At 37.9% G+C, this 144179-nt stretch overlaps 6 protein-coding genes, 1 long non-coding RNA gene, 1 other non-coding gene and 1 pseudogene across 14 annotated transcripts in view; 2 read left to right on the top strand and 7 right to left on the bottom strand.

Annotated features, from left to right (window-relative positions):
* The first annotated feature begins 57551 nt into the window (after positions 1 to 57551).
* Positions 57552 to 82157, top strand: LOC149046167 (DDB1- and CUL4-associated factor 1-like; annotated as a pseudogene). The gene is made up of 31 exons (XR_016186497.1): positions 57552 to 57883; positions 59501 to 59691; positions 60530 to 60599; positions 61220 to 61287; positions 61847 to 62149; positions 62709 to 62810; positions 63678 to 63836; positions 64392 to 64571; positions 65328 to 65534; positions 65939 to 66028; positions 66994 to 67073; positions 67329 to 67469; positions 67667 to 67769; positions 68302 to 68566; positions 69133 to 69188; positions 69677 to 69758; positions 71912 to 72006; positions 73012 to 73125; positions 74176 to 74318; positions 74985 to 75060; positions 75168 to 75229; positions 75695 to 75761; positions 76999 to 77049; positions 77329 to 77365; positions 77804 to 77886; positions 78533 to 78766; positions 79239 to 79332; positions 79861 to 79965; positions 80096 to 80169; positions 81394 to 81474; positions 81748 to 82157. The product of XR_016186497.1 is annotated as a DDB1- and CUL4-associated factor 1-like (transcript).
* Trnan-guu (transfer RNA asparagine (anticodon GUU)) lies at positions 61431 to 61503 on the bottom strand. Its single transcript has one exon. It is a non-coding gene; the product is annotated as a tRNA-Asn (tRNA).
* A 5493-nt stretch (positions 82158 to 87650) lies between the features above and the next one.
* LOC149046166 (uncharacterized) lies at positions 87651 to 97976 on the bottom strand. The gene is made up of 9 exons (XM_089206018.1): positions 97901 to 97976; positions 96864 to 97145; positions 96306 to 96458; positions 95909 to 95936; positions 94899 to 95086; positions 92599 to 92783; positions 91683 to 91759; positions 90293 to 90389; positions 87651 to 89821 (listed from the first exon to the last, which is right to left on the bottom strand). The coding sequence occupies exons 1-9, from the start codon at positions 97974 to 97976 to the stop codon at positions 88232 to 88234; spliced, it is 2676 nt and encodes an 891-aa protein (XP_089062144.1). The 3' UTR covers positions 87651 to 88231.
* A 701-nt stretch (positions 97977 to 98677) lies between these two features.
* On the top strand, positions 98678 to 99392 carry LOC149046165 (uncharacterized). Its single transcript, XR_016186520.1, has 2 exons — positions 98678 to 98832; positions 99244 to 99392. It is a non-coding gene; the product is annotated as an uncharacterized LOC149046165 (long non-coding RNA).
* Positions 99393 to 100115: 723 nt separating this feature from the next.
* Positions 100116 to 105027, bottom strand: LOC149046164 (von Willebrand factor A domain-containing protein 7-like). Of its 2 annotated transcripts, XM_089208348.1 has the most exons (6): positions 104508 to 105003; positions 103567 to 104326; positions 102667 to 102936; positions 101968 to 102246; positions 101109 to 101360; positions 100116 to 100966 (listed from the first exon to the last, which is right to left on the bottom strand). In XM_089208348.1, the coding sequence occupies exons 2-6, from the start codon at positions 104264 to 104266 to the stop codon at positions 100395 to 100397; spliced, it is 2073 nt and encodes a 690-aa protein (XP_089064474.1). In that variant the 5' UTR covers positions 104267 to 104326; positions 104508 to 105003; the 3' UTR covers positions 100116 to 100394. The 2 variants fall into 2 exon arrangements, with proteins under 2 accessions (XP_089064474.1, XP_089064473.1); XM_089208347.1 differs by having other exon boundaries at positions 103567 to 105027.
* Positions 105028 to 105501: 474 nt separating this feature from the next.
* Positions 105502 to 113889, bottom strand: LOC149046163 (uncharacterized). Of its 2 annotated transcripts, none has more exons than XM_089208349.1 (6): positions 113578 to 113889; positions 112713 to 112930; positions 110732 to 111069; positions 109231 to 109633; positions 107712 to 107940; positions 105502 to 106830 (listed from the first exon to the last, which is right to left on the bottom strand). In XM_089208349.1, exons 1-6 carry the CDS (start codon positions 113780 to 113782, stop codon positions 106658 to 106660), a joined length of 1566 nt encoding a protein of 521 aa, XP_089064475.1. In that variant the 5' UTR covers positions 113783 to 113889; the 3' UTR covers positions 105502 to 106657. The 2 variants fall into 2 exon arrangements, with proteins under 2 accessions (XP_089064475.1, XP_089064476.1); XM_089208350.1 differs by having other exon boundaries at positions 106591 to 106830; positions 107695 to 107940.
* A 5528-nt stretch (positions 113890 to 119417) lies between these two features.
* On the bottom strand, positions 119418 to 133326 carry LOC149046162 (uncharacterized). 4 transcript variants are annotated; one of them, XM_089205776.1, is made up of 16 exons: positions 132941 to 133322; positions 132134 to 132409; positions 131664 to 131711; positions 131524 to 131547; positions 131201 to 131260; positions 130648 to 130763; positions 129972 to 130054; positions 129524 to 129603; positions 128889 to 128981; positions 128515 to 128602; positions 128247 to 128286; positions 127839 to 127955; positions 127283 to 127408; positions 126543 to 126578; positions 121093 to 121180; positions 119418 to 120934 (listed from the first exon to the last, which is right to left on the bottom strand). In XM_089205776.1, the coding sequence occupies exons 1-16, from the start codon at positions 133038 to 133040 to the stop codon at positions 120657 to 120659; spliced, it is 1653 nt and encodes a 550-aa protein (XP_089061902.1). In that variant the 5' UTR covers positions 133041 to 133322; the 3' UTR covers positions 119418 to 120656. The 4 variants fall into 4 exon arrangements, with proteins under 4 accessions (XP_089061902.1, XP_089061903.1, XP_089061904.1 ...); XM_089205777.1 differs by having other exon boundaries at positions 121120 to 121180; positions 132941 to 133320; XM_089205778.1 differs by lacking the exon at positions 127839 to 127955.
* A 2587-nt stretch (positions 133327 to 135913) lies between these two features.
* LOC149046161 (TNF receptor-associated factor family protein DDB_G0285149-like) lies at positions 135914 to 139312 on the bottom strand. Its single transcript, XM_089206779.1, has 4 exons — positions 137534 to 139312; positions 137027 to 137207; positions 136606 to 136817; positions 135914 to 136362 (listed from the first exon to the last, which is right to left on the bottom strand). Exons 1-4 carry the CDS (start codon positions 137911 to 137913, stop codon positions 136200 to 136202), a joined length of 936 nt encoding a protein of 311 aa, XP_089062905.1. The 5' UTR covers positions 137914 to 139312; the 3' UTR covers positions 135914 to 136199.
* A 2654-nt stretch (positions 139313 to 141966) lies between these two features.
* LOC149046160 (melanocortin receptor 4-like) overlaps positions 141967 to 144179 on the bottom strand; it is a 2898-nt gene continuing 685 nt past the window's right edge. The window contains exon 1 of the mRNA XM_089205800.1: positions 141967 to 144179. This exon is cut by the window's right edge and continues 685 nt beyond it. Coding sequence (XP_089061926.1) covers positions 143866 to 144179 — 314 coding nt within the window. The 3' untranslated portion in view covers positions 141967 to 143865.

Here is a 144179-nt window from a genome sequence, read left to right as displayed (position 1 = left end):
CACGGAAGGTGTTCGACATGGATGGGTTGACGGCTTCGTCTTGACATGGGGCTCTGGATACGGTGTCTGCTAAATGTAAGAGAGAACCTTTTTCGTACACAACAGTAAAGTTGTAACACTGTAGGAAAAGCAACATCCTCTGCAGACATTTAGGCGCTAAGGCGAGGTCCTTCTTGAAGATCGACTAAAGGGGTTGGTGGTCTGTGTAGACTCTGTGTTGGATTTTCCCAAAAGCCATTGCTCAAATTTGTTAAGGGCTTCAACAATAGCCAGGCACTCCTTTTTTGATTTGCGCATAGCGCTTCTCGGTAGTGGTTAGGCCTTTTTCTGTACGCAATAGCTCGCAGAGAAGACTCGTCAAGGGCGCTGCTCTGAGTGGTTTGATGGGTTGTAAGAGGGCAGCTCCTCGGCCATAGTCTGAGGCGTCTACTTGATTGATCAATGGCGCAGTTACGTCAAAGTATTCCAGGCATGCTGCAGAGGTGGCCAGGACTTTTGCTGAATCAAAGGCTTGCTGGTGCCTTGTTGACCATAGGTACAGCATGTCCTTTTTGCTGAGGTTGCATTGAAGTCGGGTGACGCTGCTGAGTTGGGAACAGAATTTTGCCAGGTAATTAATAGCCTAGGAATCGGCGCACTGCTTGGCTTTCGGTTGGAGTGGGCATGACGGTGATAGCTTTAACTGTCACCGGGTTGGGCTGGAAGCCATCCATTGTGGTAACATGGCTCATGGAGGTGGCTTGGGGAATAAGGAATTTCTTCTTGTGGACATTCAGCTTGACATGACGTTGTTCAAATCCCTCAAGCACGGCGATAAGGATGCGGTCGTGGTCGATTGGACGTCATTAGCACCGCAGCCAGGGATTAGATGCCTTCGGTAATACTAAAGCCTAGGAGGCCATCAAGCACCATATGAATTTGGCGCTGCCATTCTTTGGATTCAGAGGATATGCTAAATGGTTGTCTAGTCCATCTGTAGCGACCCCATGGTGTGACCATTTTGGTCATCAGAGATGATCTTAAGGACAAGGGTATGTTTTGCCTATTTGACATGTATTCCTTCCATGCAGCTTGTGGATGTTTTCTTCCAAGGTGGAGATGATATACTTTGGACATCGAATGGCTTTATTGAGAGGCTAAGAGGGGTCTAAGCAGCTCCGTATTTTCCCGGTTTGGTGGGGGTTTGTTCTCGCTTTCGGTTGAGATACCGTTACCAGCTTGCCAGTGGTTTCATACGCATCCAGGGCCGCTTTGATCGCATCCAGCTTTGAAATGGGCTCGTAGTGATTGGGGGCACGGATGGGTTTGACATCTGGATCCAGGTCAAGGCCAATGAGTGGGCCGCGGAAGCCCAGACCTCAAAAGAGTGAGGTCCAGTTCTTAAAAATGAATTCCAGAGTTCAAGTCCTTAGTGCAGGAGGGTAAACTTGTTCTTCTGTGGTGGAATTAGCCAAAAGCTTATTTGTATGTTATGCCGCCTCAAACGATATAACTTGATTCTCCACGAAAGCCAGGGTGAAAGGGGGATCCTCCGGTTTCCGTTGGCCATCTCTGTGAATTATGTCTTCTCGGAAGCGACTGAAGGATTCGTTGAGACCGAAGAGAAACTTACCCCTAATAAATTCTTCCGCGTTTATGCCAAGCGATAATCTCCCGGCGGCAGTACTTACAGCGGTTTCTTACGTTGAAATGGAGGTTTGGTCTGCTTGTGACATTTTTGCTCAGTAGCGGTAGCAGTCTGGCATCAAACTACACGCACCAGCGTTATTTTCTTTGGTTTTTTGAAGCCAGATCCAGTATTTTCCAGCATCATCGTTCGGTATCTTGGAAGCTATTTCGCTGTGTAAGGTGTCCCATTCAGTTGCAGGAATTGCTAACTCGAAGCGTCTCCTAGCGACGATGTAATGGTCTCCAGTCTCGGTGAGTCTGCTTTTAGCGGGGTTTCTGTAGCCTTCGAGTAAACATTAATCATGAAATCTGGTCTCCCAGTAACGGTTATGGTAACGGTTTGGTCGCGCGGCTTGTACATCGAGGATAGACTTTTCGTACATGGTGCAATTGTGAAATGTTGATGAAGATTTGAGATGTTGCCGAAGAAGCTATTCAATGATGCAGTTCTGTCTACGAGAGACTGGCTCGCTGTAAAAACCGGTCCTGACACCACGTTAAGCAGTACACTTTTCTATTTCTTGACGAAGAATAAACACGCGCAGCCATGATGAACTAATTTGTTCACACCCACGAGCACACGTTGATACGGGAACTTTAGAATGTGACGTAATAATGCGTGAGTAATGCAATGGTAACATGACATGTTCTCTGACTCTAAAAAAGCTGGCTTTAACTATAGCGGAACAGAACAAAAAGCATAAGACGCAAAGAGCGCAGACACATTTTAAAATATAGGCTTTCACCCAAAGAAAGGGAGGCAAATGAAACATTCCTAAAATATCTCTCAAACTATCAGATTTCTGACAGTCAAGTCAGCATGCTATCAAAGGTTTCAAATTCATTTCAACACCCATGACAAACGAATGTAAAATTAGGTAACAACTCTTGCAAGATTTTGAACAATTTGCAAGACGAATGCGCCTCAAATACATCTTTCACGGACAAAACAAAGAACCACATCCGTTTCATATTAATTCCAACTGAATACCACCGGTTCAGCCTTTCTTGTCCTTGAGAGCGATTAGGAAAATGTCAAAACACAACTTGCAGAGATTGCTGTAACTAAGCCAAAAAATAATTCGTCACGCAATGAGGTTATGGCTTTAAAAGAGTTGAAAACAATTCTGTTTTAAAACTAAAAAAAGCAGACAAAGGTACAACAGTCATCATAAATAACCACCACAACCTCTCAAAGCACCAATAGTGAAAAACATGCAGAAAAGGGTTAATTAGATCACTGACCAAATGCGTAAGGGCAAACACATCGATGACATGACTTAGAGATGGCTTTCACAAACTCCCAATTCGCCAAGAATACCAATATTCTATAAGCTCACGAAAATACACGTACCTATACCGGTCGGTAGATCTATAATCTCAGGTTGCGACGGCCCTACCGAGAGTATACCATCTTTTGTGGAGACACTACCTCAGCCTATGGCGCAATTGCAACAATCCTATATGAAGGATGCCACTGCTTTTTATCAATTTCATAGAAAAAACAAAGGTAGGCAAAGATACTATTCTAGTATCAATGAACATTTCTAGCTTGTACACAAATATACCTCAAGAAGAAGGAACGAAGCATATGAAATGTTCAACAATCATAACGCACCGATCCCAACGCATTACCTCAGGGAAATACTTGGCTTAAGCTTTCAAGAAAATTTGTTTCAATTCAATGAGAACTTTTCCCAAACGAAAATGGGTGGTGTCATTTACCAATATTTCCATGGCGGAAATTGAAACGAAATTAGTCCAACAAAGCGAAACCAGGCCAAGAGAATGGAAACGTTACATTGATGACTCCCTTTGGGATTAAGACAGAGAAGAAGTAGATGGTTATTAAACGAGCTAACTATTTCCATCCTACTATCAAATTCACGGCCGAAATATCAGAGAACCAAATCACATTCCTCGATATCACAGTGTTTAGATGAGAGAGATTCGCAAAAAATCCAACTTGAACATCAAAACCCATTACAAGCCGAGCGAGACCTGCCAATTTACGCACTTCGCCTCGTGCCACCCACCAGGCGTAAAACATGGTTTCATTAAAGGCGAAGCAATCAGATTGCTTAGAACAAACTCTCCGAAAGAAATATTAGAGGAGGGCCTTTTAAAATTCAATGAAAGCCTCAGAGCAGGAGGGTACCTAGAAAACATCATAGAAAGGTCTCCGTCGGGGGTCAACTTTGCCTTTATGCAATCGGCTCTTACTCATGCACAAAAGCCAAAAGGCCACAACGTACCACTCGGCAGTTAAAAATTTGAAACAAATATCTATGGAACATTGGAGAAAGCCCTTGCTGAAAGCAATCTTTACAAAACCTCCGATCATGTCTATCAAAAAGGGAAAATCACGCTCGTGAGAGGAAAAATATAATTTGAAGGTTACAGTGCGACGCGACCACAAAAGCCACATGGGGAGTCCGTGCCAGTCTGTTCTCATCCTTATTCTAGGGCTTAGAAAACCTCGAGTGACATGATTTGGGCACTGCTCAGTAATTAAGAGAGGTTGTCCGTAATTTTCGAGAATACGGCGACAGAAGCAAAAATTCAACTTTTTTTGTTTGCTCAAAAAGACCCTTTTGGTGAATAGTTTTCAAAAATAATATTCAAAAGTTCCAGCGAGTTTTTATTTTGGAAAAAAATACGAAAGTTCGAAATCGGTCAAAACGTACCTAATTTGCATAATTTCTATTGGGCTTTCAGTGCATTTTCACAACGTTTGCACAAGACAACGAAAAATCATCTTGGATTAATTTTTTAATAAGTTGTTTTTCATCCCTTGGAGTAGCTTTCCAACTATATTAAATCTCCAACTGAACTTTCTTTCGTTTGTAACCACCCGCGTAAAGTACGCTATATTTTCTATTCCGTTTGTACGCTAAATTTTGCTATATTTCAGACGACCATAACATCAAGGGTATACAAATGTACATAAAATAAAAGAGCTCTTTTCAACAAGAAATTCTTCGTGTTTATCATGTAAAAATATAATATTTGGCCCGTGAAAAGCGAGCGCGCCAGACCAAAATATATAGCTTGCAGTTTCACGGAGTTAGGCCATTTTCCTTGCTGTACTCCTACTGCAAATCGCACGCTATTGGGACAAAACTCGACGTGTTTGGTCTCTACTTCAGTTTTGATTCATTTAAATATATCGATTTTAACTTAAGAATTAACCTACCTTTATTATTAAGTGAAAAAACCAGCGTTTTAGGTAAAGTTTTTGAGTTGACTTTCCTCGAGTGCTAAATAAACAAATCGCTGTTTACAAAGGTACCAGCTCTGTCGACGTGTTTTAGCTGAAATTGGCCCGTCGCATATATTGTTCTTTAATTTACAATCTATCCCACTGGCATAACTTTAGACTAAATTACATGTAACTATAAATGTTGTTGTAAATACGTGAGCGTGAGCTAAATAAAATCTTCGCACACTTAAAATATTCGAAACACGTAGTTGTCGCATGAAAATACTCGCTTAATTGTGCATGAACCTCGGTGTTTTGCTCGGTTGCTTTTGTAGATTTCTACTACTGTCAGTATGTTTGTGTAGTCCACCTGTTTAGATAAATTTTCAAATCAACTGTAGGTTGGAATTCTGTTGGTAAAAATTGTCGAAGAAATCCGAGAAAAATGGCATGTAGCACCGGGCAGTCGTGCTACATTCAATCTCATTGATTTCAACGAAACTTTGCCAGGTTAAAGGATCTACCCCAAAACTAAAAAAGACAAACTTGTTTCTGTTTTGGTTTTTCCCAGGGGGATATAGACCAACCCCGCGGTTTTTCTTGATCCTTAGTTAATGTCCACCTCAAGTATCAGTCAATTTGATTGACGTCTTGTCAATCAACAGAGACAAATAAACGACTGAGTTTTTAGACTTTTCGATTCATCCAAATATTTGACAACTTTGAAAAGTGAGATGCAAAGATCTTTATTTTTTTTTTTTTTTAGCTTAATAGCAGCTGTACCCTCTCCTGCAGTCTTCGTCTAAATTTGCAAGGTCACTACCTATCTTCTGCCTTGTTAGAGGCGGTTGCCTTACTAGTTTCCTCCCCTGTCCAGCTCATGTCAAGGAAATAATTCTTTGCTTTCTGAGAAAAGGTGGCTGTTTTTTGTGTTTTCCAAAGAGCCCATGCAAATTCCATTTGGCTAGTTAGGGATGTTTCGTCAGAAGTTTATCTGAGGTCCAACCTTGAACGTAGCCACCCCCTTTAAAATGGCAAGCCGGTCTTCGTCCATTTTCTATTGATCTTATCATAGGCGGATTTTTTGTCAGCTTCACTGTGTTTGCCTTTGTTAGGGTGCTTTTGGATGGCAGCCAATGACTGAAACGTCTTGATACATCCTTCCTCTTAGCAAGAATATCTCGCTTTCTTGTTCTGTCTGTGACGGATTGGATATAGTTCTCGCGATGACCCCCGTTCATGGATCCGTGCACGTTGCTGATAACCACCCACTTCTACGATTAGTTTGCTGAAGGTTTCTAATGCGATGAGCCTAGTGAGACCCTGAGGTGCTCCAAACTGTGCCAGTTGGTCTGCGCTATAAACTTGTCGCAGTTCTAAAGTCAGAGGGAGGGTCGCCCACCTCTATTTATATGAGCGTCTCTACAGTACCTGCGTATCCCTAGCAATCATGATATAAAGTTCATTTCAGTCACAAATCATTAGTTAGAAAAACTGATGTTCAGATAAGCGCTCTTCTTGCCTTTCTTCCTTATTCTTTGCTGACTTTAAGATAGCAGTTACAGTACGCGTTCTATTAAGTTTACAGTCACCTTACCACCAGGAAGACTCGCCACCAGCTTTGATTTCTTCTGCCATCTTCAGATTCACCTCTCTCTCAACTTTACGTGTCCGATTTTTATGACGAGGATACTGGCATTTACAAACCCGAAGGTCTGAATCTCATACCAAGTTGTGCACGATATTTGAGGCATATCGTGAAATCGCGGCCTTCGTAATCTCCAAATAAGCCAATACGCGCTAGAATAAGCTTCTTCTCGGACGAAACGCATGTTTGGGATACATTGACGTCTCTCAATGTTTTTTTTCTTTTTTATGCTGTACACCCACGAGTTTAGAGGTGTGAGCTGTTGCCGTCCCTGGCCAGCGCGATAATTGAGAGCTTTTCAGACACTCGATTTATTATACGGCCATCACTATGAAGACGTAATACAACTGATGCACCTACACTACATAGGATTGACAATGTCTGTTGCGCTGTTGCGAGAAGGAGGAAAATATTACCGGCAGTGTAAATTCTTTAAGAGACTTTTCAGAGATGTCTATCTTTGGCTGTCACAAAAAATTGACCCTCTCTTAAATTTACTGGGAAAAATGAAATATTATGAAACAGGTCATAAATTGACCAGTGAATAAAATATTTTGAAATATCGTTCGAAATTTGCCTTTTATTGCGTGCAAATCAAGGTTAGACAAAGTTTATAAAACATTTGACAAGAATTTCATGGGGTTCATCTCGATAATTTTCGTCGGCCAGAGTCAAGACGCACCAAGCAAAGTGACATCGCTCTCCAGGAAAATAATTTTTTTCATTATTGTGATCAAAACCCAATGATGTACCTAAATTGGTACTTACGGTATCAAATCATTAATTATGACAGGGTGAGCCTAATTTTTCTGTCGAACTCACTGCACGAACTGAGAAAGTAAAAACTTGTATTTATCTCCCACGCATTCCGTCTGACAATAGTGGACTTCATCAAGGAGTTTTACAAGTTGGGTAAATAAGCTTGCTCATATACAAATAGTAAATAAGTTGTCTCTTTACTATTGAAGCCAGTGGATATAATTCGCCAGGTGCGCCTACGGTGTTATACATGCGTGACATTTTTCGGACGTTACATGTACGAGTACGTAATCTGTTTGAGGGTCACATATTTAGTGTAAATATTTGACCCTCGACGTCACGTAATGTCTCTAGTTTACAAAGGCCTTAGAAAGCTTCATTACTTGGATTTGCCTTCTGCGCGTAGAAGGCTACAAGCGAATTTCTCGGGTGTAATTGCTTTTGATTTCTCAACTGATGTTGTCGCAAACAGCTTTTGGGAGTCACGAAACAAAAAAAACTTATTGGGACCTAGTTTCATGTACTAATGGAAGTAAACGGCAAATAAAAACATATTCTCTTGAGAAATAAAGTTATAAATAACAGGGGTTCTTTGAAACAAATGGTGATAGAAAAGGTTTCAGTTCTGGTCAATATTGACTTTTCATAGCCTACTTCCAAATCTGAGGGAATGCGCCGAGGGAATGAAAAAAAAACATACATGTGTGATAATGAAAGGAGGAGAATAAAAATACAAATAAAGAAAAAGGAAAAACATAGAAACCCGCGTTGCAGCGCGTAGATATATTTTCAGCCAGACCTACACACTTATGCCCGACACCACGCAAAGAAACTCGAAAGAGTGCTGTATATAAACTTGCTCGCACGTGCACACAGGAAAGGCCGTGACAATCAGCGAAAATAATGGCAAATGCAGATGATATTTGCAGTCAAAAACCAGGCAAATAAGATGACAGAATGATAAAGAACTTTCTGGAGGTGTCTTCTTAAAAAAAAGAAAAACAATTTTTACTTCTCATGAAAGGTCACGCAGTCACGCTACAAATACTATTTCTACGTGGAATTTTCTGGAAACATGGCGCAGTTAATGAATTTTATGGGGCTATTGATATTTCCTACCAAATAAGGGGAGCAGAGTTTCCCGAAAAGCCGAAATTGTTACACTCGGGAACTTTTACGTAAACAAGCACGCGGCATGTGAATTTAAAATCTCCTCTCCTATTACAGTTTCCTTATTGTGAACTGTGCGATAATGATAATAAACAATCAAATTGTAGACTAATGGAAGTTTTGGTTTTGTGCAAGTGCCCTATTTCCTGATTTTAGCAAATCTTTAAAATAATAAAAGACAGGAGAAAGAAACGCTACGATTTTCCCATCGATTTTTCAGCTAAAAACACGTCGACAGAGTTGGTATCTTTGTAAACATCGATTTGTTTATTTAGCACTCGAGAAAAGTCAACTCAAAAACTTTACCTAAAACGCTGGTTTGTTCACTTAATAATAAAGGTAGGTTAATTTTTAAGTTAAAATCGATATATTTAAATGAATCAAAACTGAAGTAGAGACCAAACACGTCGAGTTTTGTCCCAATAGCGTGCGATTTGCAGTAGGAGTACAGCAAGGAAAATGGCCTAACTCCGTGAACATCGGCAGAAATATTGGACAAGATGGCGGCCGCGCTTGCGCATTTCGTCCATAATGGTGTCCAAATAATATAAGAAACTAAAAGTTAAAAATTTTTTCCAAACTCGGAGCTAAAAGTCAAAACTTATGAAATATTTCGTCCGTATTTCGACCGGACTTCATCAGTCAATGATATGAATGTTAAAAAGATGAATTTTAAAAAGGTTTTTTTAACGCCTCTTGGGGGTTAGAATTGTGTCGTAGATAGCTGCTAATTCGTAACCATTGTCTCTGTTTAACGCCGGTTTCGTAGGTTTAATTTGAATAGCTTCTTTTATCCTGCGTTTGAAGGTGTTAACTTCGGTTGATAGTACTTTTGTCTTATTTGGGTCCACCGAGTGGCCCTCTAGGCGACAATGCTCGTGAACAGCTGATGAACTTCTTGATTGGTGTTCTTTCACTCTGATTTCCAGAGCGCGGGCCGTTTCGCCAACGTATTCCTTGTTACACTTCTCACAATGGATCTGGTACACAGTACCGCATTTCTTGAGATTGACAGTTGTCAAAGAGCGTTCAAGTCACACGATATTATACTTATTCATAAACCCGTCAATTCTTTTAGATCACAATTGGTACGTGTCAAGGACAATTTTTGAATATTATTTTTGAAAACGACTCACCAAAAAGGTCTTTTTGAGAAAATAAAAAAAAAGTTGAATTTTTGCTTCTGTGGCCGGATTCTCGAAAATTACTGACAACCTCTCTTAAAATAAAAATTTCGGCTTAAATACGAGACCCAACTTTAAAATGAAGAAGCGCTGCAAGAAGTTATGAATCTCAAGTAGAAACCTCGGAAAACATTTCAAATGGTTTTCCATAGGCTGATTCAATAAAAGTGTGAGCAACTTCCTGTTGAAATGTAGCGAATTGAAAGCGAAATTTAAAGTTTAAAACGGCGCCAATAGTTAGTTAAACTACATTTTATAAATAGAAAGCTTAGTAAATGCTAAGAAAACAAAATTTTGCTCATTTTTATTAATAAAAACGAGCAAAATTTTGTTTTAAAAAAGCGTCCTCCTCTATTCCATTAAAGCAAAGGCTTTCGATAAATTAAAATCTGGGATATCGTCTAGTATGGCTTCATTTCTCAAGGTGGGAAAATTTTTCAGTTATCTATGGGTTTACAGGGCTCAGAGCTCAGAGCTCAGAGCTCAGTATTAATTTCAGGAGGACCTGACCATAGAATTCAAAAGTACAATTCAAAAAAGGTGAAAGTATGAAAAAAAATTAGAAAATGAGAATAGAAACTGAAAGAAACAAAAGTAAGTCAACAATCACCTATGACTGTAATATGAAAAGCTGCTTCATTTTTCCCTTCACTGTTTTTAGCGCTGCATGCGTATTGGCCAGCATCGTCATAAGTCACTCGATTAATCGTGAGCATGTTCCTGGTATCAACTGACTTTCCATCTTTTGTCCAGTTCACCTCTGGTGTAGGAAAACCCATCACGAAGCATTGAATTTGAAGTGTTGAATTTAATTTGACAGACTTCTCTCGCCAAGAATTTATGACAGGAGGACCTTTTTAATTTTGAAAAGAAAAATAATAATTTATATAAAACTTGATCCCCATCCCCTCCCCCTCTACTTCTTTTTAATCGTCGTTTACAATCTTAGTGCAACTGTCTTTCTCTCCCCAGCTCTCCCCTGCTGTAAAAATCAAAGCTTGCAACCATGATTTTCACCAAGGAAAAATACTTAGCACCCGCTCGCGAAAATCACGCCTGTTCTACATGAAACTGTAATGATCTTTCTTTTTCTACTAAGGAAAAATTGCCTTTGTTGTTTGTGACAAAATAGAAATATAGCGTCTAAACTCCGGCAGAAAAAATAAAATGTTTTTAATTAAGTGCGAATCATGTTTTTTTTTTTTTAACAGAGAAAACGGGGGGTAAGTTTCCATGGGTCACGGCTCTTGGGTTTTATCAACTAAGTTGAAAATGTAAGATGGCCACTGTAAAGATTTTCTAAGCCAACGTTTCGACCGTTAGAGCTTCGTCAGAGCTAATGCTCGAAACGTCAGCTTTGATACTTTTTTACGGTGGCCAATCTAAATTACCAACCCTGTTGGTAAAACCAAAGTATATTAAATAAAGAGTTTGAGTTTAAAGGACAGTTGAATTTCTACCTACAAATGAATCCTTGACTTTCTCCTCATACATAAAACCACTTACATTTACAAGGCCGTGATTCCCGAGTTCTTGAGCAGTTAAATTCTAGAAGTAAGGTTATCCAGATAATCTTTTAAAAGTAATAAACGGTTGGAGATTAAGTCATCTTATTTCTATTAAAGAAAACATCCCTTGAAAATAACTGCTGAAGGCTCCTGCCTAATTATCATTACAATCTATACATAAGAGTTAATCCATTTGAATTAAAGTTTATAAATGCTGTATAGTTTTTTGAAGTTGTAAAGCAATGGCAAAAACCCGCCATTGCACCTGTGAGTCACAAATTCACCAAAACTCCCTCTTGTCACTTACCGACTCTTTCCCGGTACTCGTTGCACCCAATGCAGACGCCATTCCAAGACGACCACGCCATACAACCTTTGAAAACAATAAGTTGTGCGCAAAGAGTCATATGTCATATTATCACTCTACCTATGCTCTTTACTTCCTTTGCTGCATTAATCTGCAGCTTGCCATAAAGGATACCAAAATACGTAATTATTATAGTCGATATCCCTAGTTTCTAATTTCCAAGAGGACTTCGAACTAACATCTCCAAGTTAAAAAGATTGATAGCTTGAAGCTTATAAATCACCCAACTTACAGTTCCCTATTTATAAGCATCATTAGTGTTCTCTCAATATCTGTCAGGGATTTATCATGTTATAAGGCAAGGAGAGTGACATTATTTTATATTGCTCAAATGGATGACCGTGCAAAAATGTCAAAAGAAACAAACTGGGATTTAACGTTTTCAATTTTTAATTTTCAACTTTACTGTAAAAGTTCCACCAGTATATGGCAAAGGCCTGAAACGTTGAAATTCAATCGTTGTAACAATTAAAAGTTTTATTTCTATGCAACATCTTTGCCCACACATCCTCTGATCAACAGAGAAGAGTATCTTGTGTGAATCCCTCTATTGGGATCCATTCGTTTGTTCAACCATCTTTATCTACCCTTTATCCTGCCTACTGATAAATGATAGTTCAAGCATGGCTACTTACAATCTGTTATATCAGTTAGGATAAGGATGTTAGATGAACATGAAAAGAAAGATACACATTCGATGAGTAAATTAGTGGCTTAATATAGCCTTGAATTACTTGACTAACACATCATAAGCTTAACAAACAAACTGAACTCGTCGCACTCACCCGCTTCTGAATCCGAAAGAACGCCGTGAAAGAGAAAAACAATGTTGAAAAAGATGTTAATCCATTTATCTATTCATTCGTTTATTTAAACCAGCCAGTTTGTTTGGTACGTCAATATTTTACATTGAAATCGATAATTATGTAACAGAATTTGTTAAATCAAACAAACAATCAGCCAATTATGACTGATATCTGATGATAGTTATACAAATATTGTTTATTACAGAACTTAGGTACTGATTTTATACTAATACCGTCCACATCAGTAAAATCGTTTGGATAGTAACATTAACAGCTATCACTAACTTTCATTGATACACACGCAGATAATTCTTTGCTATTTACGATTGCAATTTGCTGATCAGTAATCAGCCGGTGTAGAGAGTCAATAGTGTATATTGAGCCACAAGAGAGTTCTTTATTTATAGGAACGGATGATACTGGTAGTTACCTTCCTTTTCGGCTAGACAGAAAAGATGAGATAAGAAAGGAGGAGCAGTTAATGATCTAAATAGCATAGCTTAAGTTATGAAATAACAATTCATTGTAAAATTCTAACACACTTTTAGGAAAGGAATTAGGTTCCAGTACTTTCTCAACACATGGAAAGGGAGCATTAGCGCCTAAATTTACATTTCCCAGAGAAGGATGTGATGTTGGAGAAAGACTTCCGAGAAAATTATCAAGGATGGGTTGCATGTCTTAATTTCTGTTTAACCTCGTTCACGCCGGTTTCGCGTTAAGGGTTTGACTGATTTTATTCGTCGTATGACCAGCCCTTGAATTACTTGTGTTTAACTTTATTTTACTTCTGTTCTGCGTTTGTCAGACCTTATAATGAATCTAAGGTATACACCGTGAACTTTTTTGTTTGCCGTCTTGGCCGAGATTCAGTCGCTATCAGAAAGTAGAGAAAGTTAGCATTGCTGAATCGAATGTTCCTTGTCAGCTGCCACCAGCAGATCAGAGGATGAGTGGCCAGTTATGGAAGTCTTCACCGACGAAAATATACCGAAAGCACCTTTTGAGCTCAAAATTCGTTTTAAAGCGTAATTATAAACTTAACATACACTGACGGATGTCAGCGTAAATTTCATTGATTGAAACTGTCAATGAGGGTGTCCAGGGAAACATGAAAGTTTTGGTAAGCTAGTCCTGCACTACAGCTTCTCAGGCGATTTGATTTCACATAATCACGTGCATTTTCCAGCACTGGGTGCCAAATGTTTGAATATGAGTTCCCCTAGGCTCCATTGATTTTTTGTTATTCTGCGGAATTCCCCGTGATGATAACCTGGCTTTGTTTTTATAACACTGAATCGACATGCACTCCGGAAAGAGTAAACAATTCATTCGTGGTCCGGTTGTAAGTGGGAGGTTAAGGACTAAAGAAAAATTTAATTGTCTTGAGCATGATTATTAATAATAAGGATTGTGCGAGATAAACTTTATCCAACTTACCACCTGAGTGATTGCAGAAGTGGCAAGTAAAATATAAAATATGAAAATGTAATTAAACCGTGCATCTGTAGTTCAAAGACATCTATTTGTTTATTGAGAAATGTTGTGTACTTTTCTTATCGTTTATCAGTTAAATATGTGAACGTAAACGCACTGTAAAGGTGCCGTGCAAATACAAATGCTTTAAATGAAAATGAAACATGTACTTACGTGCTAATCGTTTTTCACAATTGCCAAGGCCAAGGAATAAGAAAAAATATATCAAGAACAGTTTCAAGTGAATGACACCTCAACTTCACAGTCTATCACAGATACCCTAAATCTTTACCTAAACAGAGCCACTGGATGAAAACCAGATCCTTAGCTGCTAATGGCTCACACTGAATAAATATTTTTATAAGAGCTCAGTTCAAAACAACTTCAACCAGTTTCCATGTAACCAAGGAAGCAAGGCGAATACAAGAATGCCGCGTTTATCAGTGATCATTATTTCTCATCCTTATATTTGTTCCCAATAATATTGATAAAACGAAAATTGTAACTTTCATTGTTACCAAAGTAAGCGATAGTGATACAAATATGTTACATGATTGTTACTGCAGCAGTGAAATCCGCCAAATAACTATAAAAAGAAAACATACTTACAATCTGTTAGCCAGTCAAGGTAGGAAATAAGAAAAAGAGATATATTAGTTAGTGATGCACATTTGTTATTACCTCCATAGTTGTTATGTTTGGTATGTTTCAACTGGTTACCATTTCGGCAGTGAATGAGAAAGTCTGACCAAGTAAGAGTCTTGAAGACACTGTCAGCCACCACCAGTAAAAAGGAAATGTTGCTGAAGTATAACTCTTGGCCGCAATCAAAAATGATGACTGAGGTGGAACCTATGCCGGTTCATCGTAAGTAAAGCTTTTTCTGTCACAAATCTACTCTTTCGTAAAAATGATGATAAGTTTGAAGAGTCTCGCACATGATAATTGACGATTAGTACTTGGTTTGTTAGAAATGTGAAAACGAACGAGGAAAAGTAAGAAAAATCTACTTACGACCTGTTATGTCAATGAGACGTAGGTGAACCCGATGAAAAAGAAGAGAAAATGAATCAACTGAAATTTACTATCAGTTTAAAGACGTTGTGAGATACTGTGTACTAATTGACTGAGTGGGAGGGCCGGACGGGAAAGTGTTTGGCTCGAGGTCATGACGTACATACCGCACAGAGGTCCGAGTGCCATAACCGAGAGCCAAATATTTCCCATCCAGCCCAACGTAACTCAGTCACTAAGCATTTTATCGTATGACTTTCAAGTGTTGGAAATCGGGCGGCTTTTTCCGGACCGGGAGCCCGTTTCTCGAGGGTTCTGGCAACTTAACGGGCCTGTAAAGCTGTTCTGCTTTCCTTCAAGATGGTTTCAAAAGCTTTAAAAATGCTACAATAAAAATATTAGCTAAAGGAATAAAATTGAATAATTAAGTTGCCAGGCAGCTTCTCTCTTCATAAAATTGTGATTTTAAAATATTGCCGCGAGCCCGTTAAGTTACCGGGCATTTCGAGAGACGGGCGCCGGCTCACATCAACCCGTCCGACCCTACACACGTCATCTTTCACCGAGGTTTTCTACGGAACTGCACGATCGGGGCCAGACGGGCCATATGATAAAATTGATTGATGCGAATTAATTTACGCGTTTGAGCATATTTTTGGACATCAAGAGATTATAATATCTCGCAGACACAATAGATTATAAGCTGGACACAAGACATAATAATGAGTTTATAATCGCTTGCGGACACCAATAAATGAACCACTTTGAGGTATGCGGAAACGATCGATGTTCTATAATAAAATAATGAAGTGACACTCCTTTCGCTGCCAAAAAAGGAAGCAAAATATAACAATAAATACTCACTGACTTTTAAAGGAAAAAGAAGCTATGATAATATTTGATCTCGCAAAGGTAAGGGAGTCAAAGCATTTTGAATAGAACAGAATTTTCATGATAAGAAAACACTTGAATCACGAACCACTTTGTTAATTTTCACTTTTTTGACGTTTTGCTCAATAACATGATCTATGTACGAACTAAACTCATTTCTTACCCGCTAAATTGTCCACAAACCATGATTTTACATAGGAAAGAGCAACAGAAATAAATTGTTAGCTGAATTTAGGTGTCTCATAAAAAATAATAATGTTAAGGCAACAAGTTGATACTTTTAAATACTTGATACGGTTAAAGAAAAAAAAATTCTATAAATTATAGAATTTTGTTTTCTTTCACCGTATTGTATAACCTAGTTTATGGGTTGCTTAGAGATGCAACATACCGAAAGGCCAATGATCGCAAAAGGAGAAAGGCAAATACGACAGCAAAATGAAACTTTTATACGTGAGTGATTTTCTACTTTTCAAACTAAAAGATTGAACATGTTGTGCATAGGTTTTTTCACTCAACCTGAAGTGCTCTATGAGAAGATATGCTGATGATTTTCACATAATAGGCGATCATCAGACTGTAACGGTTCGAACTGCGCTTTCTTTTACTGGTCACGAGAAGAAACTATGCGTCTTAAACACCCGAAATGTCAACTCACGCGAAAATAAAAGAGACAGTAAACAAACTAGAACACGAACTACAATTAGTCAATGAAACTCAATTATCAGTGACGAACAGGTAGACAGCAAATTCGGCACCTCATTTTACTTGTTAATTTATGTTAATCTAGATATTTAGCTTGCCTCAAGCAACTCCAATCCTATAGAAAACATTACCTTAACTTATAACTATTTCAAAGGAATGAAAATGTTACTTACACCCTAATGTCCAAAATTTGGGTCAATGCGCCAGATTTAAAAGAAAATGCAGAAAAAAAGAAAGAAAAGGAAGTAAATGCACTAGAGTACAAATTCTTTCCACTTGTTGAGCGGTGTCAATCTAGATATTCCACTTGCTTCGAGCAATTTAAACGTAATAGAAACCATAAACACCAATTTACTTAGACATTAATCATTATCTTTACTAATGACAAGAGAAAATTAATACACAACGAAAACGTTACTTACATCCTGGTTTGACAAGTGGGGGCCAATGCAGCAGATTAAAAGGAATATGAATAAAACCAATTGAGAAAGTAAACACTCTAAAGCAAAACTACAATTAGTTTATAACATAGAATTATCAAATGCAACACGAAGAAGATATATCTCACTATTTATGTGTTTTGTATCACAACATGCACGCTATTAATTGAGAAGTGGTAGCCTTAATCAAATGAAAAGGAAAAAGAAACGAAAGATGGAAAGTAAAAAAAGCGAAACGACTAAATTTAATTAATAAAACCCAGATATCAATGAAGAACAGGGAATTGAACTTCGTTCCTTTGAGGCGAGGTGTATTAGTACCACATGGGAAGTATTCTTTCTTATTTCATTGTACTTAGTCCCATTACCATTATTTATTGCCCAGGGCTCACTGAACCCTGCCATTTTCTTTTCAAAATACAGATTTTGCAAGAGACCATCCTGCACTGATCGTACGGTGAATGTTACCGCAATTATAAAGAGGCACCAAACTAAGCACAATTATGCGTTTCAATCGAGGCAGCTGTATAAACAGCTTTACAGAAACTGGAGAACGACCGTAGCCCACTCAACTTCATGGCACTAGTACCAGGTCAGATTGCGGACCTCTTGAGCCTAGAGATCTAAATACTTCCACTCTAACGGATCAACTTGCTAACAGATAGTCGCAGTGACAACATCGAGAGGAAAAAAAAACACTAGTTGTTCGTCTAAACGGTGCTTTCACTCCGATGACAAACCATGACCTTTCTTTCGTCTTAAGATGCCACTCCCTTAAAAATATATGGAGGATTAGGGGTAGGAAGACATCCATATGAACCAAATCAAGTTCTGGCTTTTTCATTACAAAAAGACAACAGCAGTTGGAACTTACCTCCTGGTGCGTCCATCATATTCATGGTTGTGCAGGAATGAGAAAAAAAAGAATAGATAAATAGAAAAACAGCAAACTAACTGAAGAGGAATTCCTACTAATTTATTCAAAATCTGAGAAAAGGCGAGAATGAAATCTTCTTGGACGTATAAGACTGTACTACCCACCTCGAGAAATAAAAGAGAAATATGACGAACCGTCGAGTTCAAATAACTTAGTTTGTACAAAGCATCTAAAGACTGGACATCAGCTCTCTTCGAAATTATATTAACACTGCTAAAGATTGGCACTTACCCCCTCCTAATCATTCCATCATGTACATGAAAGTACAAGAAAGAAAAAAACAAAGAATGAATAAATAAACAAAACAACAATAACAAAAAAACTAAGGCAGAAATAATTCCTCCTAATATGTATTCAAATTACGAGGAAAAGGGAGAATAAAATCGCCTTGGACGCTTAGACTGTGCCACCTACTTCGAGAAAAAAAAATAGACTTTCTGCTTAAAAATATTGTTTATTATATTTTCGCCTGATTCGGAACCATAACAATAAGAAAGACGCAAACAACTATATGCACAACTATATGAGGTGCACAAGCAGATCGTAAATTGTTACTGTCGCTAGAGAAAACGAATCCATAATTCAACTGTTACCAAAAAGTCAAAATAAAGAAATTGTGGTCATTTGATTAATTTTTGCCCACGAAAAAATTTTCAGCTGCCGAGGGGCACTTTTCGGTTTGAACATTGCGCAAATTGAAGCAATTTCAATATTTTATGACTTGCTGAGTACACTTGCAACCATCAAGAGAAAGTTATCATTATCGAGTAGTCCTTAAAGATAATCTAAAACGTGTTTATCAACATGGCAAGCATTCAGAGGAGCTGTAGGAAGAAATATTTTCTAAGGAGGCTAATTAATGCAAAAGAGGTACTAAAATTACTAAATGAGGAAAATTAACGAGATAAACTAGGTGAAGGACTCCACTAGGCAAATAATTTTTACGAATTTGACCTTAGAGTGCCTATGACACGATGTTTTCATTTTTCTGTATTTTCTGGTTGATAGCTGTTTAAAATAATTACCGCCTAGTAAGTTCTCCTTGAACAGTTTTTTGCGCATTGGAGGTACCACTTGGCGGCCAAACAGTGTCTCCATTAAGCGCGCGGCCAAAACGTTTATGTTACATATCAAAGCTGTGACGTAGAAAACTGTGAAGACACGTCGGCAACTATGGTGGAGAAAGGAGAAATCTAGAAGAAAGGGCGAACGTACTGCGCGGCCGGAGCGCCAAATGATGTTAGCTACAAGAACAATACACATATATTGTGTATTTCTATACACTACTTTCCAAAGGATGTAGCTGTAAGGCCAAAATGGACGCGTTTCGATCTTCGATCGCCGATCGGCCTTATCCTCCGTACCTGCTTCGAAGACGGCTGTTACGACATACATCACCAGTCAATTCACAGGAAGATAACCAATGAATTCAGCTAAAGAGAACGCTGATTAAGGGGCCTGTTCTCACACTGTACACGATTGTTCAACATTCTTTTCGGCTGACATTTCGCGAGCGAAGAACGGTGAGCTCTTTAATGTTGTTTATTTCACGCGCTTATGATGTACTCATAATCCTTGTCTTTCCACATGACTACATTTGCGCTTTCTTTTTCATATGAAAACCCTACCAACTGTAGTTTCCCTCGTATCTTAATAACAGAAATATGTCATTTGTAATAAAGGTCAAGCCCTTTCCTGAGCTAACCGATATCCTGTTGCCTGAACGGTACGAAAGCTCTGGCGGATACTGGCACAAACACAAGCTCAAAGGGGCCGTGTATTCTCCTAACCTAGGTTTCCAAAAATCTATTCCACGAGCCATCAATTCACCCCTGCCCTCAAAAAAGAAAAGATAAATAAAGAAACACGAATATTATTGAATTACGTGAATGAAAGTGATCCTCGCAGTAATGTGCACTACTTGGGCAGTAGTGAAAATAAGGCCTGAAAAAAATTCAGGCTTGTACAGGATTTGAACCCATGACCTCTGCGATACCGGTGTAGCGCTCTACCAACCGAGCTAACAAGCCAACTGGGAGCTGGTCATAACGTTGGTTCCAAATAAACCCGTGAAGTGATGAATAAACGGTTTTTTTTTTTCAGGCCTTATTTTCACTACTGCCCAAGTAGTGCACATTACTGCGAGGATCACTTTCATTCTTGTCCTTATCCGCAGTTCAAATATATGACTTTCATATATTCTTAACCAATTATTGAATTAAATGGTAGCGAATCCCAGTGCTGTTTGAAAGTCGATGCATACGAAATTTACAACTTACACTGATGTCAATTAATTGCCATCGAACGAAATGGGTCATATGGCAGTGATGCACCTAAACTAAAGAAGTTTTCTCCATTGAAATCCCTTTTTGAGATGAACTTGAATCAGATGAATCTAAACACACTCGTTTTCCATTTGGAGGGCTCGACAACGATCGCCTCTGCCTTTGCAATGTCTGACGAAAGGAGTAACTTGCTGTGAAACTGCCCGGTGACTTCTCGGCGAAAATCATCGCGCTTCACGATACAACTGATTCTTTCGTCAAAAGTTAGCTTTTGGTTAGCTAAGGGAATTACTCCACGGGAACGAAACTCTATAGCACTGATCAAGGGGAACCTTCGCCGCGCTTCGTTCGAAGAAATAAAATTTAGGACAACAGGAACGAACAAAGCTAGCCATTCTTTCCATAGATTTCGCCATAAGAAACAAAACACAAAAGCAAAAAACTAAACATTCAATAATGAGATTTTTTTGTTCAATCTTGACTTGAATATCGCAGGCGAGAAACCGTCTTTGTCAGTCTTCATCGAAATCTTCGGTTACGGTTTCACAGTTTTCTACGTCATCACCCGCTAATTCATTACCAGCCCACGGGATACTTTTAGGCCAAAATAAGAGCACTTTAGGGCCCGAAAAAAACTGAATTTTAAGTTTTCCGAAGCTTGTCTTCTAATCGGAATTTGTTTGTAATATGATAAGCTAAATATTTAAGCAAAACAATTTCGTGTCATTGGCACTTTAGGGATAGTCTAAATACTCCTAGCGTCCTATTAAGTGCCTACGAATTTTTTAAGGAATTACAGTGCTCGTATTAAAAATTGTATTATTCCCTGATGTCCAGACAGTCGATAGTGTATCTAGAGTAATCATTCTGTGAAATGTTAAAATACATACACTTTTTTGCGGAATGCCAGGAATTAAAACTAGTGATAATTAACACAACCTAGGTTAGTATCTGAGAGGGGGATAATCTGATCCCATTCCCAAACATTTACCTTAATACCATTTCCACCCCGTATTTTTTCAATTCAAGTGACACGGTTCTTATCAGTCGAATTCTGTAAACCCCCAAAAGAGGGGGTTACTCCACTTGTGTGTATACTCAGGCGCTCGTAACGGGGAGTTCTGATCACTATCTTCACACAATCTCGCACTAATCAAAACTATAACAAAATTCTCGAATGTGATTGGTTATCATCAGCCCGAGTTCAGCAATAATAGGACAGTAAACGAGTCATACCTGTAACTGGACAGTGCAATAAGACAGTAGATGCGTTATGCTTGTGTAAGTGGACAGTAAGCGATGTTGTCGTGCATTTCGCCGATGTTAATTGTTGTTTTTTTAATGAAAACGTACGACTGATGTCTATTTTCTTTCTCAAGTTTTGTCATTATTTTGTCATCATTTGTCTGATTAATTGATAACAGGAATTCAATTCGTCCAATTATATCTGTAGTCATACTCGTAATTAACAAATGCAACTCCCGCGGCGCGGTCGTCCGATTTTTATGATCACTTGTATGGTTACAGACCGAATTGGACTCTACTCAGTCCGATTGCCATTATTTATTAAACATGTATGAATTGCATAAGGCAATTGAAAAGGGCGTGGAAGGTATGGGGAAGAGTTATCCCCTCTACACAGCACAGTAATTTCACACGTTTTTTAATTAGTTCTTGAACCCTTAATGTGAAATTCTTGCACTCACGCTTGTTCCTAACACTCTTGACAGCGATTTGTAAATGAACCGACCCTACCACGGAGCGCCTGAGTAAAAAGTGTTATCGATAAAAGCTCGTTTTGATAATGAACGTTAAACCACTTACCCCCTTGATCGATCCGGTAAGATTGAGGGAGAAAAAGGCAATAAAAAAAGCAGAATTAGTGTTTTAAGGCTACAGCTTACTTCAAAACATTTTTGGCATGTACGCACGTTAGAATGTCTGTGATACGCGTAAATAATTAAAATGGTGGGTACTTACAGCCTGGAGATTAATTTCATTTTGGAAAATAGAGAGAAATAATGATAATAGAAATATTGTTAATATTGAATGCAAAAGCTTATGAGCTAATACATTTTACTAACTACCGCTTTATCTAAATTTTAACGTATGAAAGTTCCTTGTGCACCATCTAGAACAATATGGTCTATTCTTAGAGTTACCTAATTTCCCACATTTTAGAAGTTCGCTATTTTGCTTTAATAAAGCTGCCAATGGTTTCATTGATTGGGAAACTTTATAATAATTCAATATAATACAAATTTAAGTGACAAGAACCATTTGTAGGTATTAATACTCTGTTATTGATCATAAAATAGATCAATGACTTATCAGTGAAACATTGCATAGTGATGTACTAAAACCTTTATTTAAAGACTTCATTGCAAAGAATTTCTTGATGTGTTCAGCAACTTTCTTTTGCTTAACTAAATATAACATCACAAGTGAAACACGGTACAGAAAGTCGATGAAATTCAATTTTATATCTATACATTCAAATTTCTGAAAACACAACTCAGAGGAAAATAAATTTAGTTGGATTGAGCTCAATTTACAGCAAGATCAAGTATGAAATAGAATTTAGTAGAACATTAAATGGGTTCTTTCACACTGATAAGTTTGTGTAGCGTAAGGTTCTTCAATTCAAGTGATTAAAATGTATATATCCAAGTTGAACTCTGCGCAAGTACTAACCAAGTGCCTATTTTAGATAAAATTAAATTGGAACTGAACAGCAAGATCAACAAGTGGATAAACGTACGTAACATAATAAATAGATACTTACAAACTGTTGAGCATCAGGTGAAATGAAAGAAAAGATACAAAAGTAAATTAATGCTCTCTTGCTTTATGATTTTAGCGTGGTACGCCACGATCTGTTCTAATTGGATTACTATCAGGTTATTTTTTTCCTCTTTTTTACCACAATCTTACTCAACGATACGAGCGAGGAAATCACTGATCATGATTGTCACTGAGGATGTCCTAGGCTAACCTGATTTAATTGAATCGTTTTCATAGCGTTTGTTTATTTATTCATTTATTTCGTATTAGTTTTACGGTCTAGTTGGATTACACTCAGGCTGGAGTTTTTTTGTTTTTTTTGTTTTGTTTTTGATTTTACAGTGCATCACGCAAAATGCCCATTGTTCCGAGACATTAGCGGCGAAAGGTATTCTGGAGAGCTTTGATTGGTCAAAGATTACGCGCTCATTCCTTCTCAGAGAATATTGCTTAAGCTCATTAACTTATCTCCTTCATTTGGTACTAAGGCGTAATACACCTGCTCCTTAAAAGATAAAAATTATGAAATAAACCGTTGGCTATTTTCTTATTTCTAAAGTGAGAAAGGACCTGTAGGTTTGTTTGTTTGTTTGTATGTTTTCTTTTTTTGGGGGGGGGGGGAAGGGGGAAAGGGGAAACATTTAAGTGGCGATCTCTGTAAAAGCGGTATAAGGCATTTCACATCGGAAAAAAGGTTTTGCCTCAAAATTTGCCCGTTAAAACCTTGAATTGAGCTGAACAGCAAGATCAACGAATGGATAATATTTTTTCACAATTTTAATCCTCAACTCAGTCGTCTAAATAATATCCACATCTAAATGAATGAACATATCACTTTTCGTAAGGGAACAAGGAAAGCTGCGTTACGGTCTAGATTTTACCATCCGTCGTGATGTTAAGAACGACAAGAAAGAGGAGACCATGAACCCTTAGTTTCATTGAGGAGGCCTGGATCTGCAGAACAGGCGCACTTTTTCAGCGTTTTTCGGTCAAACGGAGGCAAGCACGAGGCGAGCGCGAGAGCGAGTCACGCGCGAGAGGAGGAGTGAAAAATACAACTACGAAAACACACCTGTACCCCTATGCACACCAAGATAGAAAAACCACCACAAACATTTTGAGAATAGTGAATAGCTAGGGAGGTTATGATTAGAATTAAAATATTTTAAAAAATGTCAGAATTATTGAAAAAAAAAGGAATCCGGTCTCAGGGCCCTTTTCCTTTTTTTAATAACAAAATGGAACACCCCCTCATGTAAAATGTAGCTTATTATTTCTTATTGTTCTTGTAACTTCCAAGCTAGCTCCAACAAAATTACTCAGCTGCCCGAAAGTTATGTGACAAGTGACAAAAACAACGCAAGATTAATCCAATTTTAATTACATTTCAGTTTTAAAAAAAATGATAAGTATTCAAATTGGATTTTATGCAAATACTAGTCAAAGGCCTATTTTAAAAGAAATAGGATTGATCTTAAACAACAAGATCAGGGAATGGATAAACATACGTAGCACAATAAGTAGATACTTACTCCCTGTTGAGCATCAGTTGACATGAAAGAAAGAAAACAACAATTGTTCGGTGAAGTGTTGTTAATAATTTTAGATTAGTAATCATTAACTTGCATCCCCAGGAAAAAGGCCAGTAAAGCTGTGTTCCGTTCTAATTCGGATTATTATCAGGCAATATTTTCCACAGCTTTTACTCTCGACTAACTCCGAGAAAAGCCTCCTTATCTAAATGTTGATGTCGTTATTAAAAAAAGTTTGTTTTGACCATTTGTTTTGATATGCAGAAAGACAAGAAAGAGGAAACCATGAACCCTTAGTTTCATTGAGGAGGCCTGGATCTGCAGAACAGGCGTAATTTTTCAGAGTTTTTCGGTCAAACGGAGGCAAGCTTTAGGCGAGCGCGAGAGCGAGTCACGCGCGAGAGGAGGAGTGAAAAATAAAACTACGAAAACACACCTGTACCCCTATGCACACCAAGATAGAAAAACCACCAAAAACATTTTGAGAATAGTGACTAGCTAAGGAGGTTATGATTAGAATTAAATTACTTTAAAAAATGTCAGAATCATTGAAAAAAAAAGGAATCCGGTCTAAGGGCCCTTTTCCTTTTTTTAATAACAAAATGGAACACCCTCATGTAAAATGTAGCTTATTATTTCTTATTGTTCTTGTAACTTCCAAGCTAGCTCCAACAAAATTACTCAGCTGCCCGAAAGTTATGTGACAAGTGACGAACACAACGTAAGATTAATCTAATTTGAATAACGTATCATCTAAAAAAAAATGATAAATATTCAAATTGGATTTTATGCAAATACTAGTCAAAGGCCTATTTTAAAAGAAATAAGATTGATCTTAAACAACGAGATCAGGGAATGGATAAACATACGTAGCACAATAAGTAGATACTTACTATCTGTTGAGCATCAGTTGACATGAAAGAAAGAAAACAACAATTGTTCAGTGAAGTGTGGTTTATAATTTTAGCTTAGTAATCATTAACTTACATCCCCAGGGAAAAGGTCAGGAAAGCTGTGTTCGTTCCAATTCGGATTGTTATCAGGCAATATTTTCCACAGCTTTTACTCTCGACTAACTCCGAGAAAAGCCTCCTTATCTGAATGTTGATGTCGCTATAAAAAAAAGTTTGTTTTTACCATCGGTTTTGATATGAACAAAGACAAGAAAGAGGAAACCATGAACCCATTAGTTTCATTAAGGAGACCTGGATCTGCAGAACAGGCGCAATTTTTCAGCGTTTTTTGTTCAAACCGAGGCAGGCGCGAAGCGAGCGCGAGGGTGAGTCACGCGCGAGAGGAGGAGTATGACAAAAACCACGCAAAAAACACCTGTACCCCTATGCACACCAAGATAGAAAAACCACGAAAAACATTTTGAGAATAGTGAATAGCTAGGGAGGGTATGATTAGAATTAAAATACTTTAAAAAATGTCAGAATCATTAAAAAAGAAAGGAATCCGGTCTCAGGGCCCTTTTCCTCTTTTTTTTTTTTTATCAAAATTGAACACCTTCGTGTAAAGAAAGAAAACAACTATTAGTTTCATTGAGGAGGCCTGGATCTGCAGAAAAGGCGCAATTTTTCGGCGTTTTTCTGTCAAACGGAGGCAAGCGTGAAGCGACCGTGAAGTGCGAGTCACGTTTGAGAGGAGGAGTGAAAAAAAACACGAAAAAACACCTGTGCCCCGCAGAACAGGCGCAATTTTCTGCGTTCTTCCAACAAACAGAGGCATACAGGAAGCGAGCATGAAGAGTGAGTCACGCACGAAAGGAGGAGTACAAAAAAATAAAGGCAAAACCAGCTGTACCCTGTACCTACATCAATTGTTCAAGCTATTTTTCCCCCAGACACTGGCGGAGACTACAACAAACATGGTTTTATGTCGAGGCAACATTTTCTCCAAAGAAATGACGTTTACAAGTAAACATATTCTTCAATGCGAGCGACGCCTACAAGAAGGTGATATATTTGAACGTAAATAAATCTTAACAGTTATTTTGGTGTTTTCAAATGCGTATGCGGACAAGTTTTGTAAACCTAGTGCGTCCGCTACCTTCGGAGGAGAAATCTCATAAATGACATTTATCCCATCCCTTTGTTTACAATTGTTGTTGTTTATTTTTTAAGGTCAATTTTGTTTGTATTCCCAATTTACTTCTCTATGTGCTTGTAAATACAGCAGCGATGCACTTCCTTTGCCTATCCTTTACAGCTGGCTTGTTCGGAATTAAAAGAAGGGCCTCTCAAATAGCTTCGTCCATAGAACATGATACGCTACGCTTTTGTTGAAAGATATTCGATTATCACATGATATTCACTAATCAATTTGATAGGAACGGTGGAAGTGTGGGAAGTATTTATTTTTTTGCGCACCTCCCTTGCGCTCACCTAACGCTTGTCTCTGTTCGCCGATGAGACGCAAAGAAATTAGGCTGGTTCTACAGGCAAGACAAGGCGTGGTGTGACATAGTCGGCAGTAAGTTATCGATTAGAAAGATATTTTTAAATATTGAACTACCAAGTTAAAAATGGAAATGATTACGAAGCACGAGAATATAATCTCTTGTCATGAAGTTAATGTATTTGGAAACCTGAAGACTACCATTCGCAAAATACTTCGACATTTAGAACTGTTCGTGGCAAGCGTCTGAGGTGGAAAGATCTAAAAGGTCTTTGAACGTTTGAAGGTTAAAACTGAACTGTTTTTTCGACGGTTGATGATTAAACTTTGGGCTGTTTGATTGCTGACAGTTAAACCCACTGAGACCCTTCAAAGCGGACGCTTTACCTGAATTACACCCGAAACTCATCTGGAGGCATGTATTGTAATTTTAATCGTCATATGACCCGTATCAACCAAAAATCGCCTATATTTTAATATGTTTAAATGGTCACGATGAACGATTAAATCAAATTGAATGAATAAAAAAAAGGAATAAAATTTTAGTTAACTTATGTAAGCGGTCAAACCAAAAATGCCAAAGAGGGTTAATAAAAAATAATGGTTACTTACGGCCTTATTGTCACAAGGTCAGGTAAGATAATAAAAGAGAATAGAAAAGACAGTAAAATCATAAGTCAGCAAATTGTGTCTCAATTAACAATCGTTGTAGTTCAACAGTTCATAATTCGAATAGATGATTAAAATCATACTCACATGCTGTATTGAGCAGTAACCAGGGGCAGAAAGCAAAAAATGTTAGTTTAAGTGAGAAGAGTAATTTAAGAAAGAATGCAGTAATGTTAAAAACTAATCAACGAAACTAGGTTAAACACAAGGGATAAGAACTCGTCAGGGACTTTTGATGGTTTATTGGGCTGGAGACTTAGAGAATGAATGACCAACAATTAAAGGTAACAATATGATAATATTTATGGGCAACTGTTTCATGCATGTCTTTCCGCTTGTTCATTGAGGGATAAAGTTGTTTGCCAGAAATTCGCTTTCGATCTTATAAGCGGACTTGTCAACAATGGCATTTTTGCTGAATGGGAAGGAAGTTTGCAGTAATTGCCAGATTTTTATCTAATTTGCTCTTTTTCTGTTTAGAAGTTTCCTTAATGTCAGCATGAGCGGAGGAAAATGCCAATTTAAAAAATATTCTGGTGTACTGTCGATGTTGTATTTTGATCATCCCTTTCTACATCGATATTTCAATTATCTCAGTTTTCCGTCAGTTCAGTCAGTTCACTTAAACCCAGTTCCCTGAAAGTTGTATTTAATGCATTATCTTCCGCTGACATTATGCTCTCTCTCTCTCCCTTTCTCCCCTCTCTCTCTCCCCCTGTTTTCCCTCTCCCACCCCTCTCTCTCTCTCTCTCTTTCTCTCTCTCTCTCTCTCTCTCCCTCTCTCTCCCTTTCTCCCCTCTCTCTCTCCCCCTGTTTTCCCTCTCCCACCCCTCTCTCTCTCTCTCTCTCTCTCTCTCTCTCTCTCTGTCTCTCCCAGTCCCCCTCTCTCCCCACCCCTTTCTCTTTCTCTTATGAAAATCTTCCGCACCCGTTGTTCTTAGTTGTCCACTAAACGCAAGAAAGGCAGCGTTGCAGATGTGCCCGCAATGCAGCTGGTCATTCATGCTTTAATCAGAAGAATATTCTTGAACAAACAAACAAACAAATAAACAAAAACAAACAAAAGGAGATGACAACGTATCATTATCCTTAAAGTAATTATTTCTAAGCTTTCACTTACCACCTGATGTATTTACATGCATTTGATCCACCGAAGGCGATATCGAGAGCGAAGAAAACGATAGGGATAAGCAGAATTCAAGTATTATAAAACATTGTTTAGTTCAACGAACAGTTATAGTTAGAGTAGGCAATACTAACACACTTCCCATCAATCGTCATATGGGGCTGAGAGCTGGCCTCGGTTATTCTTCATCAACTGTTTTCGAGATATGTCATTTATTTTGCTATTACAACGACTTCTATTAGAACATCAAATTCTCATCCTCATCCTCTCATTCTGTGTTCTGCCACTCATGCACGTTTGCGGCATTTAGGAATGTTATGGAAAGTGGAGCAGAAACAGATGTTATAACTAAATTATTAACTTCAGTAATCTAATCAAAAATCACTTACACGCTGATGTATTTCACAAAGGCCGCACATGAGTATAGAAAGCACAGAATGACAATTAAGTTAGGAAGATTAGATGAAAAATAAGTAAACCAATAAATTAATTATGCATCGATTGATTCGATGCCTCAACATCGCCCACGGGGAACCCCCAGGCGTTTAAACTTTTGAAAATTGATCCGTTCAAATTTCAGCCCCCGGGGCCAAAATTGTGTTTCAATACCCTACCCAAGTGCTGGACTTGATGGTCAATTTTTTTCTAAAAGGCAAAACGAGCGATCCTGACATTCCATACATTTGCCAAGCCTTATAAGCTAGACCTTGTGGACCTTTTCTCCGGAGCCATTCGTACCCAAAAGTGAACCCTTTATCTTAAAACACCTCCACATTATAAGTTAAAACACTTGTATTCAACACTTCCGGTTCAAATTCCCACCCCAGCCAGGCGAGGCTCACATTCCCCAACCCTAGGCACAAACGATAGTTCCCCCACGGGGAATGTTAAAGCTTTAAATTGATTGGTCCATTAATCAATAACTGACAGAAAAGCGAAGCCATTTAGTTTTGAAACGTGTTTAATGCAATGTGGTGTAACTGAAAAAAAAAAAAAAAAGAAAAAAAAAAGAAGTATACTGTTTTTAAACGATTTTGATTTTCTTTCGGTGGAACAGAAGTAGGGAGAAGTCTTTCTTCAAGACCTTTACCGAAAACAAGTTTGGTTAAGTCTAAGATAGTGACGCTTTGGTATCTCCTTTGCAGAGAATAAGAAGGAAAAAAAATCCTTAACATTGAATGGACTAAAATCCACGCTAACTTGCATTCAAAGTTAAATATGATGCCACAAGATAAAGCTATTTTTCTAATTTTAACAATCATCTGTTGTTCAAAACAATGCAAAAGCAAAATTAAGTGAGTTCTGAAGGGGGGCTAAAGTAAATTATTCATTAAGGCTTAGGATTCAGTGTGTGACCTTGAAACATGGGTTATTTTCCAGGCCGAAACGCAAATCTCGATTTCTGAATGAAGTACAACGCCTCCTGATCTTTTCTTTTGTCGTTATTAGTTTTCAGCTGGTAGAAAAGGTACAGAATGGGAGGGGTTAGCAGCTTTTTGGTCATGTGACATGTTAGGAGTAACATCTACATTAAGAAACTGAAGTAGCACTTACTTCCTGATGTTTCCGAAGTGCAGTTCATGAAAAACATAGAGAAAGGAAAGAAAAGAAAACCACCGGCTATCACATCCCCGTGTTAACAAAGCATAGAAAAGTGGGAAGAGTAATGAGATATATACAAAACAAGGGGTCTCGCCATGGAAACGTGAAAAACGTCAAACTATCCTCATTTCAAAACTTAATGGGAAACATAAAAACACATTGAATCATTTTAGTAAATGTTTTGTATACTAGTGACTGTCAACAGTAAGTTTCGATAAAAAAAAAAAAAATTTCTAAAAAATTCCACGCCCACAAGCATGAATGCTTCAAACAGGTAGCTGCTACGCTTCTCTTTGACAAAAGTGTGATTACCATCGCACTGAAATAATTACAGAAAAGTAAAGATGACATAGAATAAGTAAGTGATTAAATAACTGAACATATTGTTTTGCACTTAAAAGTTAAGAAATTAATAAAATATCCAAAATATTACTTACGTTGAGCTAATATTTCCATGAAAATATTTCGTACATTGAGAGAAAAGAAAACAATCTCAAATTATGTAGTAACCAGGATTTGTTTATTGCATTTGCAGTTGAAAGAAAAAAAAAATAGCAACAGCAAACAAATAAGTAATGGAAACTGAAGAAAAACATTCTACATTGTCAGTAGTATAACAACAATAAGAACAAGCCTAATTTTGCTTACTCGGTCCATATTATAGCTACAGTCATTAATTATTCGATTCATTGGAAAAGGAAAAGATAGAGATAGAGAGAGAAGGCGGAGAGACAGCTCCCAATATTTGTTTGTATCTCGACCTGATTACTACAGCACAACTTGAATAGTTAGCCATCAGCCCATAGGAAAGGTGACTGTTGTATTTGGACAACGGTGACCGTGATAACAAACTTACGACACTGCTGTTCATCTGAGCCATCACCACAGTCATCTCTGCCATTGCAACGATTCCATTTACTGAGACACTTTCCATTATCACAAGTGAACTCGTAGTTTGCACACTTTCCTGTATGATAATACAATAACTTCAATTCAAAGGCAAAACATTGAGCCTGTGTATTTAAGAAAAGGAAAAGAACAAACAAAACCTGAAATAATCCAAACAATTTAGACATACTTCTTAGCTCTGAAGTCAAAAACCGCAGGACAGTTATGTTCATTCCGAGGTTATGCCTTTGTCTCAAAATTCTCCTCTGCTAAGTATGTTTGAACCGATAAGCAGACAAACAAGCCACTTGCGAGCTCTTGCTACCACAATTTCCCTTGATAAATCTTAATCCCTGTCGTCTTCAAAAAGGAGAAAGTTGCCGCTGAACCTTGGTCTCTCTGTGTCATTTTTTTCTTATTTTACTTTTTGATTGATTTTGAAAAAAGGGACGAGGATTCGACATCCTACAATTTTTGATATCATGAATATCCGCGAATTTCAGCTGTCTTGACAGAAAGGCTTTGTAAATTTATATGGAAAAAAGATAAACTGAAATCGATGAACATGTTCGATCAGTTCCTTTCCTCCATATCTCATACAGCCTCCCTATCAAGCAGGAAGTGACCAGCTAACTTTGGTTTTTGTTCCGTTTTTCTTGTTTCAATCCATCTCTTGAAATCATTTTTTAATACTTCAAAGATCCTCAACCTTAGATTTTTTTATTGATAGTTACATGTAAATCAAATAAATACAAGCGACGTGTTCAAAATATGTCATTCCTTTCATGCGGTTATCCGAGCAATATTACAAGGAGACGACACAAAGATTGTAGATCGCAACGCCTTACATTCTTTTTCGTTTGTTTATTGTTCCTGTGCAAGAGTGCTAATTGTAGTAAAATTTTGTGTGCGCTTTCTTTGTGTCATTGCGTAACGTTGCGTAACGTACCATGTATATAACCGTATTGTTCATCGTAGTTTGGCGCAGTTTTGTAGTGTAGTTTCGTCGAGGGTAGTTTCGTATATTTGTTCTTTTCGCTTCGTGCAGTTTGTTCGCCACTAGGCAGGATCTATAACATCGCAACAAATGTAAGTTTTCTATCAAGCAGTTTTTTTCGTTGTTTTCGTTGTAGCTTTCCTTGTGCATTTAGTCTAGTTTATATTGTAATAGTTTTCGTTCGCTGTTTTATTTGCAGTTTTAACCGTGCCGTGTCGTTTCGTTCCGCGTTTAAAATTGCGCTAGAATTAGTTAGTATTAGTCACTAGTGGCAGTTACAAAGATAGATTTAGATTTATGATACTCACGGTCAGCTGATTGGCGCAGGTAAAGCATGAAAGAAAAGGAAAAGTAAATCAATTGGTCTATTAGCATCATTACAATACCGTTAAGCTCTATGAAATTTTGTGCATGGCGCACTGGCGACAAAAGTTTACGTGTAAAAGAAAAATTTATTCTTAAGCTCCACATTAGCAATTTAATATCGTCTGTGTTGCGACCGTTCGCGTTTTCGCCTTTTCGCGGTCAATTTATACAGTTAATTAAGGCAATTCCGATGAGTGCATGACTATATTTCTAGAAAAACTTTTTTCAAACTAATATGCTAACGCTTGGGGAACTCAATATACTCGAGAAATCTCGAGGTATTTACTCACTGCATGCATGCGTAATAATGGTTGCTTTAAAATTTATCATGTAGAGCATTTTACGTCGCAAAGTACAAATCATCATTTCTGGTCTCCCAACTTATGCGTTTGATTTTTTCCAACGATAAGATACAAAAGGAGTTCATCTCGTATATGAAATCGCCGCTATCTCATTCAAGTAGTTGCAGTTTATTTCATGCGATTTTAAAATGACTTTGGCCATCACAAGAACCGTCTTCATGCCATGAAAGTTCTTAATCTAAAGATGACCCTATGTGACGGCATTCAACCAATAGCCAGTTCAGTTTTGTAAAACTACCTCTGCATATTATTTACGTCAAAGCTTTATTTCGCCGTCTTGGACGTGTTCTTGCAAATAAGGGGTTCTTGGAAAATATAGCTTTTTTTCTATATTTTTAAAAAGAGAGTTAGCCTTCCAATTTAATATTACTTTTTGAGGATAGCATTTTTACGCTAAGCCCATATAAAGAATAAGAAGATGTACAGAAGCAGAAGTTACCTATCAACATCAGTACTTACTGCATTGTTCGTCTGATCCATCACTACAGTCAGTGTCCCCATTGCAGCGTGCAGACGCGTGGATACACTGTTGTTGATTTGCACAAGCAAACAGATAGTCTCGACAAGTAACTAGGAGATGATTAAAAGAAACGCATGAACCCTGACAAAACGTTGGCACTTCTTGTACATTTCTTACCAAAAATATATAATAAATATTAAGGGCTACTTCACGACTTGAGCACCTTACTTTTACTGATTGATCTTTTGTGATTGACATTTTGCAGTGACTTTTCATCAAAGACAAAGTTTGATAACCGTCAACTTCCACTTTATATTTTTTCAGTTTATCGTTATCATTTTATCGAGTTCTGTTTTTAATAACCTTTTCATCGATTCATAGCTTTTGAATATCCGTGAATTTTAGTTGTCTTGACAGGAAGGCTTTGCAAACATATATGGAAAAAAGATAAACTGAAATCAGTGAACATGTTTGATCAGTTTCTTTCCTCCATATCTCATACAGCCTCACTATCAAGCAGGAGGTGACCAGCTAACTTTAGTTTTTGTTCGGTTTTTGTTGTTTCAACCCATCTCTTGAAATCATTTTTTTTAATACTTCAATGATCCTCAACCTTAGATTTTTTATTGATAGTTACATGTAAATCAAATAAATACAAGCGACGTGTTCAAAATATGCCATTCCTTTAATGCGGTTATCCGAGCAATATTACAAGGAGACAACATAAAGATAGATTTAGATTTATGATACTTACCGTTAGCTGATTGGCGCAGGAAAAACATGAAAGAAAAGGAAAAGTTACTCAATTGATCTATTAGTATCATAACGATACTGTTAAGCTCCATGAAATTTTGGATATGGCGCACTGGTGACAAAAGTTTACGCGGAAAAGAAAGATTCATTCGTAAGCTCTACATGAGCAATTTAATATCCCCTGTGTTGGGACCGTTCGCGTTTTCGCCTTTTCGCCTTTCCGCGGTCAATTAATACAGTCGGTTAAGGCAATGCCGATAGGTGCATGACTATATTTCTAGAAAAGCTTTTTTCAAATTAATATGCTAACGCTTGGGGAACTCAATATACTCGAGAAATCTTGAAGTGTTCATTCACTGCATGCATACGTAATAATGGTTGCTTTAAAAATTTATCATGTAGAGCATTTTATGTCGCAAAGTACAAATCATCATTTCTGGTCTCCCAACTTATGCGTTTGTTTTTTTCCAACGATAAGATACAAAAGGAGTTCATCTCGTATATGAAATCGCCGCTATCTCATTCAAGTAGTTGCAGTTTATTTCATGCGATTTTAAAATGACTTTGGCCATCACAAGAACCGTCTTCATGCCATGAAAGTTGTTAATCTAAAGATGGCCCAATGTGACGGCATTCAACCAATAGCCAGTTCAGTTTTGTAAAACTACCTCTGCATGTGATTTACCCCACAGCTTTATTTCGCTGTGTTGGAGGTGTTCTTGCAAATGAGGGGTTCTTGAAAAATATAGCTTTTTTTTGTATATTTTTGAAAAGAGAGTTAGCCTTCCAATTTAATATTACTTTTTGAGAATAGCATTTTTACGCTAAGCCCATATAAAGAATTAGATGATTTACAGAAGTATAAGTTACCCATCAACTACAGTACTTACGGCATTGTTCGTCTGATCCATCTCTACAGTTAGTGTCCCCATTGCAGCGGTAAGACGCTGGGAAACACTGTTGTTGATTTACACAAGCAAAATGATCGTCTCGACAAGTTGCTAGCAGATGATCAAAAGAAACGCATAAACCGTAACAAAACGTTGGCACTTCTTGTACATTTCTTACCAAAAATATATAATAAATATTAAGGGCTACTTCATAACTTGAGAAGCTTACTTTTAATGATTGATCTTTTGTGATTGACATTTTGCAATGACTTTTCATCAAAGACAAAGTTTGATAACCGTCAACTTCCACTTTATATTTTTTTCAGTTTATCTTTATCATTTTATCGAGTTCTATTTTTAATAACCTTTTCATCGATTCATAGTTTTTGAATATCCGTGAATTTTAGTTGTCTTGACAGAAAGGCTTTGTAAACATATATGGAAAAAAGATAAACTGAAATCAGTGAACATGTTTGATCAGTTTCTTTCCTCCATATCTTATACAGCCTCACTATCAAGCAAGAGGTGACCAGCTAACTTTAGTTTTTGTTCGGTTTTTGTTGTTTCAACCCATCTCTTGAAATCATTTTTTTTTAATACTTCAATGATCCTCAACCTTAGATTTTTTCATTGATAGTTACATGTAAATCAAATAAATGCAAGCGACGTGTTCAAAATATGCCATTCCTTTAATGCGGTTATCCGAGCAATATTACAAGAAGACGACATAAAGATAGATTTAGATTTACGATACTTACCGTTAGCTGATTGGCGCAGGAAAAACATGAAAGAAAAGGAAAAGTTACTCAATTGATCTATTAGTATCATTACGATACTGTTAAGCTCCATGAAATTTTGGATATGGCACACTGGCGACAAAAGTTTACGTGTAAAAGAAAAATTCATTCGTAAGCTCTACATGAGCAATTTAATATCCCCTGTGTTGGGACCGTTCGCGTTTTCGCCTTTTCGCCTTTCCGCGGTCAATTGTTACAGTCAGTTAAGGCAATGCCGATAGGTGCATGACTATATTTCTAGAAAAGCTTTTTTCAAATTAATATGCTAACGCTTGGGGAACTCAATATACTCGAGAAATCTCGAAGTGTTTATTCACTGCATGCATGCGTAATAATAATTGCTTTAAAAATTTATCATGTAGAGCATTTTATGTCGCAAAGTACAAATCATCATTTCTGGTCTCCCAACTAATGCGTTTAATTTTTTCCAACGATAAGATACAAAAGGAGTTCATCTCGTATTTGAAATCGCCACTATCTCATTCAAGTAGTTGCAGTTTTTTTCATGCGATTTTAAAATAACTTTGGCCATCACAAGAACCGTCTTCATGCCATTAAAGTTGTTAATCTAAAGATGGCCCAATGTGACGGCATTCAACCAATAGCCAGTTCAGTTTTGTAAAACTACCTCTGCATGTGATTTACCTCACAGCTTTATTTCGCTGTGTTGGAAGTGTTCTTGCAAATGAGGGGTTCTTGAAAAATATAGCTTTTTTCTATATTTTTGAAAAGAGAGTTAGCCTTCCAATTTAATATTACTTTTTGAGAATAGCATTTTTACGCTAAGCCCATATAAAGGACAAGAAGATGTACAGAAGTATAAGTTACCTATCAACTACAGTACTTACTGCATTGTTCGTCTGATCCATCATTACAGTCAGTGGACCCATCGCAGCGGAAATACGCTGGGATACACTGTTGTTGATTTGCACAAGCAAACTGATCGTCTCGACAAGTTACTAGGAGATGATTAAAAGAAACGCATAAACCGTGACAAAACGTTGGCACTTCTTGTACATTTCTTACCAAAAATATATAATGAATATTAAGGGCTACTTCACGACTTGAGCAGCTTACTTTTAGTGATTGATCTTTTAAGATTGACATTTTACAGTGACTTTTCATCAAAGACAAAGTTTGATAACCGTCAACTTCCACTTTATATAATTTCAGTTTATCTTTATCATTTTATCGAGTTCTATTTTTAATAACCTTTTCATCGATTCATAGTTTTTGAATATCCGTGAATTTTAGTTGTCTTGACAGGAAGGCTTTGCAAACATATATGGAAAAAAGATAAACTGAAATCAGTGAACATGTTAGATCAGTTCCTTTCCTCCATATCTTATACAGCCTCCCTATCAAGCAGGAGGTTACCAGCTAACTTTAGTTTTTGTTCGGTTTTTGTTGTTTCAATCCATCTCTTGAAATCAATTTTTTTAATACTTCAATGATCCTCAACCTTAGATTCTTTATTGATAGTTACATGTAAATCAAATAAATAGAAGCGACCTGTTCAAAATATGCCATTCCTTAAATGCGGTTATCTGAGCAATATTACAAGGAGACGACATAAAGATAGACTAAGATTTATGATACTTACCGTTAGCTGATTGGCGCAGGTAAAACATGAAAGAAAAGGAAAAGTTACTCAATTGATCTATTAGTATTATTACGATACTGTTAAGCTCCATGAAATTTTGGTTATGGCGCACTGGTGACAAAAGTTTACGTGTAAAAGAAAAATTCATTCGTAAGCTCTACATGAGCAATTTAATATCCCCTGTGTTGGGACCGTTCGCGTTTTCGCCTTTTTGCCTTTCCGCGGTCAATTAATACAGTCAGTTAAGGCAATGCCGATAGGTGCATGACTATATTTCTAGAAAAGCTTTTTTCAAATTAATATGCTAACGCTTGGGGAACTCAATATACTCGAGAAATCTCGAAGTGTTTATTCACTGCATGCATGCGTAATAATGGTTGCTTTAAAAAGTTATCATATAGAGCATTTTACGTCGCAAAGTACAAATCATCATTTCTGGTCTCCCAACTAATGCGTTTGATTTTTTCCAACGATAAGATACAAAAGGAGTTCATCTCGTATATGAAATCGCCGCTATCTCATTCAAGTAGTCGCAGTTTATTTCATGCGATTTCAAAATGACTTTGGCCATCACAAGAACCGTCTTCATGCCATTAAAGTTGTTAATCTAAAGATGGCCCAATGTGACGGCATTCAACCAATAGCCAGTTCAGTTTTGTAAAACTACCTCTGCATATTATTTACGTCAAAGCTTTATTTTGCCGTCTTGGAGTTGTTCTTGCAAATGAGGGGTTCTTGGAAAATATAGCTTTTTTTGTATATTTTTAAAAGAGAGATAGCCTTCCAATTTAATATTACTTTTTGAGGATAGCATTTTTACGCTAAGCCCATATAAAGAATAAGAAGATGTACAGAAGTAGAAGTTACTTATCAACCACAGTACTTACTGCATTGTTCGTCTGAGCCATCTCTACAGTTATTGTAGCCATTGCAGCGGTAAGACGCTGGGATACACTGCTGTTGATTTGCACAAGCAAACTGATCGCTTCGACAAGTTACTAGCAGATGATTAAAAGAAACACATGAACTGTGAAAAAACGTTGGCACTTCTTGTACATTTTAAACCAAAAATATATTATAAATATTAAAGGCTACTTCATGCCTTGAGCAGCTTACTTTTAGTGATTGATCTTTTAAGATTGACATTTTACAGTGACTTTTCATCAAAGACAAAGTTTGATAACCGTCAACTTCCACTTTATATAATTTCAGTTTATCTTTATCATTTTATCGAGTTATGTTTTTAATAACCTTTTCATCGATTCATAGTTTTTGAATATCCGTGAATTTTAGTTGTCTTGACAGGAAGGCTTTGTAAACATATATGGAAAAAAGATAAACTGAAATCAGTGAACATGTTAGATCAGTTTCTTTCCTCCATATCTTATACAGCCTCCCTATCAAACAGGAGGTTACCAGCTAACTTTAGTTTTTGTTCGGTTTTTGTTGTTTCAATCCATCTCTTGAAATCAATTTTTTTAATACTTCAATGATCCTCAACCTTAGATTCTTTATTGATAGTTACATGTAAATCAAATAAATAGAAGCGACCTGTTCAAAATATGCCATTCCTTAAATGCGGTTATCTGAGCAATATTACAAGGAGACGACATAAAGATAGACTAAGATTTATGATACTTACCGTTAGCTGATTGGCGCAGGTAAAACATGAAAGAAAAGGAAAAGTTACTCAATTGATCTATTAGTATTATTACGATACTGTTAAGCTCCATGAAATTTTGGTTATGGCGCACTGGTGACAAAAGTTTACGTGTAAAAGAAAAATTCATTCGTAAGCTCTACATAAGCAATTTAATATCCCCTGTGTTGGGACCGTTCGCGTTTTCGCCTTTTTGCCTTTCCGCGGTCAATTAATACAGTCAGTTAAGGCAATGCCGATAGGTGCATGACTATATTTCTAGAAAAGCTTTTTTTCAAATTAATATGCTAACGCTTGGGGAACTCAATATACTCGAGAAATCTCGAAGTGTTTATTCACTGCATGCACGCGTAATAATGGTTGCTTTAAAAATTTATCATGTAGAGCATTTTACGTCGCAAAGTACAAATCATCATTTCTGGTCTCCCAACTAATGCATTTGATTTTTTCCAACGATAATATACAAAAGGAGTTTATATCGTATATGAAATTGTCGCTATCTCATTCAAGTAGTTGCAGTTTATTTCATGCGATTTTAAAATGACTTTGGCCATCACAAGAACCGTCTTCGTGCCATTAAAGTTGTTAATCTAAAGATGGCCCAATGTGACGGCATTCAACTAATAGCCAGTTCAGTTTTGTAAAACTACCCCTGCATGTGATTTACCTCACAGTTTTATTTCACTGTGTTGGAGGTGTTCTTGCAAATGAGGGGTTCTTGAAAAATATAGCTTTTTTTTTTTATTTTTGAAAAGAGAGTTAGCCTTCCAATTTAATATTACTTTTTGAGAATAGCATTTTTACGCTAAGCCCATATAAAGAATAAGAAGATGTACAGAAGTAGAAGTTACTTATCAACCACAGTACTTACTGCATTGTTCGTCTGATCCATCTCTACAGTTATTGTAGCCATTGCAGCGGTAAGACGCTGGGATACACTGCTGTTGATTTGCACAAGCAAACTGATCGCTTCGACAAGTTACTAGCAGATGATTAAAAGAAACACATGAACTGTGACAAAACGTTGGCACTTCTTGTACATTTTATACCAAAAATATATAATAAATATTAAAGGCTACTTCATGACTTGAGCAGCTTACTTTTACTGATTGATCTTTTGTGATTGACATTTTGCAGTGACTTTTCATCAAAGACAAAGTTTGATAACCGTCAACTTCCACTTTATATTTTTTCAGTTTATCTTTATCATTTTATCTAGTTCTGTTTTTAATAACTTTTTCATCGATTCATAGCTTTTGAATATCCGTGAATTTTAGTTGTCTTGACAGGAAGGCTTTGTAAACATATATGGAAAAAAGATAAACTGAAATCAGTGAACATGTTAGATCAGTTCCTTTCCTCCATATCTCATACAGCCTCCCTATCAAACAGGAGGTGACCAGCTAACTTTAGTTTTTGTTCGGTTTTTGTTGTTTCAATCCATCTCTTGAAATCAATTTTTTTAATACTTCAATGATCCTCAACCTTAGATTTTTTATTGATTGTTACAAGTAAATCAAATAAATACAAGCCACGTGTTCAAAATATGCCATTCCTTAAATGCGGTTATCCGAGCAATATTACAAGGAGACGACATAAAGATAGATTAGGATTTATTATACTTACCGTTAGCTGATTGGCGCAGGTAAAACATGAAAGAAAAGGAAAAGTTACTCAATTGATCTATTAGTATTATTACGATACTGTTAAGCTCCATGAAATTTTGGTTATGGCGCACTGGTGACAAAAGTTTACGTGTAAAAGAAAAATTCATTCGTAAGCTCTACATGAGCAATTTAATATCCCCTGTGTTGGGACCGTTCGCGTTTTCGCCTTTTTGCCTTTCCGCGGTCAATTAATACAGTCAGTTAAGGCAATGCCGATAGGTGCATGACTATATTTCTAGAAAAGCTTTTTTCAAATTAATATGCTAACGCTTGGGGAACTCAATATACTCGAGAAATCTCGAAGTGTTTATTCACTGCATGCATGCGTAATAATGGTTGCTTTGAAAATTTATCATGTAGAGCATTTTACGTCGCAAAGTACAAATCATCATTTCTGGTCTCCCAACTAATGCGTTTGATTTTTTCCAACGATAAGATACAAAAGGAGTTCATCTCGTATATGAAATCGCCGCTATCTCATTCAAGTAGTTGCAGTTTATTTCATGCAATTTTAAAATGACTTTGGCCATCACAAGAACCGTCTTCATGCCATTAAAGTTGTTAATCTAAAGATGGCCCAATGTGACGGCATTCAACCAATAGCCAGTTCAGTTTTGTAAAACTACCTCTGCATATTATTTACGTCAAAGCTTTATTTCGCCGTCTTGGAGATGTTCTTGCAAATGAGGGGTTCTTGGTAAATATAGCTTTTTTTCTATATTTTTGAAAAGAGAGTTAGCCTTCCAATTTAAGAGAGAATTTTTCTGGAGACCGCGTGAAATCAAAAAAATGTGGCACATGCCTAGAAAAAGCCCTACCTTCATACTTCGCTCATAGATACCTTAGGGTAAGTCTATAAACGTGGTATAATTTTTTTGTTCAGAACTGTTTTTATTTTCTAGAAAAACACCAAACACTATATCGAGCCCCAACCGCCATAACAGTGGCCGAAATGAAGCCGACGAGTAGGGCAACAAAAACGTTATTCTTCAAAAGCGCAAAAGAAAGCAAGTCTTTCCGAATATTATCTATTTGTATACGAGGTATTAACAAATGATTTGAATCTAATAACGGGATTATTGACATAACTATGAATTATTGGCGAATATTTGAAAATCGCCAAAATTTGATTTATTAAAAATTTCATTTTGGAGCAGTTTTTCAATAAAAATTTTTCCTACTCGGTATAACTCGGAATCACTTGAGATGAGCATTTCTGAAAATTGGAAACGATGTTCTTTTCAAGGATATAAAAATTAATTTGGGGTTCTTAATTACTGCGAAGAAATAGCCCGATCTATTTCGTGCAAATCGCAACGCCGCCGTGTAAACAACCGCAGATAATCCAATTATTCTTTTATTATCGAAGCCATAATTTCTTCAAAATCGTACCGCTTTGAGCTCTGCTTTATCAGAAACTCAATATGTTACCCTTACCTTCTGAAACCAGTGATTAAGGAGTGATGTTTCCATTATTTTTGTTTCAAATCGCCATGTTCACTTGAAAAGTGTTTACAACGTCCGGCTTGACCATTTACAATACTCGGAGCTGTTCATAAATCATCGCAAACCATCGCAACTCTTGACTTATTCCTGCTTCCATACAACTCCATTATATACAAAAGTCTTTTTAGCACGATAAACCAAGATGCCTTGATTACTTACAGTTTCAGTTAAGAAACGTTTGGCTCCCCAAATGGCACAACGATGTTCACCAACGAAGTCGTGTGTCATCACTCATGTTTGTCACGCAATCACGCTAAACGTGCACAGGACACCCAGACAGGCATTCGTCTGCAGACATCGCTGTACCGAGTGCAGGGCCAACTAATATTTATTTCTTAGTCAGTGTTATGTTTTAAACAAAAACCTGCACAAATTCACTTAAAAAACGCTGTAGATCTCTTTTGAGTGTTTTGAATCAGTGCCATTCTGAAAAACTACTTTTTGACGTTTTCGTAAATTTAGTCACCCCCTGGTACTGACTATACATGCGTTGACTTGCGTCGACTCTATTTCCACGACTACGCGCTTGCAAAGATTCTATTCATCAATAGGCACTTTAAGCATGACGTTTAACGGCAAACGGCAAACGCAAGCTTGCCTTTCATTTTGTTACCTATTTATGGAATTCTTAAAAAAATCCTGCACAAAAAATAAAATAAAATAAATCAAACCTACTTAATTCCGTGTACACACGCCTAGAGACAGACGACAGAAATTGAATTTTTGACGTTCGCGGGAAAAAAAAACGTCATGCGTAACCTCTCAAATGACGAACTTCCCAGTTAACTAAAACAACTGGAAGTTAATTGTCTAGTGCTCCGTGATTATATGCATCACCTACGTGTCCCTAGTGGATCGATAAGGTCTACCATGACCTTCAGTGGCAGGCAGACAGGTTCCACGGTGAGGCGTTCTTTTCTAATGACACTGGAAAAATTCTACCGACGATGTAAACAGAACAAAAGACTAACAATTCCGTGCTTTATCTAAGCACTTTGAACGTTAAACTTCACTAAAAACGTAAATCTTCGAGTCACAAAGTCGGCCGCTTGTATCAGGCCGCGAGACATTACGTGTTATTTGATATCGCCTGACTGTAGGTCATTACAATTACATTTTTTAAAGCTTTGGACTTACACAATCTCTGTTTTTTGTTTTTGTTGTTGTTGTTTTTTTTTAAATTTTCCTTACGATCAGCGTGCTCATCAATTTAAACCTTTCGATTTTGTACCTTGATTGCTACGATGATAATGGCCATCGCTAGAAACTTGACAGTTTTCTCAACTCGAACTCGGAAAAAGTTGTTTCCCGTCCCTTAATCAAACAATTAATCGGCCATTCTTTGAGATCCCGAATTCTCGACAAGACAGAGGCGGCGTACCCTCGGAGATTCAAGAAATCAGGAAGTTCCTCCATACCAGCTAACTGAATGGGTTTTATAAAGCAAAAAAAGAAAGAAAGAAAGAAAGAAAGGAAAAGAATACAGTGTCATATACTTTAGGTGTTTTCCTGGTCAATGAAACCAATATTCAAGCTACATGTAGTTCGTCACTGCTGACAGGTACAGCTGAAACAAAGGGCTTCGATCTTGCTCACGTAAGGCTGCTTACGATGAACGGAGATATCGAGATACCGAAATATTGGAAGGCAACGTGAATATCGATGCCCGTGCTAAAATGAGATCGACTTCCGATTCAACATCATTCACGCCCACAGCCTGTTTGTGCGCTGAGATGTCTTTCTCACACAAGCGCAGAGGGACTATAAGAGAAGCTTTTCCTGCAACTCGACTTCGCTTATCTTGGGAGCAGCATCACCCAACTAATCTTTGAAAGGAGCAATTGATTTCCATTTGGTACGCTCACTTCTTAAAAAAATCGGCGGCAAAACGAAAACACCATTTTAGTTTGCTTTGGAAAATTTATGGCGCGACTCTTATTATATGGTTAGAAACTGTGCCTAATCTAATTTATTTTTTTAGCGCTGAGTATTTTAGAAAGCTACTCCCAATGTAATTTTTCCACTCCTGCACCTGTCTACCCTGCAAGCCGTCACAATTTACAAAATAGGATAACACATTTTTTTACGTCGTTAAAAATTAATGCAGTGAAATTTCCTCTATGCTGTAGTAACATATACCTAATTCATTTAGCAGTCTAGGGTGACGCATGAGTGGTATCGCGCTTAAAAAATGCAAACAACGGTAATTTTAAATTCTGGATTTTAAACTTTTTCCCGGAAATAAAAAATAGGGGATAAGAAGGAAAGAAAATAAGAGCGTATTGGTAACCGAGCCTCCTTTCGAGTGACATGTTATTGCGTGACACCATCGCAAAAAACGAACGTCAATGATTCATTTCATCTGTCAGGATGCTCTGGCTCGTTCTATGAAAAACAAACTTCCATTCTTATTGTGAAAGGAAGACATGTAAAATGTGAGTGTTCCAAGCTGAAATATGGTTATAACTGTCCAGCAATGCGACGTTTCCGGCAGGAACCTTCGTGAGATGTTTTCACTGTGATTTGGTATACACCGCCTGTAGTGCTGTACTATCGAAGCTGTTGTCAAGTCTCTTTATAACAAGATTGAGGCAAGGAACCAATCTTAGAAAGGTGTTTTTCGCCAGGTGAGCCTAAGAAATCCAGTTTACAGTCTAGTATAGGTCAAAGCGATAAGATTTTGTTGGAATTATGGCTTCGATAATAAAAAGCGTAATTGGATTATCTGCGGTTGTTTACATGGCGGCATTGCGATTTGCACGAAATAGACCGGGCTACTTCTTCGCAGTAATTAAGAGCCCCAAATAAATTTTTATATCCATGGAAAGAACATTCTTTCCACTTTGTAAAAATGCTCATCTCAAGTGATTCCGAGTTATATCAGGTAGGAAACATTTTTATTGAAAAACTGCTCCAAAATGTAATTTTTAATCAATCAAATTTTGGCTATTTTCAAATATTCGCCAATAATTCATAGTTATGTCAACAAGCCCGTTATTAGATTCAAATCATTTTTTAATACCTCGTATACAAATAGGTAAAATTCAGAAAGACTTGCTTTCTTTTGCGCTTTTGAGGAATAAAGGTTTTGTTGCCCTACTCGTCGACTTCATTTCGGTCATTTTATGGCGGTTGGGGCTCGATACAGTGTTTGGTGATTTTCTAGAAAATAAAAACAGTTCTGAACAAAAAAATTATACCACGTTTATAGACTTGCCCTAAGGTATCTCTGAGAAAAATATGAGGATAGTGATTTTTCCGATCATGTGCCACTTCCCACGCGGTGATAAAAAAAATTCGCTCTTAATATTACATTTTAAGGATAGCATTTTTACGCTAAGCCCATATAAAGAATAAGAAGATGTACAGAAGTAGAAGTTACTTATCAACCACAGTACTTACTGCATTGTTCGTCTGATCCATCTCTACAGTTATTGTAGCCATTGCAGCGGTAAGACGCTGGGATACACTGCTGTTGATTTGCACAAGCAAACTGATCGCTTCGACAAGTTACTAGCAGATGATTAAAAGAAACACATGAACTGTGACAAAACGTTGGCACTTCTTGTACATTTTATACCAAAAATATATAATAAATATTAAAGGCTACTTCATGACTTGAGCAGCTTACTTTTACTGATTGATCTTTTGTGATTGACATTTTGCAGTGACTTTTCATCAAAGACAAAGTTTGATAACCGTCAACTTCCACTTTATATTTTTTCAGTTTATCTTTATCATTTTATCGAGTTCTGTTTTTAATAACTTTTTCATCGATTCATAGCTTTTGAATATCCGTGAATTTTAGTTGTCTTGACAGAAAGGCTTTGGAAACATATATGGAAAAAAGATAAACTGAAATCAGTGAACATGTTAGATCAGTTTCTTTCCTCCATATCTCATACAGCCTCCCTAACAAGCAGGAGGTTACCAGCTAACTTTAGTTTTTGTTCGGTTTTTGTTGTTTCAATCCATCTCTTGAAATCAATTTTTTTAATACTTCAATGATCCTCAACCTTAGATTCTTTATTGATAGTTACATGTAAATCAAATAAATAGAAGCGACCTGTTCAAAATATGCCATTCCTTAAATGCGGTTATCCGAGCAATATTACAAGGAGACGACATAAAGATAGATTTAGATTTATGATACTTACCGTTAGCTGATTGGCGCAGATAAAACATGAAAGAAAAGGAAAAGTTGCTTAATTGATCTATTAGTATTATTACGATACTGTTAAGCTCCATGAAATTTTGGTTATGGCGCACTGGTGACAAAAGTTTACGTGTAAAAGAAAAATTCATTCGTTAGCTCTACATGAGCAATTTAATATCCCCTGTGTTGGGACCGTTCGCGTTTTCGCCTTTTTGCCTTTCCGCGGTCAATTAATACAGTCAGTTAAGGCAATGCCGATAGGTGCATGACTATATTTCTAGAAAAGCTTTTTTCAAATTAATATGCTAACGCTTGGGGAACTCAATATACTCGAGAAGTCTCGAAGTGTTTATTCACTGCATGCATGCGTAATAATGGTTGCTTTAAAAATTTATCATGTAGAGCATTTTACGTCGCAAAGTACAAATCATCATTTCTGGTCTCCCAACTAATGCATTTGATTTTTTCCAACGATAAGATATAAAAGGAGTTCATCTCGTATATAAAATCGCCGCTATCTCATTCAAGTAGTTGCAGTTTATTTCATGCGATTTGAAAATGACTTTGGCCATCACAAGAACCGTCTTCATGCCATTAAAGTTGTTTATCTAAAGATGACCCAATGTGACGGCATTCAACCAATAGCCAGTTTAGTTTTGTAAAACTACCTCTGCATGTGATTTACCTCACGGCTTTATTTCGCTGTGTTGGAGGTGTTCTTGCAAATGAGGGGTTCTTGAAAAATATAGCTTTTTTTGTATATTTTTAAAAAGAGAGTTAGCCTTCCAATTTAATATTACTTTTTGAGAATAGCATTTTTACGCTAAGCCCATATAAAGAATAAGAAGAAGTACAGAAGTAGAAGTTACTTATCAACTACAGTACTTACGGCATTGTTCGTCTGAGCCATCTCTACAGTCAGTGTCCCCATTGCAGCGGTAAGACGCTGGGATACACTGCTGTTGATTTGCACAAGCAAACTGATCGCTTCGACAAGTTACTAGCAGATGATTAAAAGAAACACATGAACTGTGACAAAACGTTGGCACTTCTTGTACATTTCTTACCAAAAATATATAATGAATATTAAGGGCTACTTCATGAATTGAGCAGCTTACTTTTAGTGATTGATCTTTTTTTATTGAGATTTTGCAGTGACTTTTCATCAAAGACAAAGTTTGATAACCATCAACTTCCACTTTATATTCTTTCAGTTTATGGTTGTGAATTTATCGACTTCTGTATTTAATAACCCAGTCGTTGATTCATAGTTTCTGAAAGTTTACTTAAAAACAGCCCGTGCGAATTTTTTTCTCCGGATGGCGCCTAAGAAGGTCTGACTCCGTCCCGAACGTAGCCGGATACAATTTCTTGATAGCAACAAACACGATTGTTGTGCTGCCTAGTTAAGTTCTCCCACCGATAAAGGAACGATAGGCAGTCTGAGACTGCACGTGGCTACTGATAAAGCTACTGATACAGCACAGTGACCAATTGACTTTCAACCAATAATTCAAAGGTAAAAAATAATCATATAAATAATAACAATGATAGCAATAGCAAAGGTTAGTTTCCCTTTGTTCTCGATGAGAGATAAAGCCTTCCAATTTACTGAAACTCTCACAAAACGATTGGAGTACAAATTAAATTTCCTGCATCATACACAATTCAGAAGTTAACTGACTCGACTAACGCCAGCATGAGATGTTGAATGGTTTAGACCGGTTGTTACAAGTACTAAGTGTATCATTTCTGTCAAAATTTGGAGTGACGGGTTAACTCCTTCAAGGTCTCCTTCAGATACAGAACAGTCTGTTCAGAATAGGGTTGGAATTTGTAATGCGTCTATCATGCTAAACCTTTTTTGGTTGTAAGGTTTCATAGGGAATCACTCGGTTGACTAGAAGTTAAACATTACAAAATGGCAGTAGCAACATACTCGCAGATGTGCAGGGGACGGCTACCAGCATGAGCAGTAGAACAACCTGGGGATTCATGACAATCTTTGTGGAAACAAAAAAAAGGTAAAAAGTAATCAAAATCGAATGTAATGAGTCAAATTGTTCCTCTTTTGGTAGGAAAGTAAGCAATCCGCTGATTGTTGTGCTGCCTAGTTAAGTTCTCCCACCGATAAAGGAACAATAGGCAGTCTGAGACTGCATGTGGCTACTGATAAAGCTGCTGATACAGCACAGTGAACAATTGACTTTCAACCAATAATTCAAAGGTAACAAATAATATAAATAATAACCATAATAGCAATATTAGTAATAATTCATAGAGGGCTAGCTCGAAAATCTAACGGTTCCTCCAGCCTCTAGGCTCCAAAATGATACAACTATGTTTATTTTGCCTGTTCATTATAATCATTTTTCTTATTTCATTGTTATTCCATTTTTGTGAGAAATAAAGACTTGTTGTTGTTGTTGTAGGAATTATAATAATGATAATGATGATAATGATGCTACTATGGTCACAAGCCATTGAGAAACGATCGAAATTGCGCTTGAAAACTTGTTGTGCAATTTGATATCTCACCATTAGAACTTGAAATGAAGATTTTATGTTGACATTAGCAACAATGAAATGTTCTGATATACACAGTGCAGCTCAAAGATAAGGGGACATTGTATAGAAGTACCATGCGCACGTATCAATCGACATACGTCGACATACTCGCATAAATACGCTTATGTCCTTCTCGTATGGGCCTTTGTTATTCATTGCTCTACCTGTGCTTTGAGTGGTATTGAGTTATACAAAGAAAAGAGATGGTACTGCAAAAGCGCTGCTGCTAGCATAAAATGGGCAAAATAATTATAAAAACGTCGATGAAAGCTATCGTGTGAAATATGTCTGTCATATGATAAAAATATGACTTTTATTTATTTTTTTTTTTTTTTGGTATTCTATTTTGTTGTATTGCAATTTCTGGTCACTTACACCTGTATAATCTATTTTGTTGTATTGCAATTTCTGGTCACTTACACCTGTATAATAATATTGTGGCATTTCTAATAAACTTGTAAGGGAGCAAAAAGAGGAACACTTTACCTTTCTTGCCCCTTGGCAGTGATCTGACTCAAAACGTTCGTACAATCTGAAAAAGTAAAACATAATCAATTAAGAACTGTGAAAACTAAAGAATAGAAATTAAATCATTCGTAACTATGTTACTTGTTTGTCACACCATTCCTGAAGCCACTTGAAGTGACTTCTGAATAGGCAAGCTTAACGAGAATTTTGCTACTAATCTGCTCCTTAAAGATGCTCATTCCAACACGGTAAAAGAAACTGAATTAGACAAAAACCGAGACTTCTTGATATCAAATTGGGTTGAGCACTGTTAAGCATCAACCCTCAACACGTTTCAAGTGAGCAATTACCTTGGATGCAAAATGTTTTAGAGAGAAACCCTTTGTGAAAATACACAGTTACTCGTGGGAAAAAGAACTTTCTCTTGAGATAGAAAACAAAATTATAATAGTATATACGATAATAATGACAATGATACTTGTAATTGTAGAAAAAAAAATACCAGTCATAATATTATTATGTTTTCTTTAATGCCGAATAATTATTATCTATTATCACCATCATTTTATCTTTTATTTTTCTTCAAGTTATTAGTAGTTAGCCGTTTTCTTTAGAACGAGCGGCCAAGAACAAATAATGTAAATTAACCAAAATATAATAGCTAATTTAACCGATAGGTACTGTGAAGAAAAATGTCCGACAAATCTTTTTTTTAGATATTCTAGCGCACGGTGCGTTTCCCGTCCGTTGATAACAATAAGTGGATTACCTCAGAATTGCATGATCTCTCCCACGGATTTTTTTTTCCCCTCCAATGTTGTCTTGTTTCTTCCTATTTAATGTACTATTTTAAGACAAAATACTTCAGCAGTTTTTCCTTTTTTCGTTAAGAGGAAAACAGGTGAATGTGCAAATATAAGTTATAACGACCACTTAGATCTAGAACTATAAAAGCAACGCTTATTTAACAAACACTTTATCAGAGATAAAACATACAGAAGCAAAGTACTCTAAAAAATATTGGCCCAAAAATGCGTAGTATACTGCGATAATTGTGTTAGCACAACAATAATCTTATGTCTGTCGAAGTCGCCCCGTGATCAGAATTAGAATCAGTACTCGTACGGTACTAAAAACCATCAGCTTTAAAATAACTATATAACAACCGAGTCGAAATAATAGGGATGATGATCATCGGCGATGATCAATTTTACACGGCACATCATCAGCAGGTAACAACTGAATTATATAATATTTAGAATTACCATGTTTTCAATGTTCCACACGGTACAAAAATAGCCTAGAAAAAATTACCTTTCTCTAAGGTGTCTCTCTGAGAATAAATAGATTCCTGCCGAACAAAGTCGAAAGTCGCTGAATATAAATATTCCTTCCGTGATAGCAAAAACCAAAAAAAAAAAGGAAGACGGTGCCGTTAACTTTGCATAAAGATGTATTTCAGAATCCAATAATCATTCTCTTTAAATGTTGATGACCTCACCTCGAACAGAGCAAGTAAGAGGGCAAGAAAATTATAAGCTTGCAACCATCTGGAGAATGCAATTAACTTCTGAATAAACAGGTTTATATAACTAGAATTTTATTATCACTTGGTTCCGTCATGATAATCAATCCAACACGTTAGAAAATTCAGATCGAGAGTAACTGAGGCATCTTGTGGTTATTATGAAATTTTTTATAACACTGTTAAGAATAAAACGTTCAAGGCGTTTTAAATGAGCAAACACCTTTGACGCGAATAATTCTGAGGAGAAACCCTCCGTAAAAGATAGATAGTCATGAGATGGGTAAACACTGCTCTTTTGGGATAGAAAAGGCGAGAATAACAATGACAATTGCAATAATGACGATGATGATACATGTAAATAATAAAAATACTAATAACCATACTGATAAAATAGACAACGATAATCTATAGAGGGGTAACTTCTCATGTAGCTTTAATGTTTTCGAATACCGTTGCTGATCGGAAAATTAGCATAATATTCTCTTTGTTGATCAAAGATAAGAATCCTGACATCATCATTGTTTTGAATCAGCCAATCAAGTGAGAGATCCTTGAAGCTTGAAGCCATCTGGTGACAAATAAAGTTTAGTGACGGCATTAGACTGTTTCAACCGTCAGCTGTCAAGCAATTTTCCCATTTTCAACAGTTTCTAATTTCCTTTCGCTTTGTCTTTCTTCGTTTGTTTTTGTTTTTCGTTTTAGTTTGGTCTCCTTTTGTTTTCCAAGTGTGTATTGATTCGTCTTGCTTTTTTCTATAACGTTTTTGTTTCAGTTTTTGACAGTTATCAGTAATTGGCAAATGTTTATTTGCGATCAGGCGGCCGACAAAAAATTTAAATTTTAACGCCCACAATGCAAATGAACCAAAATACATAATTAGTTCACTCCACCGACAGGTGCCGAGAAGAAAAATGTCCAACATATATCGTCTCCTATAAATATGAATATTAAGGCACTGTTTGTTTCCATCTCCTTGCGATAAAAAGGGACACCGCAGGATTGAAAAATGTTCCCTACCTTATTTTCCCTTTTTTTTCTTTCTATTTTCTTTTGATGTACTGTCTTTTAAGACAAAAATGCTTCTTTCGTTTCTTTTTTTTTAAGAAGAGAATCGCGTGAGCGTGCGGATGTAATATGTTGGCTGGCTTACTCTCAGGAAGGCAAACAGGGGTGGGCTGGGGGGAGGTTAAACCTTTAACTTTCAAGATCTGATTGCTAATTCTCCCCTCTTTGTGCTGCACATTTCCTTTCTAATTGGATACAAGAATTTGATGTTAGATCAAGATAACAACCTCTACCTCATAAGTTTGAATATTCTCATTACCTGTCTGCTGAATAATGTATGGATATCATAGGAAGAAGATTCATAGTGATCACCACTGGGAGTGAAAGGCTAACCAATCCCACTTCCCTGAGAACAATTTTTAAAAGGAATAATAATGATGAAAAGATAAGAAAAACAATATCTCTTGGCGATAAGTTTAATCTAAACGCCCACCGAGTGACGCATGTCAATGGTTTACGGAACATCTTGCAAAGATAGAATAACACTCAGTTGAAGAAACACTGGATTAGTAGAAAGGCTCGAACATATGGAATAATGTAATACATTACTTTAGGGAAAAATAACGGAAGTCAAATGACATCGATCCCCCTTTTCCCCTTCGCACCACTCTCTTCCCCCCCCCCCCCCCCCACCACACCAAAAAAAAAACCCCAAAAAACCCCAGAAGACTAAGAAAACAAAATGAACTTACGCCTTGTTCACAAGGTTGGTAGATAGGGGTGACGGAGACAGAGTGAATTGTTTGGGAGCCTTTCCTTCTTCGAAAGACCGTGGGAGAAGGGGGAGGACTCAAGACGGAAGGCACAGTTTTTCCCAATACGGACCGACCCTAGGCTGGTGAATAACATTTTATTTCTTTTCCCTTAAACTTAACCAAATTCTTTGCAAAGAACCCGAAAGATTTAGGGCTGTAATTACAACAAGATCTTCCATAAACCTAAACATTTTTGAGCGAGTAAATGGTGGTTAAAATAGAGGTAATGCAAATTAAAGAAAGAAACTTCACCGAAGTCTGTTTTTCATTTTTCGTCCTCCCTCTTCTCCCAGGGTCTTTCGAAGAAAGAAAGGCTCCAAAACAATGCACTCTGTCTCCAGATCTCTCACATGATTGGCTAACTCAAAAGAATAATGATGTCATGATTCTAATCTTTGATCAACAGGAAGAATATTATGCTAATTTGCCGATCAGCAACGGTATTCGGAAACATTAAAGCTACACGAGAATTTACCCATCTAGAGAGTATCATGAATCAGTTTATTAGTATGGTTATAAGTATTTTTATTATTTACATGTATCATCATCGTCATTATTGCAATTGTTATTGTCATTCTCGCCATTTCTATCCCAACAGAACAGTGTTTACCTATCTGATAACTATCTATGTTTTTACGGAGGGTTTCTCCTCAGAATTATTCAGCGTCAAAGTTTGCTCATTTGAAACGCCTTGAACGTTTCATGCCTACCAGTCCTATAAAAGAATTTCAAAATAAACATAGGATGCCTCAATTACTCTCGATCTGAATTTTCGAACGTGTTGGATTGAGTATCAATATGGAACCAAGTGGTAATAAATTTCTAAGTATAGGAACCCGTTTATTCAGGAGTTAATTGAATTCTCCAGATGGTTGCAAGCTCCTAATTTTCTTGCCCTTTTACTGGCTCGATTCGAGGTGACGTCGTCAACATTTAAAGAGAATGAATTTTTGATTCAGAAATGCATCTTTATGCAAAGTTAACGGCACCTTCTTCCTTTTTTCGGTTTTTGTCATCGCGAAAGGAATATTTATATTAAGTGACTTTCGACTTCGTTCAGCAAGAATCTATTGTTATGAGTAATTGTTGTTGTAAATATAAGCTTCTAGAAATCCCCAGACTGCTTATTCATGTTGACATCAGTGACGCAGTTGATGACACAGTTATTAAGTAATACTACCAAAATAGTTCTTTTGTAAGCTTCTGGTATGTTCCAGAATACTTTATGAATGTATATGAGGACTCATTTATATAGTAAAAAGTAAAATGTTATTTACCAGCCTGGGGTCGGTCCGTATTGGGAAAAACTGTGCCCTCTTTCTCGAGTACTCAAGACAGAGGGCACAGTTTTTCCCAATACGGACCTCCCGACGGGCGAATAACATATATACATATATATGTAGGGAGTCTGCAAGTCGATTTCGCGTGGAACAGTGCTCAATACGTTGAAGCAGAGCAGAATAAATATTTTAAGAGGAAAAAAGGACGCAACTAGTACATTTTCCCGACAAGCCTGTTTTGTGAATCGCTTCACTCTTCAGGGGTTTAAACATATATATGTAGATTTGCTTCGTTCAGGGCTCCCTATGCATGCATATGTGTGTGATGTATTTACAACAATTTTTCGAGTGAATTCATAATGCATTCATATAAGCAGTTACGAAGAGTTGCAATTTCATAAACAAGCAGTTAGCGAGAAATAAGAGAGATGGTAAGTTTTGAGCTCGGTTAAGAAATGAAGATGATTTTAGTCTCGTGGCGAGCGTGGGACAAAGAAAACTTCTGAGTCCCCATGAGGAATCGAACTTCAGACCTTCGGATTCTGCTCTCCGATGCTCTACTACTGAGCCACAGAGACTCCATGGTGAGTGAAGTCTCTTACGAAGTTCATATGACACACGTCCTGCATACTGTGAGGATTAACAATGTCAATAGCGTAATGTTTGTGGATAGAACTTCGTAATAGACCTCGCTCATCGAGGTGTGCGCAAGGAAACACCGGCAGATGACAATGAAGTGCGCATACCCGAGTGTCGAGCTTCAGTGTAGCGTACCGCGGGCACACAACTAGGCATTGCACGAGGGCTTCACGTGGGCTGATAGCTGTGAAGCCGCGTAAGCAAATAATTTGCAACCCGCGTTTTGAGCGCCAAATCAAACTGGTGAGGTTGAAGTTGAACAGTAATTCTCAGTATTTTACATTTTCTGATCAACTCGCAAAGCAACAATACCGGCAGAGCTAAAGCTTTGTCAACGAGAGGAAATTGTTATGATTCAAGTTTGTGGAGAGAGGGTTTTGCGTGAAAACAGGATGAAAATAAAGAGACTGAGAGACCAAAAAAAACAAGAAGTAATTACGTAAAGCAAGTCGAGAAAAACGCCCAAAAAAGTTAGAGAGGACACCAAAATATGCAGAATACGGTGAAAGGAACGCGAAAGAGAACAAGAAAGGACATAAGTAAAAAGACGAATATCTAGCGAAGAGCAACGCGAGAAGGAAGTACATCCAGGTGTCCAATACCTTCAACTTTCCCTCGAAATGACTGAACATCCCAGCCATTTCTTCTTTGTTGCTGGCTATTTCCTCTGAGCATCTTTTGCGTGTGTGAACCGAATCAATGAGTTGCCTCTTTGAACACTGAATAGGGAACAGCAGACTGCGGTTGGATATCATCGTTTAGTACACTCCACAGTGGACTGTCGATGCTTAACGCGTCTTCAACCGCAATTATGGAGGGGTATTTACGACCCACCATGTCAACGTTTTGTCCTGTGTACTCCTTGAACAGCCGTTTATGGCTCCCGTTGCCTTCGTGATTTGCGCACAAAACCATTTTGCAATGGCTTGTCCATCTAAAGAATGATTAACACGACATGAGTCAAAATGATACCGTAGAAATCCTACACTACAATCATTTCATTACGATATGTTGGTTCGCTTTAATCGGGCGTCTTATCGACGAATGTTAGCACTCAAACATATCAATAAATTACCTGCATATTTCTTCATTAGTTGTAAGAGAAACGACCGTTCTTAGCACTTGACATGCATGGATAATTGCAAGTCTTCTCGACGCTTCTCTTGCAAATCGCAGAGGTAGGCAATATACATTCTGCTGTCAGGAGACCATCGGGGTTGGCCGGCCGCCCTCAAGGTTCTTTAGCTGTTGATCCAACCTATTACCAGCAGAAAGGAAAACAGTGGAGAAACCAAAAAAATGATTGAAATTATTTGTTTGGTTTTGCATTGCTTTGCAGTGCGATTGGCAAACAAAACTTGCCCCGAGAACTAAGTAAAATACCAATAACGACTTCCACGTTTAACGGTATGGAATTGTCCATAATTCTGATTGCTCGATTGTCTGATTGTCTGTTTACCTGTGGGATTAGCAATTTGTTGATTTCGGGGCTGGTAATGAGTACTTTGCTTTGCTTTGGCGGACTTCATTTGAAAACCGTTTTAATATCCTTACGTAAAGATCATTTGGTTCCCAAACCAGGGGAGTAAATATAGCAGAATCCAAACGATGGTTTCATACCTGTCAAGCTGATCGGTCAATCGGGGAAAATTTTTGCAGGTTTGTTCTGTTAATGATCCGTTTGAAAAATTCAGAAGACAAGTATCAGAGAAAGTCAGGACAAATGACAGAAAGTGATGGACCAAAAAAGTAAGACATTTACTGTAAAATTCAGAAACGACAATTGGGGTAAACATGGTATGAAAACCAGATCCCCATGCTACTCCATACCCTACACAGAAAAACTGCCTCAACTTGTCCAAGTAATCATCTGGTGATGAGCCTTCAAAGAAGAAAACGTAAACTCATAACATAAACTGTTTAAGTAACTTGTGTGTACCTTTCTGAACTTCAGTTGTGGTACTCTAATTTCCTCTTAAGCACTTCAAAAATTTATCAAACTGTAATCAAAAGTTAAGTGGGGCAAAATACAATGGAGGTCATTCATTTGTCATGATTATTTTTGGTCGTTAAAGGTGAACCATTCCAAATAAGATCACAGCCGACCGAGTTGCAAGATAAATGTTAAGGATATCGAACAAAGAACAGCCTTTTTTGTTGATTAGATCAATTGTCAATTACTTTAATTTGCATGCCTAGTTACGATCTTAGTTACAATGTTTATCTTTTTCCCTATTGGTTTGAAATCGGATATTTTAGCGTCACCACGCGCATATAAAAGCTAAATTAGCGTCCCTTTAAGCCAGAGTTTCGCAAGATTTCACCTTGAACAGCAATAACTTCGTCTTTCGTTCCAAACCTTTGGCACAGGCGGGACCGATATGTAAGTGATTTTTGTTAGTTTTAATTCAATATGTTTAAGTTTAGTTTTTTACCTAGGGCGATAGCGCACATATGTATTGTGTTGTACAACAGTACTACTAATTATCTTGAAATCGAAGGAGTATTTTGAAATAACTAGACGCTCGCAAAGTAACGCCCACATTTTAGTCTTTGGGCTGTTAACCAGCCGCAAATGGTCATTGTGTAGCTGATCTTCGATTCTCGAGTAGTTTTAATTTAGCCTTTTATGATTTGTTTATGTTAATTCACGTTAATTGTTGTTATTTTAATCGCGTTATCGACATAGGCACGTAAAGCGTTTCATTCATGCTTTCGCTATAATATTATTGCAATTTCAGTTTACGATCGTGATCGTGACCGTGATCTAAATAAACACCGTTGATAATCATCTTGGTTTTCGTGGTTTCATTACGACCGGTAAAATAGTCCCTACATCAGCGACACTTAGAAAACACGCCACCCCTCGAAGTTTCCTCTTTCGTCGCAAGCGTCACAATAAAAAAGACTGGTTAGAGGTCAATAACAACTAGGCATTCCACGCGAAATTTGATAATAGCTTGGGACTTAGCGCGTGTTGTGTTGGAACTCGCCATGTGACTAAACTTCGTCGTAAATATAGTTTACACACAGGAATTACATCTGATCTTGACACAGTCAACAAAATCACTCGCAGTAATATCAGAGTAATTATGCCGAGAAAAGTGATATCACTTTCGAAGAGGAAGACCATGTAATCTTGTATCATATCTTTCGGATCAAAATGGCGGGCTTTTCGATCTTCGAAACTCTGCACGTTAAGGTAAATTGTCTATTTGTAGCACCTCTGAACTCAGTACCCTTTTGGATACTTGGCGAAAGGAAGATCAGAATAATCTATCACCCGTTAAAACTCTACAAAGGTTGGTGAAGTGTATTAGAAGTAATATCTTTTTTTAAATTTGCAAAAAAAATCAAACAAAAAAAAAAAGACGATGATAATAACCCCTGAAAGCTTTCAAGTAGCTGCCTCAATGCAATTGGTTTCATTCGTTAATATGCTTTGAAATTATTATTATGAATTATGCAATGATTGACTGGTTTCTCCAGTTCATCTTACATGTCAACAGATACCTTCCACCTAGCGAGGCTCATGGTGGTCTGCCAATGATAAAACTGTTGTTGGGTTAGCATGTCGCTGTCATTACACACCGAAAAAAAATCCTTTTCCTCTCTCAGAACGTATAAAACATAGCATGGAAAGGTAGAAAATAAATGGGAAAGACAATGGACGAATGATTTGTGTGCTAGATTCTAGAGGGGAGTTTTTAGTTTCAAGCCTTGGCCGTGATAATTGTGTGATACACACTCAGTGTGTATGAATACTTACTGGAACTGTAAGATCAGTAACATTGTTCATGTTGGGCTCTACAAAAAGTGAACAAACAATTTGGCAAAAAGTAGATTCAAAAGTATTTTACATTTTAAAATCACTCATGCAGGATAGCAGAGCTTGTGGAACGTGAACTAGATCCAGATCCTTTTGATGATTGGCATCCAGGTAAAAGTGCAAAGCTACCTTTTCACATTACACACTATTTGTGTTTTATACATTACAACATCTATTACAAATACATTAGGTAATGTAGTGTAAGGTATTCTCAGATACTAGGAAGGATAGCTACAGACCTAAAGGGGGTAAGTTTCTTTGAAAAACCTGTGATGCTGCATCAGTGGTGGAGTTTAACAAGATAATTTGGTTTTATTAACTGAGTTGATAATGTTAATTGGCCACCGTAAAGAGTTTCAAAACATTTCAAGCATTAGCCCTTTGTCAGAGTGTTTGTTGTGTAAACCTCTACCATTAACTGCAAGCCGATAAGAAACAGGTCCAAGACACACTCTGCATGAAAAAGAATGATAACACATGACAAACAGCAGTAATTCAAACTTTCATGGATGAGAAGTGTTGTTCTTGCTTCTTATTCAATGTCAATTCTCCTTTTTGTTCCCAGTGGAATCTTCACTAGACTTACTGTGTTAAAGAGGCACTATACTTATCTACTTACTTGAGTCACAAGAAAACACTAGAACTTAGATGGGGCTTGGTGTGAGAAGTGCCCATGTCACAGTTATGGCCTCATGTGGTCAAACTGATATAGCCTGGCTGTGAATGAAATTAATTACTTTATTATAAATTTTTCTCAGTTAGTACATGCACAATGATTGGTCAATTTAGTGGGTTGTATTTCACTAAAAAGCTTGAAAATTTTTAAATTTTGGCTTTAATTAGAATCTTCTCCTTTTATTGGACCCTGAGATATATTAAAAATCTTATGAGCCTTATTTTCTCAGTCCAAACTCTTAAGTGACAGAACCTTTTTTTTTTTTTTTGGCTCAGATGTATGTCCTAAGGGAAAACAAACTTAGTCTGTAATTTTAACAGTGCAGATCTCAGTTTCAGTCAGTAAGAGGTCTTGATTGTATTAAATTATTCAAAATAAAATCAGCTCTTGTTTTCTCCATCATGAACATTTCAGGTAGAGCTGACCCAGACTGTGCATTAGGCCATCTTTTGAAGACACTGTTCAGAAATGATGAATTTATGGACAAACTAGTGAACTCCTATATCATGAGCACTGTGGAACAGTTTAATCTGAACTGCACTGCAGCCAGAGTGTTGTTAAATGCCATGCCTGGGCTGGAAAGTGCTGCATTTTTTCAGGATATGGTAAGTTTAAGGTATTCGTAACCCTTTAACTCCTAAGATCTGATTGTTAATTCTCTGCTCTAGCTGCAATAGATTTCCTTGTGAATTAGTTACGAGAATTTGGTGTTAAATCAAGATGACAACTTCTACCTGATAAGTCTGAGTATTCTCATTACCTTTGTGCTGGATAATGTATGCATATTATGGGGAGAAGTTATCTGTTAATCACTTCTGGGAGTTAAAGAGTTTAACTTAGTAATCTTAAGATGTGACTTTCTTTCTTCAGCTTGAGTTCTATGTAAAAATCCAGATCGATGTGTCCAGTTTCTGTGGCATGGCACCCCTTGTCCTTTCCAGAAAAAAATACTCAGAATTAACTCATACAATTGCTATTTCATCAAATTATAGATAAAAAACATGAATTTCATGTAACTACATCATGAAAAACAGAAAAGGAAAAGAGATCTTATTTGTTGCTCTCAGTCACCTCACTTTAGTGCAAAAAAACTTTAAAAAAATGCAAACTTTTCAGATCCACTTTCATTGTTCCTTAATTCATAACTACATATTTCTTAAATAGAACAAGAGAGATGGTAAGGTTTAAGCTCACTAAAGAAATAGAGAAAGATGTTTTTTGTCTTGTCACGAGCATGTGACAAAGAAAAGATTCTGAGTCTCCATGTTGAATTGAACCTTATACCTTCAGATTCTGGGGTCCAATGCTCTACCACTGAGCCACAACAAATAAGATCTCTTTTCCTTTTCTTTTTTTCTTTGTCCCACACTTGTGAAATGACAAAAAACATCTTTCTCTATATATTTCCTATCAATAAATTTAATGTCAATCATGTACATGTAGGAAGCAATGCTTAATCGTTTATGCAAGTGGGCCAGAGAAGCCTCAGAACCCCTGAGATCATATGCTACAGGTATTTATAGCATAGTTTACTGGTCTTACTTTTCACAGTACTTCAGGCTTTGAACATTTTGGTCACCAGACCAAAAACAAAAAGAAAAAAAGAGAAAAATTGAATTGACTAAATATTAAGCATCTAGTGCTCTCCTTGGGAAAATTAGATTTACCTAATTCCTGTAAAGCTTCTGAGTTTCTGAGTTAACTCAATTTTGTTTACACCTTTATAAACTGGGTGCAAGTAGAAGGGTGTTTTAGTTTGGTGATCCAAGGTAATTTACATTAGTTTAACCCTTGAGAGTGACTTGCATCTAATTTCTTCTTTCAATATCACCCCTGAATGAAACATTAAGATCGTGAGAACAAAGGAAATGATAAGCAACTGAAGAACCTCTTGATTGTTTAACAAATTCACCTTGTCAGCATCTTAGGAAATGTATAGAGAACAGTATGGAGAATATTCATACTGATATTAGGGTGTAAAGGGTTAAGATATAGATAGTCATGGTTTGATTGAGGATTCTAATATTCCTTTTGGTTCATTTTTTATGTGTATTGCTGCAGTTGCATTTTTAATTTGTTTTTAATTTCAAGTATCAGGTATCACTTTAAATGATAATTATTATTTATTAACAGGTCTTTTAACATTTGCCATGGAGAGCCAGGATATTGCTGCAGTATTCAGAGAAGAAAACTCCACCTTGGTAAGTCAGTATAGCAATAATTTGATTTTAGATATAATGAAATTCATATAGTTGCACTGTGGTGAAGAAATAAATATAAGAGATCCTCGCAGCCAAGAACACTACTGAACTAGTAGTTGAAATAAGACCTGAAAAAAATTTTCAGGCCCATATGGGATTTGAACCCATGACCTCTGCGATAACAGTGCAGCGCTCTACCAGCTGAGCTAACAAGCCAACAGGGAGCTGGTCAATATGTTGGATATAGCAATCTTTAAAAGTGACCGCTAAGGTTACAAGAATAAAGGAAATGATCAGCTATTAAAGAATCTGAATTCTCCTTGTCAGCACCTTAAGAAATGCAAGAGAACAGTATGAAGAATATGACTATTGATGTTAGGGTGCTGAGGGTTTTTTGTTTTTAGCTTTGTGGTTAACAGCATTTGTGTTTCAAACGTGTGAGTGCAAAGTTGGCTTTTCACATCTCAGGAATTGTCTGTTGTCAGTCATTGCATTTTTTGTTTTAAAAACTCTCGTAAACTATAAGCTGAGGATTAAATGTTGAATTTCACATGTTTAGGTTCCCTCTATGCTGCGACGGCTGCACATTTTAAAGGACTTGTCAGACCTTACACAGCCCGCTGTGACAGACCTGTCAAACAGGATTATCCTGAAAGTAAAGACAAACCGGAACAGGAGCGAAAACAGTAACAGCATGAGTAACAAGATAAAGAAAGTGAATCTTGCTGAGCCAGGACCATCATGCACTGTGCCACAGAATGGCGAATTATCCGGTTTGTGTAATGGAGAAGTGGAAGAAGTGAATAGCTACAATGGAAAGGGTTTGTTCACTTTTGAGTATTGTAACTCTGATTGTCCCTCTGTCAGTGAGCTCAATCTCCTAGCAACTTCAAGTTGATTTAACTGTCTTTTCAAACTGAGTGGTATGACTTGTTTGTAACTTGAAGGCTCAATTATTCTCCGTTTTAACTAGTCGTGTGCGAGCAAGAATTATTTTTTGGAGGAAGGGACATACATTGGCCTTGGTCAGAAGATAACACACTCGGATCAAGAATTCTTGATCATCTGATGCGCTTTAACTAACCGTACGCAAGCAAGAAATACTTTTTGGATGAAGGGACATAAATTGGCCTTGGTCAGAAAGTAATGCACTCGGATCAAGGATTTTTGATCATGTGATGCGTTTTAACTAATTGGCGCGAGCAAGAAATATTTGTTGGATAAAGGGACATATATTGGCCTTGGTCAAAAGTTAATGCACTCAGCTCTGAATTAAGAGGTTCTATTTGAGCCGTAGCAAAATTTTATCAGTTGCTACGGCAACTAAAACAGTTGTAGCGTAGCCTGAACCATTGGTTGGCCACTGATTTATCTAGAGATTGATGAGAATAAGCATTTTTCTTTAAACATTTTCAATTCAGCTGTTGCCAACAGTGTTTGAATCTAAAGCCCTGGATCTTGTAATGCACTACATTACATTTAAAGGCCAGGTGGACCTACAACTTGTCTTTGAAGCCCTCAAGGTAGGAAGGAGACAGTAACGTCATGCTTTGTGTTGTACGTTTAGAATTTCATGCAGTTATTGTTGGTTTTCACCCTCGCCGGTGTACTTACAAAAAGCGTAAAGCGATATAATCCTTTGAAAATCAAACCGATAGAATCAGAAGCAAAATACTGATGCCACTTATGACTCCTTCGCTAATGATATGTGAAAAATAAATTGCTGGAGTTTTCAGCCGTCGGTCAGCTCAGTTAAGAACTGGAATTGCCTGTGATTTCGAAAATCGAGTTTTCACCGGAGTTTTCAGCCATCGGTTAGCTCAGTTAAGAACTAGCATTGCCTGTGATTCCGAAAATCGAGTTTTCACTGGATCATGAGCGTTAGAGTTATTAGCGGAATCGGAAGCAAAGATATTGTTCGGAATATTCCGTCTCCGATTTCGTCAAGCTTTTGGCTCCACTTACGACTCCAACTCTCGATTTTCTCTGGGTCGCTGGCACTCCTACAACTAATGAACAATTCGACTCCAATTCTGTCTTTTGTGTAAACGAACCTTTAGACACTCTACCACATTCATCCCTCTTGAAAAACACTACTTTAACTCTTCAACTCCCAGATCAAATTTGTAATTCTCCTTACTGTCAACCATAGAATTCTTATAATGTTAGTTCGGATAACTTAGTATTGGATCAGCTAATTCTGCCCGAATTGATAATTTTCTCTATTCTCATTACTTATCTGGTTGATATTGTATTAATATTGTAAGGAGAAATTCTGTCTTGGTCACTCATGGGAGTTAAAGGTTAAGACAATAATGCATTGTACCCACTGAGATCTGACAAAAAAAGCCTCAGAATTTAAAAGTTATTTCCTTTTATTGTCGTTTTAGTATTTGGCATCCCTTCTTTGTCATAAAAAGTTTGCTACAGAATTTGTGACTCATAACGGTGTCCAGCGGTTACTAGAAGTGCCTCGCCCATCTGTGGCTGCTACAGGATGTTCTATGTGTCTGTATTATCTCGCTTACAATGAGGACGCCATGGAGAGGGTAAGACATTTTTTCCAATTTAAAAAAATGTTTGAAGTTTTCTGATTTTTAGTTGTAAGAAATGCATTATTTAGTGCAGATTTAACTTACCAATGATCGGTGAGTTATGAGCAGACCAGTATTTTCTAAAAGAAAGAGGTAACGAGTATCATTCCGTTAAACATGAAATAACAATGAATTGAATAACACATCTCTGCTTATTTTTCATCAATCTCCCTCCCCACCTCCCCCTCCCCCCCCCCCCCAAAAAAAAAAAAAGCTTATTTATGTCTAGCATATAACCCACAGGTAGAGAGATAAAAAAGGAATTAGAGAAAAACTGGTCAAATGGATAAAGAGAATCGCAGGCAAGGAGATAGAAAAAGATAAAGATGAGAAACAGAAATAATCGCTCAAAAAATGTTATCTTACAAAACTACTATTAATTCCACAAAAAAAACTTCGAATAATTAAATTCTTGGTGCTCTCTTTTCTAGATGGGCCAGAGGATCATGAAATTAACAAACAGAATATGTCGACGGAACCTCCGTAACTGTTTCAAATAACTTGTTTCAGGTGTCCCTCCTACCAAACCCTGTGCTGAGTGACCTGGTCAAGTATGCATTGTGACTTCTAGAATGTTCTCACGACTCTGGCAGGTGTCATGCAACTCTCTTTTTCTCGCTCACGTGTTCATTTCGAGCAGTGCTGGAATTGTTCGACAGTAATGATGGTCTGCGGAAGCTTGTGAACCAGGTACTTAGTCAGTTTTATTTATTAATTACACGACATGGTTTGGACCCCAGAGAAACGTGGATCGTGTAGTTCAATCGCCTGAAGTAGGATCACACCACGAGGTCTATTTGTTCTGTGACCTTTCCGTTCTCGTAGGAGTAGCAATTTCTCTTAATAACACTTATTCGAAATATTTTGCAATACGTAAAGAAATAAAAGAACGACTAAGGTAAGTAATGATAATTTAATTAGTAAAATAGTGGATAACGTTGAAGGCCCATTCTGATTGGCTACTCAAACTCCGAATATCCGTTACTGTTCACCTCCAAGAAACTCGCGCGTGATTTGCGCACAGAAATATTGCAATCATCGCGGGAATAAATGAGTTAATATCGTCCCTTTTTGCCATATTATGTTACTCTTTAAGTATATACTAAAACAACTATTCACCTCAGTGCCGATGGCTGGCGGTGGATATTCACCTCGCAGCTTCGAGACTCAGTGAATATCCACCACTAGCCAGCCACCTCCACTTAAAAAAAAATCACGGTTTGTTACTTTTGAAACGTAGTTTAGAGACATGCCGACCGCTATGAATTAACAAGTATTTTTAGTGCACGCCGTGTTTGCATTTTCCAGACTGCGCAGACTCCTTTAAATTTTTTCAAGCCATTTTACGGTCCTATTCCACTTGCGTTTGCATCTTGAAAACAACGAATATTACTGGCTGCAAACCGTTCTAAAAGAATCTTTTTTTTGTTTAACCTTGTCTGGCAGCTAAGTACGCTTTCAATCCTTCGTCCCGACGAGCCAGAACTACTGAGTGATGATGAGGTGTTTGGCAGCCGGCAGACAGCAAAACATACTTGCATGGCTCTACGGAGATCCTTTGATGCCCATCTTCACATCAGGGCAGATGCGCTGAGGAGATCTATTGCAAGGAACGAGGGTGGAACACCACCAGTTCCAGTTCCAGCGTATAAGGTGAATTTCCAAGCCTACTCCCTAATTCTAGGAGAAAATTTGTATATCGTCAGATGGGCAAATTCAGTATGTTATGTTATGTAAAAGGACTACGCCTGCTCGGCTGTTTTAGTTCAGAGAGGTTGGAAGTTAACTTAAACCTGGCAAAGGTTTTTGGCAGTGTTCTGCTTAACATTTAATCCCATCCTTGTAAATTTTCTACTTTTACCACGAAAGTTTATGAACCTCGCCTAACAAACACTCCAAATCGTCTTAAATATTTACGCAGAAGATACTGTTTTTGTCTGTTTGCCTGTCTGCTTGGTTTTGTTTTTTTGTTTGTTTTTTTTTTTCCGCAGTTTTGTCTTTGGTAGCCAAGCATCATCTTGTTCAACTGATATTGATGAGCAACTGTTCTCTTTTAGGCTGCATCCCTGTCTCACAGCAGTGTAATGGAGAACTGTCAGTTGATGTTAGAGTATGCTCCAACAACACTGCGTTGGGAGCCTGTTGAGGTAATAACTGAAAAATAACGCAAAAGAAAAAAAAAGCGTCACATGGTCGTGGTTGATTATTTCGCAGAGGCGTATCTTGGTTTATTAAGTGGAGGGCACATAGTAGCACTGAACTCCTATGTAGAGTGTTATAGTATTTTTCACAGGGACATGATACAATGTCCAACTTCAAACTCGTAGCTTATGAAACCCCTCGATGGACACCATGACACCTACTTCCATTGCTTTGTTGTTGTTAGTCGTTATTCTCTTCGGTTTTAATATTATTATTATTATTATTATTATTATTATTATCATTGTTATTATTATTGTCATCATCATCATAATTGTTATTACTATTATTATATTCATAAGTTTCCTAGTTTACATATACGGTTCGCTCTCAGGAATAGAGTGGAGAAGTAATTTCATTCATTTGTGTGTTTGTTCGTTTCTTGTTTTGTTTTTGTTTTTATTTTTTCATTTTATTCACCAGTGTTCATAAGCATAGACACACCTTGCCAATTTACCTATAACTAGAGTAAACTGTCTTCTGTCTGAGGTCTTACAGTGTCAGAATGCACACGTTTTCTCGTTTTTATTAGGGATTTGTGGCAAACCACAACGGCCTGAAACGAGGACGCGGCCAAACAAAAGATCTAATTGCTTAGCACGTGCGTTTTAGAACTTTGTACGTCTCCGTAGATGCTCTCTGCAAAACAAAAACGTGAAATCACCCAACGTTGCGCGGTCTGAGAACGGAAACACCGATTACAAATTAGTAAAACTTTCATTTGGAACTCAACCCAGCTTACATATGTTATGCTGAAGTTGTGACCCCGTAAGAGACGATAAACACATCCAGCCACTCGCGAAATTCTAACCAAAAGTAAAAATTCATCATTTCAGTCGACGTCTTCCGCGACGTTGCCTTCCTGACTGCTCAAGTTCGCTATAATGTAACATGTTTTCTTTTTCTCCTAAAGATGATGAACAGACTTCAAGGCTTCTCCCTGCTGCTTCAGTTGATCTCCCTATCGTCAGACTGGGAAGTGACCAGTAATAGGTAAGTCATTGGTTTTGCTATCATTTCTCCAGAGTTTGTACGAGTCCAGGAAAATCAGGAAAGGTCTGCTTGTAGGACTGGGTTACTGGACTTTGAAATTCTCGGAAATCGTTTCAACTCAAGGAATTGAAGTTTTTGATAATTCATTTAGCAGAGCATTAGATGTAATGATTTTCTACTGCCTTCAAAAAGGTACAAGAAGCTTTTTAGTATTGTCGACTTAAGATACTACAATTTTTCTTTGCTCTATTCAAGAGCGGACGCCATCCGATTAGCAGCCGACGTGACCCGCCTTGCTTTAGAGATGCTGTTTGTGTTGACAGTCGGTCCTAAGGCTCAGATGGCGCTGTGTGAAGAAGTGCAACTTCCGTCAGGAGAACAACAGAAAGGAATGAGGTATGATCTACGGGAAGAGAATTAATTTAGACGTGAAGACTCGAAAAATTCCCATCAAAAGTCCTTCGTGATCATCAGAAGGAGTAGAAGTGTTCTTAGTCACTTTATATTTGCCATCAAATGTGGAAACATTTGGTAGCAAGAGGCCAGAAGGTTTATATACTCTATTCAGTCATGGTAAGAAATATTTTTTCCAGGCTTCTGCTGCGTTGCGCTGAAGGGAGTTTACTCAATGAGTCTGAGGTACAGAAAGCCGCTCTCCACGTCATTTGTAACTGTGTGTGCGGTGCTCGAGTCAGGGTAAGTGGTTTGTGCGCGTTTAGATTTAGTTTCCTCCCTCTCGCATGAGTTTCTCAAAGTATTTTCGCGACAGAAAAAGAACAACAAATAGGAACAAGCAAAAACAAATAAGAAACAGAGTTACAGGCGTAGTTTGTTGGTAGAGCAGGCGAAAATTCTTCATTTTGTAACTGACTTGGTAATGACAAAGTCGCTTAAAGTTGAGTCAATATCGGAGTCAACACGATAATCTTTGCTTACCTCTACACGGTTCCTCAATCCCCTCCCTCCCCTCCCTCAACGCTGCTCCCCTCCCGGTCTTAGGCTGATTAAAGTTCATTAAATAATTGCTACTCAAACGTTAGGAATATTTGTTGAATTTAAAAGTACTTAGTGTTTAAGACGTTAAGCTACCAGGCCGAGTGCGTTGTTCCTTTTTTCCATTTTTCCGTTTAACTACTGTACAGGCCTGATTTTTTTCAGTGTTTTTTTCAACTGCTTAAGTAGTGTTTGGCGTCACCGCGATGATTACTTTTGTCTTCATTGTTTGCAGATTAGCGGAGCTGTTGCAAAATTTCAGTCGAAATCCAAGCCGGCTTTCAAAAGCAGCGACGACATCTTATCCAAAATGTGGGGATGTGTCGGGGCCAGTAATGGCATCAAGGTTCTGCTCTCCTTACTGATGGTGAAAACGCCATTGGTTGATGCAGATTGTATTCGTGCTCTGGCTTGTAAAGCGTTATGTGGTTTATCGAGGAGCGACAAGATTAGACAAGTCATTGGAAAACTACAGCTGTTTAACAGCGGCCAGTTACAAAGTGAGTATTGCGCTGCGCAGTGCTTTCTTCACACTTGTCCAACCATGTATATTATACAACTGGGCGTGCCCGTGGGCAAGATGAAGCGAGTCCTGTGTTCTGATAGATACCTGAGCTCTTATCCGCTTGGGGTATCACGCTTTTATCTCGCGCAAGATAAAAGGTTGCGTTGCGAAGACTTACAAAGTTTGTAATGTTTAGCCAACGTCGGCAAAGAAGTCGTAAAAAGCGATAGAGGACGGTCAAAACACTTTTTCAAATGTAAAACGAGCACTCACCATCACCGATGACTTTCTTTTCCAGCGCTTAAAAGAAAACAAGTCATTCTTGATTCTGATATAAGCAGAATAATTTTGCTATGTAGTAATTCCTTCATTGAACAATTTAATCAGTCAAGAGCTTTTGTGTAGTTCAAGACTCTTCGTCTCAGTCCACAAAAGCGCCAAAAAGAGCTCGCCAAATATCCAGCTATCTTGACGTATTTACAGCCATGTTGACCTTCTAAAACATCATTTCATTTCTTTCATTTACGTTGACTCAATGTCGTTTGTCTTGAATTTCAACAGCGTCTTTACTCGACAGTTTACTGCTTATTAACTTTTGTTTGAACGGCAAACGTACGGTAAAGTCTAATTTCGATGATTAAAGTTTTGCTTAAATAATGAACAATTGATAATTTTGATTTGAAGAATCTATCAGAATCTACTTCTTTGTATTTCTTGTTTAAAAATGGATGGTCATCGAGACTGCCTTCAGGCTTTCTCTGTTCTTCAGAGGAGGGGAGGAGGGACATCCTCAGTTTCTCTGCCATCCCCTCCCAAAAGAAAACATTTGATCGTAGGTAAGATGGTCACACTATCGGGTTTCATCTAAATACTTTTAAGTCAAGAGGAAATTAAGAAATTAATGCTTTCTAGAGCATTATTAGAACAGCCCAGTAAGAAATCATATGTAAATTTAACAGTTTTAGAGTTTGAATTGTCCTTTTACTTCTCTTACCCAATAGCTTGTGTGAGGTCGGTTTTCTCACTTATTTCGATGTTCTCTTAAGTAGGACACTTTCAAACCCTGTACAGCCCAATAACTAAATATCAGCCTTTACTTTCTTAGGCTGATGTTGTTGCGCAGACTCATATTTCATATCCGGCAAAAGAGCTTTTACAACTGGTTCACAGTCACCTCACAACCCAAGGTTTGTTGTGGAGCGTCGAGGAGCATTAAGAGAAAATCAGGTCAAGGGGCGGAATCACAAACTGAAGAATTTCCCTTTAAACCTATTTTTAGGTCACACCCCGCTTCATAACACACTCTTGAAATTTAGAAACGAAAGTCCCAAGTCATCTGACAGTCCAACAATTATGCAGAGCTGGATTATTTCTATAATTTAGTAGGAATAATCTTTGTTGTTAAGAGGCTGTCTCTCTTATTTCCACCCGGTCAATTTTGCGTCAAAAATAATTTTACCTGAAACTCTGTTAACAGAAAGACTTTACCTAGGAAAGAACTAAATTAGATTTGGTTTGATTCGAAATAAATTTCTGACTGCATTACGGGCCATAATTATTTCCCAGTCCGTAGGGACCGTCGCAACGTCTCGGCAATTGAAAAATAGGCATATTTTGTACCGTTGTAAAATATTTGATTCGCATAGTTAAGCCACAGAATTTATATCAGATTGCTTAAAAACCTTTCTAGTTTGCCAAGAAAGTTAGAATTTGCCCTCTCAACAAATTTGAAAAGGCGAATTTTAGTATATTCTGACCACTAGAAATCGCCATCGGCCGATGGCCGTAAATAACCTTGATTTAGACGCTAAGTTTTGGAATTTGGGACCTGGTTGACGATTCTATCCTACACAGCCGTTAAGTTTAGACCTTTATAGGCAAAAATATGCAAAAACCCCTGTACGTTTTCGATTTTTCAAAAGTTATGACCGTTTGAATCAGCACATGTACGAGCATTCGCGATTTTTTCGCCTACACCAAAATCGAACCACTGGAGCAGATTTCGTCATAAATACAGCTTACCCAATTTGCAGCCCGGCTTCATGGCTCACTTCAGAATTTTTCTAATAACCAAATTGGTGAAATCCATGATAACTTCAACAAATAGCTAGGTATTGCCTTCGAAAAGTAGGCGGCCTCCATCGTGATTCGTGGTATCAAAACAAATGCCGGAATTGGCCACATTTCGCGGTGAATCACCCATTTAACATCACTGCAGAGCTGAATTTTTTCCAAAATCAGAATACAAACTCTCCATGTCTGGAAGCTGAGGGAGAAATGAAGGTTTTAGGCTTCTGAAGTGAAGTAATAATCGCTTAAATTTAGATCCAGTTCGATGTTATACTGTTCTCACAAAGGTCCGCACAAAAGAGAAGACCGCTGATAACTTGTGCCGTACGTTGTGCCATATGGTTTTGTTTTGTATCCCAAAGTAATATTTGGGCAGAAAAATTTTGGATGAAAAGAATAAATGCTTTTACCTGGAGTTTGATATCATATAATTAATAAATCAATTTCAAATATCCTGAGCTTGCTTCTCTCGGTTCCGCGTCGATTGTGTCCACAGAACAGCAACCTGTCAATAGCCGGAGAAATCATGGGTTTATGTGAAATTTCAGATATTCCTCGCTTCCCAAACTGGTGAACTGGACTTTATGATAACTCCAGCAAATACCTCCAAAATTCAAATTTGTTGAGAGGGCAAATTCTAACTTTCTTGGCAAACTAGAAAGGTTTTTAAGCAATCTGATATAAATTCTGTGGCTTAACTATGCGAATCAAATATTTTACAACGGTACAAAATATGCCTATTTTTCAATTGTCGAGACGTTGCGACGGTCCTTACGGACTGGGAAATAATTATGGCCCGTAATGCAGTCAGAAAATTATTTCGAATCAAACCAAATCTAATTTAGTTCTTTCCTAGGTAAAGTCTTTCTGTTAACAGAGTTTCAGGCAAAATTATTTTTGACGCAAAATTGACCGGGTGGAAATAAGAGAGACAGCCTCTTAAGTCTCTGCTTCTTATTTTGAGTGTCGTATAGCAATCAAAACAACCAATCAAAACGAAGAAAAATATCACGTGGAGCCAATAAGAATTTAAGGTAAAAATAAGCAACCTTCTGAAGCGCGGGAAAACGCGGGCGACAAAATCGCAACTGGTTTTAGTTTTGAATCTGATTGGTTAAGAAGGTGGCGTGAGTTGTCTAAATCAATTACAGCCCTTAGCAGAGCAAAGGCGAAGCGTCCCAGATTACTTTGGACACTCGAATTAAATTTGTTCTAGTCTTGAGGGTGTTTGGCTCATTTGTTAATCAAAGGTGTGGTTGTTTTGGACCAGGACTTCATGAGACTGCGGAGGTTTTACGGAGAGAAGCCAATCTACCTGACCCAAAACCTGAATCAAATCTGCTTTATACGCCTACTAATAGGAAAGTATGTGGTGCGTGTTGTCGTTATTAAGTGTATTCTGTGATCACAAGGTCCCTTGATTCATGAGGAAAATACGATCACGATCGCATTTTCTAAAGTCATGTAATAATGGCACGAGTCTGCGTGAACGGGTTATGATGAAAATGACCAAATTTATCTTTTTTTTCTGAAATTCCTTTGTAAAATTCTTTTACAGGAAAAGAACCGACAAATTAAGTCAGTCCATCTGTCCTTCAGTTCATCATTCCGTTCCTTAGTCCACCAGTCCATCAGTTGGTCAGCCGTTAGTAAGTGATTGAGCTTGTCAATCTGTCAGCCAGTCAGTCAGTCAATCAGCCCATCCGTTTGACAGTCTGTCGGTCAATTAAGTATTATCAACTGAGTTGATAACGTAAATTGGCCACCATAAAGGGTAAAGCTGACATTTCGAGCGTTAGCTCTTCGTCAGAGCGACTGATGTAGGGTTAACGCCCGAAACGTCAGCTTTTAATCTCTTTACGGTGGCCATTTTACGTTATCAACTCAGTTGGTAATACTGAATTACCTTGTTATACTCTCCCACCGACGCAGCACCACAGCGCTTCTTTAGAAACCTGCCCCCTTTATTAGTCTGTCAGTCAATCAGCCCGTCAGTCAGTTAGTTTGTTTGTCAGTCTGTCAGTTACTCCGTCTCTGTCAGGCAGGCAGTCAATTATTCTAACAGTCAGTCTGTCAGTCATTGCGTCTGTCCGTCAGTCAGGAAGTCAATTAGCCCGTCACTCAGTTAATTTGTTAGTCAGTTAGTCTGTCACTGCGGCTTTCCGCCAGTCATTCAGCCTGTTCGTCCATCAGTCAGTCAGCTTGTCCGTCCATCAGCTAATCAACCAGTAAATCGTTCATTAGGTTAGTGCTCGATCGGTTGATCAAGTGAATCAGGCGGGCGAGCAGTCAGGCTCATAATGTGCATCGTATCTCTTCGTACAAGACTAACCGTATGCTTACTGCCATGTCCCATGTCACTCTACACAGGTTCGATTCAATCACTCCTCAAGCCTTTCTACGGCCTCCTCCGGTGTGAGGACTCCCGGGACTCCATCCCTGACGCGGTACCGATTCAACGACCCTGGAACACCAACAGGAAAGGTAATAACAATGTTTAGATGATTGAGCGGTCAGGATAACTGTATCTGAATGCTGATCATAATTTTGGCGTGTATTTATCCCACCCCCGCCATAAGAACAAAGAAATTTTTTTTAATCTCGTGTAAATGTATTTGTCGAAAAGGATAATAATTTGTTGATTATTACGATATGATTATCTTATCAATGTTTTGAGTAACAATGTTGTTTATGAAAGTGAAATGTGATCATCGCAGTAAATTTTCTAATTTAAGCAATTGGAAAGAAGAAGCCTGAAAAAAATCAGGGCTTCAACGGGATTCGAACCCGTGACCTCCGCGATACCGGTGCGATGCTCTACCAACTGAGCTATGAAGCCACACATTGGGAGCGAGGTCAATTTATTGAGTTCATATCTTCCCGTACAGTGAAATGATGTGAAGTTTATATGAAATAATTCATATTTGTATTGCGGTTGTAGATGAAAGTGAAATGTGATCATCGCAGTAAATTTTCCAATTTAAGCAATTGGAAAGAAGAAGCCTGAAAAAAATCAGGGCTTCAACGGGATTCGAACCCGTGACCTCCGCGATACCGGTGCGATGCTCTACCAACTGAGCTATGAAGCCACACATTGGGAGCGAGGTCAATTTATTGAGTTCATATCTTCCCGTACAGTGAAATGATGTGAAGTTTATATGAAATAATTCATATTTGTACTGCGGTTGTAGATGAAAGTGAAATGTGATCATCGCAGTAAATTTTCCAATTTAAGCAATTGGAAAGAAGAAGCCTGAAAAAAATCAGGGCTTCAACGGGATTCGAACCCGTGACCTCCGCGATACCGGTGCGATGCTCTACCAACTGAGCTATGAAGCCACACATTGGGAGCGAGGTCAATTTACTTTTCAGGCTTCTTCTTTCCAATTGCTTAAATTGGAAAATTTACTGCGATGATCACATTTCACTTTCATCTACAACCGCAGTACAAATATGAATTATTTCATATAAACTTCACAATATTGTTTATGGAACGTCGATCAATTTCTTTGTCTGCATGTTTGGTTTGGTCAGCGGCTTCTACCTTCCGATCTTTCTCGCCCTGCACGCCCACCGTCACCTCCTACGTTGGATATGATCGTGACGCGGTATCTTCGCGAACAGCATGCGCAGTGTAACAATCCTGTGTCCGCTGGCCCTCCATTCTCCTTAATACGGTAAGTCATGTATGCCAGAGCCAAAAACATCTGAAAAAGTATTTCGGCTTGTTTGGAGGATTGCCAGTAGTTTCATTAAGAGTTTGTTATGCGCATTTCACCCTCGCTTAAATATGGTATCGTAATGCCTCCTGTTAAGATTTTAAAGGTGGAAAGTTTCTAAAGAACTGTGGTGCTTTGTTGTTTGGAGAGTTTAAGAAGGTAATTTGGTATTATAAACTGAGTTGATAACGTAAATTAGCCACCGTTTATAGTTCCGAAGTTAACGTTTCGAGCGTTAGCCCTTCGTCAGAGCGATGATGAAGGGCTAACGTTGACCGAAGTGGTGATCAACTCGACTTATAATACCAAATTACCTCGTTGAGATTTTTTACGAATTTTGTACGACCCCTAAGTAATCACCACCGCCTATATCTTTAACGGTAGCTACTTATATAAAAGGCTTGTGAAACTCTAAACTCCTCCTGGTAGACCGGTAGGTGAGTAAGAATTATTTCTTGCCTACAAGGTTTTCTAGGTCACTAGACGAATAGACTTTCTCTTGTTTTGTTTTTTTTACACTCCCTTACTGTTTTTATGTATTTGTTTCCTTTTTTTTAACTGTTTCTCCGAGTGTTTGCCCGTTTATTTAAAACAATCAACTTATTCCGATTTGTCTATCGTCAGACCCCACAAATGCCCTGAACCAAAGTACAGATATTACGCACCATCCAACATGACGATGAGGTTAAAGCGAAGAGAAGTATGTATATTGCTATTGTTCTTAGCTTCAAACAAAACTATACTAATACAGAATAGAAAATACAGAAAAACTGTACTCAATCTTGAAAAATGTTTTCCCACCTGAAGGTGATTCCGCGTCATGGCGGATTTAACGGCGCCAGACTAAACAGACGGTTTGTGTACGGAAGGTAGGAGATGCCTTATTTGTACTTCGTATCGCTTTATTAGAAATTCTTAATGTTTTTTTAACAGAATCATTGTAGCCTGATTCTCAGACCCCTGTCCACACGTAAACGGTATTTCTGAACACAGGTGACGGAGGTTTCCATAATCTCTGAACAGAGTGGATTTTTCGTGTTTTTCAAAAGCGCCGGCTTATCATCTTCGCGTCGACCAAAAGAAGTGGAGTTTTTCACGTGCAAGGACGTGACACTAGTTGATCTCCTTTTGAAGTCTTTTATTTTCAGCTTTATTAGCAGATAGGTTTGGACTCAAGGAAACGATTCGAATATGCTAAGTTTGCTCAAGATAATGTTCAAGATAATGTTCCTCTATAGAATTCTGACGCATTTTACCGACGTAGTTTCACAATTAGTCGTTGATTGTGTTAAGTTTAGTTCTCGGTTGTGTCTAACTGTGTTGTTCTCCACTAGATTTAAACCGCTCAGGGCCATTCGCGATACTGAAGAAAACAGCTTCTTTACATTTGCATGTTTTGCAGTAAGTCTCTCTGTTACCACATTCAATGAGATTTTTAAGATCTATAACTGATATCGAGGACTAACCACTCCCAAGGATAGCAAAGATCCCGGTTGGCTAAATTTGGCAAACACGAAGCAGTTGAAGTAAACTTAAGAAGGGGCCTGTCAATTTTCCTACAGGGGAGTGGGGCGGGGGATCGGAGTATTCTTTTAGTTTCACCATGAAATACACCTGATCCCCCCTTAAATTTCTGTAGTATTGTAATGATCCCACCTCATTGGCAGTCAATTCTATAGTTGCTCCTCTAAGCTCTGTTAGAGACGACTTATCCCCCTCCGCTCCCCCCCCCTAAAAACCGTGGGATCCCCAAAAGTTAACCTACCCCTCCCCCCAGTGATAAAGACGGGTTCTCAAGAGTGAAGAAGATTAAAACCAGTTAAACTGAAAACCGATTTTTTCAAATGTTTTTACGTTGAACAAACCGTAACACAGTTCCTCAGACATCAAATTTACTCCTTAAAAATTTCTCTTCAGGGCTTGACCCTTTACATGCTAACCTCATTATGCAGATTCTCCATACTGTTCTCTATGTAATTCCTAAGGTGCTGACAAAGAGAATTTGTTTAAAAATCAAGAGCTTCTTATTTGGTGATCATTTTCTTTATTCTCGTGATCCTAATGTTTGATTCAAGGAGTGATATTGTAAAGAGAAATTAGACGCTGGTCACTGTTATTCACGTGATCCTAATGTTTGATTCAAGGAGTGATATTGTAAAGAGAAATTAGACTCTAGTCACTGTTATTCACGTGATCCTAATGTTTGATTCAAGGAGTGATATTGTAAAGAGAAATTAGACTCTAGTCACTGTTATTCACGTGATCCTAATGTTTGATTCAAGGAGTGATATTGTAAAGAGAAATTAAACGCTGGTCACTCTTATTCACGTGATCCTAATGTTTGATTCAAGGAGTGATATTGTAAAGAGAAATTAGAGGCTGGTCACTGTTATTCACGTGATCCTAATGTTTGATTCAAGGAGTGATATTGTGAGAGAAATTAGACGCTGGTCACTCTCAGTCAAACGGTTTGAACCTCTTCTTGGTGTCGTTTACATTTGGCTGATTCGTAGTAAAATGGAAATTATGATTTTTTTTCTACCCGTAATAATTATCCTTACTATAGTTTTTAAAAAAAGTAGTGGCTTTTATGAGGTCATGTAAACGTAGTACCTAAGTTTTTACTTTTTCTCCTCAGCCCGATGGCAAGTCTGTTTTACTTGGAACACAAATAGGCGAGTTGAAGTAATACAACTTAATAACTTGACAGGTACAAAACTCAATTACACCTTTTGATTTCAAGTCAAACGCCAAATTTTTCTTTAAATAGCTATATGTGTATGAATTAGTCGTTGATTGTGACAAGTTAAGTTGTCAATTGTATCATACCTATTCCTTCTTTTTTTTGTTGTTGTTGTTCTTTTTTGGATTTAAACCGTTCAGTGCATGATTTTCATGTTTATTTTTATTTTACGTATTTATTTTTAAAAAATGATCTTTTGCAGGAAGAGGCGACTTATCTCTGTAGTGCAGACAGAGCAATTTCCATGTGCCAATGTTCAAAAGTAAGAGTACAACATGGAAGTTTCTCTCCTCATTAAGTTAAAATTACCTTTCTTTCTACTTCGAACAGGTCGAAAGTTTCATTAATGTTTTTCACGTTTTTTGGGGGGGCGCACCCACCCCTCCCTTCCCCAACCCAACAACAGTCAAATGGTAACAAGTTATGTTCGATGTTGCATTTCGTTCCACATCCACACAAACAAGGCAGCTCCGCTATTGCTTTTAAATAACTTAACGTTCGGTCAAATCCATTCTTCTTGTTAACTGTTTAGTTTCCATATCTTTCGCTGAAACCAATCAACCCTCTTTATTCATCAGTTTTGCAGCGCGTTTCGCAACGTTATGAACCTTTCTAAGGCTTATGTGACCCTTTCAGGTTGTGTTCACGAACTCATTTATCACTGAAATTGTCTTTCTGTACTTCATTCTTTAATTTTTAGGACCGCGAACTTTTATTGACGTCATCTTCGTCTGCTTTGCCTCCCTGTGCTCTTTGGTCATTTGGAGATGTTTTCGAAATGAAGTAAGTCTTTGAACTTGAAAACCTGTTTGATTCGTACCACTAGTGCATCTGATAGGCACGTCCGTAGATAGGCACGCGATGCATTTTCAATTCCAAATACATCGCGAGTAGCCTCAGTTTGACAAATTGTCGCTGTTCATTTAGGACATTTACAAAAGGAAAAATAGATCAGCGAAATTGCTAGTGCGTGAACACGGGACAGCAAGGATGATAGAATCGCTAATTTCGCCCAAGTTTGTGCGAGATCGTTTTTTGTCTCGAATACACGGACTTTCAAGAGGAAGTTTTTGCCCAGACTTCATGGCCAAGATCAGCTTTCTGCGCCTCAGTTTACTTGTTCTGAGGCCTCTTGGCTGTGTTTGATAATTTTTTGATTTGTTATTTTGATATGCTTCACAAATAACTTTGGTTTTTCTTTCACGTCACTCAGTTGAAATGCGTCTTTTGAAACATTAGTCAAACTTTAAGGAGCCGAACTCGAGATTTATTTATTTTGTATTTAATTCAGGTTTTTTTTCTTTTTTTGTCGTTTATTGCTTGTGGTACTTCTGTGCCAAAACCCCCTTTTTCTTTCTCGATAACAACGAGCATTAGAATGCAGTTAGAGTGTGATGATATTATTCACTAGATTATATTCAACCATCAGATTTACGACACTGCGACAGGTCAGCGGGTACTAACTCTGCACGATTCCAACAACACTAACAACTACTCAAAGAACCTCGCCTCCTTTAATCCCACGGACGACCTGGTACTGAACGACGGTGTATTATGGGATGTCAAAGGCAAACGGGTTATACACAAGTTTGACAAGTTTAACAACTTTGTCAGCGGCGTTTTTCATCCCTCCGGGCTGGAGATTATCATCAATTCAGAGATTGTATCCTTTTTTTCGTTTTTAAAGAACGAGCCAATGCTATACTGTAAAGCAGTGAGTCCAGATTCACGAAAATAAGGGAACGCAATGTCGGCCTTTCACGGATCTCGAAAAATCACTCTACCTCCTTCTTCTTACTTTGACAGTGAATTGGGAGAGAGATAGATATCAAGGACTATTATTTCATAAGAAAAGTTTATTGTTTCCTCATCTTGAGCGTTTTCGTGAAGCAATACACAGTCACCTGACTGATCCACGGAGTATAAACTTATGTCGGAATATCCTTGGTGATTTGCTGGCCAATTTACATCATCAACCCAGTCGATAAAACCAAACTATCATATTTCCCCGCCCTCACAACTGACGAAGCACTACTGTTTCTTGTAACACTAACCCCTTAGAATGTCCAAAGCAACTCATTTCAAATAAACCGTGTGCCTTTTGCTTTGCCAATAATCCTTGACGCTAAAAACAGTGGGATCTTCGCTCTTTCCATTTACTGGACACGTGTCCTTCACTAGATCAATGTCACGTGATCTTCAATAACAGTGGTGACGTCATGTATGGGGGTAATTTCATGTTTACTTGTTTACGCACTTCTCAAATTTGTTAATAGTTTATTAATTTTTTACGAATGAAACCAGACCCGACATTGAGGTTTTAGTGCTTCCAAGTCGTGAGCTTTTAGTTGCGATCTATATGTCATCTCGATATTCAAATTCAAATTGAGAGCACAGAATATTCACCCGGGATTATGGTTCCATAGGTTTTTAGCAGTTTATAGACATCCAAAATTGCGTAAGGAAATTTTTCAACTTTTCATCAATTATTTAGCAACTTTTGCGGTGTTTGGAAAAGTGAAAGAGCTCTAGCTCTTTTATTCCACTCATAACCCTAAAACTTCCGGCTCCAGTCTTTCGAAGGTTGGATAGCGCTATCCATTAGATAAAACTCTATCCGTCGGATAGCGTTATCCGCCCTTTACATAACTGGGCCCTCAGGGAAAAGTCCCTCATAGCCTCTGATATCTCAAAAAATGAAAAAAAAAATGATGTCTGGACTGAAGGGAGCGGTATTTGTTCTTCCGTATTTTATAGTAAAACATCTTTCGAATCCGTTGGAAATACCGCTAGCTTCCAGGCTCCTTGGACCGTACGAGACCTCGTTCAGGACCTTTGACGCAACAGATTATCAACCAATAGGTGAGCAGGATGGCTTGCTACAAACTTTAATAGAAATTTTGTTTGGCGCTCGTTATCAGTTAATTTGAAATATCTTGACGTTTACGAAATGAGTAAGAAAATGATGGAAATTTCAATTGCTTTCAAACAGCTACAATCGACGTTAAGAAGACAATTGTTGATTTGCGTACCGATATAACTGACAGCTTTGTAGCCGTTATTGAGGTAAGCTTAAAAATCGGAAACCTCTGTTTTGTTTTGTTTTCCTCCCTTCCATCCTTCTTCTTTTATTCCCATCCTCTTCCTCTCCCGCTCCTGCTTAACTTCCTCTCTTCTCTTTTTTTCTCCCTCTTCTCCGACACTTCTTCAGAGGTAAGAGGATTCTTGTGATTTCTATCAAACATTAAATTCAATTTATCTTGATCGTAAGACCTGAGCCGATTGGTGCGGTTTAGCTCTACTTATCAATCACTAGCCAAACTGCTTCATGATTATCTTGCGGGAAAAACAAAAGAGGGTGAACTCTTTCGAAGGCGTAGTTGACAATTCCGATTTCATTCACGAGGAAGCTGCCTAGAAAAACCGATTTTTTTAGAGCAGGAAGCGGCTGTAGACAGATAAAGGGAATCTCTCAAGTGTTCATCAGAACATGGAGTGTCTCGCGCATTACGAGGGTAGCAAAAAGTCTTAATTTCCACACTGGTCATTGGAAAAGATCTGCTGGCAGTGTTACCCACTGGTTTTTTTAGGAAAAGCTTTCTATTTCAGATGCTGGTTAGCTTTAAAACTAATTATAAAACAAACCTTCGAGTGCAGAAGTGTGTCTGCTTCAAAGTACCGTTTACAATCAAATGGAAGAAACATCGTCAAAGGGATTAATGGAAGCTACACTCAAAGAACATAGGATGCAGCGAATATCAGCTCATATCTGTGTCCTCGGAAAAGGTTACGTCGAAGCCATTTGTCTCTGCGCTGAAAAAAAACTGCTTCACAGTTTCACTCATCCTTTTCTTCTTTTTTCTTTTTCTTGTGGTTACGGTTACTTGCTCAATTCCGAAAATGCGGTGAGGCACAATTAGTCATGGGGTGTTTCGCTTTTTAACAGCCTCTTCGAGCAAGCGTCTTTTCGCCTTTCACTGCCCCCTCCTTCCACTTTCCACTCAAACTCTTAAGTCAAACATGGCCGGTGATAAACGATCGCGAACTTCTTAACGTTAACTCGCCCTAATATAACGCCTGCACTGCAAGCTCAGGAGTTAGAAGTTATCCCAGCTACCTCATGCCACGAGAAGTGGGAGAAACTTTGGCAATGCGAACCATCTGACTGGCTTTACTTGTCATTTCATGACTGCATAAGTTGCAAACTATCATCGTAAAGATCTTGTCATCATGTCATAACAGTTCACGTGAATTATTTCATATCATAAATTCGGTAACGTTCTTTTTTAGAATCAGGCCAGCACCGACGAAAGCGTTTGCCGGGTGTACGAAGTCGGGCGGCTGCGTAGGGCTGATGACGAGGACGAGCAGGTATGAGAATATTCAATATTCGTAGGAACAGACCAATCAAAGTGAAGTGAAACCGCCATCTTGGAGGCGGATTCGGTTATGTGATTGATTCGTGCCTTATTTGCATAAAAAATCCTGCACTTTTGTAGGTTGTGGACTATAGCGCCCCCTGGCACTAAAGCAGAGATGAACTTTAAATTACTTTTGGAACATACTTCAAAAACACGTCACTTAGTGCAACACGTGTTTGATGTAGGTCAATAAAATAACGACTCCATGCTTTTTTTCTCATAGGAATCCGACGAAGGTGGCGAGGAAGATGACGATGTCGATGACGATGATGATGAAAATGATGATGATGACGATGACGATGATGATGATGACGACGAAATTGAAATCACGATATCTGGCGATGATGATTCGGATGATGACAGTGATATTGCAATTTTTTGAAGCGCGGCTTTTAAGTTTCCATCTCTCAGTTGTTAATTCAACTCAACAATGAGCGCGTCATTCTGCTATGTTTTTATCTTTGAAAAATGTACTTGTATCACACAATTTGGGAATGATAGTTTAAGCTTGAAGTTGAGCTTCTTGACGGCGGAGTTTTTTTTATGTAAAATACTATGTAGCAGAAAGTAGAAGTTATCATCGAAAAAATTACAGCCATGTTACTGATTATCAAATAAATAGGAAGGATGGAATGGTTTGTTATTCCTCTTGTAATGCAAACAAGCCAGCAAAGGACTACTCGCCACAGAGTTACCACTTGTCGATATCTTAACCTTGGTGAAACAGCTAAAAGTCTGTCTGTACTTATTGCAGTCAGTGTGAGGACAGAGACGCCACAGAAAATAACCCCCAACGTTCGGTTGATGAGCGAGCCATGGTAACAAATTGCAGAGTGTTCTTGGGAAATTATGTAAGGGACATGAATCGGCTGGAAACTGAGTCCAACAGTGATATCAGTGCATGCAAGATTACTGAACAAACATTTTGATGGTTGATGAAGGGAAGAAATCTTGTAGAGAGGGAAAAGAATGAGACCATTTCCCACAATGGCTGCAATGGAAATTATAAGATCAATGACGAAACAAACATAATAAGACTTCGATCATATACGCCCGTGAAGCAACGAAATTGATTAATTCTTGTTTGGTTTGTATTTTCCGTTAGGTTCTCCATGTTATTTTATAGCAGTTACCACTCTTTCATTGCTAAAGGCGTTGAGAACTCTCCTCTTGAACACCACACTGAACATCCAAAGAACGAATCTAGTTTCCGAAATGAGCACGTGGTGATGTTTAAGTCTCTCTAGCCATGTAAGACTTTCAACTGCAGAAGGGGGTTTTCTATATTCAAGAAAAACATAGTTGAAGGGTTTTCGGTCAATACCATTTTGTTTTCTTTTCCTGCGGTGATTTTCCAATATTTCGTGTGGCTTATTTCTTCATTTTTACTTCAAAAGAAGCATGGAGGTAATTGTTTCTTTTCAGCTGGCTATTTGCGGTGGTAACACTTTTTTCCGCACACCACACCCAACTCGTTTCAAAGCAAATTTAATTAATTTTAAAGTTGTGTTTTCTCTTTTAAACTTAAACCCTAATCGAATTCATTCAGAGGAAAAAGTAATATCGAGCTAAGATTTTCACGAATATTTTTTAACCTTGCACTTATGTTTTTCGCCAAGTTAAAGAGTACCTCTACTCACTGACATATCCTGACGAGCCGGCAAATTGGCTCTGGCTAATGAGTTCTGAATTTAGGGAACACACTCGTGGCAAAATAATTAATTTTTCAGAGAAGTGAGAATTGCAGTAAAGAAGACAATCAGAGCGTTTTGTTGTTGTTTGTAGCTCAATGATGTCTTTATTTATGAAAATTTACCACGATGTTCCTTAACATAAGTATATTATGCAAATTTTTTCATCTAAAAAGCACTTGCTTATCATAAAAGAACCACAAATATGTTACCTTGAAAACAAAACGAGCATAGCTAAGAAGGGCAAAGACACACATGGGTCAGGAACTGAAAAGAAAAGCTGACTTGTTGAGAAAGCTCCACAAAGTATTGGCGAAAAACAATTCACAGATTCTACGTCATTTAGTATGTTAAATAAATGTGGCACCTGCTTACTAAACATGATGAAAATTCAAAGAATATGAATAAAACACAAAAGAGTTAAAAACAAGTCTAATTATAGCTGTGACATTTGTCATCGGAAAATCAGACAACAGGAGGAATTTTTTATCCAATAGAAACTGTTAAAATTCTCGACAAAACAATAATACTCATATCGAATAGGGATCGCCCAATAAACGTTCATTTGCTGCCAAAAGAGGGAAAGACAGAGCCACAAGTCTGAACGTGAGCGCCAATGGCGACCCTCACAAGTCAGTTATTTTCAAAATTACCAATTGGAGTAGTAGCATTTCTCCTCGCTTTCAACATTGTCCTCTCCTTCACTGCATCTCTTGGTAATGGTCTGCTTCTATTAACATTTTATAAAGTGTCCTCTTTGCATCCCGCTGCAAAGGTCTTGTTTCAATGTCTAGCCGCTACCGATCTTTGTGTGGATCTTTTTTCATAACCTCTGTTCGTAACTGTTTTATTTCTTTACATTGATCTTGGTAACACCGACATAGATATTGTGTATTACGTCGAAGAGGTTGTTTGTATATCCAACTATGTTTTGTTTGGAGTGACTGTACTGATATCAACAGCTATCAGTGTTGACAGACTTCTTGTTCTGTTATTGAGGCTGAGATACAGACAAGTTGTGACACTAAAGCGAACTCAAGCTGTTATACTTTTATGCTGGATAATTGCTGTTTTATGCGGATTGGTTCGTGTCTGGAGTCAAACGGTTTCGGAGATTGTTGCTTTTGTGGCCGTTGTGGTATCTCTGGTTACTTCCGTGTTTTGCTACGTAAAGATCCACCTGAGATTACAGCGGTAGCAGGCTGAAGTAGAAGACAACCCTGGCGAAGGATGGTCAAATGCAGGAGAAGATATAGGAGCAGGAAAAGATGAAGCAGGCGCAATAACGGGGACAAGAACAGCCACAGAAGAAGGAGCAGGAGTAAAAGGTACAGGAAGGGGAAGAGTACGTGCATGGACAGCAAAAGGTTCATCAAAACAAAGATTAAACGAAAGAGTTCAACTAAACATCAAACAATATCAGAAAACAGTTTCCAGCATATTTTGGGTGCAGTTGGCTTTAGTGGCATGCTACACCCCTTTTATAATTGTGTCGATATTGAGACATACAGTGCTTAGTGGATCAGCAATTCATGTTCTGTGGCTCTTTACGAAAACTTTAGTTTATCTGAACTCATCTCTGAATCCCTTTCTTTACTGTTGGAAAATCACAGAAGTGAGAAAGGCAGTAAAGGACACAGCCAGGGCGTTTTGTTGTTGTTCGTGATTCGAGGTCGCCTGTACTTATTTGGAAAAACTTCCGTGTCCTTAAAGAAATAATTTTTTGCGAATTTTTATATTAATCAATAAGGAATCATTGAATGCTGACAAGCAATTGCACTTACAGAGTCGAAAACTCTATTGCAATTTGAGGAGGAATACAAATTTCTTTTTCTTTTCCATGTTCTCTTTACAGGAAGGAGAACAAGAAGAAGAGGAAGACATAACATCAATTAGTCTCTTTTTTTTGCCATGAAATACAATGAGATATTGTTTGAGAATTGATTCTTTATCTATTTTGGACGGGTTTCTGATATTTATTTAAAGATCGCCCATGCATAAAAGAAATTAATAAATAAACGTTAATTGTGGACTTGTCTTTGCTCGATATGCCCTGTTCTCTCATGCGTAAATCTAATAACTCGCATATTGACTAAACAAACCGTTTTCAGCGAAGTGCGAAGCAACTTTGTCGAATAAAACCTTAAAAGAGTCTACCCCGTACATTTGTGCGGCCCCTTTAGTCCTATTGCCGGCGGCGCTTTTAAACAAGTAAGGTTGTTATTTTCTTTTCCTTTTTCGCCGCCTCAGTTATTGCTGACTTCTCTATACATACAGTCACAGTGAACCACTGCTTTCTTTTGCATTTTTGGCCTCTTTCAGCTGACTTTTCCCCACAATCAGGAGGAAAAACCTCAAGATGAATATGTCTAACCTTTATTTTAAAATGCGTCATGCTTGAATATCAAATAAGACTAAATTAAACATCTCGCAAATTGAGGAAGCCACAAAAATGGCTGATTGGTAATTAAATGGCTTATATTTTGGTATTAGTAAATTCGAGAATAATAAAAAACGAGATTTAGCCAAGAACTTTAACTTTATGATGAAAACACAAGCGCGCGTCTCAGCCCTTATCTATGTTCAACAAATTTTTTTTTTTCCACAAACAGTTCACATCTGCTTCCAAAAACAAAGCGTGAAATGTGTAATGATGTATCACAAATAAATCATTCACACGAGCTCTAGAATATACTCTAGGCCATTTTGGCAATAGTCTTGGTTTTGAGGGCGTGATGAATGACTCAATAGCTTAGTCATGAAAACCGGTTACGCTCACACAGAAAGGCACAATCCGTCTCCTGGCGGTTTTCAAGAGGTATTACGTGTTTACTTATCAGTACCTGTTATAGTATTTAGCTAGAGACTGGCAAATTGGGTCGTCAGGCTTTCAAATACTTTATTCTTCATAGCATAAATAAACCGTTTTTAGTTGACAGATATGTCAGCCTGCTTGTTTTGATAACACCAAGGGTAATAATATATGATTATTGACGCACTTTAGTTATTGTTGTGCGTGTGCTGGTGTTTGGTGGCCAGCCAAGACCTTTCGAATTTATTTATATTTCCTTTATTGACATTAATTTTACAAGATATGGATAGAAAAATGATTCATTTTCCAATGTTTTCTTTTCTGAAATGTTTGCATTATCACGATAAGTTGCGATGCTAATCGCTACACTGGAAATTTATCAAATGTTTATTATTTCTTAACTCTTCACCGCGGTAGATTTAACTAAAGGTGGATATTTACCAAGCTGCGAAGCGGAGATGTAAACATCCACCTCTTGCCACCGCACTTAAATGACTATTTGTTTAAGTGTATACTTTAATACTATGAGATAAAATGATGCAAAAAGATGATTTTGATTAATTTATTCCTGCAACAGTCTCAACTTTTTTGGGCGCAAATCCCGTGGAGGTGAATGGAGAAGGATAAGCGAAGTTACGTTTTAGTGATTACTTTTGGGTTCTTTATATTCATTTTGAGTGGGTCGAAATTTGTCAGATTTTCGGGAGGTTCAAATAAAAACATACTTAAATTTAATTTCGTGTACAAAAATTTCAAAACCCTATCTAAACGATAAATACTTCCTACAACGTATCCTCAACAGCCAAATAGACAAATACCGAAATAAATTAAAAGACATGAACCAAAATAGATCGATATAGATCGACGTCAGAGTCCCTACTGATCTTTTATCGACGATCGTGGTTTTACTTCACTTTAATTTAGAGGACACTCCACGTCTCAGAAAAAATTATTGTCTTCGCCCAGCCTTGAACTGGGAAAGAAATCTGAAGCTTAGCATCATCCAATAATATTCAGTAAAACAAGATTGAGGGGGATATGAAAAGTCATTTACATAAATTCTTAATAAGACAAGTCATGGAACAACCGCTTGTGGCACTCTGGATTCAAAGACCAGAGGGTCAGAGAACTCAGAATTTATGAGCACTACTTGTTGTCTATCAGATGGATTAATGATGAACTAAGCTATACCGAAATGCCATCGTTAATCTTGGCAAAGGCTTTGCTCATGTCAAGAAACACAACGAAAAACAGTAAGAAAATAACCGCAGTTGCCTGTTTCTCTAAAAAATCAGCACAGTTCTCCCCACGATAAAAGTTGAAGTAATAGGTTAGGCAATGTTAGCTTTATATGTAAGTGCTCGTGGCAAAAACAAAATTGAAAAATGATTGAATGAGAATCCATTGTTATATTGGCTCGACTGTGTTTTGAAGGAGCCTAAATGTCATTTTAGTTTATTGTGTCCATCAGATGTACAGTTAGATTTCCTCGCCCCACCCTTTTTCTCCCTTTTGTCTCTACTCTTATTAATGACATTTTATGCGCATATGCCTTTGTTTTACTTAAAGTGGTCTGATCCGAACCAGCAATTTTGCTGCAACGAATGGAGTAAACAAAACGAGTTTAGCTTATATAAGTTTACTATAGCATTTAGAGAGTGCTTTACAACAATTTAATTATTCCTAACAGGGTAAATATTCATTGTGACTTGGGAGAGATCAACATGTCCATTATTGTTCTTCTCTTCAATGCACTTACAAAAAAATTAAGAAATATTACTTATACTAGGAACAACACTCACAAATTTACGCAAAATTTCTGACTAGATCAGTTATAAAAATTATCTTAACAGCAATTTCTTTTTCTTTTTTTTTTCTTGTCTCTATCAGCCTACAGTCAATAACAACAACAAAGCACTGACAAGTGCACCAAGCAAATAAACGGTAAACTAAGAAATGCAAAAGTGAAGTAAATAAACAAGTTTTTTTTTCAAGAAAATTCCATCTAACCTCCATTTATAAACTACGAAAATGGTTATCATCACTACCAAAGCATTAATAAAGTAAAAGTACGATAGAAACTACATCTTAAAATCAAAAGCTATGAAATATTGAGGCTGAAGTTCTCGAAATCTAAACTACAAATTACCACAGAGTGTTATAAGACTACAACCTTGGAGGTTCAGCAATTCCGCTATTAAGCCTCAGTCCTGCACAAGAGGAGTTACTTCAGATGACTCCTCGTCTTCGTCACTTCCAGTTTCGTCTTTATCTGCAGCAGTAAGTTGATTACCATCATACTCTTGTACGCCAGCCTCCCCGTCAAGAAGGTCTACAGCATCACTTTGGTCGTCCATATAGTTTCCAAGATCGTCTTGTTCATCCTTCGTGTACTTTAGTTGGCAAGTCTCAGGTTCTTCTTCTACTGCCTCCTTTTCAGATTGAACTGCTACAGCACCTTCATAACCAACGTTACTTTCAGGTTCACTTGTTACACCTTCTTCGTCATCAATTTGAATATCTGGAGGGAAGACGGAATCACTGTGGCCTTCTTTTTCGATCAGGGGATTGTATTCTAAAGAATCAAGATCTTCTTCCTCCATCACACAAGGGAATGGTGAGGTATCAGGTTTGTTCACCTCATTTGCGGAGCGTGCTAAAGAGTTAGGATCTTCTTTTTCAGTAACAGAAAGGCTTCCTGTGGCTTCGAAATCTTCTTCCCCAGTTACAGGGGAGCATGCTGAGTTATTGGAATCTTCTTCCTCACCCATAAGGGGGCATGCTAAAGAATCAGAATTTTCTTCGTCAGTCACAAGGGGACATACCGAAGCATCTAGACCGTTTTGGTCCATCACCAGGGAGGATGGTGAAGGATCAATTTCTTCTCCCTCAATCGCAAGAGGGCACTCGTAGTCATCAATTTCTTCTTCCTCAATCGCAAGAGGGCACTCGGAGTCATCAACATCTTCTTCCTCGTTCTCGCTAAGATATGGTAAAGTATCACTCTCCAAAGGGTACGCTTGGGCATCCATATCTTTCTTATCACTCTCAAAAGGGTATGCTGCGTAACCTTCTTCTTCTACTTTGATTCCGAGAGGGAAAGCTGTAGCATTATCGTCAATTCCAACCATAGAGGGATGTGCCGTAGCACCGTGCTTACCCACTTCACGGGCGAGATTTCCTGCGGCTGCCTCTTTGTCTTGTAAGTCAATAGCGAAGGGGAAGGCTGTAGCACCATCGTCAATTGCAACCACAAAGGAATGTGCAGTGGCACCGTGCTTACCCACTTCATGGGCGAGATTTGCTGCAGCTGCCCCTTTGTCTTGTAAGTTAATAGCGAAGGGGAAAGCTGTAGCACCATCGTCAATTGCAACCACAAAGGAATGTGCAGTATCACCGTGCTTACCCACTTCATGGGCGAGATTTGCCGCAGCTGCCCCTGTATCTTGTACGTTGATAGCGAAAGGGAAAGCTGTAGCACCATCGTCTATTGCAATCACAAAGGGATGCGCCGTAGCACCGTGTTCACCCACTTCACGGTCGGGATCTGTTGCAGGTGCTCCTTCGTCTCCTACGTCAATTCCAAAAGGGAAAGCTGTAGCGCCATCGTCCATTGCAACCAGAAAGGGATGTGCCATAGCACCGAGTTCACCCAATTCACCGATGGGATTTGCTGCAGCTGCTCCTAGCTCGTCCGCTCCTGCATCTTCTGGGTTTGCAACAGCTCCACGGTCATCGACAAAGTTGTACTTATCCTGATCATACTTGTCATCGTCAAAGATATCTACATATGTCTATGAAAAAGACTAGAAGTTAATCAGGAACTGCATGAGTTAAAAAATCTTGAACGAAGGAATTTCAAAAACGAGTCACTAAAAAGACAAAAAAAGAGCAGATCAGATATCGGTCACGAAGACATGAACCATTAGTACTTGCATGAATTGATAAGGAAAAAATTCAGGTAAGGTCTCCCTTTCTGTCAAAGTTTTCCAAAAGTGTAATTTTAAGATTTGTTCCGTTCTTTCTTCTGTGTAGACAACAGAGGGAAAATAAGGATGATCCAGACTGACATGACGTAACCACACTTGCATATGTTTAAAAAGTAACATTGGTTCATGATGAAACTGAATTCACAAATTGTTAGCGGCTGGGTAGTTAATGCGTTTTGACATCACATTGACGTGAAAAGAAATTCGCAATTGACTTGATAGGATACCAATTTCAATTGCTAAAGTATATCCTGAATTAGACGCTGTATGGCAAACCTTTGTTTTAATATATGTATCCATTGTTTGGTAGAGCTTCACAAAGTGTGGCCGGCTGGCGCTTTCGTATTTCCAGCAGTTTAACATCACCGCGTATCTATAGAAAAACACAGGGACATATGATCACAGTAATTCCGCGATAGGCATTAATATTGCAAGTAGCAAAGTTGAGAAACCACAACTAGTTACAAAAATAACTGAAATGCTAAGTTTATCTCATTACATTCCAGCTCAAAAGAATTCTGTGATGAAAAACCCACCGTATTCTTTATTTGACTCAACAACTTTTCATTTAAATTTTTGTATTGACAAGATAAGATTAATTTCTTAGGAAGACTTCTTATTCAGACCAAGAGTATCAAAAAAACCTGACCACAGCAGCAATCGATATTGCTTTTGACTTATATAACATTCCACACAGAGGAAGCAACACTTACAAACTGTCGTCGATATGTTCAGGCTTTGGCAGACGATGACCTTCTTCGATTTTTTTCATTGTCGTGGATTGAGACCATCCTTCGTAAGGAATGCCTCCTATGGAAAAATAATATTTTTTTCTGTTTGCCAAAAAAGCACACTCTTTTCGTTGTAATCACTTCCATTCCTCTCAGGGCGATCGAAATGATTCTTCCGTGAAAACGACAATTAATTGCTGAAATAGATTTCGGTTTTACATCACATGATAGAGTACTGTAAAAAAACAAATTTAAGTGTAGCGATGGATTTAAGGTTTTTCAATAATGTACTAAATACTTTCAGTTCTACTTAAACTTAAGTTTTATGTCAAGTTGTTATGCATCGTCAGAATTTTATTTATCAGCAACATTGAGTACTGCTTCAACTTCTCTATCGTACAATGCTCTTTTGTTCGCTCGGTATCACTCATCAATTAGTAATTGTGTGTGCAATCTCGGCAGGTATATTTCCTGGATGAATAGTAACAAACAAGTTAAGTACCGACAGTGAAGATTTCATACAGGACGATGCCGTAGGACCACCTGTCAAAGAAATAGAAGGATGACGATATATCTCAACTGGGGTAGAAAGATTATAATCACTCAGATACTTGGGATGTTTAAAAACATGCCATCAAGACATAAGCAACCTCCTTAACAGAAAACGCCATATTTATTTGTTTGATTATCCACTCATCCTTTCATCCGTCTGTTCTTATCCTAATCAGATTTTGGATATTGCTCGTTAAACTTAATATTCATGTAAAGTCTCCTACTACAGCTGTAACCTCAGCTGTTTCCCAGCTTGACGTTTCTTAATGACCTTCTAATCAATAGAGCACTGATTATTCTAGTTTTCCTCGCTAAGTTAAGGTAGAATCGTAAAAATGTTCACTCTTGGAATATATGTTGATAATAACCAATACAGTACGTACACATCGCTTTTGGTTGACAGTTGTTCCACATGTCCAAAGAGAATCTCGGGTGCAGTCCATTTGATTGGGATACATCCCTGGACGAGTAACCAAAATACTATAGACATCTGACATCTAAAGAGCCTTGTTTACAACTTCTAAAATATTTTGCATATAACATTAAAACCGTGATGTGAGGACTTACGATAATGTCAAGAGGCAGACACCTTTGTACAAATTCTATGGAAACAATTCACACACTTCTTTTCCTTTAAATCTCCTGTTTCTTTGCCTTTCGATTTTGTATCTTTGCTATTCAGAGAACGATATCTCCTCCAGCTTTCTTATTTCCTGTGTTCAATCCATAGGTACATTTTTTTTTTCTGTGAAAGTTTCGATACGCTTAGAACGGCTTCCCATTGAAGGGAAATGTGTTTTGCAGTAAAACTGTATAACTGAAAAGAAAGGTTTGTGAGGACAGTAATATTTTAATTCTTCACATTTTTATCTTCCATACCAGCAGCCCCAAAACCAAATGAGTAAATGATGAAAAGATTCTGAAAATTACCCTCTTGGCATTTCCTGGGCCGTATTTGAAATCCTGATAAGAGAGCCCAAAGTCAGTCAACTTGCAGACACGATGCTCATCAAGAAGGATGTTACGAGCTGCAAGATCGCGATGAATTATCTGAAATCGAAAACCAAAAAAATGATATGATCTACCAAAAGGGACTTTTATAAACTACATAAAATAAAAAATAAAATATAGGTAGAAAGTTTAACATCCTGCTAATGTCAAACCATTTCTCTGTGAAATAGTGATTCTAATGTGCTGGATCTTTTTAGCTGTACAGAATATTCTTTTGACGATTTGCAAGTCACGCCATTTCAACACATGCAGGATCACATACTGACCAGAAAGAGTTTGAGCACTTACCCCTCTGGACGCGAGAAAAGTCATGCCATGTGCGATCTGTTTAGCAAACAGCACCATGTCATATGTTGTCAAGTGGTCGACCCCTCCGACCCCATGATGATATTGGTCGAAAACCCCCCTGGATTTTCTGAGATAACCCAGTAAGTCACCTCGCCACAGGTACTCCATGATAAGTATTGGCTGAGCTAAAAGGGAAAAATAAGAAAATTATTTACGGCAAGCAGTGCAGAAGTTGCAAAATGTGTTTGAATTGTACATGCTTTATCTACTTATACATTTGGTTATATCTAAGAAAGAGAGGGAAAGTCAAAGAGGGAAAAACGCAGATAGAAAATGGATGGACACATATAGGAGATAAAGAAATACAGACAGACACACAGACAGATGGACAGACAGACAGATAAACAGAAAGGCAGGAAAATAGGGATGGCAGATAAATAGACAGAGGCTTCCCATCGTAAGTTAAAACTATTATCACAATTAGCGAGTAAATTTTAGAGTTTAAATCTTCCAAGTAAAATGGACTACATACAGTGCGAAGTAAATTTCTTTCGATTAGACAAAAAATGGAAATAACCCTTGAATTAGTACACCATCTAAGCAATACTGGTTGACGTCGGATATGTTTTTATCGTTACTGTGAATTAGCTGATTATATTCATAACAATAGCTGATTACCTCCAACTGTAACACAACCAATGAACTTGACAACATTTTCATGGCCCTCCCTTCCAAAGAGTTTTAATAACTCGATCTCTCTCAGCAGGGCCTTCCTTCCTTTCTCTCCGGAGATTGCTGGGAAACCACACAAAAATTAGATAAACAAAGAAACTTTGCATGTCAAGAGAGACACAATTATGTGGTAAACATTTTTGTATACTAAGTGCTATATTACCAGCGCAACTTCTAATAAATTTGGTTTACATAAAAAAAGTTAGTTTTCTAAACCCCATATAATCCATACTTGCCACAAAAATGTCAGTTAGCCGTCTTGTTCAATTGTATTGAACATGAAATTTCAAAAGTAGATTCATCCTTGTTGAAAAAATTATTTGCTAAGAAAACGCTGCACATCTCGAGCATTGTTGTTAACTAGGCAAGCTCATTGGACCGCGCAATTGTTTACAGACAACTTACAAAAGTAGAGACGCAATTAAGCCTAGAAATTGCACCTGTTGTAATACCTAATAGTCGGTCGAATAGATATTTGAGACAATTTTTATTAAAGATATGCTCTGTTTGCGCCTTCTTGTTTCCTACCGTTCATATGGTACATAATCCTTCCTTTTATCTTACTAAAACCTACAATAATTCGTTAGCATTTCCAGAATTATTCTAAATTCGTTTGACTCTATAAGCTTGTTACAGTCGAACCTGTATTTAGCGGTCACGCACGGGAAATGGTTGACCGTTTAATATAGGTTCCACGGAATAGGGCTACTAATGATAAAAGTTTAAAAACGCCACTCTATGCCATCACGGACCACTTAACATACACAACCTCGCTCAAAAATATTACTAACATTGATTTCGGGAGATAATCCTGGATTCAATTTTACTTGAAAGATTATTCTTAATTTTATTTGAGTACTTCCGCTTTAGTGACCGTTCAATACAGGTAAGGAACGTTAAAAATAGGCTGTTGGGACTTAGTAAAGGGTGACCACAACTGCTTGATATAAAAAGCACTATAAGCAAAGGAGGAAAGTTTTGATACTTTGAAAACCGACCGCTTATTACAAGGTGACCGCTTCATACAAGTTATATTGCATTATGACGTTCAGCTTTTCCAGCGGAAGAAGATCATACTACCACCACTAGACTGGCAAATGGCTCTGAGCTTTTTGCGCCAGACTCACCCTCTCCAGGTTTCTTTGAGGTCACATGACATTATTTCCCATCAAAAGTTTCTAAGCGAGCAATTTTAAAAAATACACGACGGAGTGACATTTTCAGTATTATGGTATTTTCCGCTTTTATTCGCTTGAATGCAATTTAACCAATAAATTTTCATTTTTCTCCACAGCTTCTAATACTTCAAATGATATTCGTGTTCTGTTGTATGGTAGTAGCGTTGTATGACAAAAGACTTAATAACCAATCCCCCGGGCAACCATCCGCTAACAATTTTACATGCCAGCTGGTAAATCATTTTAACAGCGCACAGTTTTTAAGCTATCCATGTTATGTATCAAGTACGTTAATAAAGCATATTCTAAGTGAAATGCCCTTTATTAAGATATATTACTCAAAAAATTAATAAAGGATAGTTTAATCAAGCTTTGTAAGTAAGTACTTACGTAGGAAGCATTTCGCAGCAACTGTGCGATTTCCAGGTCTGCCTCGAGAACGACCCAGTAGCGCTCGCCACACTGAACCGAATGCCCCTCTGCCAATATGCTCGCGAAGGATCAGGCGGTCAACTGCAATCTCCCATCCATCTGTGTTTACGTTCAGCTGATCCATCTCAACTTCATCGTCCCCTTCACTGAATAATTGCAGATGAAAACAAGACTTTAACTATCTGTGTTACCTATCTATCTTTTCCTTCTTTGAATCTGGTTTAACGTAACGTGGTAAAGATATCCTCTATATTTTCACTTTAATTTTTTTCTTTTCGTTTTTATTTCCGGGTGCTTCAGAAAATTATCACTTTCCAATGAAAAAATTATTGAAATAGGTGAAATTTAGATACTAATTTACTGAACGCATCGACCCAGAGAGGAGGTTTTATTGAATAAACTTAGCGCCGACTGTATTTTTCGGCATTTTACGTCATATAAATATCGTGCCTCCTACGCGAGAAATGAAATACTAATTAAAAACCATCCGAAGTATTGTCCACAATCGATACATCGAGTAATATTATTATAAATCGGCCTACAAGACTCCGAGTGTATTTCAACTGTAGTTTCTGTAACAAAGAGTGACGAAGGGTCAAAGCTTCTCTTCTTCTTTAAAAGTACGTCACCCACAACCTGGCATACTGGTAACAAAAAAAAAGATACTAAACAAGATGTCAAAACAAGTGAAGGACGGACGAATCCAAAACAGACAGGATGTTAGGAAACATTTGATTGCCATTTGATAAGAACGGTTTCGAAAACTGCTGCTGGTTCGAAATAAAAAACCTTTTATTTTGGCCAGTGTGCTCTTAATGGTGAACATAGTCAGTCCGAACAGAAAAAAAAAGACGTATTTACTCAGCAGTGGCGCTTATCACTACTCTACTGAGACTTATTCAAGAGTTAGAAACTTCGGAAATAACCACACGTTCAGACATTGAGCATTAAAAAGGGAATTCACTTACCGCAGCCTAAGTGGCACCTCAGGTGGGGCTATTGTCAAATGATATGTGGAAACAGATGAAAGAAATCGCTTCGTTGTGAGTAAGAATGACATAATTAACTAAATTAAAGCTTGCGACTCAGAAACCACGTGTAACTTATATTTGACTCTGTTGTCAAACAGCAGGAGAAGGAATAAGGTAGGTTATCATGGTAATTAGTTTCATATAATTTGTAACGTTTTTGTAATTTGATTAGTAATGGCCTTTGCCGGGACTGTAGAGGGACCTTCAAAATCAGCGCTGGAAATGTACAATATGACCTGCTTTAAATAACTCCTTCCTGCTCCAAAACACTGACATATTAAAAGCCACAATCTGCCATATGAAGACATTTTATTTTCGTATGGTAACATTCTACCTGTCTCACGCCGTTTTTTAATGTATAAAATGAGCGCCAGTAGAAAAACGACAGCAGCCAAAGGTCCCCCAATGTAGTACCACTCTAGTGAGCTGCTTGAGGAAGATGAGCTGTCGGAGGGAGGTGAGCTGCTGGAGGGAGCCTCTGAATTTCCTGAAACAGGAATGTGGTCGGCATTAAAAATAAGAATTAATATCACCAATTATCCAGATAGAGAGCTATTTTTTTGTTCCAACAATTTACGTTGTTCATTGCTCACGTTGGGTGACCGGGAATAACCTTTGGAAAAACAGACGCAGATCTGTTAATTTACAAAAAACAGGCAGACAGAAAGAGAAGATTGGTGAAAGAATTAGAGAATGTGTATAACATGCTGCTACTGTTTCAAACTCGTTTTGAAACATTTTTTTTCGAATTTCTTTCAAATTTCTTGTTCCCAGAAGACCAAAAAACCGCTGGAAAAGTTTGTGAGGAAAATAAAAGGTGGACGTGTATTTTATAATAATAACCTTACATAGTTAATTACTGAAATTGTATGTAGTTCCTTAAGCAGCTTACCTTTGACATTTACTGTCACAACAGAGCGAGCCACAGTTCTCAGCTTGTTACGTGCTTCACAAGAATATTCCCCACTGTCCTCTTCCACAACACTAATAAGAGCCAGTTTACTCTTTTTCTCATCTAATAGTGTATTTAAAATTGCTCTTTCTGTTATTGGTTCTCCATCTTTTTTCCATTTTATACTTATTGTTTCTTCGTTGACTTTGCAAGTCAATATGAGGGCATCTCCTTTGGTGAGTATTGTGTTTGTCACTGTAACAATTTGAGCAGAGGCTTTTCCTGCGTTGAAAAAGGGGCAATTCGTAAGAATGCTAGTGTCACACTAAAACTCCAACTGCATTAGAAACACTCCAAAAAACAAAACAAAACAAACAAAAAAAACATGGAAACGAAACGAGTCAAATGCGATCTTTTATTGGAATGCTTCGAACAGATTGCTTTAAATGAAAAAAAAAAGAAAAAGTGTTTCCTTGTGAGTTTCGTGAGGTTTCGAAAGAGTTTCAGAACAAGCTTGAAGCTCTTATGTTTTAAATTTTCTGGTTACTGTTTCAGCCGCCCCAGATCCTCCGCTAACTTCTAAATTAAGGTCTTGATAATGTTCCATCTTCTCTTGTTCTTTTTTCTGCACCCTTGTGTCAAAAGGACACCACAAGTGAGTCATGCAACACGAAGTTTCTTTCTTTTCCAGCACAGCGGTAGCGGGTCTGATTTCAAGTAGATGATCGTCCGTCTAAATTCTAAAGTATTACAACAACTTCATGAGGTGGTTTTCCATCACTTCCTGAGGAGGGTGGACTTACTACATTTTCTCGAGTGAACTTAAAATATTTTCTCAAGCTGACACTGTTAAATTTCCATGGAAAAATTGTGGATATCGTAGACGGAACTAGAACTAAGAGCTGTTATGACAATTCAATCGATAGAGAATACCCCATGGAAAGTCTGTCCGTATGGTATTTTACGCACGAGTTGGTAGTATCGGAAATCGAACAGGTGTGCGCAGCGAACCGATGAGATTTCTGGTACAAACCGACTCGCTGTTTTGTCTTTCTCTTTTTGCTCTGCATACTTCCTATTCCGCTTAACTCTCCACAGAGTTTCCTCAGTCATCTTTTGTAAGGAATTTGATTTAATAAACAGTCCTGAGAGCCGATTTTTATAATGTTACAGACGGAAACTATGCCAGTGAAAGATTAATAAGAATAACATACGCTTTATGGGTGAAAAAACACGATACGCGGTTCCTCATACGTAAAAAAAGCGATGTGCGCCATTTGATTGCCTCTCGGCTTCTTGGACCAGCTTGGGAAGAAAATTTTTCTTAATGCTTTTTCAGCGTGTAAATCCGTCTCATTGGCTCTTAAAAGTATTTTAATTTTTCTGATCACTTTGGTTTGGTTTTGAGACACTCAATCGAAGAGCGCTAAATGAATGACCAACTGACTGACTGAAAGACTGACTGAATAAATAAACGAATATCTGAATGACTGAAAGACGCAATAGAATGACAGAGTCATTGAGTGACTAAATGACTAAATGGAGTGAGTGACTGATCATGAATAACTAATCATGAATGGCTGACGAACTAAATGATTGATCATGAATAACTGGAAGACTGACCGACCGACTGATTGGTGAAAAAATTTAGTGACTACTCTTTGATTAAAGCGGTTTCAGCTGTAGCTTCCCAACAGATTATGCTAAAAACTTACATCAGGAGACAGTAAACGTTTCCGTTATGCAGAAGGTTAGTTGCATCAGCCTCACACATTTGTTCAACGTATTAGCATGAATCTGTTCTCTCTTTGCACAGGCGTATTTCAACAACGTGCTTCGAATTTAAATGAACTATAAAATATTGCTTTTGGGTTTGTTCCTTTTTCTTGGAACAACTTCAGTGTCCGCCAAGCCAAGACAAAGGAGAGCAGACGAGGTATTAAATCGGCTGCAGCTTCTCTCAGATGAGGTAAATAAATATTTAAGATAAATTATATATTATTTCTCATCAAGGTGGGGAAAAAATTATTCTTAGGGTCTCGAATAGTAATAAATCCTGATATAAGTAATAGAGAGGGGTTATTCGTAGAATAAGGCGAAGATAAGTGAAAAAGAACTTTGTTCACACGAGAGTGGTAAAGAGTGATAAAGAATATCGTATCAAAGGTCCAGTAAATACCCTTCTTTTGAAACTAAGGTATTTGGCATTTGAGAGGGAGGGTGGGGGACAGAATACTACAAGGTCTAAACCTGTGCTGGAACAACTGTCTTGCCCTTCCCTTCCCGCCCGCACCATTTTCTATACTTCGTAGCTATGTTTTCTCTATATGAAAGAGAAAAGTATACTTTGAGATGTTTAATCATTGAATTTTCATGTTAGGAATTGCAGGCGAAAGAAATCAGTTCCCATATAGAAAATGAAGCACAAAGTACTAAAAGAGAGCCTCGACCGAGATGTAGCGTTGGTCATTTTTATGGAAAAAAATGTAACTCTGGAAGAAGATAATTTAAAAATTTGAAACAAACTAATTTAATGATTTACTTTCTCCTGAGTCTCTTGCGTTACGACAAAGTTTCAACAAGAAGGGGTCATGTTTCAAATCACATTCGTAAACGTCGAACTTATGAAAGACTTCGACTTCACCACACGATCATGCAGGTGCCACGTGATTTGGCACATAATCGCTAACTCGTCCCAGTCGGCGTTTCCATAACGCGCGCGAGTAAGGTAGACCTATTCTTGTTCCCCTTCCCATGATCTCTTTCTTTCCCCTCCTCCCTCTTTCCCATTACCCTCGCACTACGTACTCTATAAAGACAAACCTTAAACCTCTACGGCAGCCATTGTTAGCTCTTGTCACGCAATCCTCTCAAAGATGACGTGATAACTTTACTTACAAACCATTAACTTATTTCGCAAAATATCAGGCATGTGCAGTGGCATTACGTTTGACCGGCCGCATCGATTTTCGCATACAGTTTTAAATAAGAAATCAGCCCTATTAGGAGTAATATGCGAGAGAATTGAAACCGTCCTAGAAATCTGTGAAAAGAAACAAGAGCAGTGAAAGGAAACTCTAGACTTACCAAGCACAAGGGTTACTTAGAACGGGTATCCTGTAAATTTATCATTTTGTTTTTCTCATTTTGAGCTTTCTTATGACATATACTCTGATTTACAACGCCGTAACTGACTGACATGTGTGACTGTTTATGACTGCTGTAAGACAACTTGACTCTGAAGCCTCAAAATAAACCACCTCTTTTTTTATTAATCTTCAAGACTAAAAAATTAATCAGGTACATGACGTTAGAGCTAAAATCTCATTGCTGTTATTACTGTTACAGACTATGCGAAATAACCTACTGATAAAATTCTTATTTTTCTCGAAAGCTGTGCCTCTATAGCTAATCAATGATAATCCTTGTGATCTCTTGAAAGTTTCTTGAATTCACTCGGTCGCCTAAAATTTTAGTAGAATATTATGAATTTGTGACAACGGAATAACAGATTGATCCACAAATCTCTGCTTATGGCACAACAAAAAGACGCACCCCCTGTGAGGCAAGAACTTTAGATGTGCGGCCCTTTACTATCAAGAATAAGTTGTCGGTCTTGTCCACGTCCTCGGTCCGCGTAGCTCTGGCGCGGACAGATATAATCGCGCAGTGGCCTTTAATGACACGTTTGGATGAAATTTGTGGGGTAATAATCAAACCCATTCGATCTTTCACGACTGTAACGTCAAAATACTCAGTGGCGCCAAAGTTGCAGATCTCAAAATGAACAAACGTGACTCGTCCTAAGGGAAGTGTATAATCATTACTGGCGTATCTTACTCTGAGCAGGGCCCTGGAGGGTTTGATCTTCTGGCGAGAAATTCTCTCAAAAGTGTTGCGGCCACGAGTGATACCACTGAGCCTGAGTTTGAATGGTTGGCTCGTGCGAGGCGTAAAACTTGCGGTGAAATGGACGTTGTCAGTTGTCTGCAACGTGACGTCAGTAATCCTAGCTCCTTCAGGGGTAATGAGTTCCAAGCGTAGGGAGCTTGTGTTGAGCCTCTCAGAACCAGCGACAGTGATGAGCATCTTGTTCAGTTTACCTTTAAGAAATACAGAATCACTTGTAATTAATTTGAAATCCAGAATGGGACGAGTTTTTTTGACCAATCACAGACCGAAATAAAATCCCGGATTACATTTGACACTTACTTAAAAATTGCCCTGATTATATGCGAAACTTACCTGTAACTGGATTGGAAATAGGCACTTCTGTTATCTGTCTCCTGCGTCCCCGCATTGGAATGATGAAATATACTCCGAAGTTGACATTCGTTTCACTGCTTGACTTAGCTTGAAACTCGTGTTCACCCGACACAACTAGGGTCCAGCCTCCTATCTTGGGGCGGTCGATCTGATAGACAGAGACCTGTGACAGACTAAGTTTTTCAGCTGAGATCACGATGTCATCGGGGTCTGTCAAGGTAATGCCTTGCCCTAAAAAAAGTTTAAAAGCAAGTATGCAAAAATTGATACAGTAAGTTTACAGATTATAAAAAAAGAAATAACTAAACAAAAAGATAAACAAGGGTGTTAGAAATAATAAATTGTGACACTCGAAGGTTAAAGAGGTAGGCAGCTAGCAACTTTGTTGATTTTAATATATTTCCATCGATTTCAGTTATTCAATTTAATCCTTCTTAATCTCCAAAAAACGAAGATATTAACTAAAAAAAAAGTCAAACGAAGCGAAAAAAAAAAGAAAAAGATTTCTTGCAAAGTTTCCTTGTGGCTGTTAGTTGACTATTTGGGAACTACCTCTCCTTTTGTAAAATATGATATGGAAATAGCATCTGTATCCATGAGCGGTTCGCCTGCAGTGCAGGCGTCTTATATAGGCGAGTAAACGCCAAGAAGCTAGCGAACGCATTTGCCCCCCCCCCCCTCCCCTCTCCTTCTTCTTGGCCGTCGCTCACCCCCTTGATACAAATTTCTCTCTCACCTAGCCTTTTCCTGATGTAAAAGTCAAAGATAGCAGCCTAAGATCACATTAAGCCTCACCCACTACAACATAGATATAATCAAAAAAATAAAAAGTACAGACCATTTGTTCCCTGGCGTGTGGTGCTTACTGTTATGGTCAATTTTTCAATGGATTCATCAACTGAAAATTTATATCGACGGGGTGTTGTATTTTTTACGCTTCGCTTCCTCTTGAGTCCTGGGCTTGAACCGATACTAAGAGTACTCGTCCCATCAAGCACACCCGCTGTCAGATTATTAAGCTTTTCCAGTTCTCCGTGTTTTCTAAGAGAAATAGTCTGACCTGAGGTACGCTCGGCGAGATCTTTGAAGGCTGGGTGGAGATGAGTGTAACAGAAACCTACACCAAACAATCGATAAATTCGTGACACTGGTCAACTAATCAATTGATCATTCGATAGATAAGTCAGACAGATTGACTAATCTGTCTGTCAGAAGTTTGTTAGTCAGCCTATCACTCAAATTGGTCAGTCAGACGCTCTATCAGTCTGCTAGTCTGTTGGTCTGTCAGTCTGTTGGACTGCTGGTCCTTTAGTCTGTAAGTCTGTCGTTCTTTCTATCTGTCACTTTGTCGGACTGTCGGTCTGTTGGTCTCTTAGTCTGTCGGTCTGTTAGTCTGTCAAACTGTAGGTCTGTAAATCTGTCAGTCTGCAAAAGACGAGACCTTATCCTCTCTACCGGTTTGTCAGTCAGACATACAGCCTGCTAAATAGTATGCGAACAAGAATGTAAATACTTTACAGATGATTAGATCTCTTACCTGTGGTAAGAAAATTAATTGTTACCCCTAACTGATCAGAGCTAGCTAGGAACTGAAGCTCGGCAATTTTTGCTTCTGATGCATCTTTTGGGCCCGCGTCCGTAAAGACGTACATAGGGGATCCCCATTCTGGCCATTGGTAGATTGCTTCCAGCATCCCTGTGAATGTATACTCCGGACAATCCCCACCACCGTTTGCTGTAAGAGCATTAATAGCTTTCACGAACTCACCAGCGTCGCTTTCCTCTTTGACTATGGTGGCCGATTTCACTGCAAAATATTGAAGTGCAAATTTGAATAGTTTGACTTCTTCTGGAATTGGCGAAGGGTCAGAATGATATCCCCCTCCCCACCACCCTTGTTTCCCTGTTCGTTTTCGATTACCTTTCAGAAGAACGATCAGTCATTGACAGTAAAGGGTAGTCTCATATCCAGATCTTTCACGGCCAAGCGGTACATTTCAGTTTCAGTTACACGTTAAGATCTGGGTATAAGATTAAATAAAGCCTTTAGGGCCGAATTGCATGGCACTCAAGCGTATTTTAGAGTAAAAAGGTTTTTAAATATTAATCGGGAGGCATGGAGAGAGCTTGAGTGCCTTGATTAGGCAGGCGGGACCATTGCTTGTGAGAGAAGCGAGGGGGGGGGGAGGGGGATGTAGGGATGAAGGGATGGAGGATTTGGTTTGACTCTCCCTTTAATTAGATGCTAATTGGCAGTCAATTGTCTATAGTTGTTCCCCTACCCTCCCTTTATACTCTGTTAGCAATGACTGATCTTCCCTCTCTTCACCCTGAAAACCATGCTGTGCCCCCAAAATCCTTCACACCTCCCCTTCCTAATTGAAAAAAGCAAACAAACTGACAAACATAATACAAAAATAAAAAGTTTTGTACGCACCAGGGTAGGGGTCGTTAAAAGGCGACAAAATGTATTTCTTCACACTGGAATTACGAGGATAATTTATGATGTCTATGGCGATATTTTTTGCTGCTTGAATTTCTTCACGCATGCTTCCGGTGTTATCAATGGCAAACATCAGTGACACGTCTCCTTGGACAGCCATGAAGCTATCAAATACCGAGGCGCCGAGTTGCCTCCGTAGATCTTGAAGGAAATTGCTTCCTTCCGTTTCAGGGGTGGTTTTGTTCCCTGAGGTGGTTCTCTTGCTTCGTCGCGGTGCCGACGACTTGGTGCTTAAAAGATACATGATCTTGCCCAGAACTTCGCGCGCATATTTGTAGCTCTTACTTCTTATCGCTCGCGCTAGGAGTCCTTTCAATTTATTGAAGGTTTCTTTCCTGAAACGGAATCCTGAAGCCTTTGCTTTAGCCACAGCCCGTTCAATGTCGTTGATGGCCTCGAGGAACTTGTTCGATGGTGATAAGCGCGGTTTGTAAGTCCTGCTTTCCTTTGTATAGGTAATTTCTTCTCGAGTAATGTTTTTCGTTGGAATGGTGAAATTTCGCATGGATTTAGTCCTCTTATTAAGTTCTCCTTTTAACATCTCTAGCAATTGCTCTGTGGGACTAATAATCCTTTTCGTCTTCTTCGGTGTAAGTATTTCCACGCTCCTCTGCGATCCGTGTGAGAAGCCCATCAAGGCATCGCGAGTGAACTGCAGCGATGTGGAGGAAACTGGCCCTACAAGTTCCTACAGCTAATAAGAAGACAAAAGCACTCGTTGCAGGAAGCGAAAGAGCTTCGCCCTTTATGATCATGATGTTCTCTTTGTGCTGCTCAAAACTTAAATCGTGAACCTTTTTTTGAGAGATTTTTATAGGCTAAATTTCAGTTAACTTGCTTGAGCATTTGAGGAACCAGTTTACGTGCTTACTTACCTCTGAGCATCTGAGGAACCAGTTTACGTGCTTCAGTTAAAGATTGTTATTTTTTTTTTTTTTTTGCTTTGTTTCGTTTTGTTTTTTTTCGAAAACCGATCGATGCCTTTGACTGATGCTTTGCTAGAGTGAATGGGCCCTAGATCCCATAGAGATCTATAGCATGTCTTTCGTTGATTCAAGGACACCAAGAGTACATAAGATATAGACATGTTGATGTTGTGTACAAATGGTTAACCGCCAAAGTCGTAAGCTAACCAGTTGAAACTAATGATGTCCAACTGTTCTGAGAATCCAAGGCTAACAGTGCCGACTCCTTTAGTATCTCGCGAACAGCCCGCTACTTTGCGAATGGCAGCGTTGAGTTCCAAATGGAAACTTAGATAATTTTCCAGGGCTTTCTGCTCTCACACCACTCAAATTTTGGTGATTTAACGTTCTTCTTTGAAAGAGGACAGTTGTGAGATGTACAGTGTACACATTTTAAAACGCACGTGCTGAGCGATTGATCCGACCAGAAGATGTCTTATTTTGCCATGACCTTGTTGCCGTCATCGTTGTGTCATGTTACGTCTTCCGTGTTTTCTTCGAAGTTTTATTGTACCCATGACTTTACAAATTCACGTACAGGTAAAATCTTGAAAGTGTTCGAAAGGAGATGTTTTAATCGTGCAATATCAAATAACAACCAAACGAATTGGAGATGAACAAATGGTAGATATTTACCAAACTGCGAGGCAGCCAGGTGATTTCCTTGCCAGGTATTCTCTGGGATGTCACGCAAAGCTTTTGTATGGCAAGTATTGTGTTACATCCTGCCGCCTGAACCCACAATATCTCCCGATTAAAAACTCGCTTCACGGAAAATTTGTGACTTTTTTTTTCTAGCTCGTTTTCCAAATGCTTATGTATGTATACGACGTTTGATCACACTGAGAACTGGGTCTAAGGCACAAGAACATCGATTAGATGAGGGTAAAAAATGAAAACAATACAAAACAAAACAAATATTTTTAATCTCAGCCATGGAAGAGGACTTGGACGATTTACGCGTTCTAGGATAGTGTCGTGATCTTGCCTAGATTCCGGCCAGCAGTTATCACAGGCCACCATATACAAAAATTGGGCAGCTAATAATTGTTCACTTGCATGTGATTTGGTTTCCTTAGTTTAGTTCTGTTCCATGTGCTTTGTAATGAACTTGTGAGTTCTTACGCCTCCTGTACTTGACCGAGAACCACAGCATAGGGTAAAATGGCTCAATTGGCTTCAAACTATTCGTCATGTACCTTATTTACACCACATAAAATCTATGAACTTACGTATCAGCTACGGTGGAATCAATGTTCTGTTTCAGCGTAAACTACGTGTAGCAGGCACGTTCGACTATCCATTAGTGCTTCCTTGTTTTGATGGCCATTTTAAGAAAATTCATTCTCAAATTACGGGATGAGTTCTCGTGACACCTGTGTTACTTTGCTTCAGCCTGCTTCCTTCTCTCAAATTTGATGCTTACAGCTGGCTGTAGTCCAAAATCCAATTTTAGAATATTTTATATACATTCTTTTTTTAAATATTGTTATCATTGCCATCATTATCATCAGTATTGTTATTATTGTTTTTAGTAATACTACTATTTTTTTTCCAAGCTTCGAAACGCGACATACATACGAACATCAAAAACAAAATCAAATTATCCTTAAAAGCCTTGGCTACATGGGTATAAACAATACAACTAATGCCCGAAATCTTTGCACAGGAAACTAAACACCTTCAGCCAAACCTATTATTTTACTGTTATGCCTCAAATGATATGATTAAATTATGTACTGAGAAAGCACACTGCCAGTAATGCAATGCGTACCAGTAACCTCTTTAATACCATCCCCACGGATGAGGATAACCAAAGAAATTTAATTCCCAATAAATTTCGACTGAAACAAACTTACTAGCAAGCGTTCTTCTCAACCTGATAAACGTTTTTATTACAGTAATTATCCTTCGAGTACTTTGATTTACAATGTAACAAAAAAAGTAGCGTATAGTTTTCGATCTAACGAGTAAGTCTTTATTTTTGTCTCTCCAATTTAGCTTTTTATGTACTGTCGCTACAAAAATAACCCTGGCCGCTTGACATTGAAAGTCATTTGTCACGTGTTTGGACCCGGGTTTCTAAAATTCGGCCGCCGCTTGTTGCTTCCAGCCGTGGAGGACTGGAACTTAACTTGTGGTATGTGATGCCTAGTTGAGATTGAAAAGAGTCCAGGTTTTCGCGCGGTCAGCTTTATCTGTGACAGGGGTTTATCTTCTGGTTGAAGGAGAACTGAAAAAAAAAATCATAAACATATAAATAACAAAAATAGGGATTAGAAAGATGAGTCAAGCTAGAAAAACTAAAGTCTATCGTTCAACTATAATACACAGCTTAAATGTTAAATAGCAAGCATCATGGACACATTGTCAACTGAATGAGGGTTATGTGGAATGGTTGTAGCTTTGCCTTCTCTCGCTAACCACAATTCGCTGCCTAGTTTGTTGCCCTTCCCCTCGTTCAAGGTATTTTGTTTCATTTTGAGATTCATTATTAGCTCCTAGTGATATTTTCCGCAGATTTGATTCGCTGTTGCGATTTCCCTGCTTTTCGGCCAGCGACATACTCTTGTGAAGCGCTCCAGACACTGACTAAAAGTAATTTGTACTCTGTGCCACTATATGCTTAAACAGTGGATAGCATTGAAGGCGCGCTCTGATGGGGGACTCTGAGTGGCTACTCAAACTCCGAAAAAAGAGAGCAAAGCGGGGTCCGTATAAAAACGACCAGGCGCCAATATTCCCCGGTACCGCTTGAGCAAGGGCGGTCAGTAAATAGTGTGTTATATGGCATTTGCACTAAACTTGTTTATTTTTAATTTTTCGGCTTTCGAGAGCCAAAATACACGGCTCAAGACCATTTTCACCGGAAAGGTTCGTATGCCAAAATCCTGGCCAAGCAAGAACCAATCAGAACACTCGGATTTACCTCAAGAATGCCTTACCATATAAAAATAAATAATAACAATAATTTATAGACTTATATTGCGCAATTATCAATGTAAGAATTTTCAATTGCGCATTACAATTAAATGTTAAAAATTCAATCCTTCATAGATACATTCAACCCTACATAGATACAAATAAAATTAATAACCTCCGACACAATCTAACCTCGCTCCAGAAGATCCTTACTCAGCTGCACTCCGTGCATATGGCAAAGTTCCACGACATCATTATACTCCTTCATGGTCATCTTTCGGTAGCGATCCACCATCTCCCCCACCCTACCCCCTAGGGTGGATGGAGCCACAGACACTTTTTCTGGCGCAGTTCTCTTTTTCTGTTTGGCTTTTTCTTTTTCTTTCCGTTTTTGTTGTTTTTTCATGCGTCTGTCTTTTATCTGAAATACCACAAAAAAAAGGTTACATTGTGCCTCTGTATGGTGGCTGAGGGCTGCCAATGAAGAAAAAAGTTCTTTACTTTAAATTTTATGTCACTTTATTTTCCATCATACATCTGGACTTCAATGAACCGTTTTCGCGTACATAAAAAGCGACGGATCTCTCAGTATCTCAAAGCGCCGCGCTCAAACAGTGTGCTTCGTGCGCCACTGTTATCGTTATTATCCAGGAACTCCATACTTTTTCTCACAAACCGAACGGTAACGGCAAAGAATGCCACAACAGCAATACCTTGTGCCAATGTTTTCATTGCACAAATAGAAGGGTATTATGACCAAGAGTATAACTAAATCGCCACTTTAGTAGAGGCATACTGATGACGTTTTCTGAGGGTCTCAATGAGGTGATGGCTTTTATGGCTAATGGTTAACATCTTTCCGTTGTTTCCACTAGAAATGTTTTTTACGGTTACCTTTTTTTACGACTAACGGTTAAAATTTGTAAATTTTTACGCCTAGCGACTAAATTTTGTGGCCGTTTTACTGCTATCGGTTAACCCCATTGAGGACCTCTTTTCTATCTATGGGATAGAACGAAAGACAAAATTGAAGAATTCGCAAGACAATAATATGTCAAACACGGTAAACTTTCCCTTTCTGTATGACAGAAAGCACTGAGAATGGTCATCACCCCCGCAATGCATCCTGGTGGAGCGTGACCCTATAAGTTTAGTTCGCATAATTAGATACATGTAAGTCTTTTATATTGGATAACAAGATTCATCGTCGACTTCTCCATCATTTGAGGGCAATAAACAATAACCAGACTAACAAGGATTAATAATATGATCAAGTAAGAGCAATTTTTAATTAAGTGCCAAAATTAGTCCGGAATGCCTTGTTTTTGCTTTACTTCGCTTTGTGATTGGTCCAGAAAACTCACGCCACTCTCTCAACCAATTAGCTGCAAAACTAAAAACCGAACACGACTTGGTCGCCCGCGTTTTCCCGCGCTTTAGGCAGTCGCATTGTTTTTAACCTTGAGCTTTCATTGGCTCTTTAAGGTATTTTCCTTCTTCTTCTGATTGGCTATTATTTTCACTGATTTTGTTCAGATCACATGGTTTTCAGGGGGAATCATTAGTCGTCGTTAACAAATTATAAAGGGAGGACTATGAAAAAAGAAGGATACTGAGGGTAGGGGTCGGGTCATTTTTACCGAGACACAACCAGAATCCTCAGACACCCGCCACCTCCCCTCCCCTCCCTTCCAGGAGACGAGTCCCATACCTCATCTTGAGTCAACTGGTCCACTTTCTCTGATAACTGAACAGGTGGTATCTCCAACAGGGTGGGTGATAAGCTCTCAATACTTCCACTACTTGTGGGTGATACAGGCCGAGAGCGCCGCAACTGGGGATCAGACCCTGGCCGCTGTGCCATAAAGGCCACTGGTTGTACAGGAGCAGATGAAGGGGTTAAGGGTCTCTGTGGTGATGATGAGGGTCTTTTTTGAGGGGTGGCTCGTGGTGAGGGTGGTCTTTGAGGTGATGGAGGTCTTTGTGTTCCAGTGCCAGACCATTTTTCGTTAGTGGGGTCATAAGCAGGTTCAGGCTCCTCAAAAATGGTTTCAGGTCTTTTGGAAGTTTTAGTGTTAGCAGTTTGGACAATCTCTGCCGCTTGTTTAGTGACCCTTCAAAAGAAATGAAGGTTAAAAATTAATGCACCCAATTTGCCAGTTCATGCCATTATCTCATCTAAATCAAGGCTGTGTAAGGTTATATTTTTATTCTATTATATTTATATTAGTTATATTTATTATATTTTTATTATATTTATTGTTCTTTATTCCTTTCTTTTTTCTTTTTTTTTGCTGTTGTGGAGCCTATGTCACCCAACACCTACGTTTTTGGAATTTTGTTCATGTACCTGTGAAATTCAGTGTTGTAACTGACCAGTAACAAGTCACTTTGAGGCCATGTCAACTTGCTGACCCCAATATACCACACCACATATAGATAACTAATGGTGTCAGCCAGTTGGTTTTGGCAAGTTGACATGTCCGCAAAGTGGCCAGGTACTGACCACTGCTTTCTTAGTCTAACTTCTAATACTTGTGTGCTGGGGGACATTCAATGACTTCCAGCCTCTTGACATAAAAGCTTTACACATTAATTTTAGAAGTTCAAAGAACATTGTAATATTTGAATATTTGATTTGGTATGATCTGACTGACTGGCCTTATTGAAAAAAACACATAATACCCAGCTATAACCCAACCCTTTAACTCCCAAGATCTGATGCATAATTCTCCCTTCTAGCTTCTACACATTTCGTTGTAATTTAGTTAAGAGAATTTGGTGTTAGATCACGATAACAACCTCTACCTGATAAGTTTGAGTATTCTCATTACCTGTTTGCTGGATAATGTTATTGGATATTATTGGGAGAAGTCTCATGTTAATCACTAATGGGAGTGAAAGGGTTAATCACATGCAAACCCAAAACCAATTGTGACTTTGTCACTGGTATTGGCCTAAGCTGGCAGCCAGTTACCTCATTCAAAGTGTTTATTTCTTAGTTCTCATTTCCCCTTCTGATATTGTTCTTTGTTTTCATTGGCTATTGCATCTTTGATTTTGTTTGTACAAAACTGTAAATGTCCAATATAAGAGCACTCAAACAAAGCCAAACAGGACAAACCCAAAAAATTGTAACAGCCCTGGATATGAGCGACAAAAAGTATTTCAGATTTGCAAATTGAAACAGAATATTGTACATGTATGCCCACCTCTCCTCCAGATACGACTGTCTACCAACTGCCAGTTCTCTGTAGTCTAATGCATCACTGTTATCTCTGTCCAGAGCCAATATCAAATCCTCCAAATCAACATCTGTTAGTGGAATCCGCCATGATCGGATAATGTTCCTGAACTCCTGCCGTGACACCACCCAGTTCTTGTCTTTGTCAGCTTGAGCAAACAGATCCAACAGGCGCATCCTTTTGCGATCTAAGTATTTTTGAATGATAGCTAAGGCAGCTGGGGAGGGATGGTGAATGGTAGGTACCCCCCTGTCTTCACCAGTTACTGTTGTGTCCTCTTCAGTCTCTGGGGGAGGAGTAGGAGCCTGGTGAGTAACAAAATGAAAATTTAATACAAGAACATAAATGCGTTATTACACTGGCATGAGCCTCAAAGGTAACTGATAAAAGGACTTGTGGAAGCTTTAAAATCAGTAAAAGCTGTTTCATAGTATGAACCCACTGTGCCAGTAATTATGGTAGATCCATGATATTAAAAACAATAATCATGCATCAACACAATAGTTGAAAAAACTGACACAAAATTTCTAATTTTGTTGGTGGTATAAGTGGGGGAGGGGTGATTGACCTCCACAGCCATCCTTTGTTAAAACTTGTATTGAAAATTTGGAGCTCAGCCCAGCCCTGTTTCTACATTTCCTTTAATTCTCTGAGAAATGGTAGAAGTATAGGTAATAACATGATTTCTCTTGCAATTTGGTGTTAATAAGCAGAAGTAAAGTTTTCATAGACAACAAAATTGTACAAGCTGGTGGGGCAAGTTTAATTTTTAGTCTTTGAAAAATTTACAAGTGCTTTTCAACAAATTGCTAGAGAAATCATGTTATTACTTGTTTACATGTATAATGTATCTGAAAAAACATCACGGAAAGCCAAGAAACATGAGGAGGTGGTTGTGTGAGCATAATCTTCATCATTATTAGCCTTTCTGCTCACACTATTACAAGTAGATAACAACTTGTAAGAGCTCAGAATATCCTTGGAGATCTTGTCAAGAATAAAAATATGCTTAAAGATCTTGGCAGGAATATGAAAGATTCTTGAAGATCTTGATGAGGAAATAAAAGATCCTTGAAGAACTTGACAGGAATATGAAAGGTAATTGAAAATCGATCTCAAAAAGAATTTAGAGGTAGAGGATCCTCAAAGATTTCTCAGAGATCTTTAACCCTTTAAATCCCAAGATCTCAGTAATAATTCTCCTTACTGTCTGCCATACAGTTCTTATGATGTTAGTTTTGAGAATTTGGCATTGAATCAACTTATAATCCCCTTATTGATATATTTCTTTATTCTTGTCACTTGCCTGCTTGATATTGTATTGATATTGTAAAGAGAAATTATGTCTTGGTCACTTAAGAGAGTTACTCGGATTAGCATCTCAATAGGATCCTCAAAGGTCATTATGAAAATCTTTGAGGATCTACAACATAGGAAGATCCTTCAAATATTTTCACCAAGAGTAAACAGAATGAATTTTTCATAGATTCCATAATCTTATGTCTGGGCTGCTCCAGAAAAGATGTTTTATCAGAGAAACTGATCTGTTGCATGTTTTTGAATGAATTATCAGCCCTAACAATGTTGCTTAAACAAACTTTCTTTTTTCTCACATTAAATTTCTGTGCCTGAGGCTCGACCCACATCCTTATGGCATGTGTTGACTTATTCAGTTTTTGTTCTTAGTAACTCAACAAGGAAAGCTCTCACATGATTTACAACATATTCTTAAACCCCTCAACTCCCAGGAGTGATTAACAAATTACTTCTCCCTATAATATCCAAACATTATCCAGCAAACAGGTCATGAGAATATTCAAACTTATCTGGTTGAAGTTGTTATCTCGATGACACCAAACTCTCCTAACTTATTTACAAAGAAATGAGTAGCAGCTAGAGGGGAGAATTAAAAATCAGATCGTGGGAGTTAAAGGGTTAAGTAACACACCTTTTTGATTGTAATCTCAGGTTTTCCTTTCAACAGTATTCTTTTCAAAACTCTTCTTTCAAGTTCAGTTTTACCAGTCTTGTTTTTAAGCCAGTCTTGTCTGAGCCCACAGTTGTTTAAAATTTCCCTGGTCTTTTTCCGTTCCTGCAACTGCTTCTTGTATCTTTCAACTTGCCGAGCGAATATGTCATCTTCAGAATCTTGATAAACATTCTTGTCTGAATGGTTTAATAGTCAAAGTAAACTAATCTTGCGGGGAAAAAAACTTTCTTATTTTTAGTAATACAGTAATAATTAAGATAATGATATGTTTTGTAAATTCAATGAATCATCAGTGTGAACAAAAAGTATGCCATAGCTTCTTCATCTGAGCTAAGTAAAGCCGACTGGGTTGATTTCAGAGATTTAGCTTTAACACTTTACTGGTTTTTATAAAATTCAATTACTCCATAAAGTAATCGACAGACTAGAGCGGATTGGCAAGACTGGCTGGTTCAGATATTTTCCCATATAAACAATCCTACCTGGTTGATGGGATGAACTTTGAAGGCGAATCGTAACTTGACCATTTCAACTCAGATTTCAAGGGAACACACTAAGATTTTTACCTTAATATAGCACGCAGTAATAATCGTTCGCCTGATCAGACACTTACAATGAGGGACCCGTTACTTATCTACAGTCTTTTCTTAAAAACCGTGTTCATCGAGTTCGTAGAAAATTTAATTGCCTTCCTTGAACTTTTTCAAAAAGAAGCACGCATGCATGCACATGTACAGATAATGTTTTTAAAAGCTTCTTTAAAGAAATGATGCATTTATGTGCGTAAGACTGACCAAATATCCTGTATCATCCATGTCCTTACCTTTATCTTCTGCTGTCACATTCACTTCTCTAGCCGCACATTTTATGCTGGGCACAATTATAACTCGTCTTCTACTCAACTCCGACGATTCGCCCCATTTCCTAACGTTGTCACGGAATTTCTTTGAAGGTAAGAGATTTCGAACCTTTGGCGGTTTAATTCCATGCTCTTCGTATTGTTCGGAACCTGTTGCTTTCATAATCATTGGCTACGATACATAGATAACATAAATAAAAGTGCTCCAGGCCCTAAACCTAGACAGTCTTTAAGTCAATGTTGTCCGCCATCTTGGAAACTTTGTGAGTAACTGTTGTTACGTGTTGCTATGGACGCTTTGTGTGATCTGTCCCTCCCCTCCCCAATATATCACTGTTGTTTAACGCGCAGGCCTTCTGTTTAGTCCAGCGTCTTCAAGTCAAGACTTCGGAGGATTCTATTAGGGTGCTCTTCGCTAAGTCACGACCTTTTCAAAGAAATAGCATTGAAAAACTGAGTTACCTTTTTTTCTTTCAATTTTGAAATCCAAACTAAGATATCGGACTAGCTCGAGGTCGAGGGAAATTTTTGATCGATAAGCTTGAGGGTCCACATGGAACTCTGCTTCAGTTCACGCCCTTGAACTAAGCTGCAAGCAGTATTTGATGAAATGCTAGATAAGCTATAATTGTTTAAAGCAGGTAATTTAGTGTTAACAACTGGGTTGAAAACGTAAATTAGCCACCGTAAAGAGTAAAAAAGCTGACGATTCGAGCGTTAGCCCTTCGTCAGAGCGAGACGAAGGGCTAACGCTCGAAACGTCAGCTTTTTTACTCTTTACGGTGGCTAATTTACGTTTTCAACCCAGTTGTTAACACTAAATTACCTGCTATACTCTCCCACCGACGCAGCTCCACAGTTTCTTTAGAAACTTACCCCTTTATAATTGTTTAAAGCCGATGTCGTAAACCAGGGCAGTGGAAAACAGAGTTTATTTATGAAAATGAATCTTTCGGCTAATCAATATGTAGAGGATTAACAGTTTTTGCTCCGTCCTCATTAAAATCGCTGTTTTAATTTAGAGACCTGGCTGTCGCGTCAGCTTACGTTACGTATTTTTTTTTCAGATAAACATTTATAACCTATCATAGACTCCTTTATCATCGCAATGACCACAGCAGCCTCTAATTTTTTTAAATAGCGGCGGTTATTCGTGGCGCAGCGATATTTGATACCAAGTGCTATTATGGAACGACAATTCATCATTTTTTCACTTAATAACAGTAAGTCAAATTATTTATTTGGTATTGTCGATGTCCGTCCTCGGTTACAAGCACAATATTTCGTACAAACAAGCAAACACACATAATGATTCTGAACAAGATATAATTTAAAAGTAATAATAATAACAACAATAACAATATTAATGATATCATAATGATAATAACAATAATAATAAAAACTAGTCTATGAGGGTTTTTGAACTGCGGATAAAGACATGAATGAAAGTGATCCTCGCAGTGATATGCACTACTTAGGCAGTAGTGAAAATAAGGCCTGAAAAAAATATATGACATAATATATAATATATATATATTCAAATATATGACTTTCATATATTCTTAACCGTATATTCATCACTTCACGGGTTTATTTAGAACCACTATCATGACCAGCTCCCAGTTGGCTTGTTAGCTCAGTTGGTAGAGCGCTGCACCGGTATCGCAGAGGTCATGGGTTCAAATCCCGTACAGGCCTGAATTTTTTTCAGGCCTTATTTTCACTACTGCCTAAGTAGTGCATATCACTGCGAGGATCACTTTCATTCATGTCTTTATCCGCAGTTCAAATATATGACTTTCATATATTCTTAACCGTAAAAACTAGTCTATTAGGGTTTTTAACGTTTGCTGCGTTTGTTCTCCTGTTTGAATCACGATCAAATGTTTCCCTCCTTCAGGCGCCATGATGATTTCATGCTTCATGGTGCGCACGCGCAGAATTTTCAGATCGTTTCGCGGGTCTGTGTCCCTCACGATCCCGCGCGCAATCCCGCAGAGCGTGTTACACATGGACACATATTGAAGGGTGGTCGAGTTGTCCAGTGTAGACCTGATCGGATTTCCATCCTCGCTAACAATGACAAGTCCTACAACTCCTTTATGAGACTGGATACGTTCCAGCATTTCTTCAACTTCAACTCTTTTCTCGCTCGTCATCTTGTGGTTTGTAAGACTGACTGGAACAACACCTAAGCAAAGTAGTTAAGAAAGGAAAACTGTAAGAATTTGTACATAATAATCGCCTAAAAAATGACGAAACATACAGGCTTCTCAGGTATGTTTTCTTGCCCAGACCCTCCGCTGCCAAGTACATTGGAGAAGTCTGGGTGAGAAGAGTCGCGTAATGTCGAGCAAATGTCCGAAATATGAAGAGAAGGTTGAATCAGTGGTTTCAAGACACCGTAATGGGAGTTCAGATTGAGGGTATAGAAAATTTAGATCTACTGGTCGACAAGTGTCATGTCACATGACACTTGTCGACCAGTAGATCTAAATTTTAAATAACAGTAATAATTAAAATTTGTTTAGTGCAAATACCAACTTGAGCCTCTTTTTTTCCTCCTTATTTACCATAAAATAGTCCGATTCCTAGGGCAATGGCTTAACAAGACGAGAATTATCGTGAAATCTGGCAAAAATTAAAGATGAGAGAACCTTGCTGCAGTTTGAGTTGAGAGCTTTTTCATACTTTCATTAGGAACTAGACAAACACTGGGGCGTTTGATGATAAGAACAAAAAATAGATTATCAATTTGCACTATGCTATAAACGTATTTGTGTGATGCTACCATATTATGTCGAGGCCAGCTGTAAAGAAGAAAATCACGTCGATTGAATTTCATTGGGGATCAAAGAATAGCGAATTTTATTACCTTATCTCTTATTCATCATCCCATTTATTCTATTCTGCTTTCATTTCACAATATAGATCTTGAAATGAATCTTTACTGTATTTTGAAGATGTTTTGGAGCGTGCCATTAAATTTTACAGACTCGTTCCGAAGAAAAACAAAGGACACATAAATAATTTGATGCCGGCTTCATGAAACATTTAGTAGTCACTTTTGGGCGACTTTTAGTCATTTTGAATTCGATTGAATTTTTTAGATTTTTGGGAAATTTTTGCAGAAAATTTAAAATCTATTCAAACCGATCAGAAATGCTTCCTACTGGGTACCTTAGACAATTTACTAGAAAGACCAAAACAAAAAATTTAAACACAATTCGATTCTTTAGATCGGCGATCGATCTTTGTGTTTCGCTTTCCTCAAAGGACGTTATCTATCTCAGCCAAAATTAATTTTGACTATCCGATGGTATAAATCAGTATCGTCGGAAAACATCTTGAAAAGTTGCTAAATTTTTTGTTTTTCGTACACGCCAAAATGCATGTTAACGGCGCATGCACTGTTAAAATGCCGAAACAAACAGACAGCTCCACCGCGTGAAACGGCGCCATTAACATTAGTTTTCTTGTCATAGGCCTTTAGATGGATAATTATCTAAGAAAATTTGGGGGAAGTAAGCGAAATTTGCCAAAATTATTTAAGAATAGCGTATAGGCATAAACTGGGTCTAGAATTTTAAGGGTTAAGGACAGTGAGGAACGGTTTACGTATATGATTTTAAACATACTAATCTCGTTTTTGAGATAACCTCTACGCGAGGAAATAAAATCTTTACAAACCTGTTGTAGTTTCCAGCCTGGCGAAATTAATTTTTCCAAGTAATTTAAGACTATATGTAGAAGCTTATATCTGCGAAAAGAAGGCCGGGAAATCTCTCACTTCGATATGAACAAATCTTTTGAAGCGCAGCCAATGCAGATTACAGCAGATAATCTTAGCAACGGCGGTATTCATTTAGTCAGTCGAATGAAGAATGAATTTGCATGGAAAAATACTGTTATCGAGCGAAAGTCAACTGTTTCATTGTTTTATGACAAAAGGAGCGAAAGAGGGTATTATTGTTAAGACTTAAGTACACACTACCTTTAATTTGAGCGTACGTTTCGCTTAAAAAGTCGCGTATCATTCAGACAGCAGTTATTAGTTTTCACTGAAAAAGCAACCTGACTGTAAAAGCAAATCTTATTACATTTATGTCCTGACTGTGAAATTATGTCTTTCGAGTGGTCCATCTTCTCTAAATGTTTCACGATACTATGTGATATCTGTAATCTTTATTTCATTTTATAAAACCGATTCAGAAATTTTTAATGAATTTCAGTTGACAATTAGTATCTTCTCTGAGTTGTTCGCTAATTATATCTATACCGTCAGTATAATAAGAAAATTTTATGAATCATCCTATGAAAGTATCATTAATTATTAATCCCTTGAGATAAAATTGCTTGTTTGTTTGCTTGTTTAGTTTTTTTCTTTCTTCTCGTGGGATCAGATGGTTGTACACGAATTGAAGAAGCGATCCCGGTTTGTTCAGTGCCATAGAAAAACTCATTTGCCTCGAAAGCCTATCCGAGCTCGAGTCACAACTCGACGAGAAGGATCCTGAGCAACCGAGCTCGACAGAAGTGACTCGAGCTCGAAAGCCTACCCGAGCTCGAGTCACAACCTTTGTAATCGAGCTCGAATCAAATCGAGCTCGATTTGGTAATCGCGCTCGAATCAAATCGAGCTCGCGTCCGACCGAGCTGAATAATATTTGTTCCCGGGCAACTGAGCTCGATATATATTTTTCTGGCAGGGGGAGGGGGGGGGGGGGAAGTGCAGATCATGCTCGATATAAGACTATCAAGGGGAAGAGATAATATTAAAAACTATGGTGAAGAGAAAAATTTAAAAAAACTTTTGGTTTTTCCTGTTTCATGTTTTTTTCTTAAGTTTAAAACAGCATTTGGACAGAGAACAATTAATTATTGAATGGTTTCCTCATGCAACCAGTTGGACGATTCTTTTAAACTTTGTTACTCAATCTAGGTTTTAAACACAGATTAAGAAGTGAGCACGTAGAACGGTTCTTGTGGTCCTAGTCCTTAAGATCTAAAATTTTTACACTATACATTGAATTAAAGCTTGTAACAACCAAATTTTTAATGTTAAACTCTAACCACCAGATTTACACGTAAGATTCACATTGTTCATTTTTACAAGTTACTTAAGTGATTAACGGACTTAAGCAAAAATTTGAGTGAGACGAAAAAAAAAAGGGGGGGTTTTCTAAAGTTTTAAAGAGTCCAATCGCTAGAGTGGGTCGAGTCTTGTTCCACGGAGGAGTGACCGAGAGGCTGGTATCCAAGGAGCAGCGCATCTACACTTTATTGCAGAAGCTCAAAGACGCGACTGGTCAATGAAGTTTGGGATTAACGGACTTAAGCAAAAATTTGAGTTCGCTGCCACTATAAAAAAATCTCGGGAAGCAGGCGAATGTAAAAATTGAAAATGTTAACTATTCGGTATCATTTTTCTTACGACACCGTTATCGAGCTCATTGTAATGCAGGAACTAGGTAAGAACGCTTTCTTACACTTGTGTATCGCCCATAAATGGGTTCTCTATTCTTTCTTATTTCGTGGCTGCTAAACTACCGAAAATTACGAAACTTCGTGACCAGATGATGACGCAACTTTTTTGGGTCTTAACCTCTCTTCCCCTCAACCCCTTCCCCGTTAATATGAGAATAATCCAGAATATTTAAAAGAGATATGGTAAGGGATGGGACATTCATTTTATTGTTGAAACAGGTGTATGTTAGTGTCTAACAAAATGCTCTCCTCCTTTGACGTTCCCTTTCTACCACATATTTAAAGATAACTTTCAACATGCCATTGTAAAGTGCACATGTTATTTGCAAAATTTATTAAAATTCATAATTGATAAATACGCATGATTACCAGCTGATTAATCATAACCACTAAATACTTAATGGATAAAAAAACATGAACATAATTAGAATACAAACTATTTTAAACACTTGCATTAATTTTTTAACCCTCTAACCCCTAGAAGGGATAAACATGAAACTTCTCCCCAGAATATCCTTACGTAATCCAACAAATAGGTAATGAGAATACTCATGTTTATCAGGTAGAAATCGTCATCTTGATCTAATACCCAATTTGCATAAGCTATCTACAAGGAATTGTGTAGCAGTTTGAGGGGACAATTAAGAAACAGTTTCAAAAGATTGAGAGTTAACTTTTAATTAACAACTGCTCTACATCTGTTGAATGTGATACAGCACAACAACAATAATTTATATTTTTCTTTGATCAAAATTTATAAACATGGATGATTACTTGGTGAATAATTATAACCACTAAATACTTAATGAATAACAAACATTAACATAATTAAACAACAAACTAGTTTAAAAACTTGCATTCATTTTTTCACCCTTTGACTCCTAGAAGTGATTAACCCTTTAACTCCCAGATTGAATTTTTAATTCTCCTTACTATCAACCATACAATTCTTATGATGTTAGGTCAGAGAATTTAGTATTGATCAACTAATTAACCCAAAATTGATATTCTTCTTTGGTCTCTTCACTTATCTGGTTGATATTGTATTAATATTGTAGGGAGAAATTCTGTCTGGGTCACTCGTGGCAGTTAAAAGGTTAACAACTTCTTCCCATAAAATCCTTATGTTATCCAACAAATAGGTAACAAGAATACTCAAATTTATAAACATGCATGATTACTTACTGAGTAATCATAACCACTAAATACTTAATGAATAACAAACATTCACATAATTAAATTACAAACTAGTTTAACCCTTTAACTCCCAAGATCTGATTGTTAATCCTCCCCTGTAGCTGCTACACATTTCCTTGTGAATTAGTTATGAGAACTTGGTGCTAGATCAAGATAGCAGCTTCTACCTGATAAGTTTTAATATTCTCTTTACCTGTTTGCTGGAGAATGTATGGATATTGTAGGTAAAAGTTTTATGTGAATCACCACTGGAAGTTAAAGTGTTAAAAACTTCCATTAATTTTTTTCACCCTTTAACTTCTATAAGTGATTAACAAGTAACTTCTCCCCATAATATCCTTACATTATCCAACATCTGACTACTTCTTCAACTTCTTCCTTTGGCAGCCAGTTCTTTTTTCCCTTTTTTTCTTTTCCCCTTTGGCATTGATTTCCTTTATTTCTTCTTTTTCTACCTTTTCTCCTTCCTCACCTTCCATGCTGGCATCTTCTCTTCTACATTCTCCATCTTTATCTACTCTTGCGTCTTTTTTCTCTTCGCTCTTTTGCTTCTTCTTTTCTCTTTTCTCTTTCCTTTCCTTTTTTCTTCTTTTTTCCATTCTTCTTTCCTTTTTATAATGGTCTTGGTGGTCTTCATCTGTCAGTAAAAGTGATGATGGTTTAATCCCTTTAACAATCAACTCAGGCATTGGTAATGGATTTTACCACCACGTCATTATTGAGGTGATGCAATAAAGAGCATTTTAAGTCTTCTAAGATAATAATTTTGTTCACAAGTTTTGCTAGAAAACCTACCATAAACCTCATAAAGACAATTCTTACCCTCGACTGTCGTTTGCAGGATTTCCTGTTTGCCTAGTGGCACATTTCCCTTGAAGCAAACCTGCAAAGAAATGAAGGGAAGGGAAGTATGCTGCACAAAATGGATAACATGGTGATGAATAATTGAGCTTATAAGCAAATTCATCTGTACAGCATACCTCCCTCAAACATTTCCACTAGAGTAGATACCATTTGCATTGTCTTGCATGTTAATGTTAATGTTATTGTTAGCTTTTACCCTGGTGAAAAACCTCACAGGATCTTTGAGGATCTTCAAGGATTGACAAAGACCTGCCAAAGATCCTTAAGGACAAGGATCTTTAAAAGATCTTTAAAGGATCTGTAAAAGATCCTCAAAGATCTTTGTAAGCAAAAACATTTGTTAAGATCCTCAAGGATTTGATAAAGATCCTCAAAGGATATTACAAAGATCCTCATAAGGATCCTCGCAAAGTTCTTTTCAAGGATCCTTCAAGATCCTCAAGGATTTAGCAAGGATCTTTCAAAGACCCTCAAAAGATCCTTTCAAGGATCCTTTCAAGATCTTTGTAAGGATCCTTAAGGATTTAATCAGGATCTTGTAAGGATCCTAGTCAAGATCTTTGCAGGATCTTTTTGAGGATCTTTCAAGATCCTCAAGGATTTAATGAGGATCTTTTAAAGACCTTCCAAAGATCCTTTCAAGGATCCTATTAAGATCTTTGCAAGGATCCTTAAGGATTTGATCAGGATCTTACAAGGATCCTACTCAAGATCTTTGCAAGATCTTTTCTAGGATCCTTCAAGATCCTCAAGGATTTAATGAGGATCTTTTAAAGACCTTCCAAAGATCCTTTCAAGGATCCTATTAAGATCTTTGCAAGGATCCTTAAGGATTTGATCAGGATCTTACAAGGATCCTACTCAAGATCTTTGCAAGATCTTTTCTAGGATCCTTCAAGATCCTCAAGGATTTAATGAGGATCTTTTAAAGACCTACAAAAGATCCTTTCAAGGATCCTGTAAAGATCTTTGCCAGGATCCTTAGGAATTTGATCAGGATCTTACAAGGATCCTTAAGTCAAGATCTTTGCAGGATCTTTTCAAGGATCCTTCAGGATCTTCAAGGATTTAATGAGGATCTTTTAAAGACCTTCAAAAGAACCTTTTAGGGATCCTGCTAAGATCTTTGCTAAGATCCTTAAGAATTTGATTAGGAGTTACAAGGATCCTAGTCAAGATCTTTGCATGATCTGTTCTACAATCCTTCAAGATCCTCAAGGAATTGAAAAGGATCTTCCAAATATCCTTAAAAGATTCATTTCATGATTTTGTACAGCTCTTTGTAAGGATCCTTTTTGAATTTGATGTGGATCTCAAAGGCAACTTTGTCAAGATCTCTACCACATCTCTGCATTATGAATTAGGTTCCTTTGAAATCCTCAAGTAATTTCAAACATAACAAAATTGTAAATTGAGGGCTCACTGTTTTATAATTTAAACACAACAAGGAATTTTCGCAGAAAATTATTGTGCAATGAGTGACTAATGAAGGTTACCGCATAGGAACGCCATGCTCGAGGCTTTCGGGAAACTTTGTGACTACTTACATGACAACAAATAAGGTTTTGCATTATGGGATAGGAATTTATACGCGCCGAGATTTTTAACGGTCGCATAAAAACATAAGAAGCTCGTTGTTACGGCAAATATCATCGACAATGGTCGGAACTATAGGGAAAATGTACACAGAAATAAAAGTAAAGGAAAGGCGTTTTCTGGAGTTCAGAAACAAGCGAAAAGAGAGACAGAAACAACCGAAATCGTCAATCAAACTCCAAGCAGGTCTCGCGATTGCTCTGACTCTGGGGCTGAATGAAAAGAAGTCATTGGTACTTCTGGAAAGAAAATGAAGATGCTATCCTCGCCTAATGATTCTTACTCTGAGCTCTTGGAGAGTGAGGATGCAAATGATGTGTTACAGGGACAAGGATACAGGCTTATCGATCTAGAGAGATTCTCCTCGACGCTCACTGAAGGACATGTTTCTGAAGAAGGTGTGAATTTACTTGGTTCTGTGTAACCAACTTAAAAAGCTCTTTTAGAGGTTGTCATATGAATTCCCGAAAACACTTATTTTGTACCTCAGGATGTATTAGTTCAATTAATCTGAAGTTTTCAGGGCTGTATCCTCTTACTGAGTTGAGTTGGATAAGCTGACAGTTTCTCTATAAGCTGAATTTTAAGTAAGATATTGTGGAATAACTCACCTAATAATCTCGGTGAACTTTGAACGGGCACTGTGCCCATAATATAAACGACTCCAAAAGTTCCTCAGCTCATCCAAAAGAACGACCCTAGTACTTTGTTTTGACACTAAAAACACTTCATTTCATGCAATCTTTGTGCAGTTATCTTTTCTCAAGTATACCTAGGTTTTTCACACCATGTGGTGGACAAATTGATCTGATGTCAAATAACAAATTAGTTTAGGGCAACATATTAGTTATATTTAGTATGTGTGATTCCTAAGCTTTCCTTTGGTATATAGGTTAATATGGTTCAGAAATATAGTCATTGAAGTACTCTTGTTTGCCTTTTTTTCATGTTTACCCCCTCTGTAAGAGTAGTCTGAGTCTGGTCATAGTCTAGTCCTAGACAAGTTTAACACATATATTTTGGTCTTCTTATCTTTGAGCTGGACTGTTGCCAGATTTTTTGGAAAATGAAAATCTTAGTACTAACCTAAAGTCTGAACAGAAATAGTGTAGAAGTAGTCCTACTAGAAGAGGATGGGTAATTCTTGTTTAGCAATAAAAAAAAGTTTTATCTTCATTTTTTTATGTTTGGTTCAATTTTTCTTTTTAACTTAGTATGAGGATTTAAGTATGCTTATTTTCTTGTCAAAATTTCAAAGGTTCTATAACATTCTTGCTAAGATCTTCAAAAGATCTTTCAATTTATTGCCAAGATCTTTAAGGGTCTTTTACTTTCTTTCCAAGATCTTTAAGGATCTTCAAAATTTTCAAAAAGATCCTTGAAGATCTTGGCAAGAAAATGAGAGATCCTCAAAGATCTTAACAAGAATTTGGAAGATCCTCAAAGAATTTTCAAAGATCTTTAAAGGATCTTCAAAGTTCATGTAAAGATCTTTGAAGATCCAGACAAGATCTTCAAGGATCTTGACAGGAAAATGAAAGATCCTTAAAGATCTTGTCAAGAAATTCAAAGATCCTCAAAAATCTTGGCAAGAAAATGAAAGATCCTTGAAGATCTTGGCAAGAAAATGAAAGATCCTTGAAGATCTTGGCAAGAAAATGAAAGATCCTTGAAGATCTTGGCAAGAAAATGAAAGATCCTTGAAGATCTTGGCAAGAAAATGAAAGATCCTTGAAGATCTTGGCAAGAAAATGAAAGATCCTTGAAGATCTTGGCAAGAAAATGAAAGATCCTCAAAGATCTTGGCAAGAAAGTGAAAGATCCTTGAAGATCTTGGCAAGAAAATGAAAGATCCTTGAAGATCTTGGCAAGAAAATGAAAGATCCTTGAAGATCTTGGCAAGAAAATGAAAGATCCTTGAAGATCTTGCCAAGAAAATGAAAGATCCTTGAAGATCTTGGCAAGAAAATGAAAGATCCTTGAAGATCTTGGCAAGAAAATGAAAGATCCTTGAAGATCTTGGCAAGAAAGTGAAAGATCCTTGAAGATCTTGGCAAGAAAACGAAAGATCCTTGAAGATCTTGACAAGAAAATGAAGGATCCTTGAAGATCTTAACAAGAATTTTGAAGATCCTCATGAGGATCCTCAAGAGGATCCTCAAAGGTCCTCATGAAGATCTTGTAAGATCCTTAAAGATCCTTGAAAGATTTTCACCAGGGTATAACAGTGTTACGCAAGTCAATGCCAATGTGTCATCTTCCATAGGGAATGGTGTATCAAAATTACTCTAGGGGAATTCCCTGCCACTCAAAACAAACATACTTAATAAATCCCTTTCTTCTTAAATTTTCATACCTACCATGCAGCTCATTCAAGTATCTCTGGGAGCACTTGATAATAATTGCGTTGAAGGAATTAATGAAATTCAATAACTAAAAGAGAATTTCCCTGTGAGCCTTTTCCCTGTCAAAGGGGAAAAGTCTGGGCAAACTCTCTGATTGTCTTGTCTCTACAATAGCCTATTCATTCACCAGAAGGGGGAACATTCTTGCCAATCTTATAGTCAGGAGTGAAACAGTCTTTGTCAGTCTCACCCAGGTGTTACGGCACTAAGGCCTCATCCCTGGTCAAGAGAACAGTCTTGTCCATCTCCCCCAAGTGTCGCGGCACTAAGGCCTCGTCCCTGGTCGGGAGAACAGTCTTGTCAATCTCCCCCAAGTGTCGCGGCACTAAGGCCTCGTCCCTGGTCAGGAGAACAGTCTTGTCAGTCTCCCCCAAGTGTCGCGGCACTAGGGCCTCGTCCCTGGTCAGGAGAAGAACAGTCTTGTCAGTCTCCCCCAAGTGTCGCGGCACTAAGGCCTCGTCCCTGGTCAGGAGAACAGTATTGTCAATCTCCCCCAAGTGTCGCGGCACTGAGGCCTCGTCCCTGGTCAGGAGAACAGTATTGTCCATCTCCCCCAAGTGTCGCGGCACTAAGGCCTCGTCCCTGGTCAGGAGAACAGTCTTGTCCATCTCCCCCAAGTGTCGCGGCACTGAGGCCTCATCCCTGATCAGGAGAACAGTATTGTCAGTCTCCCCCAAGTGTCGCGGCACAAAGGCCTCGTCCCTGGTCAGGAGAAGAACAGTCCAGTCAGTCTCCCCCAAGTGTCGTGGCACTAAGGCCTCGTCCCTGGTCAGGAGAAGAACAGTCCAGTCAGTCTCCCCCAAGTGTCGCGGCACTAAGGCCTCGTCCCTGGTCAGGAGAACAGTCTTGTCCATCTCCTCCAAGTGTCGCGGCACTGAGGCCTTGTCCCTGGTCAGGAGAAGAACGGTCTTGTCAGGAGAACAGTCTTGTCCATCTCCTCCAAGTGTCACGGCACTAAGGCCTAATCCCTGGTCAGGAGAATAGTCTTGTCCCTATCCCCCAACAAGTGTCGTGGCAGTAAGGCATTATCCCTGGTCGGGAAACCGGCCTTGTCAGTCTCCCTTGAGTGTGTTGTGGTTTAGGAGAGAAACAATAGTCATTTGTCAAGTGTAAGGTTTTGTTTGTCTGCCTAAGTTGTTGGATTTGCAAGATTTCCCTTTCCAGGAGAAAATGACAAATCAATTTTTAATTGTGAGGATTTATTTAAATGTTGTCAGGTGATGCTTATCTTGTTCCAGCATGTAATCAATAATAAATTCCAACCTAAGCCCTTAAATGCAGTCAGGTAATGCTTATCTTGTTCCAGCATGTAATTAATAATAAATTCCAAACTAAGCTCTTAATTGAGAACACAGTGTAAAACCAAAAAAGATTCCCTACCTGGTCATCTAGGAGAGCCTTGGCTTCCTCTGGATCCTAAATAGATTTGTGAAGATGTAATTGATATGTTACTGCTGAAATGATTGTTTCGTCTATTAAACCATCTAGCAAAACACCATTTGAAGTATAGGCACTAATTGAATATCGTGTACTGTAATTGAAATTGCGGAGAATACATATTATTCCTAAGTAAAACGTTCGTTTCCTCAGATTGCTCATGCCCAAATTTTCTTCTTTTCTCGTGAAGTTGCAAAGCATCTCGAAGTTGTCGAGCCATGTTACATAATGTGTGGAATATATGAAGTAAGATATGCGTTGTGCCGTATACATGACAGAGAAGATGAAAGATAACTGCTTTTCACAGCTACAATAACAGTAGTGGAGTTTTGTTGTGTCTTTACGGACGCTAACAGCCTTTGAAACGTTTGATAAATAACTTCGTGACGATTCTGTACCGTGGAAAGAGGTGTAAGATCGCCCAGCACCAATCAAGAATTTCGGAATTTTTTACTCTGATAAATCGAAAAAGACAAGGTACGTTGTTTTAACTGAAGTAAAATTAAAGAACTTAATTAAATCAACGGGTTTATTTATTTTTCTTAAAGGTTTTGGCGGCTGCAATAATATTTTATTGTCTTATGATGTTATTTCAGTAACAAAGAGGGGAAAATTTGAACCCTACTAGGACTCCTGTTGTGTAAGAAAAAATCAACATAATAGATACAACTTTATGTACGTACCCTCTCGCAGATATCTAGCACCTCCTTGCCCAGAAGGGGATCTTGGTGTTTGACCACGTGCTTTTGTCTCTGCAGAGTAAAATTTAGGGGCACATTCTGTTGTGACCCTGCCCAGTCATACACCTCCTGTTAAGAGATAAATTTCTTTCAAAAATGTCTCTAATGCGAATTGTAACTAGGAAAAATACAAAATAGCATGCAGTGGGCGGGTGCTCCTTTCATTTGGAAAGTGGGTTGCCTTTTAAACTAGAATTAGGGGTCTGGAGCAGCTTTTTTCTTGTCATGTATTGAGGGTACTTCAAATATTCAGTTAAACTGTAAATCAATATAATTCAGTTTTGTTTCCTCTGATCAGGAAGTATTTGTCAATGAAAAGAGGAGATTAATATTTCTAAGTAAGTGACCATGTACATATATAAAATATCTAAATATCTTGAATAAAATGTATTATTGTAAATCCCTAGAAGAGAGAGATGGAAACATTGTGTTTATCATTCTAATAATTGATCATAAATGTATTCATATTAACCACTCATACACAAGTTACTGTAAATACCTGGAAAAGAGCAGTTGCTTTGAATTTGCGTTTCAGTCGGGTACTGCCATACCGTAGGATTATTGTAATGCCCTCTTTGTCCTCAGGCAGTACCCGCTGACCCCTTACCTCTCTTAACTATGAAATTAAAAGGGAAAAACATTTCTTATGTTTTGTTCTGCTGAACTTCGTTGACTTCATTCCAAGTAGAGAGGAGGGGGAATTAAAACACCAAAGAGGTCTGTCGGCCAGAAAATAACTGCAGGACATACTTCTCTATGTTCATTGGCCTGGTTTTTCTGTTGACATAAACTTATACTTTTATCATTCATCAATGTCAAAACTTTATGAATTGGCTTTAGTGGAACGCAACATATTGTAAGGATATGTTAGAGACATTTTAGAGGTATGTAATATTATACTATTCACCTCCATATCCATCTTAGTGGTTTGATCCTCCTTTTTATTGCTGACAGAAAAATATAGAACAATTTGCCTCAGTTAGGTACACTTTGAAACCTGGACTGTAAAAGTGGTACATGTAGCATGTTTTTTCTGAAAGTAAGTTAGGTGCTACAAGCAAATTTGGGCCACTGTTTGATTTAATATGGTTCTCTATGACTCGTATATGAGTCATGACAAGTGTCTACTTTATGGGATTAATAATAAAGGAATTTTGTTGAGCTGATTATCTTACCATTTCTTCTTTAAATTCAGAAGGGCCAATTGGCCCTGCTGAATGCAATCTTCAATGTCACCCATGTTGATGTTGGCAAGGGTCTGGCCTAAACAAAACAAGTTATGAACTTTCAAAGAAGAGTGTCTTTCAACATTGCAACTTTTGGTGTTGGCAAGGAAGGTAATCTCAACTACTGCAAAAGATGTTTCCTCTTTTTCCTTGCCAATATCTTGTGTATCATTTTCATCCTTCTGTCAAGTGCATATTGTATTTTCATTGTGATTGCATGATTGAAAGGGTAAGTGCTGTACTGTGTATGTTTGAAAAGTGCAGATTACAGAAAATGGTAAATAATGTATGTATGAAGGTTACTCTAAAATATGAAAACCTACCTGAAAAACGTTCAACCAGGACTGGCCTACCAGAGGTTGGTGCCAGGAAAAAAATCTGACTCTCGTCATTATTTAGGCCAAACTTTGATATCACTGAAAAAAGAAAGATTTTTACGAAACTCTCTATGATAAAATAGTAGTATCCATCTGCAATTGATGTAAACTACTTGAACAATAAATAACTTGAGAGAAAAATTTTTTAATCAGCTTTGAATGGTAAATTTTTGAGTGAAGTTGTTGGTGATAATATATCAAAACATAGTATACTCGCCACAATGAACAACACCAACTCTTTTTACAGTATATCATTATTCTTCTATTTTATTACATTTACCATAGTATCCAATTTTAAAATGTTTTAACGATGACAACTTTCCAGTAAAACACAATGTAGTTATGTGCAGCTGAGTGCTGCAGAGGGCATCCATTATCTGTAAGGTCTATAATTACTGAAGGGAACCTTTTTTACCTGTCATACTTTTATCATGTTTGTGTGTAAATGTATGGACAATGATCAGATGAAAGCTGACTAAACGGAGAATTTTTCTGGCTTTCTTCTTGAATTGCTATACTGCTTAATTCTCTTCAGTGTACACCATCTATACCAAGAATCAGCTTTGGGATAATTGATTTACCTCTTCTCCCACTTGCACTCTCCATACATGCCATCCAGTAGTACAGATCAACTGATAATGTTTGGAGCATGCTACAAATTCTGCAGATAGTTAAAAATAGAAACAAAACTGATTACTTTTAAGGATTTGTTGACAAATGGGAATTATTCTCACTTTGATAACCTGAGTATGGAATTTGATATAAGTTGGAAAATTGTAAAACATGTGCATACTCTAGTTGTTGGAGTGTTGTGTCATGTCATGTTTAGTAACATAATGCTATGACTTCTGGAAATGGCTGATATATGACCTGTCTCAGTTTCTGACCAGGAATCCCTTAGCCTTTATTTGAATTTCTAGTACTAGGCAATGAAATTTGAACTTCAAGGTAATGCTGTCTTAATAACTACACTGTAGCTGTACAGGCACAAGATCCTAATTTTATAACAACAAACAGCAAGCAGCTAACCTTCGCACAGGATCAAAATTATCGCCCAGTTTTATGATAATTAGTGTAAACATTTTAAAATCTATCTTTGCCTGGTAGCATATCTGCAAAAAAGCAAGTAAGAGAAGCATTTGATTGAGGAAAATTTGGTTTTTTCAGAGAAATCTACTTTTCCAGTTCTTTAACAGAATTGAAATGTGTTTGGAAGGAGAGTTTGATTTGAAATTTCTTTGTAATGATAGTGGTCTTTGTTGCAAATGCTATTAAGAATGCAGAGGAAGGGGTTGTTGCTGGACAATTTATTTTTGGGTATTCTTTGGGGTGTTTTGATTGGGTAGGAGCTTAATGGAAACCTGTTGAAAGCCAAATCACTAAAATTTAAGTCCTATTTCTTCTTTTCCCTCCCTCAGTGAAAGGGAAATTGTAGCATTACTTAGAGCTTTATGTAGTTTCACTCAAATACCTTGTATGCTTAGAGTAGGGAGCCCCTATAACCACATTAGTCGCAACTCTAACATGCACACTAGGTTTTGTAGTTATGGTGTAGCACTTTTCTGTAGCCACATGCAAAGGAAGTGGACAAAAATGTACATGTATGGAACCTTCCACACATATCTTTGCATTTTTCGCATATGTTTAGCACACTAGTTAGACACAGACTTCCATGTATAGTGGAGCTATAATATTCAATACTAGCCTCTTCAAAGGTGAGATTTAAGAAGACAGGTAAGGACTCCAGCACAGCATAGTTTTGGTAAAGTTCCCTCTCACATAGAAGTACCTCCTCCACCCTGTCCAGTCTCCCTAATGCCACTAGGGAAGCAAATAACCAACACAATTGAATTTGTTAAGTGGTACACATGAAAGAAAGACATTAAGCTTCAGTGGTCTTAAATTCCTTTATGAATACTTTGACTCAACTCTACAACTACAGTGTGCAAAGAAAGTTATGTATGATAGCCCATGAACAGTGGATTTTCTGATTAGGCTAGTGAATTCTTACTCTCACTTGCCCAATGGATAGGCAGATTTTTTCAAGATTCATTCAAATCACATCATTTTGGGCCAGTAAAAATCACTCAAGGGCCAGTACCATGCTAGTCATGGCTTGCCCTTCAGGGCAAGTAGTAAAGCCCACTCTCTTTACAATCTGAACTACATGAAAAAAAATGAAGCCTGGCAAACTACTGTAAAACCTGTGTTGAAGCATGCATCCTGTGTATCCAATCTACCTTTACAATTAATGGTACCTTTTCCGAGGTTTTGACGAACAGCTCCCACTGGGCTTAAGTCTTCTCGAAGGACACCAACTACATTTAAATGTTTTCCCATTAGAACATTGAATTTGACCATGATTGATGTATTGTACTGTAAATAATTGTCACCATAAAGCCAGTGCAGCAATCAGTGATAGTAAAGATGATATACCAATAAAAATTAAAATATTTATACTAATCCACAAATAAAGTCTGGTTAATATGGCACACATATATAATGATGGTACAATTTATCTCCAATCATAATCTTCGCAATTAATCTTAACCAATCAATAGCAAGATATCACAGTTTTTACCTGTTTGAAGGGCATCTGTTCTGACTGAAAGAATAAGTGGGAAGAATGTTAAAATTGTAAATTTTCGTTGAACGTAAAGAATTAAAAACAAATAATGACAACAACCCAGACGAGTGGGTTGTTGTATCAACTGGTAATACCTTGGGGTTGATCATCTGCAAGCCATAACATTTCAGGTAAATCATCATCTGTTGAAATGTATGAACGTCAGCACAAATGAAAATTGCAATGGACAGTTTAACAAGGAAACAACCTCAACCATTACAGGTTGTTTAGTTTGATGTGATGTTTCGGTAAGGGATGTTTAAACAAGTTCTTGGTATCAGACCATGAGCATAATAGTTTTCATAAATCATTCATGACCTGGAATATGTTAGACAATTAAATTTAAGAAGCTGCAGCCTCAAAATGTTTACACCCACTTACCATCATGCATGGATTGCTGCAGTTGGTCATAATCTCTCATGATAATAAACATAAATATTGTTAAGGTGTATGCTGGATATCACTAATTAAAGAACTGCAATTTAAATCAATTGCGCTTGTATTTCTTCAGTACTGTTATTTTTTTTGTCCTTCGTAGTGTGTGTATGGAAAAAATATTCCTTACCTCCAATTTCTGAAGTGGATGATGTGGTGTTGGGGTGAGCCAATGGAGGAGCAAAGCTGGGCCAAGATGAATGAGGAGCGGGGTTAGGTTGGGCTAGTGGAGGATTGGGGTTAGGTTGGGCTAGTGGAGGAGTGGGGCTACTTTGGGCCAGTGGAAGGGTGGAGTCAGGTTGGGCTAGTGGAGGGGTGGGGTTAGTTTGGGCTAGTGAAGGAATGGGGTTAGGTTGGGTCGATGAAGGTACTGGAGTTGATACTATGGATGTCGAGGTATGTGAGGCTGAAATCAAGAATGAGATTCTTGTCACGAGGGGTCAATCACATATTGCAACTGAGGGACATTTTTCTTGACATAATTGTGAATTTCTGACTGATTGCCTTCAACATGGTCGTTGATTGCTTCGATAGTTTACCTAAATAGGAACATGTTTTCTTTGAAAGTTTTAATTTTTTTAGACAATGAGAGAGTTTAGAACAGTGCACAAATGTAACTTGCTAAAAATTCACAGCAGCAAGAAAACATCTGTACTGGTTTGCCAAGGGTCTATTGGCAACCAGTGAAATATTTTGAGAGTTGGGATATAAAATGTAGATGGGTTTCAAACTCTATAAGTTGCCAATTTTGAGGATAGATGTCAACAGTAAGGAACTGTAACATGTGATGAAAAAAAATTTTTGGAAATGGGGAAGAGACAGCTTCCATGGCATGAAGTGTAGGACATGAGACCAAAAAGGTTCAGCGGAATGAAGAGGACTGAGAAAGAAAGACATCATGCTAATAGTTTTTTGTAATAAAAGTTAAGTCACTTACCTGGATTTGGAAGCCACAGGAAAATTTTCTTTTTCCTTGATCCTCCGAATAATTCCAGTAGCTTCACACCATCTGGGAGGCCAGTCGCAACCTTCGACATGGCATGCCCTCTACAGTATGATGCGAATAACTCTAACCTAGAGTAAGGAAATATTAGGTATTAGTATCACCAATCATAACAATTCATTATATTGTAATTTTGAATTGATTTCCCTCATTTTACTGGAAATTTTCTTAAAACATGGCACTTGCAGAAATTACATATAGGTGGCATTTGTTAGAGAAAGGTAAAGACACTAGAACATACTGTAATCATAGGGGCCAATATTCTTAAAAGACCAGTGTGAAATTTACATTTTATCTGGAAGGGTAACAAATGACTGGATAAATTTTTTTTTTTCCTCCTGGAAAAGTTTGGTTTTCACTCTTCAAACCTCTTCATCAAAGTTTATGATAACAGTATTAAAAAGCAAGTTAAGAATGACTGGTTATTTTCAATGATTGTGCAAGCATTGAAATAGCTGAGTAAGCGCGTCTACTATTTAGCAGAGTACATCCGGCGTTCCAAGGTATCACAGAAGGAAAATTAGCGCATGAGCGGAAATAACATACAAACTAATGACTTGGGTTACATAATTTACTTTTAAAATTTTTATCATTAAGCGGAAAGGGAGCTTTTAAACGCCTGAACTGTTGACAAGATTAGTTTATTTGACGTTCGTTTTTCATTGAGAACGTGGTCAACACATTGAATTCGAAAAGAGTTTCTGCCAACTGTGCGGTTACGCTCCGAACTAGAGCTTTTGAGCGAAGTGTTAAGGAACCTTTTTTTGGGGGACGTTATCTCCAAATTTCATGAAAATACATCGAAAGTCAGCCAAAAATGAAATCTTTAGAGTTTAAATCTCAAGCCAAAAGTGATTATGCGAGAAAAAGCGACGTCTCATGAATCCCGCACGTGCCTTCTACTCACAAATTATTTTCTGCTTTGTGTCTACCGAAGTGAATGAGGCACCAAATTATAACTTTAGAGGTTGACAGATTTTTAGTTTTTCTGTTTTATAGACAACCAAACGAAATTTGCGAGAAGACAAAAAGATTTATTAGGTTCATTAGAAATGGCTTATACTATTTTGCGAAACGAAACGAAACGAAACGAAACGAAACGAAATCGGGTCAGATGAAATAAAACAAAAGGAATAATGCAGATATATTTTCAAATAAGGTAAAGATAACTTTCACAAGGATTTTGGAGTAATCGTTCATTAATAAGAAGGATTTTTATTCATTTCGCAAAATAGTAATTTTAGGAGAGTTACTATTTTGCGAAATGGACCATTTTCACTCTGCGGTGACAACGTGACCTCTTTCATGTCGCGAAAATACATTTAAACATTACAAATTAGTATATAACCGAACATTTTGGCCTCCTCTTATTTCTTAAACCGTATTAAAATATATTTCGCAAAATAGTAATTTTAGGAGAGTTACTATTTTGCGAAATGGACCATTTTCACCCCTGCGATGACAACGTGACCTCTTTCATGTCACAAAAATACATTTAAACATTACAAATTAGTATATCACCGAACATTTTGGCCTCCTCTTATTTCTTAAACCGTATTAAAATATATTTCGCAAAATAGTAATTTTAGGAGAGTTACTATTTTGTGAAATGGACCATTTTCACCCCTGCGATGACAACGTGACCTCTTTCATGTCACAAAAATACATTTAAACATTACAAATTAGTATATCACCGAAGATTTTGGCCTCCTGTTATTTCTTAAACCGTATTAAAATGTATTTCGCAAATTAGTAATTTTAGGAGAGTTACTATTTTGCGAAATGGACCATTTTCACTCTGCGGTGACAACGTGACCTCTTTCATGTCACAAAAATACATTTAAACATTACAAATTAGTATATCACCGAACATTTTGGCCTCCTCTTATTTCTTAAACCGTATTAAAATATATTTCGCAAAATAGTAATTTTAGGAGAGTTACTATTTTGTGAAATGGACCATTTTCACCCCTGCGATGACAACGGCTTGTTTGATCTTTAGGTCCTTCGGGCATAGTTATGTCTGGACGCGACAAAAGGGTCGCACTTGTCGCAAGCATGCTATGACAGATTCTATGTCCAATGTAAACACCAAAAGCACTAGTGCGACCCCTGCTGAATTACTTATGCACATTGAATGTCCAGACAGCTAATTTCCATTTTTTTTTTCCCGGTGTAAAGTTCGCCATGTATGATTCTTTCTTTCCCTCTCTCTTTCTCTTTTCTTGAATGTGATGGTGAATTTAAGAGTAAGCGAGTGAATGAATGATGGACATTGTTTCGTGACTAGCCTCTAGAAGGTTTTGATCAGTCTATAGGCATTTCTTAATTTGCGCTGCAACCGCAAATTTGCTTCCTGACGTTTCCTTAAGGCATGCTATACGTAAATTTTAGTGAAAAGTTAAGAAGTTTTGAAGAAGGGGCTGATAAGAAAAAAAATGGTTTAAACGCCACCAGAAAGATGACTCCACCGAAAGCGCAGCTCAGGTTTGACTACCAGCAGTCCCTCCTTTTAGGCGAAGTCCGTAGCGCGAGTCCAAAAAAAAATTATGAAAAAAAATTGCTGTTAGCGCGCCACTGAAACCCTCGGAGTGACACCGATGCGTCGCAGGAGTTCTATAAGAGAGGCGGTCAAAAATGTGGCTAGTTACTCCAAGAGTTCCCCTCAGCGCTACCATCAATTTTTTTTTTCACCGATTTTCTTTTTTGACTTACGCGACGGACTTCGTCGAAAAGGAGGGACTGCTCGTAGTCTAACCCCAGGTAAGTAGGGACTGTTTTCCAAATTCCAATTTTTAAAAACTATATCAAATCATCAGCATTTCTTATTTACCTCAATTTTACTTATCCTTTGAAAAAAAATATCTCTATCTATATTTAAAAATACCCAAAAATCCTCAGAACATAGATTAGTGAAATGAGCGGACATTTTTTTTTTGTTTGAAGCGAGCTAAATATTTGCGCTAAGCTCATGTTAAGCGGCGTTACATTAAAGCGACCTTCGAGTGTAACCCTTTACCAACCAGCGCGACATTCCAGTTTTACCTACACGAAACGATTGTAACAAAAGGCAGCAAAATTAGTGATGCGTTGGCCACCCTGTAAGTTGAATTGAACACGTGACGAAAGAAACAGCATCTTCGTAAATAAGTTAGTGAAAAGAAACTTTACTGAAGAAAATTTACAATGTATTCTATGTATGTTTGTAGATAGCTATAATTAGTTTTATAATTAAATCTTGCTCTTTTTCAATCGGGCCCAAGTCTTCTTTTGCCCCAATGATTTGATCCTCCATAAGGGTTTCACATTCGGTATCAAAGACTCTCATTACTCCGTCCTCGTTTAACAAAACAAATCTGATAGAAAGGGGTAGGTTAATTAGTGTTTAGAATTTGATAGAATGATGCTGTTTTAAATATCGCAAATAAACAGTCGATAAATGTGAAAAGTTATAAATGAAGGTTTGGATTAACGATTTAAATTAAAAGATGTCTATACTGTCATTGTTAAGTTCTGCATTCATGAATGACAAGTTGATTTACCATACTACCATTTCACTTAATAACAGTCAGGGTAGGAGTGCCTTTTGACTTTCATACCTTGTTTGAACTGTGATTGGCGAAGAGCCAAACACTGCATTTAGAAACAGCCTATTTTGGCCAGAGGTCCTCTTCCACAGGCACCGAAATGTGTGACTTTCAAACCCAAACAGTGGACTTGAAATATCCTTTGGAATTCGGATTGACGACTTCGGCACTGTCCACCGGTAGCACTTTCGCTTAGAAAACTCCCTTTTCACGGCAACTTGAGACTGCAAATAATAATAATAACAATATTTAGAAAAACAACGATAATAATAATAATAATAATAATAATAATAATATTATTATTATTATTATTATTGTTGTTGAAAGTAAGAAACAAAAGCAAATAAAAACGAAAACATCGAAATTCTAACTGAATGAAAAGTATCTCAATTGTTATACTTGAAAACGAGTATCCTAAATGAGATCAACAAACCTTGTCATAAATCGCGCGCTGAAGACTTTCAACTTGACTCTTAAGTAGCGCCTGGTGGCTTCCTTGATAAAGTTCGTTGTGGGCATTTTCCATCCCTAACTGGTAGAAATTGTTACAACCGGCCACGCTGCATTTCATCATTCTTTTAGGACATTCGTCCAAATGAAGGTGAACATGGGACCTGAAATAGACACACATGGATCTTACGTTATCGGGCTTCTTTGGGAATTTTATTACTATTACCGGGTTAACCCTTTAAGAGGCCAAAAAAAATTTTAACAAGTTTTACCTTAACTGCGATTTACTACTGGGGCAAAACCGGGTGTTGGTCCTTTTGATTACTTTTTTTTCCATGCTCTTTTCTTTAACAAAATGATGACAAAATTTTGTGAATCAATTCATGGCGATAACTGAATGATAACTGACCTGGGCAAATTATGGCCACAATTTAATGGACATGGTCCGGGCTTTTCTTGACAGGTTAGTTCATGCTGATCTAGTATATACCTCTCCACCTCAGCAGTGCAGTACTTGCAAGGTACTTTCTCTTGAGGGCAGATCTCCAAGTGACGCTCAAGTGAATCTCGCAAATGCGATCCAGGACAGCCATTGGGGCATTCCAGAAGGAGGAATGAGCAGGTCTCTTGATATCTCTCCTTAGAACCATGCTCACCGACCCACGAGCAGCCAACGTTTGTGCATTTCACATTCAATTTGGAAATGACTGAACTGAGGGGTATGCTGATGTTCAACATGTGTTCGTTGATTGGCTCCCGACATACTGCACACACCTTTTCCCGTCCACCTCCGGATTGATTTGAAATAAGCTGATGTATACATTCTTGGCATCCACTGTGTCCGCACAATAAGGACACGGGTCTGTTCATCAGCTCCTTGCTAAAAAATAGAACGCGATTCCATCAACAAAAAATACGTGAACTCATTTTATAGCTTTCGATCCACGTAAAGATTTATAAACACACAACTGGCATCAGATCCCGTCAAGGGTGGCACCTAGCGTATGCCCCGCAACGGGGACCTACGCATAAATGCAAAAAACCTAAACATGAGCGCAAGCGTTGGCTACCGTAATCAGCCGAATCGCGTCTTTTGATAACCGACTAGCACTAACCCAATATGAAAGAAGCAAAAAAATAAAAAGAACACAAGATGTTTGCTGGATACTTCATGAATTTAACAAAAGATGATCAAAATTCTCCCTAAAAGTAATGGTAAATCTGCCTTGAGCAACCAGACCCGCGACTAAAATTACCAGAGTAAAAATTCAAAGATATGGTTAGACTAGAAAGAACACCGGGCTAAGTGTTTCATGATGGACAGAGAAGTGTTTGTTTTTATGTAAGTAACACTTTTACGAGCCTAGGAAATGACTTTTCCCGCCTTTATGGCACAATTTAGATCTGCGCATCTTGGGTTACTGCGTCTTTTAACTTAACCCGGACTAAAGGTGAAAGCTTTCGGAAAAGGAATCGGTAGTGAGCGCCAGGGAAAAAAAACAAACTGATCAATTTTAATCGTAAATGAGCTACGAATCATTGCCAAGTTAACAAGCCAAAAGAGAATGTGAACTGTCAATTGTTCAAACTCTTATTAAGGTTTGAATAGGAATTCTTATGCACTTCCACTAAATACTTTGCACCGCACGCATTGAACCAAGTCGCTAGAGTTTTGAGGTCAGGACACAGTTGCCATAAATTTCCCTTGTTTTGGGGCTTCTTCTTAGCGATTGATCTGTATTCTCTTTTTTGCCGAACTTGGAGTTAAACTGACTCTTCCCTTGTCGTCAGCTTTTCTTTTTTCTTTCGCAATGAAGCTCGACAGGTCTGGAGAAGGAAAAGTTCCCAATTCTCCCTAGCACGCACAAGCAAAGCCTCGACGTCCAGTGACAACTCACATGGGAAAACTTTCTCGTACGGAACCTTAACGAGAATTGAATGATCTCACAAGAGACGGTTGTTGAGAGTTAGGGCTACTTTTGACTAGCGCAGAGGCAGAAAGAAGAACAAACGCTTATTTCTCTTATGTTCTTACGATTTCCCAAAGGCAAGCATGGCATAAGCACAAGAAGAACATTTTTAGCTCTTGTTATTGTCCTTATGTCGGCTTATGCTTATGTCAGGGCGATCACTAAAGAGAACTACATTGGCGAAGTAAGTGATGGTAGGTTGCTGCTGTTCTCACTAAAGTTTAACTCGTTCATGGAACTCGCGGTAACAATTCAGCCTTGTAGGGCCCGGTAGATTAAAGGGCAAATAAACTAAAAAAAAACTTATGACCTAGACAAGTTTTGAAAGACAATACGTTAACTAATCAATAAAAGTAAACCTTACCTTTCATCGAAGAAGTGGGAGTACCCAAATTCCACCAAAACTAACGCTATTTTATGCTCTCTGGTCTGTTAAAGCTAGACCCTGACTTTTTTTTTCTTTTTAGTCTGTGCTACAAATGACACGCTCTATCCACGATAAAAACTTTTAATTTTTTTTACGGTGTTGTAAACGGATTTCTATGATTGTTAGACTTAGGGCTTCACGGGTTAGTTAAGTTCTTAAAATAATATAAATTCCAGTTTGTAGATATATAATATGAAATAAACTGTGATAACGATTATTGAAGGAAGGAAAGATGAACGAAAACTGAATCACTCAAATATACCTAAACTGTGAAAAAAAAAGTGCGTGTTATAAATGACCGCCCAGAAACCCAGATTCGCTGCCAGGCCAATTTTTCGTTCCTCTATTTTTCTTTTCACTTTTTCTTAAACGAAGAGGGAATGCTTACAGTCTTCTAAAGGCAGACTATACCTTTTTTCAAATGTGCCGAAAATAACCTGTTGCGCCCACGATAAAAACTCTCATTAATCCTGGTGTTTTTAGTCTTTTCTTTTTTGTCATTTTCTCGTTATTTTTCTTGTTTTTATTTATTTATTTATTTATTGCTGCTTGGTGCATACTGTCGATCACACAATGTTAGGGATTCTAAGTTTGCCGTTACAAAAGCATATGGGTTTAAATTATTAATTTTTTAATTTGCAGTATTCTTTTTCTCTTTCTTTCTTTCTTCCCTCCATTCTTCCTTTCTTTCTTTCTTCCTTCCCTCCTTCCTTCTTTCCTTCCTTTTTTTCTTTCTTTCTTTCTTAAAAACAAGCCTCGGGTGAAGAAACGAGCCTCGATTAAGAAACGAGGCTCGATTGAAAAATGGAGCTATGTAACCTTTTTTTTAACTGAATGTAAAGCTTTGTCTCTGAGCAGATCTATAGGCTTCCTGACCATGAAAAACAAACTAAGGATATGGGGATGACGACGCTTGCATAACTTACACTCTAGTGGAAGTTTTGGGTGACAGAACCGCACGAATGAGCGGCGAAGTAACGGAGAGAATGTGAAGGAATAAACTAACGCTCGGCCGCATAAATCTTCCTTGAACGAAAAAAAACTTCAGTCACGCAAGCTATAGACATACAGAAATCCTTTTCAATTCAAGAAGTCATCATTTCAAACCCCCCCTTCCCTCTACCCGCCTCCACCACCCCCCCTTATTCCTTTTCCCCTCCCCCTTATTCCTTTCCCCACCCCCCCCCACCCCCATATTAGGCACACGGCTGGAAATCATGTCCTCGCTAGCTTTGAAACAGGAAAAACCAAATATTTTTAAAAATTTTTCTCTTCACCATAGTTTTTAATATTATCTCTTCCCCATGATAGTCTTATATCGAGCATGATCCGCACTTCCCCCTCCTCCCTCCCCCTGCCAGAAAAATATATATCGAGCTCAGTTGCCCAGGAACAAATATTATTCAGCTCGGTCGGACGCGAGCTCGATTTGATTCGAGCGCGATTACCAAATCGAGCTTGATTTGATTCGAGCTCGATTACAAAGGTTGTGACTCGAGCTCGGGTAGGCTTTCGAGCTCGAGTCACTTATATCGAGCTCGGTTGCTCAGGATCCTTCTAGTCGAGTTGTGACTCGAGCTCGGATAGGCTTTCGAGCTCGAGTCACCTATTTCGAGCTCGGTTGCCCAGAAACAAATATTGATCCATTATTACTTGTTGTCAACGCTTTTATCTTTTACATTTCATTGTTTCACTATTTCGTCTTGCAGCAGGAAATCACATAGGGCGAGTCATTCTGAATCCAATCCGATCTGCAGTAAAACGGTTTAATCTTCTCCTTTACGGCTTGTCTTATTTCTCGAATTTTCGAAAGGAAGGATGAAATGATTTCTTATTCCTCTTGTAATACAAACAAGCCAGCAAATGACTAAAGTTACTCTTACTCGCCACAGAGTTACCACTTGTCGATATCTTAGCCCAACTGAAACATCTAAAAGTCCGTCTCTATTCATTTTGCAGTTAGTGTGAGGACAGACACACCACAAATGACCCCCAAGGCTCGGTTCATGGGTGAGGCACAATAACAAATTGAAGAGTGTTCTTGGGAAATTATGTAAGCAAGATGAAACGGCTGGAAAATGAGTCCAACGCTAACATCAGTGCATGCAAGATTACTGAACAGACATTTTGATGGTGGATGAAGGGAAGAAATCTTGCAGAGAGGGAAAAGAGTGAGACCATTTCCCACAATGGCTGCAATGGAAATTACAAGATCACGTAATGAAACAAACTGATAAGCAGACTTCGATCATATACGCCCGTGAAGCAACGAAATTGAACAATTCTGATTTGGTTCGTATTTCCTGTTAGGTTCTCTATGTTGGTTTATTGCAGTTACCACTCTCTCACTGTTGAAGGCGTCGAGAACTCCCTTTTTGAATACTTGAACACCAAACTGAACATTCAAAGAACGAATCTAGTTTCCGAAATGACCAAGCGATTATGTGTAAGTCTCTCTAGCAGTGTAAGACTTTCAAATGCGGAAGGGGGGTTTTCTGTTCAAAAAACAAAAATCTAGTTTAAGCGTTTTCGGTCAATATCATTTATTTTTCGGGTAATCTTTTCATATGGTGATTTTCCAATATTTCCTGTGGCTTATTTTTTCATTTTACTTCAACGAAATATAGAGGTAATTTTTTCTTTTCAGCTGGCTAATTGCGGTGGTAACATTGTTTTCCCGCACGCTATAGCCTCTTCGTTGCAAAGCAATTTTCATTAATTTTTAAAGTTGTGTTTCCTCTTCAGTTCCTAATCGTATTCATTCCGAGGAAAAATTAATATCGAGCTAAGATTTTCACAAAGATTTTTCAGCCTTGCACTTATGTTTCTTGATAAGTTTAAGAGTACCACCACTCACTAACATATTTTGACGACGTGCCGGCAAATTGACTCTAGCTAATGAGTTCTAAATTTAGGGAACACACTCGAGGCAAAATAATTCATTTTTTTGTTATGCATAAGAGGAAACTAGCAGACGAAGGACTATTAAAAGAACAATGCAAAAAAATTTCAACTAGTGCTATGATAAAAACAGTAAGAAATCATTCGTTATATGTGGTAATAACCTCTCTCGCCCAAACCAAGTTGTAGGAAGTGAGTGGAATTAGCGAAATAGCACCGTTCAGATCCATTAGATGGTGTGCTTAAAAAAGGAATAAGCAGATACCAGGCATTTCGTTCAGCAAAAGCTTTCGATGAATGAAAATGGCATTGACCATTTCATTGTCAAGATGTGAATTCTGAAGAAATGAAACTAATCATCCAAAGCTGCGCACTCTGTGCAAACAAGCTATCAAATTACGCCGACCAGAAAACGCGATAAATTTGCATTTTTCAAAATAACTATTTGAAACAATTGCGAAAACGATGATGAAACATCCAAATGGAAAACTGAGATGATATTTCGGGAAATGGTACTAAGATTCAGAACGTTCACGTCTTTTGTCGGAGATTATAGTGGTTGATATTTGTTAATTCATGTACGACGAAACTTCAGATCCGAGCGTGCGAGAGTAAACAAGCTTGCGTGTCTAGTGTCAAACGAAATTTTAGCGATGTGTCATCAACACAATAATTATAAACGGACAACAGCGCGTCACACTTTTCCGCCGTCTTGAATACTAAAGAACTGAACCGAGAGACAAGAGTGCCTGACCGAGCACAGCAATTTTTTTTTCAGTCGCCCGAATCCAAACGTTAGTCGCCTCTGGCGACCGGGCGCCGCTAGGCCACATGCCTGGTTGTCAACAGTAACTTTTAGTGTACTGCCTTTACAGTATCCAGGTTACATTTCAAGTTGCTAACGTAATATCAGAGGAATCATTTGCTTTGACGAAGGGCTAACGCTCGAAGCTTCAGCTTTGAAACCCTTTACGGTGGCCAATTTACGTTATCAAATCAGTTGATAATATTAAATTACCCTGTTATACTCTCTCACAGACGCAGCACCACAGTTTCTTTAGAAATTTACCCCCTTTCTTGCTGTTTCAGGTGGGTTGCTTAGCTTTGCTTCGTGTGCGGAGTCAAACGTTTCTGAGGTTGTGGAATTGATAACTATATAACAAGCTCGTTTTTTCATTATGACCTCATTTGCCAATGATTTTCTCAGTCTCATAAGGCTGCAAATGTGCTTTCAACCTCAGGATCAACTGACTCTAGCAAATTCTTTGGAGCTCAGTTTTAAGGCTGCTTGCGGGGAATCAGAAGGCAGAAATCCTCTTTGTTCTCCGATGATATTTTTCACTTTGTCCTTTTGTGGTGAAAAAAAAAAAATTAGAAAGCTCCATGCCATGACATCTGTGAAGTTCTTTTAAACATAGTGAAGCATCTTCTCTTGCCTTTAAGTTTTCTGTACCTTTAGGCGTTAAATCTCAATAACGGAGAGAAGAGAAAAATTTCTGTAGTTTGCGTAGTTTGGATAGTTTTTTAATTCAAGAAATAACACAACTGTTTTACTGTGTCCTTCGCTGCTTGTCTTACTTCTCTCATCTTCCAGCAGTAAAGAATGGGATTCAGAGACGAATTTAAATAAACCAAAGTTGCTGTGGAAAGCCAGCTAACCGAGCCTTCAGATGTCACTCCTTGTATCCATAATATAGATTCAATCCCATAAGGAGCGTAGCAAAAAATCTGTGCCAACTGTACCCATGATATGCTAGAAACTGTCTTCTTGTACCTTGTCATGTCATTTAGCGGAATTCCTCTCCCGTTGGGCAGCCCATGATTGACGCTGTCTCGGA

This window comes from Pocillopora damicornis, chromosome 5 (genome assembly GCF_964200805.1).
Source record: "Pocillopora damicornis chromosome 5, jaPocDami1.2, whole genome shotgun sequence".
Taxonomy (NCBI): Eukaryota; Metazoa; Cnidaria; class Anthozoa; order Scleractinia; family Pocilloporidae; genus Pocillopora; species Pocillopora damicornis.
This window is presented reverse-complemented; position numbering and strand designations above follow the sequence as displayed.

Excerpts from the sequence above, each read along its gene's own strand:
- LOC149046163 (XM_089208349.1), bottom strand. The coding sequence starts at position 113,782 with ATGATTATGAAAGCAACAGGTTCCGAACAATACGAAGAGCATGGAATT. Across the intron at positions 111,070-112,712 it reads CTGAGATTACAATCAAAAAG|GCTCCTACTCCTCCCCCAGA; the intron begins GTGTGTTACTTA and ends GTTACTCACCAG. Across the intron at positions 106,831-107,711 it reads TAAGGATCTTCTGGAGCGAG|TTCTCCTTCAACCAGAAGAT; the intron begins GTTAGATTGTGT and ends TTTTTTTTTCAG.
- LOC149046162 (XM_089205776.1), bottom strand. The coding sequence starts at position 133,040 with ATGTCGAAGGTTGCGACTGGCCTCCCAGATGGTGTGAAGCTACTGGAA. Across the intron at positions 131,712-132,133 it reads ATCCACTTCAGAAATTGGAG|ATGATGATTTACCTGAAATG; the intron begins GTAAGGAATATT and ends ACATTTCAACAG. Across the intron at positions 131,548-131,663 it reads TGCAGATGATCAACCCCAAG|TCAGAACAGATGCCCTTCAA; the intron begins GTATTACCAGTT and ends TTATTCTTTCAG.
- LOC149046166 (XM_089206018.1), bottom strand. The coding sequence starts at position 97,976 with ATGACTGAGGAAACTCTGTGGAGAGTTAAGCGGAATAGGAAGTATGCA. Across the intron at positions 90,390-91,682 it reads CTGTCAACCAAAAGCGATGT|ATACGCGGTGATGTTAAACT; the intron begins GTACGTACTGTA and ends GTTTTTCTATAG. Across the intron at positions 89,822-90,292 it reads ATACATATATTAAAACAAAG|ACATATGTAGATATCTTTGA; the intron begins GTTTGCCATACA and ends TCTTTTTCATAG.
- LOC149046161 (XM_089206779.1), bottom strand. The coding sequence starts at position 137,913 with ATGAACAGACCCGTGTCCTTATTGTGCGGACACAGTGGATGCCAAGAA. Across the intron at positions 136,818-137,026 it reads AGCGCGCGATTTATGACAAG|TCTCAAGTTGCCGTGAAAAG; the intron begins GTTTGTTGATCT and ends TATTATTTGCAG. Across the intron at positions 136,363-136,605 it reads CCAATCACAGTTCAAACAAG|ATTTGTTTTGTTAAACGAGG; the intron begins GTATGAAAGTCA and ends CCTTTCTATCAG.
- LOC149046164 (XM_089208347.1), bottom strand. The coding sequence starts at position 104,266 with ATGGGCTTCTCACACGGATCGCAGAGGAGCGTGGAAATACTTACACCG. Across the intron at positions 102,937-103,566 it reads TTTTAACGACCCCTACCCTG|TGAAATCGGCCACCATAGTC; the intron begins GTGCGTACAAAA and ends AATATTTTGCAG. Across the intron at positions 100,967-101,108 it reads TATTTCCAATCCAGTTACAG|GTAAACTGAACAAGATGCTC; the intron begins GTAAGTTTCGCA and ends TATTTCTTAAAG.